Source organism: Prunus avium, chromosome 7 (assembly GCF_965620075.1).
Source record: "Prunus avium chromosome 7, drPruAviu1.hap1.1, whole genome shotgun sequence".
NCBI classification, from domain to species: Eukaryota; Viridiplantae; Streptophyta; class Magnoliopsida; order Rosales; family Rosaceae; genus Prunus; species Prunus avium.
Window position 1 is genome coordinate 27,581,258 of NC_142290.1, and position 142,650 is coordinate 27,723,907.

Below are 142,650 nucleotides of genomic sequence, written 5' to 3' on the forward strand. Positions count from 1 at the left end.
GATATTCATTGTGGTTGGAGTTGTCTCAGTGTTGTGTCTTATTTTCATGACTTTTGGCATTCTTTGGTTGAGATGCTGTTTTGGAGGCAGGGCATCTACTAGGGAACAAGGTATTGTGAATACTGTGCTAAAGAGGAAATAAGACTTGGCAATTTGAATTATAACTTATCTGCTAGAGTATATGTCTACTGTAGTTGCTTGTTTTTTCAGTGTTATTCTTTTCCAATGTTGTCTAATTAATAAGCCAAAAGGCCCTCAAATTCTCAGTGAAAAATCCGTTCAATATGCTAACCTTTTGTCACATGAACAGATCTGAGAGGATTAGATCTGCAAACTGGTTTCTTTATATTCAAACAAATCAAAGCTGCCACTAACAACTTTGATGCTGCAAACAAGCTTGGGGAAGGTGGCTTTGGAGCTGTTTACAAGGTATTCTACAACTCCTTTTTGTTCCCCCTAAATATGCAAGCACTTCTCCTTTTGTTTTTCTTTGACTTTGGTCTATGAGACTAATAAAGTGTTATGTATGACCAACATTTCTCAAATGTATTGTATTTCATTGCAGGGTGAACTATTAGATGGTACTATTATTGCGGTTAAGCAACTTTCTTCAAAATCGAAGCAAGGAAATCATGAATTTGTGAATGAAATAGGCATGATTTCTGCATTAAAACACCCAAATCTTGTTAGATTGTATGGATGTTGCTGTGAAGGAAATCAGTTACTGTTGGTATATGAATACATGGAGAACAATAGCCTTGCACATTCTTTGTTTGGTAAGCTGGAAAACTTAAATTGGATGGTAAACATGTTATAAGTTCAATACTAGTTTGATGAATGAATCTTATTTGTGAGGTTATGTTTGAATTCAGGTCAAGAGAAAGGTATACTGAAACTGGATTGGCCTACAAGGCAGAAAATATGCGTCGGCATTGCAAGAGGTCTGGCTTTCATGCATGAGGAGTCAACACTGAAAATTGTTCATAGAGACATCAAAACTACCAATATACTGCTTGACAGGGACCTGAACCCTAAAATCTCTGACTTTGGTTTGGCCAAGCTGAATGAAGAGGAGAAGAGTCACATTAGTACCAGAGTAGCTGGAACTATGTGAGCAAACCTTCCCTTCTCTTTCTCTTTCCTTCATTGTGGAACCCTAATTGATTTTTATCTTCCAAATCTTGATTATTTTTTATTTATTTGATCACAATGATAAAACACTCTTCCCATTTGTTTTGTAGAGGATACATGGCATTGGCGCCAGAATATGCATTATGGGGCCATTTAACTGATAAAGTAGATGTTTACAGCTTCGGGGTTGTTGCACTGGAACTTGTATCTGGCAAAAACAACATCAAAAATATCGGCCAAACGAGAATTATGTCTGCCTTCTTGATTGGGTAAGATCTTACTGCATTTTGTTTAGTAGATGAATTAGTAGGAACAATTTTCCATTTGACATATTCGTCTTCCAGCTTTGTGTTACCCTACACTTTTTGATCAGGAAAATGAACTTTTTTATGTTGCGAGTTGCAAATGATGTTGTACTTTCAATTTCTCTTCAGTACTGACATCAAAATGTTCTAAGCAATATACATATATATATATATAACAACAATCAAGAAAGTTTATTTTTCCATCTATTTCCTTTTTGGATGTCGCAGGCGTCTATTTTGCAACAGAAAGGAAATCTGATGGAGCTGGTGGATCCAAAGTCGGGGTCTGAGTTCAACAAGGAAGAGGCAATGAGAAAGATTAAGGTAGCTCTACTCTGCACTAATCCATCACCAGTGCTAATACCTACAATGTCTGCAGTGGTGAGCATGCTTGAGGGCCGAGCCATTGTTCATGAACTGAACATAAATCCGAGTATTTATGGTGATGAAATGAGGTTTAAGTCCTTAAGAGATGAGTCTAATCTGAGTGTTCAACAGAGTTGGTGTGAGACTCAAAGCCTCATTTATTTATCGGATGCAAGAGGGACGACCTCTTCCTCATCGTCTGTCCAGGATTTGTATACAATAAATTTTGATTCTCAATAGTCAAATCATCAGATTCATACTCAAAATCAGATATCTAAAATTAGAACTATGTACATGGCCTTTGCATTCCATTATTTGTACCATTATTAATTATATTAAAATTTGTGGTTTGGATATGATTTGATGGGAGTTTCATTGATGCACATCAAACAGAATATTAAAACAAAGCAAAAAGCAAAATATCAATGAATGTAAAATTTCCTTTATTGCATTAAGTAGGCATATGAAAGAAGATTTACACTTTGATTGATGTCATGAAGTACAAGCTATGATCAACTAACAATAGTGGGTGCGTTTATGTGAGATTGTATAATTTATATATATAAAAAATTAAAAACAGTTGCTTTCTGGAGCGTCTGATATCATATTGCTTAGTAGCCCGAGAACATTGGTGGAGGTGGAGATGAGTATTGGGAGCCGAAGTTTGGTGGCAGAACAAAGTCATCTACTGGAGGGGGTGATGAGACAACGGGAGGAGGAGGTGAAAGAGAAGGAGAAGGTGGTGGAGGGGAGTTTTCTGGAGGCGGTGGAGACTGGGTGGGTGGTGGTGGTGATTGGACTGGAGGTGGCGGTGAGTAGACCGGTGCTGGTGGTGGTGGAGAGTTGACTGGGGGTGGTGGAGAGTGAACTGGAGGTGGAGAAGATTGTACTGGTGGTGGGGGCGAGTTGACTGGGGGTGGAGGAGAGTGGACTGGTGGTGGTGGAGAGTGAACTGGTGGTGGAGGTGAATGCACTGGTGGAGGAGGCGAGTGAACTGGAGGTGGGGGTGAGTTGACTGGGGGTGGAGGAGAGTGGATTGGGGGTGGTGGAGAGTGGACTGGTGGTGGTGGAGAGTGCACTGGTGGAGGAGGCGAGTGAACTGGCGGTGGGGGTGAGTTGACTGGGAGTGGAGGAGAGTGGACTGGGGGTGGAGGAGAGTGGACTGGTGGTGGGGGTGAGTTGACTGGTGGTGGAGGAGAGTGGACTGGGGGAGGTGGAGATTGGACTGGAGGTGGAGGTGAATGCACTGGTGGAGGAGGTGAGTTGACTGGTGGTGGAGGAGAGTGGATTGGGGGAGGTGGAGATTGGACTGGAGGTGGAGGTGAATGCACTGGGGGAGGAGGTGAGTGGACTGGTGGTGGGGGTGAGTTGACTGGTGGTGGTGGAGAGTGAACTGGTGGAGGAGGTGAGTGGACAGGTGGTGGTGGAGAGTGGACTGGTGGAGGAGGCGAGTGGACTGGTGGTGGTGGCGAGTAGATTGGTAGTGGTGGTGGAGAGTTGATTAGTGGTGGAGGAGAGTGAATTGATGGTGGTGGTGGTGAGTGGACTAGGGGTGGAGGAGAGTGAACTGGAACAATAGGACTTTGCCCTGTGGGTGAAGCTGGAGGTGGAAGAGAGTGGACTGGTGGTGGGGATGAGTTCACAGGTGGTGAGTGGGGGCGAATTGGAACAATGGGACTTTGCCCTGTGGGTGCTGGCGATGGTGATGTTGCTACGGGTGGTGGGGGAGAGTGGACAGGTGGTGTAAGGGAGTTGATTGGGGGTGGTGGTGAGTCAGGGCGAATTGGAACAATGGGACTTTGTCGTGTGGGTGCGGGCGATGGCGATGTTGCTATTGGTGGTGGAGGAGAGTGGACAGGTGGTGGGGGTGAGTTGATTGGGGGTGGTGGTAAGTCAGGGCGAATTGGAACAATAAGACTTTGTCGCGTGGGTGCGGGCGATGGCGGTGTTGCTATGGGTGGTGGAGGAGAGTGGACAGGTGGTGGGGGTGAGTTGACTGGTGGTGGTGGAGAGTGAATTGGTGGTGAGTGAGGGCGAACCGGAACAATGGGACTTTGCCTTGTGGGTGTGAGTGGGGGTGGTGATGGTGCTACCACTATTTGAGGGGGGCTGGCAACTGGTTCGGGAGTCTCTGGAACTGGCTCTGGAGATAGCTCTGGTTTAGGTGGTTGTGGCTCTAGTGTGGGAGTTTCTGCTTGGGGCGGTTGTTGTTTGGGTGGCTCCTCCTTGGGTGTAGGAGAAGAGGGTTTTGAAGGTGCTGGTCGACCTCCGCACTTTCCCCTGCCACAATCCACTGGCTTGTTCACCACAACTTGACATTGTTTTGCTGACTTCTGCTTAGGCCTATTTGGTAAGCAGTTGCTTGTGTCATCAAACAGTGTGTCCTTCCGAGAAGGTGGCACACATTCTTGATCCTCGCCGTTGAAGTAGTTGTAGGAAAACTTAAAATTTCCCAAGCTAGGCAATTTGCAGAGACTCTCGGGAACAAACCCAGTTAGCATGTTGTGTGCAATGTTCAACTCATCCACCTTCTCAAGGCCTTTGAAAGTCTTGGACAGGAGCCCACTCAATGTGTTTGAACTAACATCAAACACAGTCACGTTTGAGAGGTACCCAATTTCAGGAGGCAAACACCCAGCAAACTTGTTGTGGGAGAAGATGGCCTCATTCAAATTGTTTACCATTTTTCCAATGCTATTAGGGATGCAGCCCTCAAGATGATTGTTTGCGACCACAAGAACAGAGATGGGGGAGTTGCCAAGAGTGTCAGGGATGGTGGATGTGAACCTGTTGTTGTTCAAGAACAGGGCATCCAATTCCTTGTTGAAGAGCTCAGGAGGCAATTTCCCCTCAAAGTCATTGAACCTGAGGTCAAGGTACTTGAGGTTTGGAATTTGCAGGACCACCTCCGGGAACGATCCCACAAAGCGGTTGTTGCTAACGTCGAGCTCGTGGAGAAGAGTTAGCCTAGCAAAGCTCTTAGGGATGATACCACAGAACCTGTTCGTGTTGATGTGGAACACGGCAATGTCACTCAACATGCCTAATTCAACAGGAAGGTACCCTGCAATGTCTGCATGGTTGATGTCAATGCCAGCCACAACCTCTAACTGTGGGTCATCAAGAGCCGGGGCACAAAATACTCCAGTGTAAGCACAAACATTAGCACCAACCCAGTTCTCAGTAGTTTTAAGAGGGTCTGAGTAAATGGCCTTTTTCCAAGCTTGAAGTGCAACGTATGCACGTCTAAGCCTGGGATGTGGAAACTTCAAGTTCAACTCAACTTCATATTCATGGTCGCCGCGCAGGTCATGGCCTGCGTGAAAATGTAGGAGCTGGCGACGGGCAATGAAGGACGCTTCAGCATCAGTTAGAGCAGAAGAGAAAGATGAGAAGGAGGAGTAGAGAAAAAAGAAAACTAGAAAATAGGCAGCCTTCATTGTTTGGTTTTTAGGCCCAAGGCTGATGAGGAAGAGAGGGGGAGCAAGGGAGATTATATTGAGAGGAAAGGTCTGTTTGGTTGGTTTATTTGAGAGGCTGTGCAAGAATTTCTCTGCAGGATTTGCAAAGTTGAGTTGTGTGCCTCTCTGGCTCTTTAAAATTAGGCAACGCATATTTAGTTGGTTTGTTGTACAGTATGTTAAGGAAGGCAAATCTTATTAACTAATCCATCTCACCAACACTAAGACCAACAGTATATGTATGCTTAAAGGCAATTAAGAATATTTAAAGTATACATCTAATTCCATCACTAGCACTAAGCCTTGTTCATGAATTAAATCCTCAACTGCATTCATTTGATTCATTCATGTTTTTCTTTGTATAAAAAAATAGGATTAAGTGCAAATTTGTTCATCATTTTTAACCAAGGTGTAGCATACTAGCATTACCCTTCCATCCAAATAGTGACATGTACTAATCAAGTTCCCTTCATAAATAATACAATATTATGCTCCTGTACAAGTTTTTTTCTTCTAATAGAATCATTTTTCTATTTTTATCCTCAAACCTATTTTTTCTAATTTTAAAAATTCATGCAATTTGTTTATTAATGTACAAATCACATGAATTTTTTTAGATTTGATGGGTTTGTATTTCTGGGTCCAAAAGGAAAAGTAAAACTTTTCATTTAAAAAAAGAAGAAAAGTAAATCTACTTTTGTTTACACAGGAATTAACCTAATATAGAACAAAATTATGTAAAAAAGAGACAAACTAGAGAGAGAGAGAGAGAGAGAGAGAGAGAGAGGGCCTGGTCTTCTTCGCAGTTCGCCTTGATTTTCTGTCAAAATACTGAGAAAATAACTTTTTTCTCTTTAAACAAACAAACACTCACTCTTTTTACTGCCAAATTACCCAGAAGGAGAAGAAAAAGTACTCACCTTTCTCATCAAACAAACAGCTATAAGAGTAACCCTCTTCACTTGTTGCCCAAACTCAGAGGAGTTTTTTCTCTTCAAACTAACAAACACAGACAACACTCGCTTCAACCGAGGATCAAGCATTCCTATTCAAGCATTTTCTGTTTTTCTGGGTAAGCAAGCAATCCTCTTTAAGCTTTGTTTCTTTGTTTCTTTTTTTCTTATGCACCTCAAACTCAAAGCTCTGCATGTCTCTTCAAGTTACCCCTTTAGTGATTGTCTTATAAATTTAATCTCTATAAATCTCCATTTGGTTCCTAGTGATGGTGGAATACGTACACTTCAATCATCAAATTGCCCTGAATTCTCTAAAACCAGGACAAAAGTTGGTTCCTTTCAAGGATTTGTGGATAAAGAATAGAAGAAAAACATATATTCTGTGTTGATAGGTAAATTTCTGTCTCCCCATTTTACTTAGTGGATCATTTGATTGTAGTTGTTAATATCAAGGGTTAACCGTAGTTAACATATGTCACAATCTAGATTGTTTTTAATGCTGCATGCTTGATTCAAGGTGGTGACCAAATTTGCAGTGAGAAAGATTTTGATGTGTTCAAACTCTAAAATACTCTGTTTATGTGCACATGAGTTTGATCACATGGCACGTGCCAAGAACAACTGTTCTATATGCGGTCCCTTTCGTATCTTTTTTTTTTTTTTTTTTTTCGGTTACATTGAAGGAAAGAAACCCCCACTGGGGTTCAATCCTGGGTGCCATGGGGGAAGGGGGAATCCACTACCACTGTGGTGGGAACCCATTGGCCCTTTCGTATCATTTTGGTCTCTCATAAAGGCAAAGCTTTGACAGAAAGTTTATATGCATTTAATTACAACAATGAAAATTATTCATAAGCTAAAACCTTTTGAAGGGAATTACTTTTGCCACATACATTTCCTTTACTACCCAATATTCATGCTATATTTGATTATTCGAAAATTTGGATTTTATTTTATGACAATTCTTTATGTTTCAATATTTTTCTTTCCTTTCTTTCCAATTAGGCATATGAAAAGGATTGGATTGGATTTTATCCTAAATTGGGTGGAAGTGTAAAATCTACAAACTTAGCAAATTTTAGTTGGACTGGATTGTACATGTTGGTTGGCTTCGTGTACGAGTTAAGGTTCTATTCTTGAAGATTGAAATTGGTACTTAGGTGAAGTGGGTAAATTAAAATATGACTAGTCAATTACTAGTCCAGCACATACTTACCACAAACAAGTCCAGCACATACTTACCACAAATCAAATGTTAAAACTTGCAAGCCTAAAAGAGAACTATATGACAACCAAGGCACTCAGAAAGACCCGTCAATTTAGGTATCTCATGTGCTAGCAACAACTAGAGTGAAAGGTGTGTGAACATTTATCAGCATTTCAGAGATAACAGATACAGTATGACTAATCATAAAATCAATAACAACACACCAAAAATGTTCACCCAGAAACCCACCATTGGGAAAAACTGCAGGTCATCACTCCGACCAGGCAATCCACTAAGTGAAGAAGATTCTTACAAAAAAAGTAATCACAAGCTCAAACAATCCTATGTCTATTTAGGAAATGAGCACTACCTCCTTGTGCAACCTTCTTTTCCAAACTTAGTTGAGCTAGTAGCTTGTCCTTCGTGGAAATGGCAGCTAGTCCATCAGCTTCTTCACCCCATGGCACTGCAACTCAGCTCCGGATCGTCACCAATAAATGAAATATAGATTCTAGAATGAAATGGTCAATTTCTTCAAGAAACCATCTTCTTGAAGAAATCAACAAAAAATCTGATCTAGCTAGGATGATGAAGTGTTTAAACTATACCCTAGATGCAAATTTCAAAAACCAATTTTCAAAATCTCATAATGAAAATCCAAACCTCACAAAGTAGAGAATGCAAAGTAAAAGTTTAATTCTAAAAAGTCTCAATGGGTGAAGTGGATTGAGAAAATAGAAGCATATATCAAAAGCTATTTGAAAACCTTATTTCCAGAAGCCATGAACACTCTCAGACAAACCAAAGAGAAAACTAAGTTTTCCAAAATGGTGCAAATGAAAGAGATGAGAGATTAAAACTTTGATATGCAAAGCTATGGTCAGATTTTCTAAAAAAAAAGTAGCTTTCAAAATGAAATATTGAAAACCCATTTCTATGTCATGAACACTCTCAAACAAACCAAAAAGAAAACCAAGTTTTCTAAAATGGTGAAAATGAAAGAGATGAGAGAAGAAAATTTCGTATTACTAACAAAAGTTTGAGAAATGAAATTTCAATGAAAGCCTAAAAGGAATTCAAGAACCCATGAACTCTTCTCCCCAAAAGTAAAACCTAATTTATGCATAATCTCTCTCTCTCTCTCTCTCTCTCTCTCTCTCTCTCTCTCTCTCTCAAATTAACTTATATATATATATATATATAGTAATTAAATTATAACTAAAAATTATGTTTTATATTATTTTTTCTAATCACGGAGACGTGGGGCTCAAGGTGGAAAACACAGAGAGGAAAACAAGGAGCGGGAAACAAGGAGCGGAAATTACGGAGTTGCCTCGCAAATTACTTTTAAAAAAATATTATTATTACGGAGCGGCCCCGCAAATTACTTTTATAAAAGGAAACATTGGGAGAAAAAAATCACCAAACTTTTTTTTGAGGCAATTACATCCGTTAACTCGACAAATATAATTGTATTTATGATGTTTAGTTAAAATTTGTTACCGAAGCGAGCTTATTTACTCCAGCCATCTCCCCCAGTCTCTCCGCCCATCTCTGCCCATGTGCAGCAAATCCAAAGGTGCTTAATGAATTGAATAAATTATATTCAAGAAGTTTTCTTCCTCCTACACTGCTGATTTTAATCGCACCAAATTTCCCATTTTCATTTGGTCGCACCAAATTTCATATTTTCATTTGGAGTCATCAAATCAAACTTCTAATACAACGTCTTGCATTAAAATTCAACCTGTTTTTTTTTGTTGAAATAGGACCACCATAGCCCAAATTTCAATTCGATCCATTTTGAATCTCCTATGTTATTCTTGTCAATCATAGTATGTTTCAATTGGTTTGCTTTTTCATACAATTTGTATTCATGATGTTTAGTTAGAATTTGGTACTGGTCTCCTTCTAGGTGGGCACCTCTTGTAGGGAAATTCATGGTCTATACTATGACGTTATTCCGCATCGTCCTCATGGTGGTTTACCCGAAAGCGTAATTCACAGCACTTTAAATGGAAAAATTCATGAGTTTCTATTCATAGTGCTCGTTGGAAAAATTCATGCATCGCTATTCATGAATTTTGTAACAGAGGTCTGCGAACATCTTATCATCTCCCAAAATGACACAAGCAGAGTGAGGGAGACTGGGACATCCCAATAAAGTTCTCCCGTTATGGGGTATGGGTGAGGAACGGGAGGACTCTATTGGGATGTCCCGGTCTACCTCACTCTACTTGTGTCATTTTGGGAGATGATAAGATGTTCGTGGACCTCTGTTACAAAATTTATGGGAACAACTTTCCGAAGGAGTTGGACTTCTTATGGGTTTTGAAATATGAGAAGTCAGGATATTTTTATATTATTATATTGTCATTAATACTATGGTCGGTTGTATAATATCATTTTTGAATTGTAACAGGACATTACGTGACCAACTGAGTCATTCCCCGCTATTTATGGTGCCAAGAGTTAAACTGGAGTATAGGTTATATCTAGAGGCACCCTTTTGATAGCAACCACCTAGGTTGGAGGTTTGTTTTTACTCCGAAATTTAGGCATTTGTGTTTCATGCTATATGCTAAGGATCCTAGCTACATTTGTAATTGAAAGCGGGAACTAAGCAAGTATGAAAATTATAATTTCATCTTAGGCGGATGTAATTGGTGTCCAGTTGCATTTCTCATATGTGGCAGAAATGCAGGAGAGCACAATTCTTTAAGTTTTTTTAGGCAATTAAATCCGTTAACTCAACAAATACAATTTGTATTTATGATGTTTAGTTGGAATTTATTACCGAAGCGAACTTATTTAGTCCAGCCATCGCCCCCAGTCTCTCCGCTCATCTCCGCGCATGTGCAGCCAATCCAAAAGTACTTAATGAATTGAATAAATTGTATTCAAGAAGTTTAACTTCCGTCTACACTGCTGATTTTAATCGCACCAAATTTCCCATTTTCATTTGGTCGCACCAAAATGTTCATTTTCATTTGGAATCATAGAATCAATCTTCTAATACAACGTCTTGCATTAAAATTCAACATGTTTTTTGTTGAACTAGGACCACCATACCCCACATTTCAATTTGATCCATTTTGAATCTCCTATGTTTTTCATGTTAGTCATAGTTGATCTGTTTAATTGGTTTGCATTTTCATACAATTTGTACTGATGATGTTTAGTTGGAATGTGGTACCGGTCTCCTTCCTGGTGGACACCTCTTTTTGGGAAATTCATGATGTATACTATGAGGTTATTCCACGTCATCCTCATGATAGTCTACCCGAAAACGTATTTCACATGACTTTAAATGGAAAAATTCACGGGTTGCTATTCATGGTGCTCGTTGGAAAAATTCATACGTCGCTATTCATTAATTTTATAACAAAGGTTCGCGAACATCTTATGATCTCCCAAAATGACACAAGCAAAGTGAGGCAGATTGGGACATCCCAATAAAGTCCTCCCGTTATGGGGTATGGATGAGGAATAGGAGGACTCTATTGGGATGTCTTGGTTCGCCTCACTCTACTTGTGTCATTTTGGGAGATGATAAGATATTCGTGGACCTCTGTTACAAAATTAATAGGAACAACTTTCCAAACGAGATGGACTTCTTATGAGTTTTGAAATATGAGAACTAAGTATATTTTTATATTGTTACATTGTCATTAATGCTATGGTTGGTTGTGTAATATCATTTTTGAATTGTAACAAGACATTACGTGGCCAATTGTGTCATTGCTCGCTATTTATGGTGCCAAGAATTAAACTGGAGTATAGATTATATCTAGTGAGGCGCCCTTTTGATAGCAATCACCTAGGTTAGAGGTTTGTTTTTATCTTGAAAAATAGACGTTGGTGTTTCATGCTATATGCTAAGGATCCTAGTTACAATTGTAATTAGAAGCGGGAACTGAGCAAGTATGAAAATTATAATTTCATCTTAGGCGGGTGTAATTGGTGTCCAGTTGCATTTCTCATATGTGGCAGAAATGCTGAGGAGCACAATTCTTTAAGTTTTTTTTTTACCGAAGCAAGCTTATTTAGTACAGTCATCGCCCCTAGTCTCTTCGCCCATCTCTGCCTATGTGCAGCCAATCTAAAGGTACTTAATGAATTGAATAAATTGTATTCAAAAAGTTTAACTTCCTCATACACTGTTGATTTTAATCGCATCAAATTTCCCATTTTCATTTAGTCGCACCAAATTTCCTATTTTCATTTGGAATCATAGAATCAAACTTCTAATACAACGTCTTGTATTAAAATTCAACTTATTTTTTGTTGAACTAGGACCACAAGACCTCAAATTTCAATTCGATCCATTTTGAATCTCCTATGTTATTCTTGTCAATCATATTAGATCTGTTTGATTGGTTTGCATTCTCATACAATTTGTACTGATGATGTTTAGTGGAAATTTTGTACTGGTCTCCTTCTAGGTGGATACCTCTCGTTGGAAAATTCATGGTGTATACTATGAGGTTATTCCGCATCATCCTCATGATGGTTTACCCGAAAACGTATTTCACAGGACCTCTATTACAAAATTCTTGGAAACAACTTTCCAAAGGAGTTGGACTTCTTATGATTTTTTAAATATAAGAAGTAAGTATATTGTTATATTGTTACATTGTCATTAATGCAATGGTTGGTTGTGTAATATCATTTTTGAATTGTAACATGACATTGCGTGGCTTACTGAGTCATAGCCCGCTATTTATGGTGCTAAAAGTTAAACAGAAGTATAGGTTCTATCTAGTGAGGCACCCTTTTGATAGCAACTACCTAGGTTGGATGTTTCTTTTCACCCTGAAAGTTAGGCGTTGGTGCTTCATGCTATATGCTAAGGATCCTAGCTACAGTTGTAATTAGAAGCGGGAGCTGAGCAAGTATGAAATTATACTTTCATCTTAGCCGAGTGTGATTGGTGTCCAGTTGCATTTCTCATATGTGGTAGAAATGCGGGGGAGCACAATTCTTTAAGTTTTTTGAGGCAATTACATCCGTTAACTCAACAAATACAATTTGAATTTATGATGTTTAGTTGGAATTTGTTACCGAAGCGAGCTTATTTAGTCCAGCCATCGCCCCAAGTCTCTCCGCCCATTCATGCGTTGCTATTCATTAATTTTGTAACAAAGGTCCGTGAACATCTTATGATTTCCCAAATTGACACAAGCAGAATGAGGCAGATTGAGACATCCCAATAAAGTCCTCCCGTTATAGGGTATGGATGAGGAGTAGAAGGACTCTATTGGGATGTCCCGGTTCACCTCACTCTACTTGTGTCATTTTGGGAGATGATAAGATGTTCATGGACTTCTGTTACAAAATTCATGGGAACAACTTTCCGAAGGAGTTGGACTTCTTATGAGTTTTGAAATATGAGAAGTAAGTATATTTTTATATTGTTACATGGTCATTAATGCTATGGTCGGTTGTATAATGTCATCTTAGGCGGGTGTAATTGGTGTCCAGTTGCATTTCTAATATGTGGCAGAAACGCTGGGGAGCACAATTCTTTATGGTCGGTTGTATAATATCATTTTTGAATTGTAACAGGATATTATGTGGCCAACTGAGTCATTGCCCGCTATTCATGGTGCCAAGAGTTAAACTGGAGTATAGGTTATATTTAGTAGGGCGCCTTTTTGATAGTAACCACCTAGGTTGGAGGTTTATTTTTACCCTAAAATTTAGGCGTTGGTGTTTCATGTTATATGCTAAGAATCCTAGCAACAGTTGTAATTGGAAGTGGGAACTGAGCAAGTATGAAAATTATAATTTCATCTTAGGCGGGTGTAATTGGTGTCCAGTTGCATTTCTCATATGCGGCAGAAATGCTGGAGAACACAATTCTTTAAGTTTTTTTCTTTACCGAATCGAGCAAAATTCTTTATGGTCGGTTGTATAATATCATTTTTGAATTGTAACAGGATATTATGTGGCCAACTGAGTCATTGCCCGCTGTTCATGGTGCCAAGAGTTAAACTGGAGTATAGGTTATATCTAGTAGGGCGCCCTTTTGATAGAAACCACCTAGGTTGAAAGTTTGTTTTTACCCTGAAATTTTGGCATTGGTGTTTCATGCTATATGCTAAGAATCCTAGCTACAGTTGTAATTGGAAGCGAGAACTGAGCAAGTATGAAAATTATAATTTCATCTTAGGCGGGTGTAATTGGTGTCCAGTTGCATTTCTCATATGTAGCAGAAATGCTGGGGAGCACAATTCTTTAAATTTTTTTTTTACCGAATCGAGCTTATTTTGTCCAGCCATCGCCCCTACTTTCTCCGCCCATCTCTGCCCATGTGCAGCCAATCCAAATGTACTTAATGAATTGAATAAATTGTATTCAAGAAGTTTAATTTCCTCCAACACTGTTGATTTTAATCGCATCAAATTTCTCATTTTCATTTTGTTTCACCAAATTTCTCAATTTCATTTGGAATCATGGAATCAAACTTTTAATACAACGTCTTGCATTAAAATTCAACCTGTTTTTTGTTGAACTAGGACCACCAGACCCCAAATTTCAATTCGATCCATTTTGAATCTCTTATGTTATTCTTGTCAATCATAGTAGATCTGTTTGATTGGTTTGAATTTTCATACAATTTGTACTGATGATGTTTAGTTGGAATTTGGTACCGGTCTCCTTCTAGGTGGACACCTCTCATTGGGAAATTCATGGTGTATACTAAGAGGTTATTCCGCGTCGTCCTCATGATGGTCTACCCGAAAACGTATTTCACAGGACTTTAAATGGAAAAATTCATAGGTTGCTATTCATACTGCTCGGTTGAAAAATTCATGCATCGCTATTCATTAATTTTGTAACAAAGGTCCGCGAACATCTTATTATCTCTCAAAATGACACAAGCAGAGTGTGGCAGACTGGGACATCCCAATAAAGTCCTCCCATTATGAGGTTTGTATGAGGAACGGAAGGACTCTATTGGGATGTCCCGGTTCGCCCCACTATGCTTGTGTCATTTTGGAAGATGATAAGATTTTCGTGGACCTCTGTTACAAAATTCATGGGAACAACTTTACAAAGAAGTTGGACTTCTTATGGGTTTTGAAATATGAGAAGTAAGTATATTTTCATATTGTTACATTGTCATTAATGCTATAGTCGGTTGTAAAATATCATTTTTGAATTGTAACAAGACATTACGTGGCCAACTGTGTCATAGCCCACAATTTATGGTGCCAAAAGTTAAACTGGAGTATAGGTTATATCTAATGAGGCGCCCTTTTGATAGCAACTACCTAGGTTGGAGGTTTGTTTTTACCTTGAAATTTAGGCGTTGGTGTTTCATGCTATATGCTAAGAATCCTAGCTACAGTTGTAATTGGAAGCAGGAACTCAGCAAGTATGAAAATTATAATTTCATCTTAGGCGGGTGTAATTAGTGTCCAGTTGCATTTCTCATATGTGGCAGAAATGTTGGGGGCATAATTCTTTAAGTTTTTAACCGAAGCGAGCTTATTTAGTCCATCCATTGCCCCCAGTCTCTCCGCCCATCTCCACCCATGTGCAGTCAATCCAAAGGTATTTAATGAATTGAATAAATTGTATTCAAGAAGTTTAACTTCCTCCTACACTGTTGATTTTAATCGCACCAAATTTCTCATTTTCATTTGGTGGCTCCAAATTTCCTATTTTCACTTGGAATCATAGAATCAAACTTCTAATACAACGTATTGCATTAAAATTCAACCTGTTTTTTGTTGAACTAGGACCACCAGGCACCAATTTTCAATTCTATCCATTTTGAATCTCCTATGTTATTATTGTCAATCATAGTAAATCTGTTTGATTGGTTTGCATTTTCATACAATTTGTACAGAGGATGTTTAGTTGGAATTTGGTACCGGTCTCTTTCTAAGAGGACACCTCTCGTTGGAAAATTCATAGAGTATACTATGAGGTTATTCCGCGTCGTCCTATGATGGTCTACCTGAAAACGTATTTCATAGGACTTTAAATGGAAAAATTCATGGGTTGCTATTCATGGTGCTCGTTGGAAAAATTCATGCATCGCTATTCATGAATTTTGTAATAGAGGTCCGCGAACATCTTATGATCTCCCAAAATAACACAAGCAGAGTGAGGCAGACTGGGACATCCCTATAGAGTCCCCCCGTTATGGGCTATTGTATTCCAGAAGTTTAACTTCCTCCCACACTGTTGATTTTAATCGCACCAAGATCATACATGCCAGGCAGTTTTGGTTTTATAAATTCTTAATTTTTTGATAGATCTTTATTTGCAACTTTGCTAATTTCATTTGGTAATATATGCATTTATTGAGTTTAACTTTACATGAAACAAGTAGAAATACATTAATTTTGTTTTGCTTTAAGAGAATATTTTTGTACCTTACTCATTTGAAATTGAAAGAATATTGGGTCAATGAGAGCTTATGTATATGGGTTCATATCTCTCATGGCTTTTGACTTTAATGGATTCATATCTCTCATGACAAAAACAGGGAGCAGAAGAGGGGCACATCCGCAGGGGATGGTGGCAAATGATGCTAATTGTTTTTTGTTGGTTTTAGAGTTTTATAAAATCTTGGTTTAATATGCATTAATCAATTGGGAATCAAAGTTTATTTGTACTTCTATGGAAATGTGAGATTGTATGTTGGTAATTTGGATGAGTTATAATGTCAAACAACATAACATGAAGCATAAAACAAGTGCTTCTAACTCATTCCCCACCCATTTGATCTTCCAATTTACAAAGCATCTCTCTCTGCTCTTGACATAAAAACACCCCTTTTTCAAAAGCCCACGCCTTCGAACGATCTGGTATTTCATCCATGAATTTACCAACATGATCCACCATAACTCTAGGCATTGATGTTTTAGGAAACTCAATTGGAAGTACCCTCATCATGTCCTCCATCATTCCCAACTTTCTTACCTCGTCTTCTCCTTTCCTTCATCCTAGATGGACTTTACGTACATTGAGTAGCAAGTACACCAGATGAGAAAATTCAGCCATAGGGTCAGTTTAGTAACTTGCTATATCATTCATCCATATATTAGAAAGATAGAAATAAAAACATTTAGAACAAACACATTTGGAAAAAAACTTGACTTCAACAGTCAAGAACCTTAATGGGCACAAATATATGACTCCATTCACAAATACACAAAATAATGAAAAAGTAGAATAAGAGAGAAGAATTACCCGTAGACATTTTCAAGTGTCTGGCGGAATCACCGACAAGCTCATCTACCCTTTCCCCATTTAGATAGCAATGGAACGCTGGCTGTAGCAAAATGCACACATGAGCAGAGTAATCTTCCATTTTCAGATGAGATCAGGGCTAAAAATATTCATAGGGTCATTTCATGTCAAAATTGTCTAGGGCTAAAACCCTCTATGCCTTGTTGCACTATACATTTTTATGTCATTTCAATTGTTTGGAACTCGAAAAGACAATTTTGATTTCTTCTCAGTATCATGGACTGTCAAACATATTCACCAACAATATTTCTATTGTTATCAACAAAAGTATAGGCAACATCTTCCCTGGAATCCCAACCAATTTAAGATGAAAGGTGAAGTGAAGAATTGTATAAACTATAGTGATTCTTATATGTTTGATTAAACTAACCTTCTGATTAAAACAAAATAGAAGATCGAATCATTTACCAAGTTGTGAAGAACTCCAAATTATCAAAGAATTTTAAATAAATAGTCTGATTTGCTATTATCCGACGGAGCACCAAACACAGTATAACTTAGCCTATTTCCGAGGGCAATAAGTGATCGTCATAATTAATTTTTCTATTTACGAGGGTAATTAGTTGTTGTTTGAAGTGATTATGTACTTTTTGAGGGCAATCATTAATTCTCGCAAAAGGATGTCTATTTGCGAGGGTCATAATATGAATTTTTCTGATTTTATTCATTGTGGCCATATAAGAGAGCAACGCGTGTCATTTTTCTTTTATTTATTGTGTTTTATCTTAAATAATTCATAAGAAATTAAATAAAACTCAGAAAAATATACCAAAAATTGCTACCGTCTCCTTACGACATAGCCTTCGATTATCGAGATCTAAAATCATGATTACACATATTTGAATTCATGTGAATCATTGGATCAAAGAATCAAGAGTGTATATGATAGAATGTTTTGATTTGTCTATGAATAATATTGAGTTTTTATTATTTCGAATTTTCTGAATCGGCATTGGAATTTATTTTCATTTCCAAACATTTTTGGATTGGAATTTGGAATACTTGTCGATTGGTTCATGCCGAATTACAGGTCGTCCCAAGTTTGAAACAGATTTGCACATTGAAAGGTTAGAGCCATTACGTCATCTATCGCAGTATTCTCATCCTTCTTTACCATTACCCTGTCTTGGAGTCAGCAGATCTCTTGCCAGTCCAACAACTACTGTGAGCCTCGGAAAAATTTCCAAATATTTTTATTAAGATCACTATAAAAATTACAGAGTCCAATTTGTGGCAACTTGTATTTTCATGAAATCAAATATTGGTATATTCAAGGGAGAATTTATTTCCTGAATATATTTGGTATTTTTGATGTCATTGAAAAATAGTAGATGTCCATACTAGCATGTGGTATTTTTGGGAGAATTTTTTGGAACTCAGAAATATTTTTGGTGAATTTTTGAAGTTGGAATATAGGAAAATTAAAATTGAGTTGACACGTGGCGTTTTCTGATTGGTTGGAACACATCACCGCCACATGGCATCATGTGATTGGCTGGTCCAACTCAATCCTTGAGTTTGACTTTTGACTCAGATTCTATAGTACTATTCCGTGAGCTCATTTCATCTGAACTATTGATCTAATTCTAGATCAGATCTGGACATTTGATCGAATCAAAGACTTTTGATTGGATCTGGACCTTTAGATAAGTACGTAGGAATGCTTATGGACCATTCATCTTAAAGATACCATGAAACTCTCCTCACTTGATCCAAACTCAGTTTTTGACTTGAACTATCCGTTTCACACCAGCTTTTCTGCTTTTATATGGTATTTAATCCACTAGTTTGGATATTAATCTTCATTTTGTTGGTTGAGATTTGGAGTTTATGATTTGTTGGGATTTTGAGTTTGGAAGAAGAAGGAAAATAAATATTGGGTCCAATAATAGTTAAATCAAGAGATTTTTATTTTTATTTTTCAAAATGATGATCAAGTGTTTCTTCCGGCTATGAAATTGAATTTTGTGGGACTTATTTGTGAAGAGCATATGGTTTACAATAAAATCTAATCCTTCTATCAAAGTATTTCGAATTATAATTTACCTACCCACAAAAGAGGACAGATTTGCTTACGGTAAATTCTTCAGTGATTTCACTTGGGATGATAAAGAACCATAATTTGATGATCATCCCCTAATTTTCTATAATCTAATGGACACAACTAATTACACCCAAATTTTCTTAAACAACCAACTTCATGCAGCATTCTGAATACTCGTTTGAAATTCACAGAGGCTTATCCACAAAATTAGCAAATCATGTGCTTTGGCCATTCTGCTATATAGAGGCCTGTACCTTTCCATATTCAACCATTTGAACAAAGCAATTTGGCAAAAGACTAAACTGCTGCCTGACGCATTTGTAGACATTTTCTTTCCATAAACTATACCAATCCAAATTCTGTACACATCCAAAATGAAACCACATACCTCACTGCATTTAGAGTCACTTTCTTTTTCTTCTCTCTCACACAATTAATTTCCATGATACATATACCGGTTGAGGATGCACTACTTGGGTTTGTTTGTTTCTCTGCTTGCATTTGCTTTAATAAAAGCATGGCTGGCAGAAGCAGTCGATTGCATGCATGAGCTTCCTCCTAGGCCCTACTGCATTTGCACCCATATCTTTGAGCTTCTTCATGGTCAGATTAACCAACTGAAATTTACTGAGACCCTTCCTCTGGAAAATCCTAACAAACTGCCCCAGTCCTAGTGATGCTAGCCACTGGCTTAACCCGCCAGCTTTCTGAAGCTTCCTCTCAAGATTCAGAGCTCTTAGCCTTTGGTTCAGCAACATTCCCTGATCAAGGAAAATACTCGGGCCATGTGATCGCCTTGGCTGCAAGATAGCTTTTGAGGTTTTGGATACTCCCAGAGTTCTATGACACTGAGAAGAAACTATTTGATCTTGATTTCGTAATTCCAGTCTTAAATCTCGTCCAAATGACTTGGAAAATGTTGAAATGTGTTTAGCAGGAGGACGTTTTGTAGTAAGATGAATACCCCTTTTAGGAGCAAGAGATTCAATCTTCTTTCGCTCATGAATTGAAGCCGTTTTGGGACAAGTCTCAACAGGTAATTGTGATCCATCGCCTGCCACTTCTGTGGCCACAGGTTGCAGCTGAATTGGTCCTGGGTTTGGTGGTGGAGATTTATTAGCAACAGGCAGCGGAGGTATCAGAATTTTGACTCTCTGCTTTTTAACTATCACCCAACTATCTTGCAGATCAAGATCATTATCGGAGTTTGAAGACTCAATTAGACCACTGGGAGTATTATTCTTGTGCAGGGTAACCACCAGCTGTCTTTGCCTTTTCTTTGCCATCAGCAGAGAACCTGCTTGTGAAATTAAACGTTGATTGGATAAAAAAAACAATGAGATAATTGTTGAAGGCAAATATGACCAGACAATTGAACATAAACTGCTCAAACTCTAGCAGCTGACGACCAAACAGTAATTATCTTAAGCAAAACAAAAAAGAACAGAAAAAAAAGCTGCTTTTACCAAAAATGTAACAAACAAATAGCAGGACTTAAGACACTACTGCAATACAATTAAAACAAGTAACAAAAATAACTATGATCTCTACGTACGCACTCCTATGAATCCCAACAGAAGACTACTGGGTACATAATCTCTTAGCATGTAAAAGTTTTCCCTCGTAAAAGATTCTCAGGGCTACAATTTGTTCATATCAGAATTCAGAAATAAAGTCGAGAAAAAATTTCGACAATACTATTATAAGCAGCAAGCAGTGCATCATTTATGATTATTGAGCTAGTATTGAAAAATGGGTGTAACAACAAAGAAACAAAATTGAATTTTTTTTTTGTCCCCAGCCTTGTTTTCAGATGAACTAAACCACTCAACTATCAATTCTCTCCTTCCCCTAACACATCAGAGAGCATAGGATGAAAAGATTAATCTTGATATTCTTTAGATTTCCCAAGAATCCAAATATGACCCAAACACCAAGATAATAGGATCTTAATTTGTTGGTAATTTGTACAAACCTAGCCATCCTCAGAACCCAAACAATCCCAAAAGTTACTGAAACATTGAACGATACTTGCACAAACAGAGAGCGCAACAAAAGAAAAGTGGGCAATTAGGAAAAGAAAGAACAACAAAAAACAAAGAGGAAATTTACCAGTAGAGACAGCTGAAGGAGGCGTTGATACAGAAGCAGCTGATGGGTAGGCGGTTGTTTCTCTGAGGAAGCCTTCTGGGTCCTCTGGACTTGGGTGGATCTCAGATCAAACGGGTTTGGGTTGGTTGGGCGGGTGGGTTTGAGTTTTCAGTTGGGTTCGCAGCTGAAGCCTGAATTTTTTGGTTTAGGGGAAGAGCAAGTCTCTGTGGATCCTCTTCTGTCGATAGCAGGAGGGGCTCGAACCGAGTTGAGTGAGTGATCATGTAGCAAGCGCGCATGGACGAACTACAATTGTCAATTGATGTGGGGATTCAGAGACCCACGTCAATAAGCCATTAAGATTTGGGGCATTTTGGATTCAGCCCGTACAAGAGTCGTATTCCTAAAGAAGGATATACACCGACGTATTTTGTAGTAGTTGGACAATAATATCCTCATTCATTTTCTAAATTGCCTTCGAAGGCTTCTTGAAATGGCTGCAGAGAACTTCTTCCTTTTGCCTTCCGTGTAGTGCCAAATCATGGATCATCCTTCCACGCTGCGTGGGCGCCTAGGCGCTGTGCGGCTGCTGTGCACGGCTATACTCGATTTTTTTCTAATTTTTTTTAAAAATTATATACCCGGCCGGCTTTATTGGTTTTTTTTATTTTTTAATTGTCTTTAATAAATAGTATAGACGAGCGACTATAGGCTTTTACATATATATACATATATATTTTTCAATAATACATTCGTGTTCTATACACGTCTCAAGGTTTTTATAAAGCAAACGTACAATAGTCGTATTGTACATATACATACATATTTCTAACATTTAATACACGTATTTTTTTACAAAATTTTCAGTAAGACACACAAAATTCATATATTATATAAATAATTCTTACATATTATTGAATAAGAATAACATATGTTATAAAAAAATCTATTGAAATATTATATAGTTGAAGATTAATATCTACTTTAGATATGTTGAAACTAGCAAATTAATATCTATAAAGTACAAACTAATGCAAATTAAATAGTATAGCCACGCGGCGATACTTGTTAAATATAATGTATTTAAATAGTATAGTCGTTTGACTATACTACGATTTTTTTTAACATATAGCCGGACGGCTATACTTGTTTTTGACACGTGGCGCCTAATCGCTAGAGGATCTTCTTTTTTAAATTAAAAAAAATTAATAGTATCGCCGAACGGCTATACTCCGTGTTTTTTATTTTTATTTTAAAAAAATAGACTTGTGTTGACACATGGTGGCTGGGGGTCCTCTTTTTTAAATTTAAAAATCGTATAGCCGTACGGCTATACTCAGTTTTTTTTTTTTAAAATGTATCGCCGCCCGGCTATACTATTTTACACGTGGGCGCCTAGGAGCTGATCGGCTGCTTTTTTCTTTTTTTCTTTTTTCCAGTAAAGCGTATAGCCGTGCGACTATACACGAATATTTTCTAATTTTAAAAAAAAAATTAGTATAGCCGAGCTGCTTTACTGTTTTTGATAAATTTTCTTTAGTAAATAGTATGACGAGCGGCTATAGGCTTTTACATATATATACATATATATTTTTCAATAATACATTCGTGTTCTATACACATCTCACTTTTTTTAAAAGCAAATATACAATAGTCGTATTGTACATGTTCATATGTATTTCTAACGTTTAATACATGTATTTTTTACAAAATTTTCAGTAAGACACACAAAATTCACTTATTATACAAATAATTCTCACATATTATTGAATAAGAATAACATATGTTATAAAAAAAATCTATTGAAATATTATATAGTGGAAGATTAATATCTACTTTGAATATGTTGAAACTAACAAATTAATATCTATAAAGTACAAACTAATGCAACTAGGACCTATGTTGCACCGACACTCCAAACTGCTGGAGTGTTGGAGTGTCGGACACGCCGACAAGCCAACACGCCTCCAACACGCATTGGACACGGTCAACGGCTGGGACACGGTCAAGACACGCCGCCGACACGGTCAAGACACGGCTCCAACACGGTCAAGACACGGCAGGGACCAGATTGAAATTTTGAAAATAAAAGTTGGGGTCTAAATGTGATTTTTGAAACTTTAGTAGACTGATTTGAAATATTTTTAAAAAGATGGGTTAAAAGTGAAAAAAGACTTCTTTAAACCTAAATGAATCCCACATTTTCCCCTTTGTTTTTAAATTCTTTTTTTATGTTATCTATCTCTATTTTCTTTTCTTATCTCCCTCTTCACAGCAGTAGAAGAGTTGAATTTGGTGGTGAGGTGAAGATTATTTCTTCTGTTTTTTTTTTTAAGAGAAACACAACAAGAAGGACGATTCTTTCTTGCAAATCGTGACCAAGAAGGACGATTCCTTCTTGCAAACTCAGGTTAGGCTTCACAGATTTTTAATTTTGTTTCTCTATTGTGTTTTTTGTGTGTGGGTATTTTGTATGATTGTATCTATTTGGAGCTTTTTTTATTTTTAATAAAAGTCTTGTTATTAGTTGTTGAGTATATTTGAATTTGTTTTATTAATTGGGTATTAGATTATTAGACATAATGAATGTGAACCATGTTTTATTTTGTTTCTCTGTTTTGATGTGTTTTGTATCTTTGTATGATTTTATATGTATTTGATTTTTTATTTTTAATAAAAGTCTTGTTTCACTGTCTTGAAATATTGAGAATTAATTATTATTTTAATTGCCGTGTCCTAGCCGTGTCCGTGTCCTACTTTTTTGAGATTTTCCCTGTCGCTGTGTCGCCGTGTCGCTGTGTCGCGTTCCCGTGTCCCCGTATCCGTGTCCGTGCAACATAGACTAGGACGGTCCTTTTTTCGTTTATTTATTTATTTATTTATTGAATAGTATAGCCGTGCGGCTATATTGTTAAAAATATAATGTATTTAAATAGTATAACCGTTCGGCTATGTTACGTTTTTTTTATATAAAAAATAGTATAGCCGGCCGGCTATACTGTTTTTGACATGTGGCGCGTAATCGCTAGAGGGTCTTCTTTTTTAAAAAATTGTACATCCGCACGGCTATACTCCCTGTTTTTTTTTTTTTTTTTTTAAAGACTTGTGTTGACAATTGGTGCATGTGGGTCCTTTTTTTTATATGAAAAAGTAGTATGCCGTGCGACTATACTCAGTTTTTGTATATTTTTTAAGAAAGTATAGTCGCACGGCTATACTATTTTACACGTGGGTAGGGATGGCAAAGGGTCGGGTAGGGGCCTGGTATGACAATACCATCCCCGTCCCCGCTTTCCATCCCCGCCCTCGTCCTCACACCCATCGCCATTTAATAGGTTTTAGGAAATCCCCATCACCGTCTCCATCCCCGTCGGGTGACTATCCCTCATACCCGCCCCGAATCCCCCTTATTTTTTGCATAAAAAATATTTATCATACATTTTAACATTAAGTTTCATATTAAATTATCATTCAACACATCCAAATTAACTATAAAGTTCAACTCAATTATTCAAAATCACATCAATATGAAATTCCAGAGAAGATTAGGAAGAAATATGAGAGGGATGTTAACTTAGTGTTAAACATAAATATTATAATTATATGTATATTTATTTAAATATAAACATATATATTTTCGGGTCGGGTTCAGGAATGGGGATGGGGATGCCAATACCATCCCCTCCCCATACCCGTCGGAGATTTTTCATGTTTGGGGATCCCTTTACCCGATACCCGTTTGACCCCGAAATCTCCCCCTGTTAGAGTTGGGGACCCGACGGGGATTTTTTCCATCCCTATCCACACAGGGCTCGGCCAAATGTAAAACATTATGCCCTTATATATATAATATTTTTTTCACTTAAGTGCTAGACTCACTCTTATTTTTCAATCAAGATTTAACTTATTCAAATTAACTAAAAATTTAACATTCAAGATAAATAAATTATATAAAATATATAAAAATCTAAAATATGAGGTTGCACCTGATACATTCAAATCTAATGCATAAACAAGATAAATACTTGTAACAATTCAATCATTTCTTTTTCTCTTTTGACTTCTAGAGTGTTGTTTTTTCAGGAATTATTGCTACTTGAAATTAGAAACAATACAAGGAAATCCAATCATGTTACAAGGAATGATTTGAGTAAAAAATAATGGAAGTTTTAGACTAATAAACATGAGTGACGATTTCATTTCTATCTTTTTATTCCAAGCTTTTCCTCAAACTTTTTCTCCCTCTTAGACCATCTCTAACCATGTTTGGGCTAAATTCAAATTTCCACTCTTCAAAATACAACTATTCATGTATTGCTCGGACACAAATAATTTTTTTCTCCAACCATGTAGACTCATAATGTGAGTCTGCAACTTTATTAAATTGTTTAAGAATGACTAACCATAAATAAATAAAAAATTTGTCGTTAATTTTTCTTGACATTATTTTTGTTTAAACATTCGTGATTTAATTTTCTGAATACTTTAACTTTAAAAAATTCAAATTCCAAAATATGGGTATTTATTTAACAAATGGATGAGTATTTATAGAACTTGGGATGTATTTTGGGGTTGGATCTAATTTAGAATAATTTATTTTTTTATTTAACAATTGGATTTTAATTTCAGTCGTTGGATATTTTTTTTCACATTAGCCAACTTTTAATCATAGCTGTTGGACTTGAATTCTGAAAACAAACAAATAAATAAATAAATAATTTCAAACATGCGCCTCTTTTGCTGGCCGTTGGATTGCAATGGCTAAATGGCTATGCGCAACACGTGTCCCATTATAAGGCGAAGAGGTTAAACCGCTCTTTTTTTTTTTTGCCTCGCATGGGCTTTAGCTGTTGTGTAACCAAACTTTTCGCCTGATTGAAAATTGGACAGGTATTTCACCCAGATTATCAATCAACCCAAATTTTCACCCCTCTCTATACATGGGTTGGAGATGATTTTAAGCTAAAAAATTAGATTATTTGGGTGTTGACCCCATGGTTGGAGATGGCCTTCCTATCTTTCCATTTCCATTAATCTAACTTATTCCTACTAAATGAGATGAATCTCATCATTATTACTAAATTCATAGGCTGGATGACTCATAATCAAGGACTAAAATATCGATAATATCGACGAAATATCGCCGATATTATCGTTTTTTCAGGTCTAGGATATTTTGGAACATATCCATTCACATATCGTATAATTATTGATAAAATCGATGACGATAAAGGAAAATATCGATGTCGATAATTTTTCACACGCTTCAACAACATTGGGCCAAAATATCAATATAATATCAATAAATATCGAAATGATGAATACTGTGAAAAATTGGAAGAGTAATTTACACTAACACCCCCTAAGGTTTCTTGTGTTTTCACAAAACCCCCTCAAGTCTAAAAAATTACACGAACACCTCCTGAGGTTTCAGTTTGTTTTCGCAAAACCCCTTTTCGTTGATTGTTTGTCCAAAAATTGATAATTTCATTGAAAAAAAACTTATGCAAATGACAAAATTAACCTCAATGAAGTATATGCAATCTAATCTCAAATGCCAACTTTGTCATCTAGAGAATTTATTTGTATAAAATCACCAATGTTTGGATGAAAAATCAAAGAAAATGAGTTTTGTGAAAACAATTTAAAACGTCAGGGGGTGTTTGTGTAATTTCTAAAACCTCAAGGAGTTTTGTGAAAAAACATAAAACCTCAGGGGGTGTTAGTGTAAATAACTCAAATTTGAACCTTATAGGAACTCTATGTGGCACTAAGTCACTCATGTATCTTACCATGTATAAAGTTAAAAAATATTTTAGTAAATCATTATAAATAAATGTTTATGGTGTGTTTAATCTTCTTTTATTAATTTACTACATATGTTCTACACTTGTAGTGTTTGTCAGCTCGCTTAATCAACTTAAATCAGTTAAACCTGTTGGTACCATATATGACCGGCCTCTCATACCACGACACATGGAAAGGATATGACATCAAGCAGGGCCTTGTAACCCACTTTGGCAGGACTAGTCCCACAATTGGTAGCCGCCCTCGGTACCAACTTCCGATTGCTCACTAGCCGATCCACAATCGACCGGTTCCTTCGGGATCCCTTGCCGATTCAGCCTCCTAGAAGGCATCTTACAGGAATTCCTTGGGTTCCTCGCTAGTATGATCCCTAGGACACGTGGCAGCCTCTCAAGTCACTCCCACGAGTCCAGCATCGAAAGTTCACACCAAGAGGACACCTAAAAACCACTATAAAATAACCCTTAGCCCTAGGGTACAGGGTTCAAGGATTTTTAACATTAATGCCCTTGCGTTGTTAATAAGCTATCTTCTCACTTTTTCGACTAACTTTAGCATCGGAGGGCCTTCGGCTGGTACCACCCCAGTGCCTTAGGTCTCACCAATTGCTTTCTTCTCTTTCATTGCGCAGATCACGCTCGACCTCCTAAAGAGAAGTATTTACCAAAGGCATTTCTGATCTCTCAATCATCCATCTCATTTGTAAGTTGGCCCCATTACTACCCGTCTAGTTTTGAGAGCTAACAAAACCCATCATGCAATGCATTTTCTTCCCATTTTTTGTGATAAAGTAATAGATAATTGACTAAATAAACATCCTCCAAAGTTTCAATAAAAATTTCTAAGTTTTTCTTACAATTTCCGTAGTTTTATTCAATTTTTATCGATATCGATAATTTCCCAATATTTCCATCGAAATTTCCCTATTTTTAGACCACCAATATTTCCGAAACCATTGATATTTTAGACCTTGCTCATAACCCTAGCTTAGGTGACTCATCTCCCTAGACTTACAATTCATCTTATAATTTAAAGCAAATCTTCATTTGATTTGAAGACCTGAGGGAGGGAGGAATGAATGGGAGGGAGGTGATGCCTTCCTCCACGTTGTGGCAAAGTTGTTCAAAATCCCCCAAAAATAATTGTAAAATAATTTTTTTTTAAATGATTAAAATTACATTTAATTTTTGAAAAACCAAATCATGCGTTGACTTGTATATAACAATTTATTTTAGTACTGTGATTAGTATTGCCCTAAACCCTAGACCCTAAAGCGTGACACGTGTATTTTAAGTAAGTAACTTTTCTAGTCAAGTAACAGCTAGAAAGCCTATAATTTTGTTGGTCAAATGGTCAAACTAGCAGCTAGACGCCAAAAAGCTCCCTCTTCTACACGTATTTCACAACAACCATATGTCCTACGGCCGTATTTAGTATGGTGCTGGCGCTGACGTATATACCATATGTCCTTTTTGGTTTTTTTCTTCAAAACCCCCCGAAAAAAGCGCGGGGACTTCGCCGTTTAAAAACGATCTTCCAGTTCCGTGTACTTCGTCTGGAAACAAGTGGCCACCACTCAAATTTCCTTTTTCTTAACCGCCCCACCCCGCGTTTGTTTCCCGAGAAAATTGAGAAGAAGAGAAAAATGCGAAGAGTGTGTTGAGCATTGCAATTGCGAGCTCAGACACTTCGACAACATTCTTCCATCTCCTCCTTATTCTCTTCTCACTCAAAAAAGCTTCAATTTTTATTTATTTATTTATTTTTCCGACTATGTCAGCGAATTTTAGGGTTTAAGATGCCGGACTAATTTAGGTTAATTTTCGACGGGGGAAATATGAAATTCGGAGATACTTATACGGAGTTTCTGCATAAGGAACAAGTACGAGAATCGGAGAAGTGCTCGCATGTCGAGTATAAGCGGCTGAAGAAAGTCCTCAAGACTTGTCAGAGTTGTAAGACATTGCAAGAAGCTTCAACTGCTGATAAAAAAGAAGGTGCTGCTAATCAAAATAAACAGTTGTGTCAATGTCAATCTTGCCCTGGTAAGAATTGATTTCCCATCTATTTTGTTTTTGCACTTTCTGTGTTTGTTTTTAGTTCTGTTTGAATGAAGCTTATTAACCCAATGTTGGTGATACAATATGATAATGTGAATGAGTGTTTTAATTGTTTTTCTGTGGTTCAATTGGATTTGTGGAGTGTGCAATTTTCAATGAGCAAAAGGATCACAGATACTATGTTACCTGTTAGGAAAACAACTATTTGAGTGCGTTTAACAACTGTAGTAAACCTGTGTTTGATTTTTGTCATCATCAAGGTTGCAGGGTTTAAAGACCGAGGTTGAGATTTACCCAATTGCTTAGTTCAGGTAGCTACATTCTGCTCAGAGTATTTGAAGAAATCATAGGCTTAAACCATGCTGTTTTGTGCTTTGGCCCCTTTTTGAACTTTTGTTTGACCATAGTCATGTTGTTGTTCAAGTGTATGTGTGCGAACGTGCTTACAAGATTTGAGTTTTTAAAGAATGTGCGATCTTGCCCTGATTATCCTTTCCTACTTCATTTTCTTATTCCTTAAAAGATGTTTCTATAGAATGAGTTTATGTGTATAGCATTTCTAATCAATGCTTCTCATAGTCCCACTTCAAAATAATGACTATTACCATTTGGTGGTCATTTAAGTTTTCAAAATTCAAAATTTTGGATCCCTTTTATAGTGACAATTAATGGAGGCTTAGAAGTTTGAGGCCTATTTTGTAGGACTTATTTGTAATCGGTGTTATTGTCTTAAAAAAAAGCGTTCAAGAGTATATGTTCATTCAAAACATGGAAGGCCTATTAGTATTGTTGCTTACTAATGAGTTAAGCTCGTAGTCTTATCTTCTCTCAATTTTCTATGTTGCAGCGTGTGATCAGGCATTCTTCGCAGAGTTAATGAAGGAAGTTTCAGACATAGCTCTATGCTTCAGTTTGAGAGTCAGACATCTCCTCCATCTCCATGTTGCTACTGGAATGCAGAGATACTTACTGAGGTTGCGTCAATGTTTTATGAATGATCAGCAAGCCATGGTAGAAAAAGGGCGGATGCTGATAGAATATGTTACAATGAATGCAATTGCTATCAGAAAAATCCTTAAGAAATATGATAAAGTATGCACCAGACTGCTCAATATTTATTCTCTCTAACTTGGTTGATACTGCTCTGTATCTAACAATGACTTTCTTTGTTTTAAATCTTCTACTACAGGTACATAGCTCTCAAAATGGCAAGATTTTCAAATCCAAAATGCGGGCTGAACATATCGAGCTTTTGCAATCACCTTGGCTCATAGAATTGGGTGCTTTTTCTTTGAATCTTCATGGATCGGATGGTGAAGGCCTCAATGAGCTTTCTGGTCACTTCTCTTGTGATCTTGATGCGACACCACCTATAATAACATTGATACTTCCTGACTCCTTGAAGATGGAATATGATCTGACTTGTGCTGTATGCTTGGTAAGGTCTTACTTTCAGTTGCATTCTGAAGGATAAAAAGTTGGCATTTGTACATTGGTGTTCTGATGTGTATTTGATCTCACAGGAAACTGTTTTCAATCCATATGCTTTGAGCTGCGGCCACCTTTTCTGCAAGTCTTGTGCTTGCTCAGCTGCTTCTGTGTTTATCTTCCAAGGCCCTAAATCTGCAGCCCTGGATGCAAAGTGCCCAATATGCAGAGAGGTTGGTGATAATCCAAGCCCCATTTTCTTTGTTAATATATATATATATATATACTTTTAAACTATACAAACATATTCATAACATTCTCCACAAGTATATCTTTAGTTAAAGGGTGCAAGGTTTAATAGCAGGATTTATAACATAAGTGCTCAAATTATTGAAGTTCTGTCCAAATATATCTTCCAACTTTGCATTTGAGTGAGAACTATGTCCTTCTATTTCTCATCTATCATTAGCAGAATCTAGCCCTTGGAAATATATGCACAATGAAACTATTTTAAACTATGATCTATCAGATAACGACATATGATCTTCTCACTTGATTTTGATGTTTGATATTTCTTTAACTCGAGTTTTCTCATTTCGTAAGCTTCATTATCTCATTGATTAAAATAAAAAAATAAAAAATTTGAAGTTTCATATCTTAAACTGTTTGATCTTAAGTTCCTATTCTCCTCTAATGCAGGCTGGAGTGTATGCTAAAGCAGTGCACATGTTGGAACTAGATCTGCTCCTGAAAATAAGGTGAATAAACTGAAACCTCCATTGTTCTTTGGTTAATATGAGAAAGGTCAACAAATTTTGACTCCTAAGAAAACCTCACAGGTGCAAAGACTACTGGAAAGAGAGGTATACTGCAGAACGTGCAGAGATACTGAAGCAAAGTAAGGAGTTTTGGGATTTACAAGCCAAATATGCGGTGTATTGATTGATTGACAGGAGCTCCTATCTTACCCAATAAAGCTGTGGAAGCTGCAAAATGCATCGGTTTAGAAAGATCATTCTTCTTAGTTTATGCATTGACATGTTAGGAAAATTCGATCTTCTTAGCATTCATAACTTGTCTTTCAAGTCTTTCAAGTCTTTGAAATTAAAATTGTTTGGCCCGTGAGCCTTTACTGAAGTGATATGTGGGCACAGACCTTCGAATTTGTGTAAGCAAAGAAAGAAAAGAGCACTAAATTGTATGCTTTAAAGAGGAAATTAGATTTTAGACTTTGTGGAATGGTGGATATTTTCATTAGGTTACACTTGCATTACATCGGCTTGGTTTCTGCTTAAATTTTGGAGACATTCCAGAACTTCTTTTTTCTTCTTTTGGGTAAAGTTTTACTATGTAATTCAAAGAAAGCAAAATTTATATGCAACCTGTAAACAGAAAGGTGGGAAAAAAAAAAGCATCCAAATCTCAATCACCTATTACAAAATGGATATTATTATTATTATTATCATAATTTAAAAGCAAAACATCCCAAGAATAAGAAACTAACATTGAACCGATGAGTGTGTTAATAGATATGCACTTTCTGACAAAATGGATATTATTATTATTATCATCATTTATATGCACTTTCTGACTTCCATTACTGATGAGTGTGTTAATAAATACATTATTTACTTATAAACGAAGAAAAACATATATTTTTGAAAATTTTATGTGTTATAATATAAGTGAATATTTATTGATATTATACTTTAAAAGTAAAAAATATTAACCCTTTCTTTCACCTATATTTTAACACCAAATTATATCATCATGTGTCGGTACTCAAATATCAGAATTTCTCTCAATTTTAGGGTTCCACTTCGTTCTAAGACGGTTTGAAAAAGAAAGATAATCTTTTACTTCTTACAAATTTTTTTTAACCTTATTCACTTTTATAATAAAATAATAGAGTAATTGGACATTCATTTGTCACAGTTATTGGATTCATTTGTCACTTTTATAATAAAATGTTACTGTCAGTGGCCCTCCTACCATGCTAAAATCCAAGTGTTTTGACATCTTTGCATTGAGCTCAGTGGTCGGTTGACAAAATCCAGTTCGTCGTCTTTTCTATCAAATTCAGATAATGTAATCACCAAGCATTTGATCAAACACTCGAACACCGCCCATTCTCTCTCTCTCTCTCTCTCTCTCTCTCTCTCTCTAACATCCACCATGGCAATGTCGTCGTGGTTCTCTCGCCTACGCTGTTCCTCAAAGTGCTTCTTCAACTCCTTGGCTCTACGAACCTCAGTGTCCCGCAAGCTTGTCAGAACTCAGACAACCACAAACTCTGAGAGCACAAAAAACCCATTTCTATTCTGGTCGCGCTCGCTACTTCCAATCGCTCTCGCAGTCTCAGCTGGATCACTTGCCCTCCATCCCCAATCAGACCCATCACTCTGTGAAGCTTCCAGTGTCAATTCTCGGTAACTTTCTTTCGTTTCAATCACATTTGTATTATTTTGTTTAAATATTTATTTAAAGACTGTCTTTTTGGTCCAATAGCGCCGAGTTTGTGGTTAAAGGCTCGCACAAGGAAGTCCCACGAGAGCTTATTGATGAATTGAAGGCTATTTGTCAAGTATTGCATTTACCCAATTTGGCAATCTGTTCAATTCATTGTTTTCTTTCTTCAGTTTGAAAATCTCTGCGGTTTTTTTAGACGGGTTTATGATATTATTGATAATGGTATATGGTTGTGTAGGATAATATGACACTGGATTATGAGGAGAGGTATAACCATGGAAAACCACAGAACAGCTTTCACAAAGCAGTTAATATTCCTGACGTGGTTGTTTGCCCCAGGTGAGAGTCATGCTTCACCTCCACTTCAATGCCATAAAGATTTTCCTTTATGTTTCTTTTGTTTTCCCTTGGTGGTTCTGTCAACTTAAGAATGAAGACTCTTCAACATGTGATGATATTTTGCACAGGAAAATATGCCGTCTAAATATTATTATGTATCTAATTCCAATCTTCACCACAGATGATTCATAATTTTCAGGTCTGAAGAGCAAGTTTCTAAGATAGTCAAGTCATGTGACAAGCATAAGGTCTGAAATTCTCCTTCCTTCATAAATTTAATGATTTTCTACCCTCTTTGTTTTCTTTTAATCCGTGTTACTTGTTATGCTTTTGAATGTTTAAAATTTCACTTTTCTCTTGGGATTGTGAACCCAATAATGTAGTGAATATAATTCTCACATGAACTTTGTGATTGAAAACAATACGTGAAGAAGCACACATCTGATCTCGTGTATTTTGCTTTCTAACTTCACTGGTGTTGGACAATTAAATTTACCTTAAAACTACTAACCGCTTTTGCTTTTATATGTAAATCAGGTTCCCATTGTACCATATGGTGGAGCCACATCAATTGAGGGTCACACCTTGTCTCCCAATGGAGGTGTTTGTGTAGACATGTCATTAATGAATGTATGTATATGCACCGAGTGTGATTTAGTATTAAAACTTTTATTTTTCACAATTAAAATATTCTTCACCTGCCAATTCTGGTCTACTGTCCTGATTTTTCGCAATAAGTAAAGCTCATAATAGTAACTTTGTTTTGTAACTTGAGGTTCAGTATGCAACTAGCAAGATTGTAAAATGATTAACCTTTAAATCTCTCAACTTGTTGCTTCAGTGCATGATCCTAATAAAGTTCCAAGTTTTCTTCAGTTTTGAACATATACAGATCTGGAATCAATACTGTCTTTGTAACATGCTTCACCTATTTCCTTCTAATATTGGGATTAGCAGCAGAGTTTATAGACTGGCTTAAATTATGAATGTGTATAATTCTTATCCCTCTGCGGACAATTTTCTTTTCTACCGTCATGCTTATATTCCTCAAAATTTTCAAATTTTAGCGTGTTAAAGCATTACATGTTGAGGACATGGATGTGGTTGTTGAGCCTGGGGTTGGGTGGATGGAGCTTAATGAATACCTGGAGCCTTATGGTCTATTCTTTCCCCTGGATCCAGGTTAGGTAGTTTTTTCTTTTTGGGTAATGGTTATTGGCCATATCAAACACTGTAATCTATCCATGGGATGTATTAATTGTTTATCAAGTTTATTTGATACAGTGTTTGAAGAATTTTTTTTCTTCTTTTCAAATGCATTCTAGTGGTGCATTATGTATAAAACATGGCATCAGAAGCTGTATGAATGCAATGCATGTGTTAAAGCATTATCTGGTTCTTAATGTGCATGTATTTGGTGGTTGTTATCTATATAATTTGGTTATATACGCGGTTTAAATTTGCTTTAAATGAGCAACCTACTCATAAGTTGACCCTAGTACCTTCTCTTTCTAAGGTCAAGTTGGAAACAAACCATGAAGGTCAAATAATTACAATATAGTTGTGTTTACTTGACATTTGAGCTAACCAAAAAACCTTACCTGGAACATTGTTTTGTTTCCACCATCAAGGTATGTGTTATCATCAGTTTCCTCATTCAAGTTTAACATGTATTTTCAATGAGCTTGAAAGCTTTAGTTTAAAAGTGCTACTTTTTGGTGTTTCCGTTAACCATTTGAGTTATATGCATGAAATTTAAGGAGAAACTCCTTAAGTTACTATAATTCTATGTTTTAGCTTTTGAACATCATTTTCACTTGAATGCGGTGAGAGTAACTAAGTACTATACTATGTTTTGATGTTTTTTTAAAGGTAAAGATTATGTTTTGATGTATTTCCTTCCTCCGTAAGGTGTCCTTTCTCTTTCTCTTAAGTAAATTGTGCTATTTCTGTTTTCATGTATTTCACCATTGTTGACTAGCAGGGCCTGGTGCAACAATTGGAGGAATGTGTGCTACACGTTGCTCCGGATCCTTAGCTGTTAGGTAGTTATTCTGCTCTTTTAGCTTTTAATTTTGGGATCCATTCAATATCTTTTGGCTCATCACATGTGAGATTGCTTTCTGTTTGTCTACTGGTTAATTAAACTTAATTGAATTAATGCATTTTTCAGTGCTAATATACAAGGCCTTTGACTGAGGTTTAACCTTTTATGTAAAGAAACTCTTTAAATTAGCACCTAATTAAGTGTCTTATGGAAGTTATTGGTTTAAGCACATATGACGCTGTCACCTTAGCTCTACCCGTTCTTCTTGATATGTGTCATGTGATATCCTTTATCATTACTTAGGCATAAATACGTGTTTTACAAGAAACTCATAATAACATCAATGAGATCTGGTAAAGGTTAAAGATGAATGGTAGATTTTGTCACATGTCTCCTCCAAACATTAGCCGCCCTGCTGTCCACTTTATTTAGGACCTCTTTTACATGCCCTGGGCCTCTCTCTCTCTCTCTCTCTCTCTCTCTCTCTCTCTCTCTCTCTCTCTCTCTCTCTCTCTCTCTCTCTCTCTCTCTCTCTCTCTCTCCGACTTAATGTTCAAGCTACTCATTCCTGTGGTAGTTATATTTCTTTTCTTTAATCTTATGTTTGGGCGGATATGTTTGAGGTCTTAGCATATAAATTTTGGCTTCTTGGGTTTACTATTCATTTTAATGATTTTGTTTTTAGCATGTAGGTATGGAACCATGCGTGATAATGTCATCAGTCTCAAGGTTTGTTAATTATTTTTACTAATGCTTGGAACACTTTTTTTTTTAATAGAAGAAAGTGAACAAGGAGTCCGCCAACAAACAAAATACAACTGATTACAATAAAGAAACCAAGCAAAAGCTTCCTTCCAATCTAGTATAAAAAAGAGAGTGAAGAATCCCAAATGAAAATATAACAGAGGAGTTATCCAATAGATATCTTCCAGTCTAGCAGAATAGAAGAGAGTGAAAGGTCCTTGAACTCTGATGAAGCAGAAGCCCAAAGTGAAGAAAAAAATCTCACCCTCTCCAAAAGCTCTTCTACCCTACCCCTTATTACTGTGAAAAATCCTTCTATTCCTCTCCATCCATACTACCCCCAAAAGAGCCATCCTGCAGCAACCCAACCACTAGCCTTCTTTCCTTTACGAAGAGCAGCAATATTTTCACAAAGCAGTGAATAACACCCTTCTGGAATCACCCAGCCTCCTTGAATAATAAATACCACAACATTAACAATGAACAAACAGATGATCGGCATTTTCTCCTTTCATTAAAGCTACTGGACAATGAACAAACAGCTTGGATCACATGTGTTATTCTGTATTTCTTATGTTGTTTATCTTCCAGGTAGTTCTTGCAAATGGAGATGTTGTTAAGACTGCATCTCGTGCTCGAAAGAGTGCTGCAGGGTTCGTTTTAATTTTTTTATATAAATGGATACGTTGTTTATCTTCTATGAGATTCTTGGAAACTCAGTCATGTTGTGAGCTTTATAAAATTTGCATGTCATAGGTATGATTTGACCCGCCTGGTCATTGGAAGTGAAGGAACTCTTGGGGTAATAACAGAAGTCACTTTACGGCTTCAAAAAATTCCACAATATTCAGTGGTATGCTGATAGGTCTTCTATTATATCTAAAAACTTCATTTATCTTAAAAATTGTGACCTCTCTTTGGACCTCTCCTATGATATTCGTTAATATTATGATTTCTCTCTTTCACGAGAAATTTTCATCTCAGTTGATTTATTCTTGCAGTTACATTATCCTCACTTACAATTATGTTTAAAGGTACTTTTATATAGCATTCCATTATTAATTGTGACAGAAATTTGCAGGTTGCTATGTGTAATTTTCCTACAGTTAAGGATGCTGCAGATGTTGCTATTGCTACTATGCTGTCTGGAATACAGGTAGAGCTTTAGCTGCTTACATATATGCATTCACGTTTTAAATTCTTCATAGATTTCCTCTTCATAATCATTAGGTGTCAAGGGTTGAACTACTGGATGAGGTCCAAGTGAGGGCCATCAACATTGCTAATGGGAAGAGTTTGCCTGAAACTCCGACTTTAATGTTTGAATTTATAGGCACAGGTGAAATAGGGTCTCTTCTTTTTCTGTCTTGGCTGTCATGTACTGTTTTTATTTATTTTTGGCTAAATATATTTCTAAAAGGAGAACATTTCTACAATCGAGCTAACTGCACCCGGTATCAAAAATGTATTTTGTTTTTCCCTCTCTCGGTATATGACAAAGTCATGAAATCTACAAATGATTTGACACACAGTGAACATTAAGGAGGAATCTGGAAGTTCATGCTCTAGTTTGTATAGGCATTGGAAAAAGCAGTTGATTATGTTAGTAGGTAAAGGTCTGTTATTGCCTCTTGGATCAACTGCTGATTCTTTAATTGGCCCAGGCTGTATCAGTTTCCTGGGGAAAAAATATGGGGAAAGAAAAAGAAAAAAGAGGGAAACAAGAGAGAACATGCATGTCTAAGTGGATGCCAAATTTCTACGATCAATTGCACTAGAAGAGCTAGATTAGCATGCTCAGCAAGGAACCAAGAAATAGTATTTTCATTGTGACCAAAGGCTTTATTTTGTTGAACCCCTGCCCCTCTTCCCATCAAGTCAACATTGACATTTCATTTTACAAAAAAAGTTATTAAGATGCCTTCTCTACTTCTAGTGATTCGCGATTTCTTTTCTTTCTGTTTTTCAGAGGCATATTCCCGTGAACAAACCCTTATCGTTCAGAAGATTGCTTCTGAACACAATGGGTCAGACTTTGTTTTTGCAGAAGATCCTGAAACTAAAAAGGAACTCTGGAAGGTATTGAATATTTGATTGGTGTACAACAAATAAATGGAATTATTTTCTTGTGTCCGTTGTGGGTTTGTGGTTGGTAAATCTCTCTTTGTATGTGTGCTCCTTATTTATGGGACTTACAATTTCTTTTGTTTCAACTATACTCAACAAAAAAATCACACTTTTGATTTTATTTATTACTTTATCACTTATTGGCTTTCAAAATTGGGGCAATTGCAAATCAAAAATCAAGTAATTTGTCATATGCCGCGCTTTGGCTTGTTGATTCTTGTCCTCACTTTTTGATATTTTCACTTAATAAAATATGTGGCTGTATATTCATTTCTATTGATAGAATTATCCAAACTTACAGGTTAATTGCAGCTCGATTTCAAATTGTTTTGATATTATACTTCTGACGTAGATGTTGAGTTCTTTGATAGATCCAACTAGTCCTTGTTGTCATACTCTATATTTAAATCTTTTGTTACATGCAGATGAGGAAGGAGGCACTCTGGGCATGTTTTGCAATGGAGCCTAATTTTGAGGCAATGATTTCGGTCAGTGAATATCAGTATATTTGAATTATAGTTCTGGCGGGCGATGGGATGACAACTAGGATGTTTTTCTCTTGTTCTATTAATTTAATTCTTTCCTTTGTACATGTTTTATATGGCTGCCATCTCTAAAAGCATTTTTCCTTGTTGGCTCAGTAAGAGCATAGTAGAGAAGAAAAGAATGTATTGCGTGTGAAAGGGGAAGGATTTCTAAGAATCTCACTTTGTTTTCTTTTTGTACCCTTCATCCTTTCAGGCAACCTGGTGGATCTTTTGAAAATTAACTTAAGTTTTTCATTTGAAGTTCCTAAAAAGTTTCAACGGTTTCCTATGCTTCATAATTATCTTCAGTTGCGTACTTGGAATTATTAAATACAAAGAAATAGTTTATGGGTTGTTAAAATCACATTCTTGGTTTCCTTAGATTCTCAAAGGTGCTCTTTTTTATGTTTTACTTTTCACTATGTGCAGGACGTATGTGTTCCTCTATCGTGCCTTGCAGAATTGATATCAAGGTCCAAAAAAGAGCTGGATGCATCAGAACTGATTTGGTAATGTATAGTCAAATGACTGTATTCCCATATTATTCAGGAGAGAAGTTATGATGAAATATATTTTTGTTCACCGATAGCCTGGACGATTAAATGGACTGACTGTTGTAGTGCCTTTTATTGTTTTTTCCTAACAACAGCACAGTTATTGCTCATGCTGGTGATGGGAACTTCCACACACTGATTCTTTTTGACCCTTACAATGAAGAACATCGACGAGAAGCACAGAGACTGAACCATTTTATGGTCCATACTGCCTTGTCAATGGAAGGTACGAACTATTCTGGGGCCCACTTTTGAATTTTTCTATTCTCCGAGTCAATGAATTATCGAGGTGCTATGGAAATGGCTATTATGAAAATATTTTTTCGGATTCTCTTTCTTGGTATCTATACATGTGAAGTTGGTTATTCTATTATGTCTACATGTAGTCACCAATAGTTGATGTTATCCCAAGTCCGTTAATTCTTTTAGGTTTTCCACTGGCCAAATATTATTAAACCACAATGGTTGACTAATTATGGTGCTAAAAGTTGGTATTTTACAACTGAGCAGGAACATGTACGGGTGAACATGGCGTTGGTACAGGAAAAATGAAGGTACTTAATTTATCTGTGGTCATATACTCGGATGAATATTATGCTTTGGAATTGCCGTTTCTGGCTAATGTCCCGGGCATACATTGAAAGGGATAGTTGGTATAGAGCAAAAATTATCAATAAACTTGATGGTTGGGACCATTACAATAATGGACTTAGCTTGAAGACTGGGTATATTCTTTATTCTAAAGAGATACTCTTTTTCGCTTTCAGTATCTGGAACAAGAATTGGGGACGGAGGCTTTGAAGACAATGAAAAGAATAAAAGCAGCATTAGATCCGAACAATACTATGAATCCAGGAAAGCTTATCCCTTCTCATATTTGTTTTTAAGTGCTTACTCTCTTTATGCATATGCATATGTGCACCCCTATGTCTACCATTACCCTTCCAGTCGCTGTCGGAATTGAGAAATGAAGCGGAAATGGTTCATATAGTTCTCTGAAGTACTTGTAATCTTAATTGGTCCCCCGGGCCCCCCTTATCTCTTATAAGAGGGAATACATAGAAGGGGTTGAGGTGAAAACCTGTCTGCTAGCTATAGATTAAATATTTTCGTTTGTAACTGGATCGTATTAAGCTTCTTTTGAGTTGAATATTATACATTTCTGTTAGTATCTTGTGACTGGAGTCTAGTTCAAAGAGAAATGTGAACCAAGTTAGTTTGAGTTAAATTTAAACACTAAACAAGCCTCGCCTCCTCTTTATGCTGGTAGAAATGAAAAAATTAATGTACATTTTGTTAAGTCCAAACCTTTTTCTTCTTTTTGCTAGAGAAATACAAACTTATGTTGGCTCTGATATGGCAGGCTTTATGTTCCTTTGTTCTTTAAATTTTATTCTTCTATTCTCATAAGCATTTTAAGAGCTTTGTCAACTGCTATTCCTTGTTCCGATTTCCTCCTTTCTCTAATGTCTTTCCATTAGATTACTTACCCCATTCATGGGAAAGCGAATAATTTTGCATTCCCAAATCCATTTTCCCATGAACCAAACACAACCTATGGGTCCAAACTTAAGACTTCCCTTTAGTTATAGTCAATCTCAAGACTTCTCAATAGATTAGAAGAAGTAGACGGTGATTGAAGTTGAAAAAAAAGGAAGAAAAATATTGCAATTCATATGATTATGTGAAAGAATGGTCAATTGGCTCTTGTTGGCCAATGGGGTGGATGTTGCATGGCTCGAGGCTTTATTGGATAGATTTTAGGGTATGCCGTGAATTTCTATGGCTCAATGCATTTGCCAGGAGACTTGGATAGAAGTCAATGATCAAATTGGAAACTGACAAAACAAGAATGTGACTAAATAGAACAATGATAAGATTCGCATGGATATATTTTTATTTTTTTTGGTAAAAGTAGTACTTTATAGAAGAACAACAAAACTGTGAAGGGCTACAAACCAAAAAGACCAACCAGAGAGGTTAGTCCCAAAACAGTAAACAAAACAAACGAAAAAAAAACTGAAAGAGGAAACTTGGAAAGTGTCTAGTTCGGTGGGCAAGGTAATCCATCCCGTGAAAGTATGTAGACCAGGGCAGTTGGAGGTCGAACGACCCAAGCCTCAGTACACAACCCTCATCATGCTTGCGAAGCCACCCAGTCAGCTGCATGGTTTGCGTCTCGAGGAGTTTATGCCCACCGGAGAGAAGAGAATGAAGCTTTTAGCATTCTAATGTCATAGAGAATAGGGTAAAGAGTCCAGTTTTAGACAGAAATATCTTCTTGGACAGCAGCAAAACAAACCTTGGAATCAGTTTCCACAATAACATTAGTGAAACCTCGTACATGTGATGTGCCAACTCCAATCCACTTCGGATCGCATGACGTTCAGCCTGCACAACTGATAATGATTGGAGACAATGTGCAATGCCATCAAGCAAAATACCAATATGATCCCTTATCACAACTCCATCAGAGGCTAGATTCGTGACTTTATCCCAAGCAGCATCACAGTTTATTTTGACAGTCCCTAGTGGAGGATTGACCCACTAATGACTGATCACAGGTGTATTATTGAAATGGTTTCTATTTTCTTTCGAGCTCACAAGTGAGCGAAATTCCACAACACTTCTATCCGCCAAGGAGGCCGTGAGTTCTGGCGATGGAGGGCAGGAATTTGAATTGTCATAAACTATTTTACAACGAGTTTTCCAAATAGCCCAGCTAGTAAAGGCAAAGTGAGTCATAATCCATCCTTTCTCCTCCAAATTAAAGGTCTCACACAACCAAAGATCAAGAATCCAGCTATCCAACGAAGTGAAAGCTTGAGGCAGAGGTCTGTAAGCAACACAAATAGCAAACCACACTCAGGCAGCCCAAGGGCAAAGGAAGAGTGTATGCTCAATGGATTCAGGTTGTTCCTTGCAAAAAGGGCAAATGGGAGACTGGCAAAGCTTACGTTTGAAAAGGATTTCAAAAGTGGGAAGGAAACCATTGACAGCATGCCATAGGAAAAGTTTGATTTTACGTTTGAAAAGGATCCCAAGTATGATGATGTTTATCCATCAGCTCAGCAACAACAGTTGGAGCATGTAGGGGCACAGGACGAGAGGCCCTAAGATACCCAGGGTCATGTTGAGTCAGCCAAGTATCAGACCATATATTAATGGTATTGCCATTCATGACTTGCCATCTTGCTCCTTTGATAAGAATCTCACGCCTTACCAAAAGGCTATTTCCAGCCCAAGAAGCCCTACCACTTTTTCCAGCCTCCGAGAAACCACAATGGGGATAATAAAGACTTTACTCTAACCCAAAGTGCAGTGGGGTTCGCAAGAATTCTCCAACATTGCTTAGCTAAGAGTGCTTTATTAAAATCGTCCAAGTCTTGGAATCCCAAGCCACCACAAGACTTCGGTTGCCCAAGGCTAGTCCAATTTCTCCAATGAATTTTATCCCCGGAGTCGGAGGAGCCCCACCAGAAATTAGCCATGATCATGCCAATCTCATAACATAGAGTAGAAGGTAGTTTAAACCATGTGATTGGGTAGGCAAGTATTGCCGAGGCTACAGCCTTAATCAGAATTTCTTTTCCTGCATTCATCAAAGCTTTACATTTTCAGTCATGAATCACTTTAGTTATCCTCTCTTTAATATAACTCAGGGCTTCCTTCTTAGATCTTTCCCAAACAGTAGGTAATCCTAAATATTTCCCAAGATTAACAGCAGGTTGGATATTTAAAACATCACAAATCTCAATTTGCGACTCAAAAGGAACATTTGGGCTAAAGAAGATGTTCGATTTATCCAAGTTAATTAACTAACCAGAAGTTCATTGACCAAATAACTTTTATGTTGTGGCATGACTGTCTTGGTAATCCATGGTCCACAATGATGCATAAGATTTTTATAAATTTGTAAGGACATCGTTTAAAGACTCAAAATATTGTCTTGTCTAACAAATATCATTGCAAAGCATGCTCACAAAGAAAAGCTGTCATACGACTTAAATTTGACTTTGAGCCCTCTTTCCTTAAATAATTCAAGGGGATATTTGTGAGTCTATACAACATTTAATTATGGACCACTTCACCAGTTTTATTGAATGTGCCTAATAAAATTGTCACATATTTGTCTCTTGACAAGAAAATTACGAGCACAACTCTCATATTATCCAATTCGGTCATTTTGACTCGATAATGATGGTGACTTTATTTTCCTAAATTTTGATGACTATTGGTGTAACAATTTTCCCGTCGTTAGGGGGAGAAATGACAATTCCTAAAGAACGTCGTGAATTAGCATTGAATACATTCGCTTTTGTCTCATCAAGATAATGCGCATATATATATATATATAAAAGTTATACATATACAAGCATGGATTGATATTCATGTATCACAATCCATTAACATGACAATAAGTGACTATATATAATGCATGTCTCGAGCATGACATAAATATAAGTTCTAAAAACTTAACTATCCAGAAGTGGAGATTATTTGAAAAATTCAAGCCCTGTCGAAAATAACGCTCTATAAGAGGTTATGATCCACATACTCTAAATAATTCATCTTAAAAGATATGTTTATCCCATAGGTGACAACAGAAGCCCCTGAAGAGGCATTGGTACCCCAAAGCAATGAGGTGCTTATAAATTATGCATGCACATGCACATGAGAATTGTGGGATCACGAATTAATGATACATTTGGTTTATTAGTAGCTACTACAATAATCAAGGGCTATGATTATATTAAATCTCATTTCATGAATGTCGACAAGTTAAGTAAAAAAGGCCAAAATGGAAATAGCCAATTCCATTTATCACTAAATATGAAGTGTTCAATATTAAACCTATAGCTCAAACATCAAATTACAAATGTTAAGTATGAATGTTACGAATTGGTGTTTGTGAAGTGAAATAAAATCACTAATATGACATAAGTTTTCCTCGTAGAGACATGGTTGTTATTTTAACGCAAAACTTATAACATGTGTTAAATGCATGAAACAATTATGTATGAAAACAATGTTGCTTGTATTGCTCAAATCAAAGAAGGGTTCATCAAAGATGACATAGTTTCAGAAAAAGCCAAGAGATTGGAGTCAAACAAATTCGTTCATAAGATAATCTAGCGAACCTTTTTACCAAAGCTTTTCTAAAGCCTAAATTCCAGAAGTTAATGAAAATCAAAGGGAGCATCCTAATTCTACTACATACAGGACATATGCGTGTTGTACTCTTTTTCCATTCAACTAGGTTTTTGTCATACTAAGTTTTTCCAAGCAAAGTTTTAACGGGGCAACATAAGCGTGTCCAACACTATATCAATGATCTAGAAGAAAGTTGCACTATTTTTCCCTTGTCTTTGGTTTTGTCCTACTAGGTTTTCCAAGCAAGGTTTTTAATGAGGCAACTATGTCATTGTATGATAGACATTCAAGGGGGACAGAGCTGGCCCTTGGGGAGGGCAACTGGGGCCTGGGCCCGGGGCCCATAATTGAAAGGGGCACCAAAAAAAATCAAGTTAAGCCATACATTATATACGTATAGAACAAAACAAATAAAAAAACAAAAAGTCCTCAAAAAAAAAAAAAAAAAAAAAAAAACCAGTCGTGCACTTTTGTTTAATCCTCCCTTCCCAAAAGCGCGTGCTAACCCATATATGCTAGCAAATATATTGTTTTTTAATCCTATCCCAAAAAAAAAAAAACAAAACAAAACCAGACCATACTAGGGTTTAGATTCTTGTTGTCTTTATTTTCTTATATATGTACCTATCCCTCACTCACAGTCACACTGCAGCCTCTCTCCTCTCCATCGCCTCTCTCTTTCCCTATCCTTTCCTCTTCATGACAGAAGAGAAAAGCCAACAGAGCTGTAAATCCTTTCTCTTTGTCTATTTATTCTCCATGTTGCTACTATTTTCCAAATAATCACTTTATATAGGCATTCTTGTAGATTCAAGGTCGCCAATTGAGAACTTATTCATTGAGAATTGAGGTGGGTTTCAGGTGCAGACCCAGATAAGCAACAAAGATTATTTTTCTTGGGTCTTAATCAATTTTGCAGGGAGAACGTGAATTTTGTAATGGATTACCTCGTTTAAACATGAAAAATTTTCTGAAGATTTACCAAATGAATTGTTCATATTCATTTGGAAGAATAAGCATAAAATGAAAATGAATTGAAAGTTTATGAAGCAAAATGGCAGATTTACTTTTAGAAAAGTTCCATGTGGGAGAAACTAACTGCAAATTCCCTATGGATGAACACGATGACATTTTTCCTCAAATTATTATCATCAAACAATAACAAATGGGAAGTAAAACAATGAATGCTATAATTTTAATAAAATTAATTAGTTGATAAAAAATTTATAATTTTAATGTATACATTATTTAGGGCACACTTTAGATTTTTGCCCTGGGCCTCAGATTACCCAGGGCCGGCTCTGAAGGGGGAGTATTGTAAATGGATGAGTTTGTGGATGACCACAATACCTCTTAGTATTCCACCCCTTAAATTTTATGTAACCTATGCACTAAATATTTGTAATTAATGCTTGTAACCTATATGTATATTGTAAATGACGGTATTCAATCTCCTATCTTGTAAGCCTATAAATAAGTGGCTATACAAAAAATGAAAGTACAATAAATATGGTGAAACTTTATCTTTAGCATATCACTTCTTTCTACATTTTCTCCTTTAGTTTTATAACATGATATTATTTTTTAGAAGTGGAAAATATTAACCCTTTCTTTCACCTATATTTTTACACCGCATTACATCATCATGCGTTTGTACTCAAATATCATACAATAATTTCTCCCAATTTTAGGGTTCAACTTTGTTCAAAGACGGTTCAAAATTGAGTTTGAAAAACAAAATAATCTTTTACTTCTTAAAAATTTGTTTTAACCTTATTCACTTTTATAATAAAATAATAGAGTAATTAGACATTCATTTGTCACAGTGACTGTAAAATTAAGTAGAAAATGTTAAAAGCTACAATGCTAAAATCCAAATGTTACTGTTACAATAAAATAATAGAGTAATTAGACGTTCATTTGTCACAGTGATTGGATTCATTTGTCACTTTTATAATAAAATGTTACTGTTAGTGGCCCTCCTACCACGCTAAAATCCAAGTGTTTTGACATCTTTGCATTGAGCTCAGTGGTCGGTTAACAAAGTCTAGTTCGTCGTCTGTTCTATCAAATTCATATAATGTAATCACCAAGCATTTGATCAAACACTCGAACACCGCCCATTCTCTCTCTCTCTCTCTCTCTAACATCCACCATGGCAATGTCGTCGTGGTTCTCTCGCCTACGCTGTTCCTCAAAGTGCTTCTTCAACTCCTTGGCTCTACGAACCTCAGTGTCCCGCAAGCTTGTCAGAACTCAGACAACCACAAACTCTGAGAGCACAAAACACCCATTTCTATTCTGGTCGAGCTCGCTGCTTCCAATCGCTCTCGCAGTCTCAGCTGGATCACTTGCCCTCCATCTCCAATCAGACCCATCACTCTGTGAAGCTCCCAGTGTCGATTCTCGGTAACTTTCTTTCATTTCAATCACATTTGTGTTATTTTGTTTAAATAGTTATTTAAAGACTCTGTCTTTGGTCCAATAGCGCCGATTTTTTGGTTAAAGGCTCGCACAAGGAAGTCCCACGAGAGCTTATTGATGAATTGAAGGCTATTTGTCAAGTATTGCATTTACCCAATTTGGCAATCTGTTCAATTCATTGTTTTCTTTCTTCAGTTTGAAAATCCCTGCTTTTTTAAAGATGGGTTTATGATATTATTGATAATGGTATCTGGTTGTGTAGGATAATATGACACTGGATTATGAGGAGAGGTATAACCATGGAAAACCACAAAACAGCTTTCACAAAGCAGTTAATATTCCTGACGTGGTTGTTTTCCCTAGGTGAGAGTCGTGCTTCACCTCCACTTCAATGCCATAAAGATTTTCCTTTATGTTTCTTTTGTTTTCCCTTGGTGGTTCTGTCAACTTAAGATTGAAGACTCTTCAACATGTGATGATAGTTTTCACAGGAAAATATGCCGTCTAAATATTATTATGTATGTAATTCCAATCTTCACCACAAATGATTCATAATTTTCAGGTCTGAAGAGCAAGTTTCTAAGATAGTCAAGTCATGTGACAAGCATAAGGTCTGAAATTCTCCTTCCTTCATAGAGTTAATGATTTTCTACCCTCTTGGTTTTCTTTTAATCCGTGCTACTTGTTATGCTTTTGAATGTTTAAAAGTTCACTTTTCTCTTGGGATTGTGAAGCCAATAATGTAGTGAATATAATTCTCACATGAAATTTGTGATTGAAAACAATACGTGAAGAAGCACACATTTGATCTCATGTATTTTGTTTTCTAACTTCACTGGTGTTGGACAATTAAATTTACCTTAAAAATACTAACTGCTTTTGCTTTTTATGTAAATCAGGTACCCATTGTACCATATGGTGGAGCTACATCACTTGAGGGTCACACCTTGTCTCCCAATGGAGGTGTTTGCATAGACATGTCATTAATGAATGTATGTATATGCACCGAGTGTGATTTAGTATAAAAACTTTTATTTTTCACAATTAAAATATTCTTCACCTGCCAATTCGTCTACTGTCAGTCCTGATTTTTCGCAATAAGTAAAGCTCATAAATGGTAACTGCCTTTTGTAACTTGAGGTTCAGTATGCAACTAGCAAGATTGTAAAATGATTAACTTTTACGTCTCTCAACTTGTTGCTTCAGTGCATGATCCTAATAAAGTTCCAAGTTTTCTTCAGTTTTGAACATATGCAGATCTGGAATCAATACTGTCTGTGTAACATACATCACATATTTCCTTCTAATATTGGGATTAGCAGCAAAGTTTATAGACTAGCTTAAATTATGAATGTGTCTAATTCATATCCCTCTGCGGACAATTTTCTTTTCTGCTGTCATGCTTATATTCCCCAATTTTTTCAAATTTTAGCGTGTTAAAGCATTACATGTTGAGGACATGGATGTGGTTGTTGAGCCTGGGGTTGGGTGGATGGAGCTTAATGAATACCTGGAGCCTTATGGTCTATTCTTTCCCCTGGATCCAGGTTAGTTTGTTTTTTCTTTTTGGGTAATGGTTATTGGTCATATCAAACACTGTAATCTATCCATGGGATGTATTAATTGTTTTTCAAGTTTATTTGATACACTGTTTGAAGAATTTTTTTCTTTTCTTTTCAAATGCATGCTAGTGGTGCATTATGTATAAAACATGGCATCAGAAGCTGTATGAATGCAATGCATGTGTCAAAGCATTCTGGTTCTTAGTGCATGTATTTGGAGGTTGTTAATCTATATGAATTGGTTATATACACAGTTTAAATTTGCTTTAAATGAGTAACCTACTCATACTCATATGTTGACCCTAGTACCTTCTCTTTCTAAGGCCAAGTTGGAACCAAACCACGAAGGTCAAATAATTACAAATTTACAATATAGTTGTGTTTACTTGATATTTGAGCTAACCAAAAAACCTTACCTGGAACATTGTTTTGTTTCCATCATCAAGGTATGTGTTATCATCAGTTTCCTCATTCATGTTTAACATGCATTTTCAATGAGCTTGAAAGCTTTTGTTTAAAAGTGCTACTTTTTGGTGTTTACGCATAGCCATTTGAGTTATATGCATGAAATTTGAGGAGAAACTCCTTAAGTTACTAGAATTTTATGTCTTAGCTTTTGAACATCATTTTCACTTGAATGCGGTGAGAGTAACTAAGTACCATACTATGTTTTTATGTTTTTTTTTAAGGTAAAGATAATGTTTTGATGTATTTCATTCCTCCATAAGGTGTCCTTTTTCTCTCTTAAGTAAATGTGCTATTTCCACTTTCATGTATTTCACCATTGTTGACTAGCAGGGCTTGGTGCAACAATTGGAGGAATGTGTGCTACACGCTGCTCCGGATCCTTAGCTGTTAGGTAGTTATTCTGCTCTTTTAGCTTTTAATTTTGTGATCGACTCAATATCCTTTGACTCATTACGTGTGAGATTGCTTTCTGATTATTTACTAGTGTAATTAAACTTAATTGAATAAATGCATTTTAACTTTTTCAGTGCTAATATACAAGGCCTTTGACTGAGCTTTAACCTTTTATATAAAGAAACTCTTTAAATTAGAACCTAATTCAGTGTCTTATTGAAGTTATTGGTTTAAGCTCCTATGATGCTGTCACCCTAGCTCTACCTGTTCTTGTTGATACGTGTCATGTGATTTCCTTTATCATTACTTAGGCATAAATACGTGTTTTACAAGAAAGTCATAATAACATCAATGAGATCTGGTAAATTTTGAAGATGAATGGTAGATTTTGTCACATGTCTCCCCCAAACATTAGCCGCCCTGCTGTCCACTTTATTTAGGACCTCTTTTACGTGCCCTGGGCCTCTCTCTCTCTCTCTCTCTCTCTGACTTAACGTTCAAGCTACTCATTCTGTAGTAGTAATATTTCTTTTCTTTAATCTTATGTTTGGGGTCTTAGCATGTAAATTTTAGCTTCTTTTGTCTGGTTTACTATTCATTTTAATGATTTTGTTTTTAGCATGTAGGTATGGAACCATGCGTGATAATGTCATCAGTCTCAAGGTTTGATTATTTTTACTAATGCTTGAAACACTTTTTATTTTTGAGAAGAAACAAATAGAAAAATTAAAAGAGTACAAGAAAGTGAACAAGGAGTCCACCAACAAACAAAATACAACTGATCACAATAAAGAAACTAACCAAAAGCTTCCTTACAATCTAGCATGAATAAGAGAGTGAAGAATCCCAAACGAAAATATAACTGAGGAGTTATCCAATAGATGCCTTCCAGTACAGCAGAATAGTCTGAATAGAAGAGAGCGAAAGGTCCCTGAACTCTGATGAAGCAGAAGCCCAAAGTGAAGAAAAAAAATCTCACCCTCTCCGAAAGCTCTTCTACCCCACCCCTTATTACTGTGAAAAATCCTTCTATTCCTCTCCATCCATACTACCCACAAAAAAGCCATCCTGCAGCAACCCAACCACGCTTTAGCCTTCTTTCCTTTACGAAAAGTAGCAATATTTTCACAAAGCAGTGAATAACACCCTTCTGGAATCACCCAGCCTCCTTGAATAATAAATACCACAACATTAACAATGAACAAACAGATGATCAGGATTTTCTCCTTTCATTAAAGCTACTGGACAATGAACAAACAGCTTGGATCACATGTGTTATTCTGTTTTCTTATGTTGTTTATCTTCCAGGTAGTTCTTGCAAATGGAGATGTTGTTAAGACTGCATCTCGTGCTCGGAAGAGTGCTGCAGGGTTCGTTTTAATTTTTTTATAAATAGAGATGTGGTTTATCTTCTAGGAGATTCTTGGAAACTCAGTCATGTTGTGAGCCTTATAAAATATGCATGTCATAGGTATGATTTAACCCGCCTGGTGATTGGTAGTGAAGGAACTCTTGGTGTAATAACAGAAGTCACTTTACGGCTTCAAAAAATTCCACAATATTCAGTGGTATGCTGATAGGTCTTCTATTATATCTAAAAACTTCATTTTTCTGAAAAATTGTGACCTCTCTTTGGACCTCTCCTATGATATTCGTTAATATTATGATTTCTCCCTTCCAGGAGAAATTTTTGTCTCAGTTGATTAATTCTTGCAGTTACATTATCCTCACTTACAATTATGTTTAAAAGTACTTTTATATAGCATTCCATTATTAATTGTTACAGAAATTTGCAGGTTGCTATGTGTAATTTTCCTACAGTTAAGGATGCTGCAGATGTTGCTATTGCTACTATGCTGTCTGGAATACAGGTAGAGCTTTAGCTGCTTACATATATGCATTCACGTTTTAAATTCTTCATAGATTTCCTCTTCATAATCATTAGGTGTCAAGGGTTGAACTACTGGATGAGGTTCAAGTGAGGGCCATCAACATTGCTAATGGGAAGAGTTTGCCTGAAACTCCGACTTTAATGTTTGAATTTATAGGCACAGGTGAAATAGGGTCTCTTCTTTTTCTGTCTTGGCTGTCATGTACTGTTTTTATTTATTTTTGGCTAAATATATTTCTAAAAGGAGAACATTTCTACAACTGAACTAACTGCATCCGATGTCAAAAAACTATTTCGTTTTTGCCTCTCTCGATATATGACGAAGTCATGAAATTTACAAATGATTTGACACACAGGGAACATTAAGGTGGAATCCGGCAGTTCATGCTCTAGTTTCTAACTGACTTAATCCTATTATATAGGCGTTGAAAAAAGCAGTTGATTATCTTAGTAGGTAAAGGTCTGTAATTGCCTCTTGGATCAACTGCTGATTCTTTAATCGGCCCTGGCTGTACCAGTTTCCTGGAGAAAAAAATATGGGGAAAGAGAAAGAAAAAAGAGGGAAACAAGAGAGAATATTCATGTCTAAGTGGATGCCAAATTTCTACGATCAATTGCACTAGAAGAGCTAGATTAGTATGCTCTGCAAGGAACCAAGAAATAGTATTTTCATTGTGACCACAGGCTTTATTTTGTTGAACCCCTGCCCCTCTTCCCATCAAGTCAACATTGACATTTCATTTTACAAAAAAAGTTATTAAGATGCCTTCTCTACTTCTTGTGATTCGCGATTTCTTTTCTTTCTGTTTTTCAGAGGCATATTCCCGTGAACAAACCCTTATAGTTAAGAATATTGCTTCTGAACACAATGGGTCAGACTTTGTTTTTGCGTATGATCCCGAAACTAAAAGGGAACTCTGGAAGGTATTCAATACTTGATTGGTGTACAACAAGTAAATGGAATTCTTTTCTTGTGTCAGTTGTGGGTTTGTGGTTGGTAAATCTCTCTTTGTATGTGTTGAAGAATATAAGTCCCACATCGTAAACTTGACTAAATAAAATACAATATATAATGAATGGTTCCACTACTAGTATCACCAAGGCCTTTTGTGATAAAACCCCACACCTACTGAGCTTTGTAGGTAGTTAACTTGGGGACAATATTTGTGTTGTTAGTAGTGGGCCGATGGTCCGTCTCTCTGAATTTAACATGGTATCAGAGTGGGTTGATTGATTGGGCCTGAATTGGGCCTTTACGCTTATCCAATATATGGTGTAATATAAGTCCCATATCGGAAACTCCATTAAATAAAATACAATATATAATGAATGGTTCCACTACTAATATCACCGAGTCGTTATGTGTGCTCTTTATTTATGGAACTTACAATTTCTTTTGTTTGAACTATACTCAACGAAAAAAATCACACTTGATTTTATTACTTTATCACTTATTGGCTTTCAAAATTGGGGCAAGTGTAAAAAATCAAGTATTTTGTCATATGCCGCGCTTTGGCTTGTAGATTCTTGTCCTCGCTATTTGATATTTCACTGAATAAAATATGTGGCTGCATATTCATTTCTATTGAAAGAATTTTGTTCCTAGGTGCACCTATTGTCCAAACTTACAGGTTAATTGCAGCTTGATTTCAAATTGTTTTGATATCATATTTCTGACGTAGATAGTTGAATTCTTTGATAGATCCAACTAGTCCTTGTTGTCTTACTCTATATTTAAATCTTTTGTTACATGCAGATGAGGAAGGAGGCACTTTGGGCATGCTTTGCAATGGAGCCTAATTTCGAGGCAATGATTTCGGTCAGTTAATATCAGTATATTTGAATTATAGTTCTGGACTTTTATGTGCATTTGTTTATCTCTGCATATAAAGTTGCCAAACATTTTAAATGAGTTCGAACATTGCTCTCAGAATATGCTACTGAGAGCAATCAGTGGGGGAAGAGATGGGTTGACAACTAGGATGTTTTTCTCTTGTTCTATTAATTTAATTCGTTGCTTTGTACATGTTTTATATGCTGCCATTTCTCTAAAAGCATTTTTCCTTGTTGGCTCAGTAAGAGCGTAGTAGAGAAGAAAAGAATGTATTGCGTGTGAAAGGGGAAGGATTCTTAAGAATCTTGCTTTGTTTTCTTTTCCTACCTTTCATCCTTTCAGGCAACCCGGTGGATCTTTTGAAAATTAACTTAAGTTTTTCATTACAAGTTCCTAAAAGTTTCAACGGTTTCCTATGCTTCCTAATTCTCTTCAGTTGCATACATGGAATTATATTAAATACGAAGAAATAGTTTATGGGTTGTTAACCTCACATTTTTGGTGCTTTTTTTTTATGTTTTACTTTTCACTATGTGCAGGACGTATGTGTTCCTCTATCGTGCCTTGCAGAATTGATATCAAGGTCCAAACAAGAGCTGGATGCATCAGAACTGATTTGGTAATTTATAGTCAAATGACTGTTTTCCCATATTATTCAGGAGAGAAGTTATGATGAAATATATTGTTGTTCACCGATAGCCTGGACGATTAAATGTACTGACTGTTGTAGTGCCTTTTTTTGTTTTTTCCTAACAACAGCACAGTTATTGCTCATGCTGGTGATGGGAACTTCCACACACTGATTCTTTTTGACCCTAACAATGAAGAACATCGACAAGAAGCACAGAGACTAAACCATTTTATGGTCCATACTGCCTTGTCAATGGAAGGTACGAACTATTCTGGGGCCCAATTTAGAAATTTTCTATTCTCAGAGTCAATGAATTATTGAGGGGCTATGGAAAGTGGCTATTATTAAAAATATCTTTTTCGGATTCTCTTTCTTGGTATCTATACATGTTAAGTTTGTTAATCTATTATATCTACATGTAGTCACCAATAGTTGATGTTATCCCAAGTCAGTTAATTCTTTTAGGTTTTCCACTGGCCAAATATTATTAAACCACAATGGTTGACTAATTATGGTGCTAAAAGTTGGTATTTGACAACTGAGCAGGAACATGCACGGGTGAACATGGCGTTGGTACAGGAAAAATGAAGGTACTTAATTTATCTGTGGACTTGCTAGCCATTTAATGTAAAATAGGTATGGTCATATGCTTTGGAATGTGGAATCCAGCCATTAGTATATTAGTCATATGAATATTATGCTTTGGAACTGCCGTTTCTGGCTAATGTCAGGCATACATTGAAAGGGATAGTTGGTATAGAGCAAAAATTATAAATAAACTTGATGGTTGGGACCATTACAATAATGGACTTAGCTTGAAGACTGAGTATATTCTTTATTCTAAAGCGATTCTCTTTTTCACTTTCAGTATCTGGAACAAGAATTGGGGATGGAGGCTTTGAAGACAATGAAAAGAATAAAAGCAGCATTAGATCCGAACAATACTATGAATCCAGGAAAGCTTATCCCTTCTCATGTTTGTTTTTAAGTGCTTACTCTCTTTATGCATGTGCATATGTGCACCCCTATGTCTACCATTACCCTTCCAGTCGCTGTCGGAATTGAGAAATGAAGCGGAAATGGTTCATATAGTTCTCTGAAGTACTTGTAATCTTAATTGGTCCCCCAGGCCCCCCTTATCTCTTATAAGAGGGAATAAATAGAAGGGGTTGAGGTGAAAACCTGTCTGCTAGCTATAGATTAAATATTTTCGTTTGTAACTGGATCGTATTCTTTTTAGTTGAATATTATACATTTCTGTTAGTATCTTATGACTGGAGTCTAGTTCAAAGAGAAATGTGCACCAAATTAGTTTGAGTTAAATTTAAACACTAAACAAGCCCCTCCTCTTTATGCTGGTAGAAATGAACAAACTTATGTTGGCTTTGATATGGCAGGCTTAATGTTCCCTTGTTCTTTAAGCATTTTAAGACCTTTGTCAACTTCTATTCCTTGTTCTCATTTACTCCTTTCTCTAATGTTTTTCCATTTGATTACTTACCCCATTCATGGGAAAGCAAATAATTTCTCATTCCCAAATCCATTTTCCCGTGAACCAAACGCAACCTAAGGGTCTAAACTTTTGACTTCCCTTTAGTTATAGTCAATCTCAAGACTTCTCAATAGATTAGAAGGAGTAGACGGTTATTGAAGTTAAAAGAAAAGGAAGAAAAATATTGTAATTCATATGATTATGTGAAAGAGAGGTCAATTCGCTCTTGTTGGCCTATGGGGTGGATGTTGCATGGCTCGAGGCTTTATTGAATAGACTTTAGGGTAGGCCGTGAATTTCTATGGCTCAATGCATTTGCCGGGAGACTGGGATAGAAGTCAATGATCAAATTGGAAACTGACAAAACAAGAATGTGACAAAATAGAACAATGATAAGATTCGCATGGATTTGAATAAAGTATTTTGTTTTTTTCTTTAAAAAAGTTTAAGATCCTCAGTATTATTACTGATGACCAAGAAGGCAATTGATCCTTAAATTGGAACCAACCAATAATTGATAGAATCTAGCTTCTAGAGGAGGAGGCCTTAGGTACGTACAACACCACCACCTTACCATGTGCCATTAGGAAAAAAACTTTGGGTATTACTGGTATTGTGGTGTAGCATATTATCATATAGTTGTTAGGTATATCTCTTCTCGCATGATTCGAACTTTCAACCGATCTTCTGGCACGATTCAAACTTTCAATCGATCTTTTGGCATTGAGAAGAGAAATACTACTAGACTAAGAGTTAAATGGGACTTCACACTTCTTGGTGAGTCCTATGCTCTCTCTTGACCTTTTCTCTTTACTTTCATCCCCCACTTGTACAACCGAGAGTTGTAAGATGGAGAAGTAAACATCATTTTCTTCTCCCATTTTCTATTTGAGTCATGGCTTGTGTTGGCATGTGGTGGCCAACCTTCCAAGCAAATGAAGAAAAAAAATGTGGTCGACCCCAATAGATAATTTGGGCAATAAGTATTATGATGGAAACAATACAACAAATGCAGGACCGCTCTCCTGCGAATTTGAGGTACGGAGCTCGACTTTTAGCAATGGCAACCTTACAACAATCACTATCACGCCAGCTTCCACCAACTTGGATTGTGGGGGGCACTCTCAGCTCTAAGCTGGATTTTGGATCTTTTGCCTAGGGTTATTTGAAGCATGCACACACAGTACTCATATTGTGCACATTAGTGCCTGTGTAAAGGAGTTGACAGTGACACCCATAAGGACAAGGGCTGAACCAAAAAATTTCCCCCCATATACGTGTCTGGCTTCTATCGTGAGAGATGTTGGAGTAGGATGGGCTAATTATTGTTGAGCGAGGTGATTAAGGTATCACAATCATTATAGGGTTCTTATTTATCGTGAATAGTCCCTGTACTGTTGTAAACACATCATTTTGGTCTCTATCCTTCAAATTCGATTAGTGTTATTCTCATCTTCTTATATATCCTGCACATCAATGTCATCCTTAACGTCAATTCCATTAATATCATCGAAACACACCAACTCAGGATGCCCCGCCCCCACCCCACTCTTCTCTCTGATTGATCTCCCTGAGGTGGTGGGGCTTTGTGTGGGTTGGCCGGGCTGCACTGTGGTTGGGATGGGGTGGATTGATGGGTTGTTTAGGGGTTGAGCTGCATGGGAGGGGGTGGGTGGAGAGAGAGAGAGAGGTGGTTGATGGTGGCGGCTTGATGGGCTAGCTAAGGTGGCTGTGATTAGGAGGCTGCTGGTTTTTCTTTTTCTTCCTAGTTTTTTTTTCTTAATTGAATATTTCAAAATTAATTGACAGAAGTTAGAAATTTGACAATATTACCTTTAATTATAACAAAAATTTGGATGCATTTGACACTGGATAACATTGATGTGCGAGACAAGGACAAGGATGACATTGATTGAATTTAAAAAATGATGTGTTCGGAAGAATACATAGCCTATTCGTGATAGAAAAAAAAAACAAACCTTAAATGAAAGTCACACAAAAGAATAATTTAATCATAAAATTGGAAAGTCGATAGTGAGAGTGATTATGAGAGTTGTCTATCCGAGCCAAGTGTGAATGCTCAACCATGACTTAAATGTGCAACTACACTTGTGTCTAGACCCGAAAATGGCTGAGGTCAAGTTTCTCCTAGTGCTTCGGCTTTGATTCTGACTAATCTATGGCCACCGCCACCATCACCACCGTCAACACCACCACCACCACCATCATCATCATCACATGCCACACCATCACAGCCGCCACCATGATGTGCACATACATGCAATAATTTCCAATTATATATCACATATTTTGCCATCACAAATGGTCCAAGCAAAGAAGAAAGGTTTAACCTGCAATTGTTTTAGCAACTTGCATGGCTTGCGGTCAAAGCGATGCGTAATATTTTTTTACTTGTTGAGGGAAGACCAAACCCTATTTGACATTTGTAAATGGTTTCATTTGATTATAACATTAGTTCACGTGGGCTGTGGCAATAGTGATTTGCAATTTTAAATTTGGTTTAAATTAACTTTTACGTTAGAGCTCAGGGTCCCTCTATTTTGGTTAATTTGGATTTTCCTATAAAGTATTGATATCTCTTGTTGTCTATTATGTCGATGAAGGATGAAGAGTACTATACTTGTTTTATTCATGATAGGGTGAAATCTCACCAAATCTTACTCTGGAATATATAATAGATATGTATTGTATATTGTTAGTGGGAGTCAGGACTATGTGTCGACTGAGGGTGATTTGAAGTTTAAAATGTTTTATTTGGTTCAATTTTAATCTATACTGTTATAAGGAATAAGAAACTTGTAACTCAAGTGATTAAAAATATTCATATCTTCATATGAAGTTTCTATCTGAGTCAGAAGCAGAACTATTGCTCCACATCCAACTGAACAACCCAAAAGAGCTATAACGCCATACCAGTTGGGGGGCGAGGAGAAGGGAGGGGAGAGGGGAGGTGGGTAGGGAGCAGGGGCGGACAATGGCGAACCCAGCCTTTTGTCCATCTGGGGGCGTAAAAAACAATTTCATAGCTGACTCCTACAAAGTCTAGGTTTTCATAGCAATACGATATATATTATAATACATAATCTATTTCAATAATTTTTTTAATATATGATTTTGGGCCAAAATCTAAGGCTTTATATATTGGACCACATGTTTATCAAGCCTTGGGTCTTGATATTTTCAATATAGAAGAGGTCTAAAACTTTGAAGGCTTCATTTATTTAGGGTGCTGAGTGGGGATTTTGCATGCAAAATATTAGCCAAGTGTCTTATTTTTATTGGCAAAGTGTTTGGCTAGATGGGTGAAGAAAACACTTAAGTGTGGGCAGCTGCCCACAGTAAGCATGTATTGGGTCCGTCAGTGGGGGCGGAGCTAGCATGGAACCAGTGTGGTCCCAGGCCCCCACTCCATTTTTATCTCTTTTATTTGTATATTATATATAATATTATGATTTGTCACTGGTAGGGAGGGAGGCCACTTTCCTTATGATTTTGCGTATAGGGTTTTTGGTCTAAATTGAACTAGCATGACTTGACATTTAATATGAGATTTTTGTATTACAAATCCAATCCAAAGATTAAGCATTATGTATTTTTAGGGTTTTGGTTTCATGCAATGAAATGGAAACAACAATTATGTTCATTCCATTGTTTTTCACATATTTAGTAGGCAAATAGCTAATAGAATGAGGATCTCCAAACCATTAATCTTATGTTACAATTCACTTTAGCTTGAAGAATCGGAACTCCAAATCCTAGATCCCGTTTTTAGGACTTCAAGCCCTAATCTAACTTTGAACTTGAGACTTGAGACTTGAGACATGTTGAACGGTCAGACTCTAAATTCCAAATTGAGCATCCAAAAGGTTTAAAAGTGGATCTTCAATCCGAGACCTAAACCTAAACCTTGGTCCCCCATGAACCAAACCCCTTTTCCAAATTTGATTCCAAACTTATTCCTATTTTGCAAACCAAAAAAATAGAATGAATTTCCTTTCTCAATAATTGCATTCCACATACATCCAATTTCTATTCAATTCCATCAACCACTTGTGGCTTGAGTTTTCAAAGCCAAGCGCCAGGACAATAACAGAGGATTCAAATCCAATTCCCCTAGATGCCATTTCATCAAGTGAGGACTAATGCCAGTGAACAAAAAAAGAAGAAAAAAGGTGAACAAGTAGCTAGCCGACCCTTGGAATGGTCAAAATTCTTCATTTCTTTAATGAGATTTGTAAGGCAATTGATAGGTGATGAGATTATAGGATAACAATATATTTTGATAGGTTTTCCAAGATTCAGCAAGTACAACTGGTAATTTTCAACCGCCCAAACAAACATTACCACACCCACCAAGCTCATCTATATATGGTCCATATTCAAAACAATATGATAAACCAATGGCAATGCATGCATATGCCACCACTTTCAATAATGTCCCCATTTATTAATTTACATTATCACCCCCCAAATTTCACTCTATCCCCCACCACCATCCTCCTTCAATATCTCAGTCTTTGGTCCTCTCTAGTCTATATATATATATATCCCCCCCAACCATGAACCTTCCCACTTCAGTTCACCCTCCATTTCTCCAACCAGACCATCTTCCACACACAAAATTACCAAAATGGGCTCCCTCCCTCACATAGTAGAAGACTGCATGGGCATCTTACAAGTCTTTAGCGATGGTACGATCAACCGTTGCTCTTTAATGGACATAGACTTCAACATTCCTGTCGTCGATGACAACTCTGTGGCCTTCAAAGACGTCGCTTTCGACAAAAGATACAACCTCTCCCTCCGTTTGTACAAACCCAAATCGGCAAACCGCAATTCCAAGCTCCCCGTGGTGTTCTATTTTCATGGCGGCGGTTTTTGTGTCGGCTCATGTGTGTGGCCAAACTGCCACAACTGCTGCCTCCGCCTGTCTGCGGGGCTCCACGCGCTCGTGGTTGCCCCTGACTACAGGCTTGCGCCGGAGCATAAGCTCCCAGCGCCAATTGATGATGCGGTGAGTGCGGTGGAGTGGCTGCAAAGGGAGGCTTTGATGAGTAAAAGTGGCGATTGTGATGCATGGATGGGTGGTACCGCTGACTTTGACCGGGTTTTCATTGTGGGCGACTCTTCTGGCGGGAATATGGCCCACCACCTGGCGGTTCGGCTCGGGGCCGGGTCGGCCAAGGTAGCGCCGGTTCGGATACGTGGGTATGTGCTACTAGCGCCATTTTTTGGTGGGGTGGAGAGGACAAGGTCAGAGGAAGGGCCTTGTGAGGCATTGTTGAGTTTGGACATACTTGACAGGTAATTCAAAACTTTTTTTTTTTTTTTTTTTTTAATCTTTGTCCCTTTGTTAGTTTGCTCAACGGTACACATTCAATCTAGATTACATATTCAAACAAAATATATTCATTTTAATGGTTCCTTTTTGAAAACCTAAATTTAAAAGATAACACTAGTAAAAAAAAGTGGCAACAGTTATCATTATTTGATGACATTTATGACCGTAACAAAAGGCATTAGTCACATTTTTTGACTTTTTTGGTGACTAAAAAGGCTTTTAATCACTTTTTTTTTGCATTTTTTAGTGACTAAAGCTTTTAATAACCCTCACAACAGTCACCAAATAATGGTAATTATTGCCAATTTTTTTTTTAGTGTAATAAGAAAATATTTTCTTGTTGCTCAAACACATTTTCTTCTACACAAATTTTAATGTGTTAGGCTAAGAATTTTTCCGTTTTCGGCGATATATATTTTTGAAAGGAAAAGACTTAGCTACTCATGTGTCAGGACTGTCTTTTATTCACCTTCATTTTTATCCATAAGGATCCAAAAATCGTCCTTCCAAAAAGCAGCAAACTTATTAGCGAGAGTAACAAAGAAATGAGAATCTCATGGAGTAAAATTTGACTAAAACCAAAACCATCCAAATTAAGGTTTCTGATATGAGGCCATTCAATCAAATTTGACTAGGGACACGTATTGTCTGGGTTCTTTGTCAATGAAATTTAAAAATGTTCCATCATCTTGACAAAAAAAAAAATATGTTGCACATGTGGATTGCATTTTTGTCCTCTAACACGACCAAGACTAGAAGTCTAGACTAGCTTTTATGGTCTAAATAGAATATGCACCTCCAAATCCCTCTAAAGTTGATGATGTGAAATTCATTTATCTTCTTTTACGTGTGAGTGTGATCTTGACACCATTTAATATTGGAGGTGTCTTATCCAAATAATAAATCAAAGCATGGGCAATTTCAAAATAATAATTATAATCGCAATGACCTACCACTAATTAATCATTATTAATACTTAAGATAGTGCTTAATCCAGTCTAAGCATGAGATGACCTACCCAACCCGAAATGATTAAGATATACAGCTAGATAGCCCTTGATATTATCTGATAAGATAAGCAAGTAAGCCTAATTGTCATGTAAGTAGTGCTTAATCCAATATGAGTATGACGTAAGATAGTGCCATATCCATTATCAACTCCCCTTAACCAATCATTATTTGATGGTTCCAATATTGTACACGTATATTTGACCCTGAATACATAGAAATCTATCATGAGATATGATATCTAAGAAAAGAAATGATTAGTTTCATCGAAAACAATTATCGTTTGTGAGATTTGAACTCATAATTTCATCGCTAACTCCTTTTCTTTAATTACTTAATTGCCATACAGATTTTGGAGACTCTCAATGCCAGCAGGAGAAACCAGAGACCACCCACTGGTGAACCCATTTGGACCAAACAGCCCAAACCTAGAGAAAGTGGCCCTTGATCCAATCTTGGTTATTGTGGGCGGCAATGAAATTTTGAAAGATAGGGTGGAGAGCTACTGGAGAAAGCTGAAAGACTTGGGGAAGAAAATTGAGTATGTGGAATTTGAGGGACAACAACATGGGTTTTTAACTGCTGATCCATACTCAGAAGTCTCAAATGAAGCTTTGCAATTTATTAAAAGATTTATGATTGAAAACTCCAACTAAATTAAGCATCATCATGCATGTAATGTTTGTTCAGTTTCTAGAACTTTGATTTCATTATTTATTAGAAGTGTTTGAGGTTGTTGTATGTTGATTTGTACACAAGAGTTTTTAGATCTATATAGCTAGTAGCATGCTTTCTTGTGAATATGAGCAAGCTATATCTATATATATATATATAAAACAAAAGATAGAGAGTGGTGAAACATTCAAAATACCAGAAAATGTCATTGGTTAATACAAATACTAAAAATTGAAATTATTAATTAAATGAGGATAATATAGTCAATTTATATTGAGTGTTGCTATTTCCACCCACATGTCCTATTTTCTCACCCACCTTATTTTCAAAATTTTAAAGATAAATTTATCCCTTTATAAAATTACTTCAAAGAACTTGAAAAAAACATATTTAAAAATTCATATAAAGTTAATTAATTTTCTTTCACAACACAATATATTAATTTTTGAAAAAAAGGGGAAAAAAAAATTCCTTCCTCCATCTCTCTTTCATGTACAAAGAACAATCTTATTTAACATATGTTGTTCGTTTTCAAAATGAGTACTGCTAAATGAACCCTAAAATTAATTGAGTACACCCTACTATTAAACTATTTATTGAATTACTAATTTACCCTAATATAAAATGACCAAAAAGGATATATTGAATTGTGTACCCAATATGTACACCATTCTTAAGACTTGACGCATACCCGTTGTTATAACTATAGTCAACTCTTTAATTTTAATATTTTAAAGTATTCAAAACCAAAAAATAAAATAAAATTTTAAAAAGAGAAAAAAAGCTCTCTCTCCTTCCCGACCCACCCCACTCTGAGACGAGTTGAGATATGCTGTACCCAAATTCCCAAACTACCAAATCTCCCTAAATTAGATTGAAAACCCACACCTCTCTCGAAAGATTGAAGACAATATTTTTAATTAAGAATTAAAATCTTTGTTTTACTGCTTGAGCTTTTGAAACCATGTCTTCAAACAAATTGACTTAATTTTTAACATACAACTCGGAATCCAGGAGAAGTGTATTGATCCCAGTTGATTTTTGTATGCATAAAACTTAAACAATCAATAACACAAACCAGGTGGTGGTGATTGCATAGGAGAGAGATAAAAGAAGAAGAAGAAGAAGAAGAAGAAGTAGGAGAGAGAGAGAGAGAGAGAGAGAGAGAGAGAGAGAGAGAGTTTTGTTAAAATATTATTTTACTTTATTTGTTTATTTTAAATACTTTAAAAGATTAAAAATTAAAGAGGGTGTACCATGGGTATTTTTTGTAGTTAAATAGGGTGTACTTAGTTAATTTTACATTTTAATTTAAACATTAGGGTGTAATTAGATCGTAGGGTGTACTCAGTTAATTTTAGGGTTCGTTTAGCAGCACTCTTCAAAATTTGTCATTTTCTTCCTTAACATCAACAACAACATAATCTTAATCTCAATCCTTCAATCTTTTCATAGGGTGGTCTCCATCTTCCTCAAAATTAAAAGAATAAAAAAATTGAAAAAATAAAAAGATTGTACAGAAACCACCAATCATCACAAACCCAGCACTACCTCCCCTGGTCGATGACGGTGGGATATGGATCGCAGGTCCAACTGAACCCTAGTCAACTTATGGGTTGATCCACAATCAACTTATGTATTCCTTGTTTTCTAGAGAGAGAGAGAAAAGAAGAAGATAAACAAAGAGGAAGAAAGAGGGGTGGTGGGCGGTGGTTGATGGTTCTTTTTTCTTTTTTCTTTTTTCTTTTTTATAATTGTTTGAATTAATTTAAAGGGTATTTTAGTGATAATGGTGGGTGAGAAAATAGGATTGTGTTTTTTCAAATTTATATGGTGGGTGAAAAGATAAGGTGGGTGGGAAAATAAGACAAGAGTGTGGAAATAGTGGCACTCTTTATATTTTTCTTATTAAAAAAATTTAAAACAAAATCAGATAATGGATCCTATTTGTATGGAACATAACTACCCATTTTATATGTTCTTAATTCTAAATTAAAAATTTTAAAAACAAAAAAGAAAACCAATTGGGGGCTAGTATTTATTAATCGTAATGTGTGTTATTAAGGAAATATGCTATTGATATATCAATTTCAAGAATAAATAAGTTGTGGAGAATACCACATCAAGGATGGGAGAGTAATTGGGGAAAAGTGGGTTTATCACTTTGCTTGAATTTATCTTATCCTCATGGTTATGGTATTTGTCATATGTAACACAATAACATGATTTAAATCCAACTTGATGGTTTGTAGTTCAAGTGAATAAGAGTATTTATCTCTGTAATAGAGATTTTAGATTCAAATTCCCATTTTCTCAATATCACTTATATAAAATAAAATAAAATAAAAACCAACACGATGTTTTAGAGGGTTAAAATTGGTGTTAGTTGACACAAACTCATAACATGGATGCATGATTAATTAGCAATTAGTATTGAATAAGAATAACTTAATTTGGAAGAATTTTATATTATCACGTAGTGCTAATTTCTTCTTTTTTGTTTTTTTTTGTTTTGACAATGCGATATTCTAAATTATAAAGATATTCGAATTTATGTGTATAAAAATGTGCACAATAATTAGATTATGTTAAGTCTAGTTGCTCGGGCCGTTGTACATTTTGACTATGGTAATGATGTTGTCATATATCTAATTGGAATATATAAAAAAATTACTAATTTTCTCACTTCTTGCAACACAATTGATTAAACATGCTACATTGACAAATATTGGTTGGTACAAAACAATATATGACTCGAACACCATACAATTACACCCCATTATCTCTATTGCCACTAATTAAGTTGATTAAATATTTATAATTGGTTCTAAATTCACTTATTAGGGCGATATTAAAAAGAAAAAGGAAATATAAAGTAAGATATCCATTATTTTAATAATAGTAGTAAACGTCCATATCGATAACTTTTAGACTAACCTCAAACTCAAGTCAAACTTTGCGTATGAGATTTAATTGTCGTACTATGAGGATCCTTTTGAGAGGATTTTGTGGGTCCACAATCATCAATCCGTGCCTTGTTTTGGATTAGATTTTGAATATTATGTTCATCTTTCAATCTGAATTGTGCCTTATCTTGTAACTATATGATCCAACTAACCAGACCATAGTGATTATTTATGGGTCCGTTATGTTTATGATTTTATATTTATCATTATCCCAACTTTATATTTTTAAAGATAAATGTGTTCTTACGTGTTCATATGAAAGGCCGATCATTGCTCTGGATAGGATATAAATGGCCAAACAATATAAAGTTGTTGTTCTTCATTTGGCATGTCCACCGCCATTTTGATAGTGAAATTATAGTGCAGTGCATGAGGCTTAATATCCAATATGTAATTCTATGATTGAGTTTGGCTGGTTCTCGACCAAGTCTAGGTGGGTTTTTAGAGAGAGAAAGCAAAATGGCATGGCTCAAGGGTTTCATTATAGTACGAACTTTTGAAAATACCACATTTGTTACGTCATTATGACTCGTTGATTGGTCATTTTTCATTTAGTATCATTTTAAGGGTTTTGATACACCGAATATAATTGTCTCTTTCCTTAAAAGTAGAAACTCCTATTTTCCTGTCAATTACAGTTTGACATATGTGTAGAGATTTTTCTTTTTGAGTTTTTAACGAATTATTTTTGCATATGTGTAAAACCATGATTTGCTGGAAGTAAGAATGTCTCTTTTCAGGGAAGGAGGAAAGCAGTGTCCTTAATACACCGTCTCTTTGGTCTAATACACTTCGATTGGTCATTTGTCAGCGTTGGTATACATACTTAGTAAGTGTTCATACCATAGAAAAATCGTAGATTCTGAATTGTACTCATTAATATTCTCAATGCACTCAGAATTGTCGCTTCAATATGACACGATAATGTTGAAGCATTCAATTTAAAATCAATTTACAATGAATGTGAGGCGTGTAAAAGAGTTATATTGTCTATTCAGATATACTGAACTGAGAGACTGCATGCCAATCACTAATCAAAACTGCTTTTTTCTTTTTCTCTATTCGTGTAACCATATTCACTTATTTGCTTTTGCTCTTGTAAACAATAATGTACACCATATACACTTATCTGCTTGGTTTGGCATCCGAGACAAAACAGACAAACTTCTCTCCAGCATTTACATGATCTTCAACGAATGGAGCTTGAATGAGCAAATGGCAGCAGATTTTCTTTTCGTAGAGGTTCTGAAACTCCCGGAATCCCAAACACATTCCAAGTTCGAACCGTCTCATCCGCGGCTGCAGTGGCCACAGTGCATCCACCTGGGGTCTGAAAACATAAACAGCATAAGTTACAAACAATTAGAATGTGTAAATGTAACTACCATATGAAGTTGCCATGAAAATTTATTCCAAATGAAAATCAATCCATGAAATCAAATACGCAAACATAATTGAATTTGCCAAAGTGCAAATTAAAGTCCAAATTAGTACCTGTGTCATGAAGAGAACTCTGGAGGTATGGCCAGTGAGCTCTGCCATAGGTACACTGAGTTTCCAAGAGCAATTGCAAGAATGTTGCTGCTGCTCCATTCTAGTAAATTCAAGTAGAAATTATCTACAATACCGGGAGCGTCCAACGTTCTCTCTAAACCCTGCAAAATCAAATTGAAAGAATTAGAATAGCCACACAGAAAAATCAATATGATCATCATTACAGTCACAATCCTAAGAAAAATTTGATTCCCTTATACGATGATCACTACACACACTACATATTATCATCATTTCAGGCACTATACAGGCAGATTTACAATTCCCTTAAATCTAGCATTACCTATACCTTAGGAATGAAGGAAGTTGAGGTTGCACCCGAAAACCAATTGGCAATGGCGAAGTAGCCCAACTCCTTATAAGCCCTTGCAAGGTTTTCTAACTTTCCAATGTGGGACATTGTCACCTTCACATTCTCACAAGGAATTCAACCTTCACATTCTCACAAGGAATTCAAGAGTCCACAATCCAAATTCAAGTTTGATGATATTAGTGCAATTATACCTTAGGAATCCTTTGACAGGGCTTGATAGATTTGGCCTTATGAAGAGGGGTGAAGGCAATCTCCTTGGAATGGCTTCAACTGGGGTTGGCAGTTTGTTCTTGAATGTGAAGATTCGTGCTCGGTTCATGTTGAAGGTCTCAGTCAGTAGCTTCTGATATGTTGAGCTTGCAGCTCATGGGTTCTTGATTCCTTTTCTCCTTCCTGTGACCATGTAATGCACGTAATCAAGGTCCAGTGCCGCCCGATTGGGTATAAATATATCCAACTGTAAATAACAAACATATTTTATTAGTAAGAAGCAAACCAAAAACCAGACACGTTAATACCCCTCTGTTTGGTTTCAAAGAAAATGACGGAAAAGTGAATCTCTCAGACCCATTTTATCCTTAAACAGACTATATTGGTTTTTTAACTCCTACATTGGATTGGACAACTAGCTTAACCGAGTAAGTTTGGAAACAAAAAATCGTGTTCACATAACCTAAGGCACAAGAAATGAACTGTTGAGCAACCATTGTGGATGCTCTAAGGCACAAGAAGAATCCCATTTAAATATTAGCATCATTTAATAATTGAATGGAAACCTATCCATTTACAGAACTGCTACTTATACAATTTCAATCAATCTAGAAAGGCAGAGGAGAGTTAAATATCAGCAATATAAAAAACCCAACATGCAAAGTTTCTTGCGTAAAATACTATCCCTGTCTTATGAAGTTATGTTTCATATGTCCCAAAAAGCATAGTTCCACACAAAAATTCAGGAAGTGTTGAATGGGTAAAGTTTCTTGCACACACTACTTTTTCTATTAAATGGGCAAAGGTTTACTTGTCAATTCACAGTTTCATCTCTGCAGATTATCAATGTTTCTCTAAAGGCCAGAACTTTAGTACAAAAAATCTCAGGTTGAATGAGAATAAGGATCTCCCCTTGATGCTATGAACTTCAGTATCATAATTAGCATTTGGTTTTTGTGAAAAGCAGCAGACCCAGCGAAATAATAAATGAAATTGCGGCTCTGTTGACTCAATTATCAATCTAATGCTCTAAAATCTTACAAATGAAAACCCTAAAATTGCAAATTGACAGATAACCCAAAAAGACAAGGAAAATTGAAATTCAAAACAAGTCAAAAGAACCCAGAAAAGATTCACTTACATTCTCCCAATTAGGCTTTCTCAGAACGAATTTTGTTCTCCAAGAAGGTTCCAGAAGATGTTGCTCCATGAACTCGAACTCATTTTTCCCTGTATCTCACTGTGCGTGAAAACGACGAAGCTAAGGCGCCAAATTGAAGAAAACAAAACAGAGAATGGCTTTTCATTTCAACTACCGACTAGTATTTAAATTCGCATCGATCGATCGGGTTTCACCAAAAACCCGCGTACGGACCCCAGCTGGCAACAGCTCCTTAAACGAAAATTATTTACTTTCCAACTTTACCCTTGCATTTTATTTTTACCATGGTTGATTTTGTCATTTGCACACGCCTTTTTAAATGAAATCATCAAGTTTTGGACCAACAGTTAACGAAAAGAGGTTTTGGGAAAACCTCAGAGGGTTTTGTGAAAATAATTTGAAATCTTAGAAGGTGTCTGTGTAATTTCAAAAACCTCATGAGTTTTTTGTGAAAAAGCCAAAAACTTGAAGGATATTTATTAGTATAACTAACATTTTATTTATATGTTTTCACCTTTTTTTTTTCCATTTTATGTCCCATATGATAAATTACATACATGTAAAAATTGTAATACGAAATTGTTTTGATTTTTCTGTATTTATCTATCTATATAAAGGTAGAAGGTTGAAACATTTAAAACCCCATAAATTCCACTTGGCGAATAAGAAAGTTAAAAGTGAAGATATTTTATTAAATAAACAGAAATTGGTACAATAAAAATATGTTTAAATTAATTAAGTATAAAAAAAAATATAAAAAAATGTTTTGCAGTTGCCCATACTATTAGGGACACCTCAAAAGTATTACGTATTTTAGATATGGTAATATGTGATTTATCAGTATGGTACTTGAATTACTGTGCATAGTAATATAAATATTTTGGGTAATATGCTAGGGAGACCATCTATTTGTACCATATTTGGGTACCATCTGGTATGGCTATTGAGTTGGCTATGCTGGTTAGGTGGTGGTTATGATTTGAGTGGGTTTAATTGTCTGTGTTGGTGGTGATGATTTGACTGGTGGAGGTTATGTTTGAAGATGTTGAATCTGTATTTTCATAATTATAACTAGACTTTTGATTTCGTTTTCAGAAATCAAATTTCAAAGATTGGGACATGGCATTGGCAGGTGGTTTGTGCAATGATGGATTGCACTTATAGGTAGGCAAAGTAATAGAAAATAGTGGTTAATTTTTTTGTCGCTGGTAGATTGGAAAACTCTGGTTTATTTTGACAGATTAGGGAGAACATAAGGGAGGAGGAAGGGGAGGAGTTAGGCAAAGAGCCAGTTGAAGATACGGGAAACAAAACTTCTCATGTGCTTGGGTTTCTGTAAAGTGAAGGGTGAAAAAAATAATAAAAAATAAAAAATGTTAAAAACTCCTTTAATTCAGGATATAAGGCTTATCAGTTCCTTCTGTGGAGCTCTGTCTTTCAATCATGTCTACCGTGAGGCAAACTTTACGGTGGATGCCATTGCTAACTTGGGCCATGGGCTGAATCCTTCCAAGCTGTGGAAGACGGGGTTGCCTTTGAATTGTTCGGTTCCTTTCTTTTTCGACGTGCTTGGGCATGCGTGCCCACGCGGTTTCTACTTGTAATTTTCCTTTTCCGTATGAAAAAAAGAAAAGAAAAAAGAAAAGAAGATGTGACATAGCCAACTTAACAGCCACATCAGATGGTACACAAATATGGTAAAAATAGATGGTCTCCCTAGCATTACCCAAATATTTTTTTGTGCAATTTTTAATTTATCTTTTATAAACTGTTCAAAAGTTTAATAACCCAAACTTTTTAGTTCCTTGGAACCAAAAAAAAAAAAAAACTTTTAATTCCAATAAAAAAAATTCAAAATTCATATTCAATACATGTTACAACCACTTGTTTTTAAAAATTTTGTCAAAAAAAACAAAAAACAAAAAACAAAAGGGACATGAAAAGAGGGAGTGTAGGGCAAGATGGATTCAGAGAGGGAGGAGTTCATCCAAATCTTGCAAGTTCGATCCTTTTTTAGCCAATGAAGAAAAGAAGGGTTGAGAAGAGGGTTGTGGGGATTGTTAGGGTCAGAGATATATTGTGAAAGGCAAGGATCAGAACCATCAATAATTCCAAGCATATCATGACAGGACCCGCCCCGAATTCCTCGAAACTCGAGACGAATCCTGTGAAAATTTAGACATCACACCGATGTCGGGCCCACTAACTAAAAACTCAGCCTCTTTTCCAAATTAAGGGAAAAGAGCACGAGACTTCCTACCGAAATTTCGGCAGAGTCTCCCCTATAAATTGAACATTTCCCAAATTTCAATCTGCACAAAATTCACATTTTAATATACCAACAGGCAGCACGCACAATTTAATCTCATGCAATTCATATAATCGGCCTCCGGCCTTCAGATAATTCGAAACAACACCAACAATATTCTTAAGTCGAACAATACATAAACCAAACAATTAATGGTCTCAAACAACTTTATAAATACCACGGAAATCATTAAACCGAATTCAAACCCAACAATAACATCGAAAATCACGTGCGCAGAATCGATCAAACCTTTTAAACACAATCATATCTCGCGGCTGCGCCTGATGAGACCCCAGGCTGCCTACGTACCCTTGGACAAGGGATCAAGCCACACGTAGTTCTCATATCAACGGTCACAATTCCGAAAATAAACAATCATTCACAACATAACCAACTATACATTTCAGATCCATCACAATCTCAAATTCGACAAAAACACAATGAACACATTCTCAAACTCTTCCTTTGTATCAGTTCAAATTCGTAACCATACCCTATTCAAGGCGTATGTACATTAAACAAATTATCCAATTATTCCCATTTTAACAGTTCAATCCCGCAACCATACCATATCCAAGGCGTATGGCGCCAAACAACACTGCCCAAATCCAGGGCTTATACGTTCATACATGTGCAGACTCACAAATCTCAAACCAGAATCAAAACCACATATACATATATGTAATATGTATAATAAGAAAAGAATAATTATATATATACATAAACACACCCACCTCTCACCATCATCATGTACCAGGGGAAAACAATCCAACATGGGATTGTTGACTAGCTCACAATTATCAGCCCTCAAACGGACTATGTGGCTAGGGACGAGCTGTCCAACTGGGGGACTAACTCTCAGCCAGCACGTACGGACGAAGAATCAAGACCCGTACGCCTGTAAACAGTCCTACGCGCGCAGACTACCCAATTAAGGGTTCCATCATATCCAGACCACATTCACAATTTCCATGTATCAGTATCCAAGGGGAGGTACATGTGATGTTGCACATCATGTACTGGGGAGAACAATCCAACAGGGGATTGTTGACTAGCTCACAATTATCAGCCCTCAAACGGACTATGTGGCTAGGGACGAGCCGTCCAACTGGGGGACTAACTCTCAGCCAGCACGTACGGACGAAGAATCAAGACCCGTACGCCTGTAAACAGTCCTACGCGCGCAGACTACCCAATTAAGGGTTCCATCATATCCAAACCATATCCACAATTTTTCCGGCATCCCAAAATTCCAGGATCCATGACCAATAAAGCCCACACGCCCGAAACCCGGCACGTGTGAATAGTATATCCAAAACATATCCATTTCCATGTATCCCAGTGTCCATATCCACTGTTTCCAAATATCATCATCCGGGGGGGGAGGTACGTATGATGGTGGAGTTTATAATCCTTATATAAATATTATAAAGTAATATCCCCTTCCTTAATTCAATTTTCTCACAATGCTTATTCATAGTATAGCAAATAAATTCTCAAACATATTCTATATCCATGGGGTATCTAGGGTAGTGCCAATAGCACTCTAACTAACATTCCAATCTCACATCTCTCCTCATCTCACAACCCCATCCCAAGTACCCCACACATATTCAACAAACATAGCACTTTCTCGAGTATTGTATATATATATAACTCCAGATACTAGGATATGTCAAAACTCACATATATCACAAATACTTACAAAGATAATAAATTCAACCAATAAATATAAAATGAATTTCAATAAACCATTACATTCTTATGCAATACTTCCATTCACAAAATCACACCATTTATTTCCAATAATCATAACCGAGTCCCAAGACTCACTTTCACAACCCAACAAATCGAGTATCTCATACTCATCCATTTCATAATTTCAATTATCAAATATTATCCAAGAATCCCATAGGATATTATAAACAAGCTCATACTCCCAATATAATCCAAATAACTCAAATAACAATTAACACTCGTTTACAAGGTCATCCTAATACTTTTCAAAGTATGAAACTACCTTGGAAGACTCACGGTCAACCGAGAGTCAAACTTTCTAAATTTAGTCAACCGGGCCCGCGGGCCCCACGACCTCCATATTTCGATCCGAACATCCCTAAGGGTTCCACAAGGTTTAATAAACCTATCCTTCAAATTTGGTCCGAATCCGACGGTCGGATCACTCACGATCGCACGATCGCACGATTATCGTAAAAATACAAACTTTAACTTATTGAATCGGAACATCCGGGGCTCCGATTCACGATCCGTGAAATCCTACACAATCCTAGGAATACCTAGATTAACATATATTAAATTGGAAGCGATCCGACGGTTCTAACATATCGAACCCGGAATTCACACAATATGTAAAATCCGTTCGGGGTTCAAACGTTATCCGAATTGAGTTCCGTAAATTCCTACGCGCTCGTGACAACCAGGAGATCATTTTAGGATAAAAATGTCTCTCTGATACAGTGCCACACCACACGCGCCGACAGCACGTGGGTGTCCAAAGCGATAACCACTCGCCGGAAAAACTTAACATCTTGACTCCGAATTCCTACTCTAGGTAATACACCTAATTTGGAGTCACTTTTGTTCTTGGGCATACCCCAAAAAGTGACCGGAAGTGGCCGGAATCGGAGGCTGAAACCGGCAGATTTTCTATCGCTTATTTCAGTTTCGAAACGCAGAAATTTCTTAAAACTAATAACACTAGCAGCAAGAACAGCTCGAGAGGTTCAAAATCCATACCTGGTTCGACCAAAACGGTGGCCGGAAGTGGGAGAACGAGCTCCCCAAGGTTCGCTAAAAATCTGCCCAAAACAGCTCGGATTTCTGCAATTTCCGGCCATCATCGGCGGTTCCAGCGGCTGAGACTGGTCGGGATGAGGAGAGGAAGGTGGCCCGGTTCTTTTGGTTCCGGCCCCGTGGCCGGAGGTGGCTTGTGGCGACGGCGGTGGCTCTTGGAAGCCACCGGCTGTTTCAAAATAAAAATGGGGGGGGGGGAGGGGCTGTTCGCACGGGGAGAGAGAGAGAGTGTGAGAGAGAGGAAGGAGAATCAGATTTTAAAAATCTGATTTTTTTTCCTCTATTACAACTTTGCCCCTCGAAGTATTTAGATCGTACTTTCCTCGTTATAACTCCGATCTGAGCCCACTACGTGTCTACGGACTCGCTTCGACGTGCTCTACGCACTGGTACAATCGAAAGTCCCAAATTCCTTCCCGGACTTAAAATGACCTTTTTGCCCCTTTTTAAATTAAATAATATTTTAAATTTTCAAAAACCTTAATTTATTCAAATCATTTTATTTTACTTCCTTTTAGGACCGGGATGTTACAATCTACCCCCCTTAAAGAATTTCGTCCTCGAAATTTACGTACCTGTCAAAAGAAGAGGTAAGGATACTGGGCCCGCATCTGCTCCTCGGGTTCCCAAGTAACTTCTTCAACAGTTTAATCTAACGGGGACTTAACATCCCACATTTCCAGAATCTCATCATCTTCCCAATAAATACTTCCAAGAATACCCGCTCGCCAACTACAATTTCAACACACTTGGGCTAACTATCCGTGTAACCCTTCTATCAGTGTTGTGTCACATGAACTTTGCAACACCATCCTTTATATGGTTAAGTACAAGCTCACTGGGTCTAGTACTTGCAACTTTTGGAAATGATGATGAAGCTACGATCCAAGGCCTACTCAGTTTAAGAGATTCCAATGTCTAAGGATTTCTTGAGGCCCAACATAGATTATCATCACAACTCCACCACCCATCACACCAACTACAGATCATGGGCATTTGCAGGAAAGGAATATAGCGTATTTGGCATTTCCGACAACTTACTGTAACTCCTTCACATTGCTCGTAGCTTTTGAATACTTTAGTATCAAAAACTCCTTGGGGTCAAGAGAAGTCACAACCCTATTGTCAGCCAATTCAAAAGCCCTTATTAAGCAAACAGAAAAAGAGCAGTCTCCTTCTCCCGCTAAAATATCTTCTAATAGCTGCTGTAATGCTTAATCTTTTCTCAAAGCCAAACACTTCCATTCTTGTCCTCCAACCTTCTCTGAATTCTTTGACTTGTTAATATTTTACTTCTTTCTTTAGAATTGACAGACGACATTGCCTATATGATACTTCGAAAAGAATACCAGAAAAGATCATTTTGCTGAATTGTAGTCATCATCCACTTCAACATGATTTCTTCCCAGATCTTTCATAAGTAATTCCATCAAATACTTTTTGACACCCCTCCATAACATAGAAGTGCAATTAAATGCCTTGAAAAATACGTATTTCTGAGTGGTTTGCTTATCTCAACTTGTCGGTCTTACCGACTCGAGTACCTTTCTCGGAACAAAACCTTGTCATTTCCCCCACTACTTATGTGTAATATCCCACGCTCAGTGGAGTAAGCTAACCTTTCTCTTATCTTATCCCTCCTTTCACACCTTCAATGTTCCCAAAGCATTTTGACCTTCCGGTAGTGAACACTTACCTCCAAATAGAATTCTAAAGACTCAGTTGAGAGACTTAACAGTCTTACTTCCTTACACAACCCGATACTTAGTCATAAGGAACTTTGTCCTAATAAACTGTTGATCTGAACTCATGCAGTTCCTTTGCTAACAGTGATGCACTTGTCATCATCTAGTCAACAATCTCCACTACCCTCCTTGGTTAGACTCACAATTCCTTAACTCCCAATGTAACTTATCCATAAATTTTCTCTGACAACTTCCCTATCGTATTTCCTTTTTGTAAAAATAATTTGACCTTTGAAATCTTTTGATAATTTTATCTCAACTCAACAGATTCAGTACTTTCAGCTTTTCAGCCTTTCTTCTATAAGCTATTGTGATAGGACACTTTGGATAGAAATGTTTCCAGAAACATGGCACCCCTAAGTCCCAAAAGTCAATACACACAAAGTCAAACAATGTCAAAGAAACCTGATGCAAAGCATATGCGTGGTTATTGTGGCTACCAAGAAGTGATGCCTTTGAGCAATAAGCCATCATCTCACAGTTTAACGAGTTTGCAAAACTTTAGATCAAAGATCGATATTTGCATAAGGATCCATATAATGGAGGAGGCTCAAGCGGCTTTACTGGGAGCTGCAAGGCTGGGGAGTTTGTGGACAAGAGTACTAGTGGTTTGGGCCACAAGCAGGAGGCAAACCACACTTATATAACTTGAGGGTGAAGACGTGGTGCGAAGTCCACAGGAATTCAAACCTAATGTTTTTCATTTAATACTTTAACTTCGCTCATCTTAACCTCATCCATAATCAAACCCTCACCTCTAAATTCATATCCACGAGACAATTTCCCCGTTTCTTCTTACTTCTCTGCCCAGTTCACCTCCTCCAATTTTCGACATTAAATGTCTCAAGTTATAATTCCTCTTACTATCATTACCCACGACCAGTTCCACTTGAAGAAGTGGTCAACCCCGAGGTAGTAGTCGTACCAATTCTCAGATACAACTACTTGCCTTGCAACCACGAGTGCAACAGATCGAACCATTATTACTGTTGCATCAGCTTCATGCAACATGACAACCAATCTAAGCCAACCTCCACACAACCCGTCTCTCTATCATGATCCCCTCAAATTCTAGAGTGAAATCCAGATACCCACCATACTCACTACTACTCAGCCGAACCTTATTTAAAGGTTCATCGCAACTTTCCTACGAGATACATTTTGGGTCACACCAACAAGCCCAACAGGCTTTTGTCAAAACCGTTTCGAGATTACAAGAGTTACCTCGTGATCTCATTAGGACAATAAACAGAATTTTGTACCACCAAAGTGTTACTCCTTGAAAGAATTAGTCAACTTTCACTTTCAACTCAACAACCTTACCAATCGGCAGTCAAAATTCACTGAGGAACAACGGGAACAATTTGCAAGACGTACCTGAAACGTCTAATGAAGTCATCTCCGTCGAGAAATATCTCACCTCGCGACGGAACACACTACACTACCCACAACTCAAGGATGCACATACGGTGCGGGGTCCACAAGAAATTGAACCTAAAGCTCTGATACCAAGTTGACAGGACCCGCCCCGAATTCCTCGAAACTCGAGACGAATCCTGTGAAAATTTAGACATCACACCGATGTCGGGCCCACTAACTAAAAACTCAGCCTCTTTTCCAAATTAAGGGAAAAGAGCACGAGACTTCCTACCGAAATTTCGGCAGAGTCTCCCCTATAAATTGAACATTTCCCAAATTTCAATCTGCACAAAATTCACATTTTAATATACCAACAGGCAGCACGCACAATTTAATCTCATGCAATTCATATAATCGGCATCCGGCCTTCAGATAATTCGAAACAACACCAACAATATTCTTAAGTCGAACAATACATAAACCAAACAATTAATGGTCTCAAACAACTTTATAAATACCACGGAAATCATTAAACCGAATTCAAACCCAACAATAACATCGAAAATCACGTGCGCAGAATCGATCAAACCTTTTAAACACAATCATATCTCGCGGCTGCGCCTGATGAGACCCCAGGCTGCCTACGTACCCTTGGACAAGGGATCAAGCCACACGTAGTTCTCATATCAACGGTCACAACTCCGAAAATAAACAATCATTCACAACATAACCAACTATACATTTCAGATCCATCACAATCTCAAATTCGACAAAAACACAATGAACACATTCTCAAACTCTTCCTTTGTATCAGTTCAAATTCGTAACCATACCCTATTCAAGGCGTATGTACATTAAACAAATTATCCAATTATTCCCATTTTAACAGTTCAATCCCGCAACCATACCATATCCAAGGCGTATGGCGCCAAACAACACTGCCCAAATCCAGGGCTTATACGTTCATACATGTGCAGGCTCACAAATCTCAAACCAGAATCAAAACCACATATACATATATGTAATATGTATAACAAGAAAAGAATAATTATATATATACATAAACACACCCACCTCTCACCATCATCATGTACCAGGGGAAAACAATCCAACATGGGATTGTTGACTAGCTCACAATTATCAGCCCTCAAACGGACTATGTGGCTAGGGACGAGCTGTCCAACTGGGGGACTAACTCTCAGCCAGCACGTACGGACGAAGAATCAAGACCCGTACGCCTGTAAACAGTCCTACGCGCGCAGACTACCCAATTAAGGGTTCCATCATATCCAGACCACATTCACAATTTCCATGTATCAGTATCCAAGGGGAGGTACATGTGATGTTGCACATCATGTACTGGGGAGAACAATCCAACAGGGGATTGTTGACTAGCTCACAATTATCAGCCCTCAAACGGACTATGTGGCTAGGGACGAGCCGTCCAACTGGGGGACTAACTCTCAGCCAGCACGTACGGACGAAGAATCAAGACCCGTACGCCTGTAAACAGTCCTACGCGCGCAGACTACCCAATTAAGGGTTCCATCATATCCAAACCATATCCACAATTTTTCCGGCATCCCAAAATTCCAGGATCCATGACCAATAAAGCCCACACGCCCGAAACCCGGCACGTGTGAATAGTATATCCAAAACATATCCATTTCCATGTATCCCAGTGTCCATATCCACTGTTTCCAAATATCATCATCCGGGGGGGGAGGTACGTATGATGGTGGAGTTTATAATCCTTATATAAATATTATAAAGTAATATCCCCTTCCTTAATTCAATTTTCTCACAATGCTTATTCATAGTATAGCAAATAAATTCTCAAACATATTCTATATCCATGGGGTATCTAGGGTAGTGCCAATAGCACTCTAACTAACATTCCAATCTCACATCTCTCCTCATCTCACAACCCCATCCCAAGTACCCCACACATATTCAACAAACATAGCACTTTCTCGAGTATTGTATATATATATAACTCCAGATACTAGGATATGTCAAAACTCACATATATCACAAATACTTACAAAGATAATAAATTCAACCAATAAATATAAAATGAATTTTAATAAACCATTACATTCTTATGCAATACTTCCATTCACAAAATCACACCATTTATTTCCAATAATCATAACCGAGTCCCAAGACTCACTTTCACAACCCAACAAATCGAGTATCTCATACTCATCCATTTCATAATTTCAATTATCAAATATTATCCAAGAATCCCATAGGATATTATAAACAAGCTCATACTCCCAATATAATCCAAATAACTCAAATAACAATTAACACTCGTTTACAAGGTCATCCTAATACTTTTCAAAGTATGAAACTACCTTGGAAGACTCACGGTCAACCGAGAGTCAAACTTTCTAAATTTAGTCAACCGGGCCCGCGGGCCCCACGACCTCCATATTTCGATCCGAACATCCCTAAGGGTTCCACAAGGTTTAATAAACCTATCCTTCAAATTTGGTCCGAATCCGACGGTCGGATCACTCACGATCGCACGATCGCACGATTATCGTAAAAATACAAACTTTAACTTATTGAATCGGAACATCCGGGGCTCCGATTCACGATCCGTGAAATCCTACACAATCCTAGGAATACCTAGATTAACATATATTAAATTGGAAGCGATCCGACGGTTCTAACATATCGAACCCGGAATTCACACAATATGTAAAATCCGTTCGGGGTTCAAACGTTATCCGAATTGAGTTCCGTAAATTCCTACGCGCTCGTGACAACCAGGAGATCATTTTAGGATAAAAATGTCTCTCTGATACAGTGCCACACCACACGCGCCGACAGCACGTGGGTGTCCAAAGCGATAACCACTCGCCGGAAAAACTTAACATCTTGACTCCGAATTCCTACTCTAGGTAATACACCTAATTTGGAGTCACTTTTGTTCTTGGGCATACCCCAAAAAGTGACCGGAAGTGGCCGGAATCGGAGGCCGAAACCGGCAGATTTTCTATCGCTTATTTCAGTTTCGAAACGCAGAAATTTCTTAAAACTAATAACACTAGCAGCAAGAACAGCTCGAGAGGTTCAAAATCCATACCTGGTTCGACCAAAACGGTGGCCGGAAGTGGGAGAACGAGCTCCCCAAGGTTCGCTAAAAATCTGCCCAAAACAGCTCGGATTTCTGCAATTTCCGGCCATCATCGGCGGTTCCAGCGGCTGAGACTGGTCGGGATGAGGAGAGGAAGGCGGCCCGGTTCTTTTGGTTCCGGCCCCGTGGCCGGAGGTGGCTTGTGGCGACGGCGGTGGCTCTTGGAAGCCACCGGCTGTTTCAAAATAAAAATGGGGGGGGGAGGGGCTGTTCGCACGGGGAGAGAGAGAGAGTGTGAGAGAGAGGAAGGAGAATCAGATTTTAAAAATCTGATTTTTTTCCTCTATTACAACTTTGCCCCTCGAAGTATTTAGATCGTACTTTCCTCGTTATAACTCCGATCTGAGCCCACTACGTGTCTACGGACTCGCTTCGACGTGCTCTACGCACTGGTACAATCGAAAGTCCCAAATTCCTTCCCGGACTTAAAATGACCTTTTTGCCCCTTTTTAAATTAAATAATATTTTAAATTTTCAAAAACCTTAATTTATTCAAATCATTTTATTTTACTTCCTTTTAGGACCGGGATGTTACATATCATAAGTTTGAAGGGTGAGGAGAAAAAGTTATTTACTAAGAGGTAGTTGTCCCAAGTTAGTATGATGGGTAAAAGGGTGGAGATTTAAGGAGCAGTGTGGGAGGGAGAAAAGGAAAAGGGAGAAGAAAGGAAAGATGGGTTGAGGGAGGAACATAGGTAGTAAATGATGGGGCAAAAGATAAAGGAGGTGGAGCCCAGGCCGAAGTTGCTGGAATCGTGCTCCCACAACGACGATCTAACTCCCAACCATCACCGAACACGGTGTCGTCGCCTCTCTTCTTGAAATTGCCAAAACTAAATTCAGATGAAATAAAACCTAAACTAAATAGAAAACTCAGAACGAGTCGACAAGATTACTTGAGAACGTGGTCAGCGGCAACTGCGCACGAAGGTTCGCCAGAAGTTTCGAGATTGGTTGTGTGGGTTTCGTGTTAGGACTCAAGATTCCACATTGGAAAAATAGCATATCATAGAGTGGTTTAAGAGTTCATGGGCACCCTTCTCGAACAAGTTAGTTTTTAGGAGCAAGTTCTACTCATGGGTTCTTCTTAACAATTGGTATTAGAGCCTAGTTTCACCATGCAACTGGACCCAATTCAATAGAAGGGGCGACCTATAGGCTGGATTAAGATGATATTGAGTCATTGAATATTGGTAGTTAAGTGAAGCAACCTCAAAGGAATGAAAGGGCAACCACTAGGCACCCTTCCCTTACAAGCCAGTTTTTATGGGCAAGTTCTACCTATGGGTTCTTAACAGTTCGACTGAGAAGCTTTCACACTGATCTTGAAATCATTAACAAAACTAGCTCGATCCTCTTCGTTCATGGCTGTGAGGTGTGAGAGGCAGCTCAGGTAGCTAGGTTATGGGGTTCAACAAAGTTAGAATTAGGGGTAGAGTTCGAGAGCTTGGAATAAGGGGTAGAGTTTGTGAGTTTTGGTTTTGGATAGGTCTTCATCGTTTTGAGTCAGAATCGATGGGATCAAGAAATTTTTTAGAGATATGATAGAGATGAAGAGAGAGGGTTTGAAAGTGAGGAGAAGATGGGAAGAGACGGCTTCATCAAGAGGGAACTTAGAAAATTTTGTGCAAGTGTGAAAAATTAGGTTGATTGAGATAGACTTGAATGAAATTTGGGAATGCAACATTGTGTACAAGGCCAAACCTAGCCTTGTGCATTAGCAAGATAGGGAGATTTCAATCAAATCTAAAAATGCAAACATTGGATAGCTAGAGAGAAGATTCTAAGGTACCTAGACTGAACAAAGGTTTACATGTTGATTTACAAACGCACAGAGAATTTAGAGCTTGTTGGTTATGCTAATGCGAATCGTGGGAAAGCATATGATGATTACATCTCTACTTCAGGTTTTCTTTTCAAGATGGCACGAGCAACTGTTGCTTGGAAGAGTGCTAATTAACAAATTGGTGTTTCGAGTTCAACTATGTTTTCAGAATACATAGCTTTCTATGAAGCCAATACTCATGCAGTATGGCTAAGGAATTTTATCAAAGATATTAAGATGGTGGAATCGATTTCAAGACCAGTGCATATATACAATGACAACATTGCGGCTGTTTTTCATTGCATGACCAACAAGATGTCATCTAGACTTTAGCACATTGGCAAAACGTATTTGATAGTGAGGGAGAAGGTGGCAGACAACTAGTCAGGTTTGATCATATCATAATTCAAGATATGATTACAGATCCGTTTACAAAGTTTCTGCATTCATAAGGTTTTTTGAGACATGTTGAGAGCATGAGATTATTTCCTAGCTTTGATGCTGCAATCCAGTGCGAGTCTTGTTCCCATTATGATAGTTTTCTAGTATGTCTAATTTTTTCTGTTTTTTGGATTGAGGGATTTGCATTTAAGGATGTTAATTTACTTGATAGTTTTGATTATTGAATAATTTCTACCATTTTGAGTATTTAGCTGTTTAAACTTATTATGCATTTTGTTTATGTATGTGAGTTTATATGGTCTCTTTTGAGATACTATTGTTTTAATAACATTGCGGATTGACTCTTGCTAAGTCGTAAAGGGGTATATGTACTAAAAAGTATAAAGATTCACATTATCGGTCAGTACATGTTAAGGTTCGCGTTTGTAGGTGCTTCATGTGTTTTGAGATTACATCATGTTGTCTAATTGCTTTTCACTGTAGCTTGAAGGGAAGGACTTAACTATTTTAAACTATGGCCAATAAAGATGATCAAACTTTTGCAATACAGAAGCTTAGTGCTCTAGTGCTTGATCTAATGGGAGAATGTTATATTCCTATTTGGATCGGTGCACTAGATATTAAGTTATATGAGGTTTGATAAGAGTTTAAATTAGGTTATAGTTTGAGGTCCAAAATCTTGTGAAATAAGGAAAGTTTTGAAGCCAATTAAAGGGGTCCTATTTATTTCCTTTTGCGTGAACCGTTGTTTGATGAGCTTAGAGTGTTAGTCAAGTCGGCCCTTGGTGATGAGTAGTAGAGACAACTTGGCCTAGCCCTATATAAGCTTTAAGACACTGCTCTCATCAGACATATTCTCTAACCTTAATCTCATCATAAAAAGTGAGCTGAAATAGTTTATGAGAGAGAGTAGAAGTCTTAAGCCGTTCGTGCCTTTTGCTCGTGTTGCCGCTACTGCAATTAAATGAGTTCTGAGATCGTGTACTCAAGGAAGATGACGCCATGTATGTCTTCTATGTATTTCAGGTTGTGTGAAAGATCATGGACATTACAGAAATCTAACACTTATGACTAAGGGAACATGTAATTCCAATAGAAAAGATAGATCTTGCTGCCATCTCACACATTTTCTGCGACATAAAATTAAAATTGTATTATAAAAACACAAACAAATCAAAGCTCTTTTCATCTTACATTAGAGCAACTCCAGCGCTGCTTCAAACCAGGGCAAAAGGCCCCACTCGCAAGCCCAAGGGAGCTCCAGCACGCAGCCTCAAGCCTGGGCAAGCCTTGGGTCCCACTAGCCCGGGCAAGCCCAAGGGCATGTTTCGCCTGGGCTTCACCCCGAGGGCGCTGACGTCGCCCCTGACAGACTCCAACGGGCATGTGACACGTGTCACAACCGGGACTCTCCGATCGGTTTTTTTCCAGAAATCCGACGGTCCTCGTTTTTTTGGCTAAAAAAATTGCAAAAAAAATGGAAAAAATTCTGAATTGTTTTTAAAAAAATACCAAAAAATCATATATTTTTTCCCTATAAATACCTAACCATTTTATTTACTTTCCACACCAAATCTTCATACAATTTCTTCTCCATCCAATATTTTTTACTCTTCACTCACATTATTCACTTTCCATTTACTTTCCACACCAATTCTCCATACAAACTCTTCTCCTTCCAATATTTTTTACTCTCCACTCACATTTTTCACTTTCCACACCAATTCTCCATACAAACTCTTCTCCTTCCAATATTTTTTACTCTCCACTCACATTTTTCTACTACTTTCCATTTGTATAAAAAACAAAAACAAATGGCATCTTCTGTCGAAGCCGGAGGCTCGTGGGCAACTCAGGAAGATATTGCGTTGTGTCAGTCTTGGGTGAACGTTAGTCATGACCCTATCACGGTCAATGAGATGAAGTTCCATCATATGTGGAGCAAAATTCATGGAGAATTTTGTCAAAGATCAGGTTCCATTCGCACCGAAATGGCCTTGTCTAGTAGATGGAAAATTATGAATAAAGAGTTAGGGAAATGGAGAAATGCCTTGACAAAAGCAAGGGAGAACATTCGAAGCGGTCAAAATCTATCCGATGAGGTAAAATATTTATAATTGCCATTTTAATCAATTTAATGTAACTTTTTTATTTATTGCATATTCTATTTCTTTTTCTTGCATAATCTTTTTTTTTCCTTTTTGCATTTCCAATTTGTCTATATTTTCTTGCATAATCAATTTTATTCTTGCATTTCAAAATAGTTTGTATTTTCTTGCACTTCCAATTATTTATTTTTAATAGATCATACAAGCACAAATGTGGTTCGGTGCCATGGGGCATGGCAAAAAAAGTTTCGTGCATTTTGATCGGTTCATAATTACATATCATTTTGTACCCTTCTAGCTTATGATTTGGTTATGTTTTTGAGTTAAACTTGTGCTTTTAATCCTTTTTGTGTTTATCTTTCAGCTTTAGGTAACAATGATGGATTTGGATAGGAAATTATGCAATCCATGCATGTTAAAGCCTGATTTGGATAAAGGGAAGAAGAGCTTAAAGACAAACTCATTTTGGCTACAGCCCCCTGCCAGTCCAGTTCCGTAGGTCATATTGCAAGCTTTGTTTCAGCAAACTACACAGCTCGGATGAGGCAGCATCCTTCATGAAAGTTGTTCCAATGGGTGTGTACTATAACATATCCAACATTCAGTCCCATTGGATAAATATGGAGTCTGTTACCTAGCAAACACAGAGCCATGCTCAGGATGGATTTTATCAGCGCGCAAAATGAGTTAGCAATTTGTTTTGGCCTTAACTTCCTCCTCCGACCTTGGATTGGCCCAAATGATATATGGCTGGAAAGAACACATTCTGAACTTCAAGTTTGAGTGCTTAAAGTCTTAATTTGCTTAAGGGAAGCCCAATTCGTAAGCCCTTGAAGTTGCTGGTCATGCTGACCTCAAGATGAGCTATTGTTTCTGGTTGGAAGCTTGGTCATGGTGAGCTAGGCATGAGCTATTGAGCTGGTTGGAAGCTTGATCATGGTGACATGAAGATGAGCTAGGGCTGCTGGTGGGATTTATTGGTGAAGTGCATCAACCAATTCAAATTTTCTAATACAAGTGCATCAACCATTTCAGATTTTATAAAACAAGTGTTGTATGCATTAGCCATATTGAATTCAGATTTTTCACTTCCTTAGGCCTATAAATAGGGAGGTTCTCTAAGCTTGTAAACACACCCCAAGGGGGGGAGCTCTCAAACACTTCTCTAGAGCTCCCCTCCCTTCTCTCCCTCAAATTCTCTTAGTTTCATTTTCTAGTTTTCAATTGTAGTAATGAAATATTTGTGCTGAAATTCTGCTTAAGTATTTCTTAGTTCTACTTTACTTTTCCTTATGTACATTCTTTCTTAAGTATTCAAGTTTAATTAGTTTCCAAGTTTCAATTATGGTTCATGTTCTTATTCATTATGCTTATAAGTTAATATGCTAGTTTGAATGATTGATCACCATTTAGGCTTGCATGTTAGCTATCTTGGTTTGAATTAAGAGTATACACCATGCTTTAATTCGAATTGAACTATGAATAGGAAGAGTATGTATGGACATTCGACAACAGGGATTAGATACATGCTTGGTTGTTTAAATTGTTCTTCTATGCTTAATGGGTTCCTAATGCTTAATTTTAGGTTAGACAACAAATGATCAAATTAGGGAATTAGGAACACAAGGTTATGACCACACACCATGGCTTAATCATACTTTAGCTAGAATCAATCCATTAATCTAAATTGAACTTGGGAACTTATTTGCTTGAGTTACTTATTTCTTTCTTCCTTGTTTTATGTTCTTTGTTTTTGTTTCTATTTTGTGTAGGGAAACTAAATTGGATCATTCAATCACCAATCCCTGTGGAATCGACCTCGCACTTACATATGCTATACTACCAACGGTTCGTGCACTTGCGAGTATCACAAGTTGAGGATGCAGCTTAATCCATTTTGGTGTAGCTGAAATCCACACAACACATTTCCAATGTTGGGAAGTTGTGAAGGATTGTTCGAGATTCAAAATTATTCCCACCGGTCCGCCGGTTGTGTTGAATGAGACACTGCTCCACGATTTGCCATCAACCGATTCGCCATTGAACTCCCCAATGGAAACGGAGTCACCACTCCCACGTCCGCCGAGACCTATTGGGAGAAAGGCGGCAAAGGCCAGAGAGGTGGCACTTCAAACAATGAATGTGTACAATTATTGGAGCAAATAGCTAAGAACACCTCACTAAGAATTGAGAGAGACTTGAAAAGAGATGAATTGGACATGGCACGAGAGGAAGCATTTGCAATTCAACAGCAACAGGCACAAGAAAAAGACATGGAGGATAGAGAGATGAAAATCATGGCCATGGATGGATACGAGCCATATGTCTCCTGAAACAAAGGCCTATTGGAAGCTAAGACGAAGGGATGTGATGAGAAGAAAACTTTTCCAAGACGAGGGACCTAGCAATACGGATTGGTTAAATGATGAAAACCATTAGGTTGTATTGAAACACCTTTGTCATATGTTGTATTGTTGTATTGTTGTATTATCCTTTAATTTGTTGTATTGTTTCCTTTTTATTCAATAAAAAAAGTATTAAATAATATGACTGTTTATTAAAAATATTTGAGCATCAAAACAAAGATTAATTAAAAACAAACCTAAATTTATTGCAAACAACACACAAAACAAACCATACATAAAAGCATAATAATAAAAACAAGCATAATTCGAAAAAACACCACACACAAAATAAAGCATAATTAAAAACAAAGCATAATTCCAAACAAAGCACTAATCTTGACTTCATCCATTGTGATTGCCTTTCATCTCCCACAAGTGCTTGATCAAGTCAACTTGACGTCTCTCGTGAACATATGAAGATTGCATTTCTTGATAACGATCAATCATGGGGTTGTTGAATCGACCATCCCGAAGTAACAGTTCGGGCTCCATTGTTAGTCCATTTGGTCCCATCGGCCTTTCATATATTCTTGTCAACGCCGTGTTCATGGGATCGGGTTCAAACACCTCTGGAGCATCGTAGTCATACTCATCCTCCACAATCATGTTGTGGAGGATGATGCAAGTCATCATAATACTCCGCAGCACCTCCTCATCTAGCATCCGAGCAGCACCCTTAATAATTGCCCAACGAGCTTGCAAGATATCGAAACACCTCTCCACGTCTTTCCTGTAACCTTCTTGAAAGGAAATAAAGCTTCTATCCTTCTCGGACTGGGGATTCAGAATTGTTTTCACGAATGTCGTCCACCTAGGATAAATTCCGTCGGCAAGGTAATACGCACCAGAGTATACGGTATTGTTGATTTGGTACGTGACCTGGGGAATGACCTCGTAATACCTCGTCGAACACCGAGGATTGACCAAGGACATTGAGGTCATTCTGAGATCCTGCAACCCCAAAGAAGGCATGCCAAACCCAACAGTCGAATGAAGCTACGACCTCCAAATTTATACTTTTTTGGCCCTTCCGATTCCAGTACTCTCCTTGCCAAGCAGTAGGACAATTCTTCCACTGCCAGTGCATGCAATCGATGCTTCCAATCATTCCTAGGAAACCTCGATCCTCGCCTTTTTTTTTAGAAGCCTTTGCAGGTCCCTCGGCATGGGTTTGCAAAGGTACTCCCTCGTGTACAAATTTTCCACTGCATCACAGAATCTCACCAAGCACTCCAGGATAGTAGATTTTCCCATCCTTGCAATCTCATCCACCTGCTCTGCAGATGCCCCATAAGCAAGCATCCGCAAAGCAGCTGTAAGTTTTTGCTCCGGGATAAGACCCAAAACTCCAACAGCATCATGCTTTTGAATGAAGTATGTGTCGTAATTACAAATATCATGCATGATTTTTTGGAACAAATGTGGCTGCATTCTATATCTCTCTCGAAACTTATATTCAGGATATAACGAATTTGGGATAAAGTAATCCTCCAAGAGATTCTTACCCCGAGACTCCCTACGTTTGTCCACATTCGGGGCACGACCATGGTGTTGCCTTGATTGATTAAGCATACACACCGCTGCTGCAAGCATTTGTTCCTCTTCTTCATCGGCGTCCCGATCTTCTTCAGCACGTTTACGCTGGATTTCTTCCCTTTGTTTCTGTTGCCTCTCCAACACCCTCCTCAAGTTTGACATTGAGAGTAGAAAGTGTTTTGTAAAATCTGAGAAATGAAGGAATAGATAAGAGATGGTGTGAGAGGTATGAGTTGATGGTGTAGTTTTATAGAGGGATTCAGAAGATAGAGATGACACGTGGCACAAATTTAGAGGGTGAAAATCTTATCTGAAATCTGAGATTATAATTTTTTAAACATATCCTAAAAATCTTATCTGACATGGGACACGTGGCACAATTTTAAAGGGTGAAAATCTTATCTGAAATCTGAGATTGTAATTTTTAAAAAAATTTCTGAAAATCTTATCTGACATGGGACACGTGACACAATTTTAGAGGGTAAAAATCTTATCTGAAATTTGAGATTATAATTTTTTTTAATGAATATCCAAAAAATTTATCTGGAATAAGACACGTGGCAACCGAGATTCTCATCCGAAAATCTTTTCTAAAAAATAATGGACATGTGACAACCAAAAATCTTATCCGAAAATTTAATTACAAAAGATTATCAAAATTAATGGTTTAAAGTATAAAAAAATAGAAAATAAAGTACAATGAATAGTATTTGCCTTAGATTTGCCCTAGACTTAGCCCTCATGGGTGGAACCACAAATGGCAAGGCTGACACTATTCACGTGAATAGTGGCAGCCCTTACTTGCCCTTGCCCTAGACTTAGCCCTTACTTATGGGTGGAGATGCTCTTAATATATAACAAAATTCACCAAATCAAAGAATGTCAATTCTTGGTTATTTGTGCAATGATAGAAGAATATCAAAGAACATGATTCTTCCTTTACAAGATTTTAATGAAAATTGAAGTTTCAGAAGCAAGAAAAGGAAAAAAAAATAGACAGCTAGAAAAACTAAAATTCCAAAGAAACCACCACATCTCATACTACAACTCACAGATCTATGAATGTACGAGATATCATTTTTTCTTTTTAAAATTTTATAACTTTTTTCTTTTTAAAATTTTATAACTGTAAAGCAGAACTATTTGTTTGGCATATATGGGTTTAACGGTTTGGATCTAAGCTTGGTGGGCGGTCTATTCTGTTGTTTTTCTTGGTGATATTCTTTTTACTTTTCCAGACAAAATAATGAGTAATTAAGAAGAATATGATGTGGCAGATTAATTACATGACTTGTCATAAGTAATTAAAAAGGTAATAGAAGCTCCCCTCTGTATCTAATACTTATGCCTAAGTCGTAACAAAACGTGATTCGTGTATTGGCTGATCCCTTTAACAGCAAGTTTAATTTATTTGATGCGGTTTTAGTACTTGTTATTGTACTTTTGCTTTATTACTTTTTCCTTTTAAAATGTTATAAGTAAGGTATATATGTGATGTGATGCTAAAAGAAGAAAAAAAAAAAAAGAAGCAAATATATAGACTGGGAGAGGGCAAGGGCGGCTATTATCAATTGAGTTGAGTGGAAATATTTGGAGATGGTTGAAATAGGAGTGGAACTTAGTCTCACGAGAGGGCAATATGAATGGGCCATGAACGGCCAGTGGGAAAGCCTAAAACGATTCTACAAGGATCATGTGTCTGAACTATTTTGGCCAATGACAACGAAGTACGACACTGTACTTCACGTGGCAGGCTTGGCTGGACGCAAAGACGTGCTTGATCTTTTGATTCCACTGCTAGAAGACAGGGATACGTTGATAATGGAGAACAACCGCGGTAACACCCCGCTTCATGAGGTAGCTGCGTCTGGAAATTTGGACGCAGCAAAGCTGTTTGTGGAAAGCAGGTATGCAATTCCGGCGTATGGGGAGATTAAGAACCACTTAGGAGAAACCCCACTCTACAGGGCTGCTTCTTTTGGTCACACAAACTTGGTTCAATATTTGGCAACCCAAGTGCGCGACGATACAGAGCAGCAGCACTTCCAAAGAGATGATCAAGTATCCATTCTTCATATCGCAGTACTTGGCCAACATTTTGGTCTCTCTTTCTCCCTATCTTTCTCTCCAAAACCAACTTGACTATATATATGCGGATGTACGGACGTTATTATCGTGCGGATGCCATGTATTTTATGCTGCCTCTCTTTGTTTTCCTCTCTGTTTATAATGACATCTGCATAATAATAACGTGCGGACATCTGGATGATAGAATAGCATTAGTCTAGCTATTATATTTGACTTTATTATATATCATGATTAACATGCATCCATGGTTTTCCTTCAATGCAAATTGCAATGCAGAGACTGCTCATTGGTTAGTACCCATATCTTGCGAATAGAAAGGAGAAGAATGGACTCACAAGTCTTCAATTGCTAGCGCAAATGCCATCTGCCTTCAAACCCAAATTTCACGAAAGCATATGGATTAAGCTGCACCGTCATATATGTACCATCTACTCTCTCTACTGCTTATACACTACTGGCACTGCTAAAATTAGATATAAACTCAATTAGCCTTTCTAATTATGATGATAATAATGCTGATTTTTGTGCTCCCTTATAATACATTCAGGCCTTCGTAATGATGATAACATTGATCGGGACCCAGCAAATCAAAACGATGACTTGGAGAGCGGATTTAATCATCCTTCCCAATCTACTTTTTCAAACAAGATTATGAGTAATTAATCTAACTTTCAAAGTGTGTGTTTGTTTATATATATAGTCCCCTTCTATTGAGGGACACATTTGATGGTCCTTTACGATTTTTTTTTTTTAACGATTCAAACCATCTATTTTTTATGTCTAAATTCATAGATTATCCTTGCAAAAAATTAGACAAATCGGAAACCGTTTCAACATCCAATTGTGTCCTACAAAATAAATGAACACGGTGCTTCAAGAAAGTACTAAAATTTCAATAACTCAATTGAGTGGTCAAATGATATCGGATTCAAGTGATTTTTTTTTTTTTGTATATATGATCTTTGAATGATTATCTAAAAAATAGACGGTTTGGATTAGTGAAATACAATGGGGAGTGGGCCCTATAAGGGTGTCCCTCAAATCAGCTTATTTGAGAGATACCTTAATAAAAGCTATATATATATATATAGAATGTCATCCTTGCATAAAATCTTAAAAACAACTTATTTGTTGTTCAAAAACATTATGTTTTCCATAATATAAAATGTTGGTAAGCCATTATTATTATAGTTAAGAAAACTTTTCGTGAAACCTGGTACCTAATTTATTTATAGATATGTATTCTAATATAGTAAATTATATATGATGATACACATACTCTAATATACCTACAAATATGTTAATAATTAAGTTAGTATATCAATATACCTACCAACGTATATATGTTTACAATTTAATTAATAATAACGTAAGTACTACAAATATATATATATATATTTATTACCATGCGGACTTCATGTATTTTCTACAATTCCTCCATACTTTCCTCCTTGTTTACAATGACATCCGCACGATAATAACATGCGGACATCCGCATAGAAGAATAACTATATATATAAATATATATAACTAAGAGTTATAGAATTAAAATAAAAAATAAAAAAACCAAACTAACACCCAGGTAAAAATAATTAGGCCTTACCCAAGCTTAAGAATGACAATAAAATTTTGTACAATTGCTTAATTAAGGTTCGTTTTCATTATTAATTCCTGTGGTTTCATTTCATTTATTTGTTAAATTTTATACACTTGATTTGTATTTCTTTTTTTGCTTTTCTTTCTTCTCTTCATATTATTTCAATATCTCTCTCATGAATAGGAATGATCAGAAGAATTACTATGGGCGAGGAAATGCAAAATCAAAAAGAACTATTGGAACTCACTGATTTTCTCGTCAAAACGGACAATTCTTGGGCGGAAATTGATCCAAACGAAGTAGTCAATACATTTTCTCTGGTGTCAAAACTAAATATTCCACAGAAAGAAGAAGATGCTGATGATAATAATTGTGATTGTGGGGACGGAAGAGAAACCGAATCTACTTATGAGTATATTCCATTGTTTATAGCAACTAGAACTGGAATATCACAAATTGTGGAAAAGATTTTGAAGTGTCATCCTCAAGCAGTTGAGGCGCACGATATCAAGCATCAACAAAACATTTTGCACATGGCCATTAAGTATCGTCGGTTGGCCATCTTTAAGATTGTAAAGAAGAACAAATTCATAACCTCAAGGCTGGCTGACTTGATTGATAGCGATTGGAACACCATATTGCACCACGCTGCAGATATGAGCTATTTCACAGATACGAACTATTACTCTGTGGACGCTAAAGGTACATATGGTCCTGCATTTCAGTTGCAAGAAGAATTGCAATGGATGGCGGTGAGTGATATATATAAGCCTTAACCCTAATTTTAATGACCCTATATTTAAGTCAATTGAAGTTCATCTACTAGGACATGCATGCATGCATTAAAAATACAGATTTTAAATGGTGATTCCCTTATCTTGATGAAAAAGAGCATTGATTTGTAGACCAGTGGTTGTGTTCAAACCCCACGACATCATAGTGTGTGTGTGTGAAAACCTCTCTTCCCTTCCTACACTTTAGTGACTAATTATTTTGATTTTTTTCTTCAAAGGTATGAAGTATTTTTTTGACAAGGGAAACATCTTCTAACATTAATTGCCAAGAGAAATATCACTGTACTGGCTGAGAGCTACTTATATTAAGTATGAAACTAGTTATAGTAGTACGAAATGGTAACAATGTTTTTTCCATTTGTGGGCAGCGTGTGCAAAAGATAATCCCACTTAATTACACCATGCACCGCAACAAGAAGGGTATGACAGCGGATGAGCTCTTTTCTAAGCAGCATGCAGAGCTTCTTCAGTCAGCAAAAGTATGGATGAAAGAAACTGCTCAGTCAGGCTCGGTCGTGGCTGCTTTGGTGGCCACCGTGGCCTATGCAGCTGAGTACACGGTTCCCGGGGGTACTAATCAGAACGGGCTTCCTAATCTCCAGCACTCTCCTTTCTTCAAAGCATTGGCCATTTCGAACACTGTCTCGCTTATCTTGTCATTGACTTCTTTGGGCACGTTTCTCAATATCATGAGGTCTCCATTTGAGTAAAAAAACTTTCACCACTCTCTTCCCTTCAAGCTGAATTTAGGGTTCCTCCTTCTCTTCTGCTCGCTGCTAGTGTCCATGCTCTCCTTCGCTGCTACTATTGTGCTCTTGATTCATCATCAAAAGATATGGTCAATTTCCCTCATTTACGTTGTTGTTGCCATTCTTCCTTTCTCTGCGTTTGGGCTCAACCATAATCGTTTTTATCAAGTATTTTTCAAAGGTTTGAAATATATTAAAAAGAAACTTACGGTGTTGACCAAAAATAACTCTTAAATGATTTGCCCTCTGTAAGAGGACGTACGTTAGAATAAGAATGGAGCTGTAGCTCTCAGTTAGAAGGTTCCCTGTTCTTCCTCCTTTGTCGGTGTTTTTCCCCTTCCTTTTATGTATTTTCCAGAAGAAGTTAACATCCTTGAAATAAAAGTGTGTATGCTAAACATTGTGTTTGTGTCATGCTTTTATTTATAATTTCTCAAGTCGTACCAAAACGTCATTCATGCATGATCCTTATAATTATTAACAAGTTCAATTTATACTTGATGCTTCCTTTAAACTTGTTATTCTACTTTCGCTTTATTACTTTTTCTTTTTAAAATTTTATAATTGTGGGCTGGTATACGTTTACTTTGCTACTAATTGATTAAGCAAGGTATGTGATGCTAAAGAAAAAAAAGAAAGAACAAAAAAAGGAAGGTGATATTGGGATTGATATCAAATATTGCTCACTACGTATAGAATATGTTTATTTATCAGTAACGAGAATGGGGAGAAAGAGAATTATTTCGATTCTTTGTTTCCTTTGCGTTTACTTACTCACCAAGAAATAAAAAGTAAGTGGACTCCACCTCAAAATTGGTAATTATTCCCATCCAATCAATTACTCCCCTTATTGATCTAATTCTTGGTTTTGGTGGGAATGATTACTGACTTCCCCGATTCCTTACTTCTCCCATTCTAAGTAAGTAAACATGCCAATAATGGGAGACTGCGCGGTTATATGAAAGAATAATATAGCTAGAGAAAGATGGAGGATGAGGTTGGAAGAAAAGGAAAGGTACTCAGTCTAGGGGAAAAGCCATAGACCACGACTGGAAACACCTAAAACAGTTCTACAACAATGATGCGATGGAAGTAATTGGCGGGATCCTTTTGAGAGGATTTTGTGGGTCCATAATCATCAATCCATCCCTTGCTTTGGATTAGATTTTGAATATTATATAATATATTCACATTTCAATCCAAATTGTATCCAACTAACAAGACCTTATATATATTTCCCTTCTATTAAGGGATCTCGTAAATAATTTTATTTGAGGGACACTCTTACGAATTTTTTTTCCAATAATTCAAACCATCTATTTTTTAAGTATACATTCATAGATCATTCTTGCAAAAAATTAGACAAATTAAAAAAACGTTTTGACATCCAATTGTATCCTACAAAATCAATGAACACGGTGCTTCAAGAAAGTACTAAAATTTCAATAACACAATCGAGTGGTCAAATGATATCGGATTCAAGTGAGTTTTTGTAGAGATGATCTTTGAATGAATATCTAAAACATAGAAAGTTTGGATTAGTGAAATACAATGCAAATTGGGCCCTACAAACAGGGACGGACTCAGGATTTTAAAATGGGTTGGGCTAAATTTACCTTGCATATAAACCTATTAAGTCCATCTCTAATGCTAGATAACTCAAACCCAAATTTTCCTATCTAAAATAGAACTATTCATGTATATCTCGTACTCAACTTTATTAATTGTTTAAAATTGATTTAACTCTAAAATAATTTTATGTTTAATTTTTTCTTAATTTAATTTTAGTTTATATCATCGTAATTTATTTTCTTGATCATTTAACTTTAAAAAAATTCAAATTTGGGAAACAAAATTTTGATTCACAAATGGTATAAGGAGATAAAAGATAACATTTATTATCTCTAAAAAAAAAATATTTAACATTTATTACTTTTTGTTGTTGTTGGAGCTGATATATTACTTGTTTCTTTGTCTCAAAATTCTTTTTGTTGTTATTGTTACAATATTAAAGCTGCGCAAGGGGTTGTGGTTTTAATTTAAACAAAAATTTGATGGGTAAATGTGGTTTTTAATTAAAGTTTTTTAAGGTTAATTGTTTCTCTATTCTCAAAACAAAAAAATTCATTGTTTCACCAAGTTAACGCAGCTAGGGGGTCCATTTATATTGATTGGAACTTGGGGTAGGTGTGCTAGGTTTGTTATTTTATACTATATGAAAAAAAGAACCGCCTGGGCTATAGCCCATGTTAACCAAAGGGATGGTCCGTCCCTGCCTACAAAGGTGTCCATCAAATAAGCTAATTTGAGGAAGCTCTAAATAGTGTATTATCATTTTAAGGGTTTAATAAACCGTATATTTGGTCTAATACAATATTTGATTGGTCATTTGTCAGCGTTCGTATTCGTACTTAATAAGTGTTCATACCATAGAAGAATCGTAGCTTCTGAAGAAGCTTAGGATATTGTATTGTGTAAATGTACTCATTAACATTCTCAATGCTCTCAGAATGTCTTTCCAATATGACGACAAAGTTGGAGCATTCCATTTAAAACCAATTTACAATGAGTGTGAGGCGTATAACATTTTATTGTGTAAGGCAAGATCTATTCAACAATAATTAGTTGATGGCAGCAACTTCATGCCACATACGAGGAAACTGTATTGGTAGGTAGCAGGAGGAAAAGCCACTTGAAGTTGAGGTTTTATTTGTTTTGGAGTTCTGGGTTTTTTACCTCTTAACTAGTCATTGGGTGACATTCTTTACATTCCCTTAAATCTAGCATTACCTATACCTTAGGAATTCAAGTGTCCACAATCCAAATTCAAGTATATATGATGATATTAATGCAATTATACCTTAGGAATCCTTCGACAGGGCTTGGTAGATTTGGCCTTATGAAGAGGGGGTGAAAGCTATCTTGTTGAAACTCACAATTAAAATTCTCCATCTCATATTTAATATGTTGAGTTGTTGATTATTGTTGTAATCTTGTTTTCAAGTGCTTGGTTTATGTCCCATATGATAAATTACCTACGTGCAAAAAATTTGTATTACGAAATTGTTTTGATTTTTCTGTATTCGTCTATCCATATAAAGGTAGAAAGGTGAAACATTCAAAATCCCAAAAATTCATTATCTTAATAAAAGATATTAAAAGAGAAGATATTCTATTAAACAACATGTTTTGCAGTTGCAGGCACCTCAAAACTGTTTTGTATTTTAGATGTAGTTTTTTCAAATAACATATATGTGATTTATCAGTATGGTACTTGAATTATTGTGCATAGTAAACTGGACAAAAAATTATAAATAAAAGGGGACTCGGCTTGTGCCTTAGTTCATTTCATTAATAAGGTAAATTCAACTTAGTCCTTCTTGAAAGAATTATTAAAAAATAAAAATAAAACCCTTTTTAATTCCACCAAATTTTTTTCCAAAATTCATATTCAATAATCAATACCAATACAATACAACCCCTTATACTCCATATTAGTTTATAGGATTTGCATGCAGACAGGAAAACGTACTTATTACTACAATGGAAAATTCGAATTTCATTGATGTTGGTAGCTTGTCATTCTCATATAGTTTTATTGCGTATCCTCTTTTTCTTTCTGCAGATACCTTGTCCGTCGTGATATGCCCATTAGAGAATTTGTTAATTTTATTCGGTTTAATATCAAGCTCAGCAGAAAAAAGCCTATAGTTGTCTGTTTCAAGAACACTAAACCTCCCACTGGTGAGTTGCAGCTCGTTTTAGTTTAAGGCATAATAATACCTTTTTCCCAAATTTGTGGTGGTATAATTCATCGATCCAATGTTACAGGTGCCTTGATGTCTGCAATCGATGAGGAAAATAAGGATGAAGATACAGTGGAAAAGGAATACAGGGTGACATACAAATATGAGTCTTTCATGAATCATGCCTATGTATTACTAGCTCGGGTTGGTAGGTGTGGTAGGGGACCTAATTGCTGAATTGAAACTTTTATGCATGCATGGTTTCAACTACACACATTTATCAAAGTTACACGAAAAGACTTTGTACTTTAAATTGTGTCATACCCGTTGAATTTCATACAGAAGCAGAAATCCTTTGATGCTGGGTATGCTATTATGTGTGATTTTGGTAGTAAGAACTTTAAGATTTACTTTTCTGTAAACAAAGAACAATTATGATTCGCTTTATGAATAGTAATAACTATAAAATTCACGGAAAAAAAAAAGTCTAAAGTTTCATGAGACTCGATATGGAAGGCGAGTATGTATAACCCTAAACCCTTTTAAAATCCATATTAAATACACCCAAAATTTTGAAATTTTTGCGCTAAACGAGTATCTTTGCCGAGGTCAGGCATTTTATTTCGCTTCCACTTAATATTGCTTGTGTTAGTAATAAAAGAAAAATAAAAAACCAAGAGAGGAAAAAAAAAAAGGAACAGTTGTGTGAATTGGATGCGTAAAGAGTTGGTTGGAACATGCTGACCAAAACAGAGATACAAATTGAGAAGATTTAAATGCATGTAATATAGACCTATTCTTGGTAACAAAATTTCGTATGCAGTTTTGATGTTTCCTGGTTTGAAAATTGGCAGAGAACAGTCGCAGCATGTGTTTCACCTTGGATGAATGCTCATACAAGAACACATATCCTCAGGGTATGTATTTCCTTCTTCTTTTTTGTCGGAGTTTTTCCATCTTTTGTAGGGATCAATTATATAATCTGTATAGATCTGTAACGATTAGCTTAAATTTCATAGATGCAGTGTTGTGATTTATTTTGGAAATTGGTGATTTGGTTTTGTCTAAGTTATCTGTCTCATCTCTTTTCTACTGATGTTTTTGGAGTAAGGAATGACGCAAGCAGGAACAAATCCAACACCAGTAGGAACTTCACAGAATCAGATATGTTTAGTTCCTAGTCGTTCACAGGCCATAATGTTTGGCAGTCCTGACATTGAAGAAAATCTGTTAGTTTCCAATTTCCTTGTGCTTTAAAATGTTGATTGGTATTGCAACAATGGAACGTGATTGTTTCCTTTTCATTTGTGCTTTTGATGTATGGTCAGAAATTGGTCAAGGCCCATTTGTTGTTTAGACAATTGGAGGAGTGTCGCCGAGAAGGTAAGAAATTCACTGAATCAAATATGCTTATGTCCTATGTATTCAATTGATGCTCTGTGTGCTAATTTGAGTCTCCATGCATGTGATTGTGGAGAAGGCTTTGAGGAACCCTGGAAAGAAGAGGTTGGTTGCCGATTCACTCTTGTGCTTTACTTATCTTGATTTTAATGTAATAGGATTGTTATTTTTGTCATTTATGCTTTTAATATGGGTTGAGGGATTCTATGAATAGGTACAAAGGCCTCCTTACTTCTTTAGATGGTGATTATTTGAGGGAGACGCGTCCAAATTATATACCAGTAAGAATTTCACTGCATCAAATACGTTGACTTCCTATGCAGTATGTTCTAATTTGACCTTTCATGCAGGTGATTTTGGAGAAAGATGCAAGGAGTGACATTCCTGACATGGTCCGGAAGAAGTGAGTTTCGAATTCCCTTTTGCTTTAGTTATGTTGATTTGTATATCTACAATAGAATAGGATTGTTCCCTTTTCATTTATACTTTTGATATATGTTCCGAAATTGGGCCAAAAAGAAAAGGGAGGAGGAGAGAATAAGAAAGAAGATTGCGGAAAGCATTGCCCAATACTTGATATGTTTTCATTGTTAGCTGTGCGTTTTAGTTTGTACATGAAATCTCCTACCAAGTAATTTCCTATTCCATGCCACTATATTAGATTTACATACAGAAAGGAAAACCTACACCAAATTCATTTGTATTCATAACGTGTCTTAAATGAAGGGGGTTCTCACTCATACAGTTGTATTGCCTATCCTGTTTTTTCTGATTGCAGATTCCTTGTCCCTGATGAGATGCCTCTTGGAGATTTTTTTAATCATATTCGGTTTCAAGTCAAGTGCAGCAGACAGTTCGTCGTCGGCGCAATAAACCCTATATTTATGTTTTTCAAGAACACTAAATCTCCCATTGGTGAGTTGCAACTCGATCATCTTTGTTTTACTCATTTTAGTTTTGGTTGTAATAGTTCATTGATCCAATGGGTACAGACACCTTGATGTCCGCAATCTATGAGGAAAACAAGGATGAAGATGGATATGTTCACATTACGTACAGTGGAGAGGAGAGTGTATGTGGATCCAATGAAGCGCAAGAATGCATGCTATGTGGTAGATCTTGAGGGAAAGTGTAAAATCTCGGAGCTCCGAGTGAATGATCTGACTTGCTTAAATCCTCATCTTGTGGCCTTATTATGGTGCTGGAAGTATGTAGTTTTATGACATCGAAAGAAATGGACTTGGCAGCCGCATCCATGGAGTTGAAATAATTTTAATGATTTCCCAGTTCAGTTAGATGTGAGTTTTGTCATTGTTATTCCTTCCCAGCTTTTGGGGGCTTTAATGAAGCATCTCTTTGACCCGAAAAAAATTGTTTATGTTCCCCATCTTCATGATCCATTCCTTCTATTGAAGGACCCACCATCCTCGCATGATCACAACATGAGTTAGGAAGGGATGAAGCAACCAACTGCTGCAACTTGAGCCTCGTCTAATTAATATACCACAATTAGCAACCCCTCACATCTAAACCCAGCAATAAAAAATCACCCTCTCTTTAAAACCACAATACGAAATCAAATCCTTCAATCCCTTTGGAAGCCAAGAATTCATCGCTTCACCAAGAATTCATCATTTTTAGAAATATGAGGAATCCCAGTAGCTTCCTTGAATTCCCTTTCAAATCACACATTGGGTTTTCTGATTCAACTAAATAAATTCATTTTGGAATAATAGAAATTGTAAATTATTGTAACGAGATGGAAAAAAAGATGCAGCAATTGGCAATAAATTCTATACTTTAGAGCACCTCCACCCCAAAAGGCAAGGGCAAGGCAAAGGCAAGGCAAGGGCTAACACTATTCATGTGAATAGTGACAGCCTTGCCTTTTTTGGTTCCACCCCAAAGGGCAAGGGCAAGCGCAAACACTATTCACCTTACCTTATTTTCTATTTTTTTTATACTTAAACCATTAATTTTAATAAGCTTTTCATATAATATTTTTGGTTTCCACGTGTCACTATTTATTATAAAATTCTCACCTAAAAATTCAGATAACATTTTTAGTTGCCACGTGTCCATCAAATTTCATATAAGATTTTCGGATGAGATTCTCGGTTGCCACGTGTCTTATTTCAGATAAGATTTTCGGATATTTATTAAAAAAAATTATAATTTCAGATAAGATTTTCACCCTCTAAAATTGTGTCACGTGTCCCATGTCAGATAAGATTTTAATTATGGTTTATTTTGTGTGTTGTTTGCAATAAATGAAGGTTTTTTTTAAATTAATCTTTGTTGTGATATGCTTTTTTTAATAAATAGTCATATTATTTAATGCTTTCTTTATTGGAAAGTAGTAGAAAAATGTGAGTAGAAAGTAAAAAATATTGGAAGAAGAAGAGTTTGTATGAAGATTTGGTGTGGAAAGTGAATAAAATTGTTATGTATTTATAGGGAAAACATCCATAATTTTTTGGTATTTTTTTTAAAAAAATTTGAATTTCTTTCGATTTTTTTCGGATTTTTTTTTGGCTCGTTGACGTCAGCGCCTTCCGGCTGAAGCCCAGACAGAAATTGCCCGTGGGCTTGCCCGGGCTGCATGTCGTGCGCTGGAGGGGCTTTTGGTCTGGCAGGGGGCCTTTTACCCAGGGCACAGCCTTGCGCTGCACTTGCTCTTATAGATTCAAACTTGGGTATAGTGACAAAGTGGTAGAGAAAGGCAAGATGGGGAGAAAAAAAAAACCGGCTATACTATTTGACGTATTTTTTAAACAAATATTAGAAAAATAGAGTATCGCAACCCGGCTATACTATTTCTTTTATAATTAAAAAAAGGGAAAAAACCCCTTTAGGAAGTGCGGCTATACTGCTACGATCTAAATACTTCGAGGGGCAATTTTGTAATTTTGAAAAATTGGTTTTCAAACCAGAATTTCTCTCTCTCTCTCTCTCTCTCTCTCTCTCTCTCTCTCTCTCTCTCTCTCTCTCTCTCTCTCCGGGAGCAGCCCCTCCCCCTTTCATTTTTTCTGCACAGCCGGTGGCTTCTCCAAGCCACCGTCGTCACGTCCGGCCGCCATGTGGGGCGGTACCGGTCCCAATAGGACCGCCGTGAGTTTCTCTTCCAGCCTTGCCCCATCTCAGCCATCACCACCGTCGTCAGTCGCCGGAAATTGCAGAAAAACGGGCGGAAATTTCAGAAACTTTGGGTCGCTCGTTCTCCCTCATTTCTCCACCAAATTGGACGAGTGAGGTATGGTTTTTGGACTAATTTTCGTGCTCTAGCTGCCTATGAGATAGGATTCCAGAAATTTTGAGAGTTTGTAGCCCGTTTCGTGAATTTAAATTCTGCCGGTTTTAAGTTAGAATTTCCGGCCACTTTTTCCGGGTTCGATATGTTAGAACCGTTGGATCGCTTCCAATTTAATATATGTTAATCTAGGCGTTCCTAGTATTGTGTAGGATTTTACGGATCGTGAATCGGAGCCCCGGATGTTACGATTCAATAAGTTAAAGTTTGTATTTTTAAGATAATCGTCCGATCGTGAGTGATCCGACCGTCCGATTCGGACCAAACTTGAAGGATAGGTTTATTAAACCTTATGGAACCCTTAGGGATGTTCGGATCGAAAAATGGAGGTCGTGGGGCCCGCGGGCCCGGTTGACCAAATTTAGAAAGTTTGACTCTCGGTTGACCGTGAGTCTTCCGAGGTAGTTTCACACTTCGAAAAGTATTAGGATGACCATGTAAACGAGTGTTAATTGTTATTTGAGTTATTTGGATTATATTGGGAGTATGAGCTTGTTTATAATATCCTATGGGATTCTTGGATAATATTTGATAATTGAAATTATGAAATGAATAATTATGGGATACTCGATTCGTAGAGTTGTGAAAGTGAGTCTTGGGACTCGGTTATGATTATTAGGAAAACAATGGGTATTGCTTTCAAATAATGGCATGGTTTTAAGATGGAAATGTTATGCATATGAATTAAATGGTTTATTGTAATGCACTTTATATTTAATAGTCGAGATTATTATTTTGTAAAGTATTTGTGATATATTTGTGGATTTGATATGTTCGAGGGTCTTGGAGTTTATATATATAATATTTGAGAAAACACTATCTTAGGTACTTCCCCGGTTATGGGTTTTATGTTTGAGAGTTATTTGTCTACTATGAATATGTATTTTGTTTTGGGAAAATTGAACTAAGGATGGGAATATTATTTATATAAGGATTACGAACTCCACCATCATACGTACCTCCCCTTTTGATGATGATATTTGGAAACAGTGGATATGGACACTGGGATACATGGAAATGGATATATGGAAATTGTGGAAATGGTCTGGATATGACGGAACCCGGGGAATACCTTAACGGGGTGTCGTTGTAGACCCTTAATTGGGTAGTCTGCGCGCGTAGGGCTGTTTTCAGACGTACGGGTCTTGATTCTTCGTCCGTACGTGCTGGCTGAGAGTTAGTCCCCCAGTTGGACGGCTCGTCCCTAGCCACATAGTCCGTTTGAGGGCTGATAATTGTGAGCTAGTCAACAATCCCCTATTGGATTGTTTTCCCCAGTACACGATGTGCAACATCACATGTACCTCCCCTTGGATACTGATACATGGAAATTGTGGATATGGTCTTGATATGACGGAACCCGGGGCATCCTTGACGGGATGTTGCTGTAGACCCTTAATTGGGTAGTCTGCGCGCGTAGGACTGTTTACAGGCGTACGGGTCTTGATTCTTCGTCCGTACGTGCTGGCTGAGAGTTAGTCCCCCCGTTGGACGGCTCGTCCCTAGCCACATAGTCCGTTTGAGGGCTGATAATTGTGAGCTAGTCAACAATCCCCTGTTGGATTGTTTTCCCCTGGTACATGATGATGGTAAGAGGTGGGTGTGTTTATGTATATATATATAATTATTCTTTTCTTGTTATACATATCACATATATGTATATGTGGTTTTGATTCTGGTTTGAGATTTGTGAGCCTGCACATGTATGAACATATAAGCCCTGGATTTGGGCAGTGTTGTTTGGCGCCATACGCCTTGGATAGGGTATGGTTGCGGGATTGAACTGTTAAAAGGGGAATAATTGGATAATGTGTTTAATGTACATACGCCTTGAATAGGGTATGGTTACGAATTTGAACTGATATAAAGGAAGAGTTTGAGAATGTGTTCATTGTGTTTTTGTCGAATTTGAAATTGTGATAGATCTGAAATGTAGAGTTGGTTATGTTGTGAATGATTGTTTATTTTCGGAGTTGTGGCCGTTGAGATGAGAACTACGTGTGGCTTGATCCCTTGTCCAAGGGTACGTAGGCAGCCTGGGGTCTCATCAGGCGCAGCCGCGAAATATTATTGTGTTTAAAAGGTCTGATCGATTCTGTGTATGTGATTGCATTTCGGATGTGGTTTTCGATGTGATTGTTGGATTTGAATCAGGTTTGATGTTTTCGGTGGTATTCATAAAGTTGTTTGAGATTTTTAATTGTATTGTTTATGAAGTATCCGACTTAAGAACTTTGTTGGTTCTGTTTCGAATTATCTGAAGGCCAGAGGCCTACTATGTGATTGCATGTTGTTAATTTGTGCATGATGCCAGTTGGTGTTTTAAAATGTGTTTTATGCAGGTTGAAATTTGGGAAATGTTCAATTTACAGGGGAGACTCTACCGAAATTTCGGTAGGAACTCTCGTGCCGTAAATCCTTTTTGGGAAAAGAGGATATAGTTTCAATGAGTAGGCCTGACATCGGGTGATGTCAGGAATTCCACAGGATTCGTCTCGGATTTCGAGAAATTCGGGGCGGGTCCTGTCGTAATATATATTATTTGTATTCAATAATATGTGATAATTATGAGTATAATACGTGAATTTTGTGTATATACTCATTTTTATGTGTGTAATACGTGAATTTCATGTGTATAATTATTTAATTTTTTAATATATATTATTTATATTCAACTTAAAAGATCAGCTATACTATTTCTTTTAAAAGTATTGGGTAAAACCGAGTATAATCACGTGGTTATACTATTTCTTTTTTAAAAAAATTGGAAACAATGAGTATAGCAGGGCGGCTATACTTATCTTTTTAAAAAAAATTGGAGAAAATCAAGTACAATGGCCCAGCTATACTATTTGTTTCAAAAAAAAATTAAAAAAATGAGTATAGTTGGTCGGCTATACTATTTATTAAGAAACAATTTGAAAAAACACAATACAGTTGAACACCTATACTCTTTCTTTTAAAAAAACTAGAAGAAAAAAAATCCAGTATACTCGGGTGGCTATACAATTTCTATTAAACAAAAATTGAAAAAAAAAACGAAGCATCGCCGTGCGGTTATACTATTTCATTTTGAAAAATTAGGGGAAAACCCTGTATAGCCGGACGGCTATATTATTTCTATTTAAAAAATTGGAAAAAACCGAGTCTAGCCGGGCGGCTATACTATTTCTATTTTAAAAAAAATTTAAAAAACCGAGTCTTGCCGCGCAGCTCTACAATTTCTTTTTAAAAAATAGGGCTCGTATAGCCGACCGGCTATACTATTTCCTTTTAAAAAAATTAAAAAAACCGAATATATCCTCATGGCTATATATATCTTTTAACAAAAAGTAGAAAAAAGAGACGGCTATACTATTTCTTTCAAAATATTTTTAAAATCCAAGTATAGCCGAACGGCGATACTATTTCTTTTTAAAAAAAATGAATAACCGAGTATAGCCGGCGTCTATACTATTTTTTTATAAAAAATATTAATTAATTACATTATATTTAAATGGTATAGCCACCCGGATATATTATTTAGTTAAAAAAATATGAAAAAAATGACCCTCCTAGTTGCATTAGTTTATACTTTATAGATATTAATTTGGTTTACCTCGCGGCTATAATAATAAAATATGTACATGTCTTATTTGGAAAAAATTTGGCAAATTATAACTCAAAAGTTCAGCCACTATATAATACTTTAATATAATTTATTTAAATTTTTTAATATTTATTATTTGGATTCAATAATATGTGATAATTAGTTGTATAATAAGTGAATTTTTTGTGTATACTTGTTTTTTATGTGTATAATACGTGAATTTCATGTGTATAATTATTTAATTTTCAACATATATTATTTGTATTAAACTTAAAAATCATCTATACTATTTATTTCCAAAAAAAAGGGAAAAAACAGAGTATAGCTGCCTAGCTATACTATTTCTTTATTAAAAAAAAAAATTTAAAACCGAGTATAGCCGGCTATACTATTTCTTTTTGAAAAATTAGGGAAAACCCTTTAAATAAAATTGGAAAACACCCTGCATAGCGGAGCGGCTATACTATTTCTTTTTAAAAAAAAATTTAAAAACCTAGTAGAGCCAGGGGGCTATACTATTTCTTTTAAATAAAAAATTGAAAACCCAAGTGTAGTCGCACAGCTATAATATTTCTTTTAGTATTGAATAAGATAATAACTTAATTTGGAAGAATTTTATATTATCACGTAGTGCTAATTTCTTCATTTTTTTTGTTTTTGTTTTGACAATGCGATATTTTAAATTATAAGAAGGACATTCGAATTTATGTGTCAGAAAACGTGCACAATAATTATGGTACACAATTTCTATATCTAATTGGAATATATAATTGTAATAATGATGTTGTCATATATCTAATTGGAATATATAAAAAATTACTAATTTTCTCACTTCTTGCTACACAATTTATTAAACATGCTACATTGACAAATATTGGTGGATACAAGAGATAACATGACTCGAACACCATACAATTACACCCCATTATCCCAAACACATTCCAAGTTCGAACCGCCTCATCCGCGGCTGCAGTGGCCACAGTGCATCCATCTGGGGTCTGAAAACATAAACAGCCTAAGTTACGAACAATTAGAATGTGTAAATGTAACTACCATATGAAGTTGCCATGAAAATTTATTCCAAATGAAAATCAATCCATGAAATCAAATACACAAACATAATTGAATTCGCCAAAGTGCAAATCAAAGTCCAAATTAGTACCTGTGTCATGAAGAGAACTCTGGAGGTATGGGTATGGCCAGTGAGCTCTGCCATAGGAACACTGAGTTTCAAAGAGCAATTGCAAGAATGTTGCTGCTGCTCCAGTCTGGTAAATTCAAGTAGAAATTATCTACAATACCGGGAGCGTCCAACGTTCTCTCTGGACCCTGCAAAATCAAATTGAAAGAATTAGAACAGCCACACAGAAAAATCAATATGATCATCATTACAGTCACAATCCTAAGAAAAATTAGATTCCCTTATACGATGATCACTACACACACTACATATTCTCATCATTTCAGGCACTATACAGGCAGATTTACATTCTCTTAAATCTAGCATTACCTATACCTTAGGAATGAAGGAAGTTGATGAGGTTGCACCCCAAAACAAATTGGCAATGGCGAAGTAGTCCAACTCCTTATAAGCCCTTGCAAGGTTTTCTAACTTTCCAATGTGGGACATTGTCACCTTCACATTCACAAGGAATTCAAGCGTCCACAATCCAAATTCAAGTATGATGATATTAATTAGTGCAATTATACCTTAGGAATCCTTTGACAGGGCTTGGTAGATTTGGCCTTATGAAGAGGTGGTGAAAGCAATCTCCTTGGAATGGCTTCAACTGGGGTTGGCAGTTTGAAAAATTAGACAAATTGAAAAATGTTTCGACATCCAGTTGTATCTACAAAATCAATGAACATGGTGCTTCAAGAAAGTACTAAAATTTCAATAACACAATCGAGTGGTCAAATGATATCGGATTCAAATGAGTTTTTGTAGAGATGATCTTTGAATGAATATCTAAAACATAGAAAGTTTGGATTAGTGAAATACAATGCGAATTAGGCCCACAAAGGTGTCCATCAAATAAGCTAATTTGAGAATGCTCTCTCTCTCTCTCTCTCTCTCTCTCTCTCTCTCTCTCTCTCTCTCTCTCTCTCTCTCTCTCTCTCTCTCTCTCTCTCTCTATATATATATATATATATATATATATATATATATCATTATCCCAACTTTATATTTTTAAAGATATGTGGGTTATCCTAGAGCCGTTTTCACTTTGAGGGGGGAGGAAGCCATTTTTCTTCCTCTCCTCTCCCCTCTTTCTCTTACTCCCTCTCTTCTCCCCTTATTGTCAGAGACAAATGGTTTTCCCTCATAGGCGATTGCAATTTGTTATGATTTTCCTCCAACCATCATAGGCGATTGCGTCTCAGCGGTGGATCTCTATCTGCGTTTTCGGCGTCGGATCTCTACCACCATCTTTTTGCGGTTTCTTTATGTTCGGAATAAGTCACAGAGACTCTGTAGGTTATCTGTGTAGTTTTCACCTCTCCTTTGTGAGAGCTTTTTATCTCTCCTGTGTGAGAGTTTTATTTGTATTGTTATGGCTTGGTTTTTTCAAGCTTTATCTAATTTTGATTATTCTGAGTTTGCAATCTTAGTTGGGATGCCTATGCCAGAGTTTATTCGATCCTGCGTGATCGTTAGTGGAGGCGCACCAGATTGTCTTAATTTTGTTGTTCGACCGCTCCGTTATTGTAATCGCCCTTTGTGGCTAGTTTGTTTTGGCCACTTGTGGCTAATGGCTTTTTTGGCTGAATTATGAATGCAATCCTAGAATTTCTCAACAAAAAAAAAAGATACGTGGGTTATTAGTGAAAGAATCCAACGACAAGCAAAATGGCATATAGTACGAACTCCAGTAAAATACTTGAAAATACCACATTCGTTAGGTCATTATGACTCATCGATTGGTTGGTCATTGTCATTTGTTCATTAAATAGTGTAGTATCATTAATTTTAAGGGTTTAATACACCGGTACCGTATATTTGGTCTAATACAATATTTGATACCATAGAATGTCTTCCCAATATGACAACAAAGTTGGAGCATTCCATTTAAAACCAATTTAATGAGTGTGAGGCGTATAATCACTACACCAAATTGAAGTTTTTACGACTTGATATTTACGGCACACTTTTTGTACGTGTCGTTAATAACTGACATTTACGACATATGACAAAGCACGCCTTAAAAAGATAGTAAAGCGTGCCGTTAATAACTAATATTTACGGCATACGAAAACACGCCTTAAAAAAGATACTTTTGTGTTTTTTAATGGCGTGATTGTATATACGCCGTAAATGCACATTTTTTTTAATATATAATACGGCATGAGACTGAGTATGTCGTAATTTGTAATTCAAATTTTTTATTTTTTCCCAAAACCCCGATATTTTTTATTTTTTTATTTTTTCATTCATACGTGAACAGGCCCTCTTCACTTCTCTCTCCATCTCCATCTCACAAGTTCTGGATTCTCTCTCACAATTTCTGGATTCTCTCTCTGCGTGTCGTTAATCAAGAGCTCCAGTTCCTCATTGGCGAGAAGACTATTGCTGGAGTCCTATTGCTTCAAAGCTGAATTCTCAGTGACATTCCAAAGGTACGATTCTCTAAAGCCCTAACCCCCAATGCTTGATTATGAGTTTTCTTATAGCTTTAGAGTTGATTTGAATTCTAGATTTGCTTATCTTGATTTTATTGGGGTTATTTTTGTAGATTCCATGTGAATGTTTGATTATATTTGATTGAATTTGGTTTCCATTTGCATGTCTGATTTGATTGTATTGAATCTAGATTCCCTGTGTATTTCTAATTAGATTTTGATTGAATTCAATCGAAATCAGCCTAGGTTAGGGTTTGAGTCATCAAGACCCATTACACGGTTGGTCCCATTTGGTGCTTTGAGTCAACTTGGTGTGTGATTGATTTTGCTTATTAGCTTCTCTCTCTCTCTCTCTCTCTCTGTGTGTGTCTATTTATGCAGAATAAAAGTTAGCATGAGTTGCTTGCCTTAGCATTTCTTTCTTTTGTGTTTCTTCTTTTGCTTTTTGCTTTTTGTGTTTCTTCTCTCTGTTTATGCAGAATAAAAGTTAGCATTAGTTGAGTAGTAATGACTGATAAAAACGAAAGTCATTGTCAGTAGCAATGACTGGTTTTTCGGTCCTTGAGTAGGTTTAAACAGGTTAAGTTAACAAGTTGTTCACTAGCAATGGATAAAGAACGGGCATACTTCCCAAGGTTATATTCTTAACTCTATTTTACTCAGATGTAAGATGTCTTTGTGATCGTCCAAATAAAATTACTAGTTTTCATTTGTAGAAATTCACTAGTGTATCAAAATGGAGCACGGAGTTTTGTCAATACAATTCAAGCTAAGGAGGAGAATCCAGAAAAAATAATATGCCCTTGCAAGGATTGTCTAAACATGCGCTACCAAACTTCCAATGTAGTGTATGATCATTTAATTGAATTTGGATTTGACCCTACGTACAATAATTGGGTTTGGCATGGAGAAATGTCAAATTCATCTATTCATCATGAAGATGTAGAAATGCCTGATATGTATAGAATGTATAGAGATGCTTATTTCCAAGATGATGGTGTTGTGGAACCAACACATGAAAGAGAACAAATAGATCGTAAGTATCCTAGTTTTGCATCGGATCCACGCAATCTTAGATTGGCCCTTTCAACTGATGGGTTTAATCCCTTTGGTGATCTTAGTTCTAGATATAGTTGTTGGCCGGTGATGCTAGTTACTAATTACAATCTTCCCCCTTCGTTATGCATGATGAAGGATAATATGATATTTTCATTATTAATCTCGGGCCCCAAGCAGCCAGGAAATGATATAGATGTATATTTAGAGCCACTAATTGATGATTTAAAAGAGCTTTGGAACAATGGGGTTGAGGTGTACGATTCATTTAGTAAATCCATGTTCAATTTGAAAGCTATTTTGATGTGGACCATAAGTGATTATCCTGCCTATGGAAATTTATCCGGGCATCCCACAAAGGGTAGAGTAGCATGTCCAATATGTGGTGTTAACACATGTTCTCTATGGCTAGACTCTAGTCATAAGTTTGCATTCATGGGCCATAGACGGTTTCTTGTTCACAATCATCCTTTTCGAACAACTGAAGAATGGTATGATGGAAAGGAAGAACATGGGGTTAAGCCTAGAATGTTAAATGGTTTATAAGTTGTAGATGCTGTCAAGAATTGGGAGAATGATTGGGGAAAAGTAGGAAAAAAGAGAAAGCATGGAAAGAAAAGAAAGAAGAAGAATGCAGATGCTATTTGGCCGTGGAAAAAGAAATCAATCTTCTTTGATCTACCTTATTGGGAGGTTAGAAATTTCAAATAGCATTATTTACATGTCATATCTGTTTTACTTTACCCTTTCATTTTTCAATGTGATTTCATATGTACTTATAAAACCTTTTTCTGTTTTAATATTTCAGACTTTACTTTTGCGTCACAATTTAGATGTGATCCACAAAACCTGAAGATAATGTGCACTTTGTGCCACTTGGACCAGATTGTTGGAAAGTTTGGGTCCTTGAGGTACTTGTAGGAGGCCAACCCTTATTCCGGCCAACACGTGAATTTTTTCTTATTGAAGATGTAGTTCTCAGTACAACCGCATGGCCAATCAAGTTCATCTCCTCCAACTAGCTCTTGATTGAGGTAACCACTATATTAATTTGTAAAAAAATTGGGATTAATTTACTGATTGCTTAGTATGTGATTTAATGGATTTACTCATCTATTTTCTTTTGTTATGGGTGATGTTTCAGCAAGAAGAAGCTTGTTTGTGGAGAGAAAATGGTCAACTACACTTACACTCGCTGCTGCTTAGTATCTTTTGCTTTCTATGGAGATGAAGTTGCTTAGGTCTGGATATTTGAAAGTTAGCGCATCTATTGAAATTGCTTGGTCTTTTTCTTTTGCTCTTTTGACATTAGGTGCAGCAGTCCATCCATCAAATGTTATGATTTTGTATTTGAAATTTCAATTGATTAATCCAATCACATGGAGTTTAATCCCTTCATTAATCGCATTCTTATTTGTTATATATTTTATTCTTTAATACTGAGTTGGATGGCATTAGTTTTATAAATTTTGAGTGTCAATAGGTAACAGGTACTAAATGAATGATACAATGAACGTGAGTTTTATTATTACCCCCAAAAAAAAAAAAAACCAATCACGGCGTGCAGATGAAGCCGTAATTGTTAATTGATAGTCTTCATTTACGACGATTAGTGCATGTCGTAATTGCTTACACGGAGTTACGGCTCACTATGCAAGCCGTTTAAAGTAATTATAACGACGTTATATGCACGCCGTAAACCTTATTACGGCATGATTTTCATGGGATTATTTGCGACTGGAAAACATGTCGTTATTAAGGAACATTATTTACGACGTGGGCTATTACTGCTTGCAGCCTTGTGTCGTGAATGATACTTTACGGCTTGCTTTGTGCGTCGTAAATGGTGTGTTCTGGTGTAGTGAATATTTTATTGTGTAAGGCAAGATCTATTCAACAATAATTAGTTGGTAGGTAGCAGGAGGTAAAGCCACTTGAAGTTGAGGTTTTATTTGTTTTGGAGTTCTGGGTTCTATACCTCTAGTCATTGGGTGACATTCTTTACATTCCCTTAAATCTAGCATTACCTATACCTTAGGAATTCAAGTGTCCACAATCCATATTCAAGTATGATGATATTAATGCAATTCTACCTTAGGAATCCTTCGACAGGGCTTGGTAGACTTGGCCTTATGAAGAGGTGGTGAAAGCAATCTTGTTGAAACTCACAATTAAAATTCTCCATCTCATATTTAATATGTTGAGTTGTTGATTATTGTTGTAATCTTGTTTTCAAGTGCTTGGTTTATGTCCCATATGATAAATTACCTACGTGCAAAAAATTTGTATTACGAAATTGTTTTGATTTTTCTGTATTCGCCTATCCATATAAAGGTAGAAAGGTGAAACATTCAAAATCCCAAAAATCCACTATCTTAATAAAAGATAGGGCTAACATCAAAAGACACCCTCTAGGTTTGGGGTCATTCTCAATATGGGCCTCGGAGTATCAATTTCATCAATTTACACCCTAATGTTTTCAAACTTGTCCAATTTTATCATTCCGTTAAATTGACCGTGTGATCAATCGTTAAATGCTGACATGGTGCACGTGGGGGCCACTTTTTTATTTAATTGAAATAGAATATTATTTTAAAACTATATTAAATTTAATAAATAATTATTAAATATTAAAAAACCTAAAAAATCCAAAAACAAAAAACCATCGCTCTCTCACTTTCCCTCTCTCTGGGAAAAACTCAATCGGCCAAACTCCATTGCCGCTGCCCAGCTCCTCCTCACGCCCAAATCCATCGTTCTCTCTCTTTCACCAAGCCCCCAGCGTGATGGCTGTAGCGATTCTGACGAGGCCGGTTCTGGAGCCGAGCTCGAGGATTTGCAGAGGTCTGCGACACGAGTCCAAGGCTGTGAGAGTGGGGCCGAGTGGGCCGGTGCTAGGGTTCGGTGATGGTCGTCGAGGAGAGTGAGGAGCGTGGTGGCGGCTGGCTAGAGGTGGCTAGCCCTCCTGATCTGTTTCCATGGCCGCTTCAGACTCAATGCGAGAGAGAAGGTGGATTTGGGCAGTGACCATCGCGAATCTAGGCATGGTGGAGGAGCTGGCCAGTGTCGCGAGGAGGGGGGAAGAAGCTGGGCAGTGGGCTTAGTGAAGAAGAGAGAGAGAGAGAGAGAGAGAGAGGAGGCCAAATTCAGATGAATTTGATTACCCTAGTTGCCCATCTGCTTATCAGGTCTCTTACCTACTTTTAGCTTCTTCTTTTTAAAATAAAAAATAAAAAAATCTGTTGATCTTGATTGATATGGGATTCTAGAGGTTAATTATTGATTTTATTTTTTCTGGGTTTTTGTAGGAATTTGTGAAGGCAGCAATTGCTTACAAGAACAACGTTAATAGCAAGAAACATATACATGTTGGAGAACAGTCAGTATAAACCAAATAACAGAATAAATAATACAACGAAATATGCTTTGATATAGAAATAATCAAATTAACACTACAGTAAAATAAATACAGAGTACTGACTTGAATTGTAGATAGAGTCATGCAGATTTGCAGTGTCCTTTGGACAGTATTTCTCCTCTACCCTTGTGCTTGTAGTTCGATAGGAGTCTGTCCACCAGGATTAAACTATCACAAATCAAAGCCTAAGCACTGTGGCTTTGATTTCTGGCAAACAGCGATATGATTTCTCTCAGGAGTGCTAAAATGTGAGAATGATAATGCGATTTCAAAGGTGTCTTTCTGGTTTGGACGAATGGTCATTATATAGAGGTCTGATACCTCTTCATCCAACAGTTATGTTAACTGTTTAACATATTTGAATTTCAAATTTCGGTCTTATCTGAAATAACCGAATTTTCAATTAATAAAAATAAATTATTAATTTAATCAACAGAGCCCAACAGCCCCAAGGCGCAAGGCCCATCTTTTGACCATTAAATATATATATATATACCCAAAGTTGCCTCAATTAGGCCTATACTCTATTTAGTATTTCTAAAGTGTTGGTACTTATAAACCATGGATGGAAACTACTCCCTTCCAATGTGGGACTAGATGCAAGTGTATTTTTCTATACAAACTCTGGAGGCCTAGGAAGTGGTTTGTAACCAATCAAGGAATCTGAACTTGAAGCTAGAGCAGAATTCCTTGAGGTTTCTGATAGATTACCAACTATTTGATATTTTGTTCCAAAGTTTGCTATTTTCTGCAATTAAACACAGCATTGAGCTTTACAGCAAGAGAATAGGCTAAAGCAAATGGGCGCAATAGTGAGAAATGCAGGGTGCTACATACAGAGATTGAAGAGAGAGCGATGGATTTTTTCAGTTGGGGAATGTCAGCTGGGCAGCGTCGCGGGGTTGGGGTGGGGGGAGCGATGGAGAAAGTGAGAGAGCGATGGATTTTTTCAGTTTTTTTAAAAATTAAAAAATTATTTATTAAATTTAATTTAGTTTTTAAATAATATTCTATTTCAATTAAACAAAAAAGTGGCCCCCACAGGCACCACGTCAGCATTTAATGGTTGACCACACGGTCAACTTAACGGAAGGATAAAATTGGACAAGTTTAAAAACATTGGGGTGTAAATTGATGAAATTGATACCCGGGGGCTCATATTAAGAATGACCCCAAACCTAGAGGGTGTCTTTTGATGTTAGCCCTAAAAGATATTAAAAGAGAAAATATTCTATTAAACAATATGTTTTGCAGTTGCAGACACCTCAAAACTGTTTTGTATTTTAGATGTAGTTTTTTCAAATAACATATATGTGATTTACCAGTATGGTACTTGAATTACTGTGCATGGTAAAATGGACAAAAAATATATACAGAAAGGGATTGGGCTCGTGAAAGTTCACTCGTGCTGTTTTAGTTCATTTCGTTAATAAGGTAAATTCAGTTCAGTTCATTTTAGTTTCTTGAAAAAATAAAAAAATAAACCCTTTAAATTCCACCAATTTTTTTTTTTTTTCAAAATTCATATTCAATAATCAATACCAATACAATACAACCACTTATTTTTAAAAAATTTGTCAAAACAAAAAAACAAAAAAAACAAAAGGTTGTGAAGCGGACATGAAACTGGCCGCCTAAAACGTTATATAAATAGGGAGAGATTCAGATGTCTGGATTTTTTCGTGAAATACCAATTGCCAAACCCTAATCGAATCGTTTCCTATTGTGGCCAGACAGAATAGTAATAATAATAATAAGAGAGAGAGAGAGAGAGAGAGAGAGAGAGAGAGAGAGAGAGAGAGAGAGAGAGACGCCGACTAAGAAGGTGATATATATAATTCTCTCTCCCTTTCATTGATTTTGATCCTTTGTTGTTTTCCCAGTTCACAACTACCGAAACCCTAATCGAATCGATCTTTGGTGTGTTATGTTTTCGCGAAATACTTCCACCAACAGCTTTTTCCTCGCCTTTGATGTTGTGAGTTAATTTCTAGGAAACAATTTCGTATGTGGTTTTGATGTATCCTTGTTTGAAAATTGGCAGAGAACTGTAGCGTGCGTTTCACCATGGCCGAAAGCTCTTTCAAGAACGAATATCCTCAGGGTATGTGTTTTTTGCTTCTTTTTTTGGGTTAATTACATGGTCAGTATAGTTCTTTAAATATTTGTTCAAAATTTCGTAGATGCAGAATTTATTTCGGAAATTGCCGATTCTCATCTATTTTCTACTGATTTTTTGGGCTAAAATGTTTTAGGAATGACCCAAACAGAAGAGAATAATCCACATCGGACCCCGGTAAGACTTTCACTGAATAAGATTTGTTTAGTTCCTAAACATTCACTGGGGGCATACTCTGTTCTGATTTGAGCCTCTATGCAGATGATTGTTGAGAATGGTGCAAGCATTGACATTCCTGACATTGGGAAAAAGAAGTTAGTTTCCTATTTCCTTGTGCTTTAAAATCTTCGTTTGTATCGCTCCAATGTGAAAAGATTGTTCCCTTTTCATTTATGCTTTAAAATCTTCGTTTGTATCGCTCCAATGGGAAAAGATTGTTTCCTTTTCATTTATGCTTTTGATATGTGTTCAGAAAATCACCAAAAAAAGGAAGGAAAATATTGGCGTATGTTTGCCCATGGCCCATTACTTATCTAGACCCTTTTGATTTCGATGCCCTTCTTTTGGTAAGAAATTCACTGAATCAAATATGTTTACGTCCTTTGCATTTGGTGGATGTGCTATTCTAATTTGAGTGATTGTGTACAAGGCTTTGAAGACCGAAATTCGTGGTATCCCCAGGAGGAGGTTAGTTTTTGATTCACTTGTGCTTTGCTTATCTTGATTTTACTGGAATGGGATTCCTTTTTTTCTTTTCTTTTCTTTTCTTTTTTTCATTTACGCTTTTGATACAGGATAATAAGGAATCAAATGAATGGCCACAAAGACCATAGTCCTTGTTTAGATGCTCGTTATTTGAGGGAGACACACCCAAATAGCATACCAGTAAGAATTTCACTGCATCAAATATGTTTACTTCCTATGCATTCAGTAGATATCCTCTATTCTAATTTGAGCTTTCATTCAGGTGATTTTGAAGAAGGATGCAAGTAGTGACATTCCTGACATGGACGGGGAGAAGTTAGTTTCGAATTCCCTTGTGCTTTAATTATGTTGATTTGTGTTTGTACATTCAAATAGAATTGTTCTCATTTCATTTATGCTTTTGATATATGTTTTGAAATTGGTCAGGAAAAAATAAAGGGAAAGGAGAAAAGAAAAAAAAAATTTGAAAGCATGACCCAATAATTGTTAGGTTTATATTGTGAGTTGTGAATTTTAATTTTAATGCGTACATGCAATCTATAGCGCATCGATAGGATCTAGTCATGACTCATGATGTGTTCATTTAGAGTTGCACTTTTCCAATATATATTTATATATATTGTGTGGGGAAAACTTTTCACTGCATTAGGTGAAGTTGTAGGAGTGGTAAGGGAATGGTCCTGATGGTGAAGGTTTGAATGAATTGATTAACTACGTGGCAAAGGCTTCCTGCCAAGTAATTTTCATATTCCATAACTGGATATAAGATTTATACAAAGAGGACAACCTACTTATTACTACAAAGAAAGGCAAACTCTAAGTTCATTTGTGTTCATAGCTTGTTATGTTTTCGTTGCATCAGTTGTGCATTTTAATGTGCACGTGCAATATATATGCACACAAATAGGATCTAGTCATGTGTATCGTTCCTACACAGTTTCATTTTAACAAAAGAAAAAAAAGTTGTGGGAGAAAACATTTCAGTACATTAGGTGAAGTTCTAGGGTTGGTTACGAATGGTCTTTATTATAATGGTTTGCATGAATTGGTTACCCAAGTGGCGAAGTCTGCCAATCCAGTAATCTTATATTCCATGTTAGTATATGGAAGAGGAAAACATACTTAATACTACATAGGAAAACTCGAAGTTCATTGCTGTTCGTAGCTTATCTTAAATGAAGGGGTTCTCAGATAGTTTTATTGTCAATCCTGTTTTTCTGACTGCAGATTTCTGGTCTATGGTGATATGCCTATTCGAGAATTTTGTTGATTTTATTCGGATCACGGTCGGGCTCAGCAGAAAAAAGTCTATATTTTTAGGAACATGTCTCTTTCAAACAGTTTGCTGTTGAAGGCTGCAGTGTCTTGCTTAGGATTGGTTTCTTCTCATAATTGTAGATCTCTGTGCTCGTTTTCCTGTTTCTTCCTGTTATTGGTGGATTACTTGTCCACTATTTTGTATGGTTTTTAATGACACAAAATTTATCCTTTTCAAACAAAAAAAGTGTGTTAGAGTTTGGTGCTAGGAACTTTTAAGATTTTGTTTGTAAACAAAAACAATTATAATTGGCTTCCAGATAACTATAAAATTCTCAAAAAAGTCCATCAAGTTTCTATAAGAGTCATAATTGGAGACCACATTGTGTTTAAGAATTTTATATTTGTGAACATTTAATACACCTGAACTTTTTAATTCCACCAAAGTCTTGTAAAACTTATACAGTATAACCAAAGATTCGATTTTTTTTTTGGGTGCTAAATGGGTATCTTTGCCGAGGTCATGCTTTTTTATTTCATTTTCCATCAATATTGCTGCTTGTAAAAAAGGAAAAAAAATTACTTGTGTGAAGTGGACACACAAATAGTTTGCAGCTCGCCAACTGAAACAGATATATAAATGGACAAGGTTGAAATGTATGTAATGTAGACTGATTCGTGTTGGAAACGTAGAATCGGATACAACGCCAGCAGGTCTGTTCCTGAATTTGTACTTGTGATTCTCTGCTTTCTGTAATTCTCTCCCCCTTTCATTGATTTTGACCTTCTGTCAGTTCTCAACCAATCAATTCTTCTATTACCAAAAACCTAATCGAATAGATCCCTTTTCTGGTTTGGTGTGTTATGTTTTCGTCAAATACTTCAACCCACAACCTTTTTCTCACCAGCCTTCTGTTTGATGTGGTGATTAATTTCTGGGTAACAAATTTCGTATGATGATGTTTCCTTGTTGGAAAATTGGCAGAGAACAGTTGTGGCATGCGTTTCACCATTGCCGAAAGCCGTTACAAGAAAAAAGGTCCTCCAGGTATTTATTTTCCCTTTTTTTTTTCTTTTCTTGTTGGAGTTTTTCCAGGGTAGTGATTTATTTCGGGAATTGGTGATTAGGTTTTGCCTAAGTTTTCTTCTCATCTCTTTTCTACTGATGTTTTTGTACTAAAAGGAGTAGGGTATACTGTTACAGGCCCGTTACTGATTTAGAAGCTCGGAAGAGGAATAGCTACAATGGCTGCCCTCCTAATTTAGATGCTTGGTATTGGAGGGAGAGGCGTCCAAGTTGTATACCAGTAAGAATTTCTCTGCGGGCAAATATGTTTACATTCTATGCATTCATTGGGGTATACTCTGTTCTAATTTGAGCTTTTCCTGCAGTTGGCTGTGGAGAAAGATGCCAGGAGTGACCTTCCTGAAATTGGCTCAAAGAAGTTAGTTTCGAATTCTCTTGTGCTTTAATTGTCTTGATTTGTATTTTTACTATACAAAGGAAAACCTACCTACTTCTGTAAAGAAAGGCAAACGCCAAGTTCATTTGTATTCATAGGCTGTCTTAAATACACTGCATGTTTTTTTTATTACAGATTCATTGTGTACGGTGATATGCCTCTTGGAGAATTTGTTGATTATATTCGATTTACTATCGGGGTCAGCAGAGAAAAGCCTATATATGTCTTTTCAAGAACACTGAACCTCCCGCTGGTGAGTTGCTACTCGATCATTTTAGTTTTACTCATTCTTGTTGTGGTTCGTGATAATTCCTTGATCCAATGTTGCAGGTGCCTTGATGGTCGAAATCGACAAGGAAAACAAGGATGAAGATGGATATCTTCACATTACCTACAGTGAAGAAGGGAGTGTCTATGAATGCAAATTGCAATGAAGAGCAAGAATGCTCTCTTGGAGCTCTGAGTTAATGATCTGATCGCAAGGGACTTTACTTGAGTTTAGTTTTTGATTATCCGAACTGAATGTAAAATACGAAAATGTCAAAAGAGGTTTGTGATGGAAACTCCTGGCTAAGACTTCGCCCATGTGGGTGCAAATTAGATATTTTTCCTTGGACGCTCTCTTTTAACAGCTTGAAGCGGGCCCTCCTTTTCCCAGTGGAAAAACAAGACATTTCTGATGCCTCTTTTTACTTGCTGGCAATCAGCAGTTTTCGAAGCGCACTTCTCTCTTTGTGAATCTAACCAATTGACGGTTCTTCTATACACGAGTACCGAATGGCAAGTAACTTATAACTTCTTCCATTAGTTAAAATTTAGTTAAAAACATTAGAAAGCTATTTTAGGAGCTCTTTATAAAATTTCAACTCCAACCATACTATCTAATTTAAAGAGTCATAAATGTTTTTAATAAATTTTAATTCAATTTTTGAATAAAGTGCAGACACAAAAGCAATAATAAAAAATAGTTGGCATTAAATAAAATTTTAAAATAATATTAAAAATAGAAGTATTTAATTATAGGGAGTCACTATGTATACTTTCTTTCTCCTCAGATTTAGGAGCTCCTAAAGGTTTTCCTATTTTAAGAGCTAGATAGGGATCATGGTTGGAGGTTGGTTAGGTGGGTTAGGTGGTTTAAGGAGCTCATTGTGGATGCTCTTAACTACTATAGTAGTTGATGTAATTTTTCAAGATTATGGAAAACTGCAAATTTGTGTCTTGCATTGAATTTAGCGGAGATAGTGGAGGCAGCTGAAGCCAAACTTTGAGGTATATATATAGCTTGGGCCCATTTAAGCGTGTCCGGTGGTTTCGCATAAGGAAATGGATTAGCTTGCATGGTTTTATTTGATGTTTGGCATAGCATGTACACTATTTGAACTCGTATGAAAGTACATGTATATTTATTTATTGAATTAATTCCCAAAATATAACGGGGATTAGCACGTGGCACATATTGCACGTTATATTGGGATTTAAATGCCTTTGAGTTTCTCTTGACATTTGGGGCCTCAACACAATCACATTTATAATAGATAAATTCAAGTTCTGTGACAAAAAACTCAATTGAGAAATCAAAGAACAATCACCATACAAAAAAGATATTCGAGTTCACCAATTTCATCAACATTGAAATGTTTGAATGAGGCTTGATTTCTAGCAGAATGTTGAAGAAGACGACTTCTAACCACAACCGTTGTTACCGACCACGTTACGCTAATAATGCCTTTAAGTTTAATGTCTTCATTTTTTGTCAATGTGTAAATATACTATTGGTCTGTACTACCATATCAGTTGTGATACCAACCTACTCTATAACTCCTCTACTCCCAATTTGCATTTTGTTCTAAAACTTGAAAAATGGCTCTTATAGTCTCTCAACTTCGGTTTTTTAGCTTTTATTGCAAACTAAAATAAAACTAGAGACTATTGAAATACATTAAAACCATAGAATCTAATTTATCTCTCTTTTTTTTTCTTTTTTCTTTTTTTGATGCAAGCTAGCTCTAGGTGTGTGTTTTCTTTTGTCCGAACTTTAGGGTGTGTTTGATATTTCCTGTCTCATTTCTTGAAGTATAATGTTGTTATTGGTTATCAGCCACAATTTCTACCAAAAACTGTACCACATTAGTATTTGCCGAGTGTTTCTCCGAACCTGTACTGTTTTTCTATCACCTCCATTTCCCCAAAAGGCCCCAGAGAAATTTCAAATATGTTAGTTGATAATAACTTCCAATTAATTCAACTTAATTTTCAAGCCACCACAAGATCCTCTTTTTCATTACTTTGAGCTCAAAAAGTTCCTTTTTCACACTAATGGCCTTTCCAAAACTAGGCCCAAAGATTTACATGTAATCAAATTCAAAAGAGTACGTATACCACTCACTGGGCAGGCATTCCTTTCATTGGAATCACCGACAACCCCTAATGGACATTTTTTGTTTGTTTGTGTGGGCACGACTATCTTTCTGACTGAGAAGTTGCTCCAAAAGGGTAAGGATATTGACAAATGAATCCTACCTATTAATCATCCTAGGCTGCATGAATCATCCTCAGCAAGAACCAGAAGAGGTTAATTGATCAACTGCGAACACCTTCTTTATATTCTGAACAACCCATTGCCAGGGCCTCTCAATCAACATCCCCCTTGTCAAGGAGCCAGCAGTCATGCCCGTCTTGCTGTACAGGCACAAGTAACCATCTGGTTGTTTATAGGAAGTCAATGGGTGCTCTCTCACCATCTTCAGAATATCATGCTCCATCTCAGCAATATGCGTAAATTTCACCATATTTATAGTTTTCATCGGGTGTTCGTTGTTGTCGGGTGTCAGTCTAGCCACTTGAAGTTCATCCTAGGGAACAATTTTCAAACAATTTTTATAAGAAAATCACAGGTTATCATGATTCGAAATTAAAACTATTTACTACTAAACTACACATAATTTACAAATAAAAGAAAATACTTACGTCAAACTCATCAAAAACGTAGATCCTTGATGTATACTCAACCAACTCCTCCCACGGCATCTTAGTTGCCTCATCAGCAGATAGGACATTACGCGACCCATCGGTGAATATAAAATCGTGGGCATCCGGCAGGGCATAGTCAGCAAGGTTGCCGAGCAAGGGGCAGACAACTTTCGCCAATTGCTCAAAAGAAAGCACGTCCAACATGTTCACTTCAGTTCTATAGTGTTCAATCTTGTCAATTGTCACTCTAAACACACTAACCATCTTGCGACCTTTCTCATCCTGTGAAAGGATTTTTATTATCAATTGTAATTAAGAAATTGTAAATCTATAATAACAAATTAGGGCTAGGCCTATAATAAACTACAACATTTACTCAATAATTAGAAAATTATGACACATGATTTACATAAACTATCTTTACAACCATAACCTAAGAGGTATATTAGATATAGGAACTATCTTTACAACCTCACGAACTATCACCTATATTATAAAGACACCAATGTGAAGTATAAGCACAAGCTATCACCTTTTCAACCAAGAAATTCAATCAAAACCAGCTGCTGAAGCTTCTATAAGTTCCATGACATGTATCATCAACTGATTCATACCAATCCGATCAAACACCCATACTTTTTTTTTCCCTCTGTTTCTAAAGCAATCTCAAGTATACATTGTTAGGTCCCATCCCATATCTTCCCGATCTAATTATCTAATGAAATTTGACAACAGTAAACTACAACATTTACTCAATAATTAGAAAATCATACTACCTCATCCTCCTCATCATCATCATCGTCCTCATCCTCGTCATCGTCATCGTCATCATCGTCCTCGTCATCGTCATCGTCCTCGTCGTTGTTGTCACCTCCGCTCACATCCCCATCATGATCATCTTCAGCCACATTCTCATCATGATCGTCTTCATCCGTACTCTCATCAGAAGCAGGTTCCTATCAGAAGAAGGGAAGGTCAGTTGGGCTTACCATCTTGATTGATAAAGAAGATCGTAAAACGCAAGAATTACAGATAAGAAGAAAGGAAGGTCTGTGGGGCTTACCATCTTGATTGATAAAGAAGATCGTAAAATGCAAACGGCGACCGCGGAAGAGACCCTAGAGAGAGAGAGAGTGTGCGCGAATATGGAAGGTGAGAGGGTATCTAGGGTTTATAATTAAGGGTGAATATAAACGAATGGCTCAAAGATGCTGGCCGTTGGATTCAGAAGTTTAGATCTCAGCCTTTCACCTCATTTAGGGGTATTCTCGTCCTTGTCATCTAAGTCTTATATTTCTTTTTTGGCCTTTACTGTATTATACTATTATTATTGTTACATTTGCAGCAAATGGTCCAAATCAGCCTTCTCTCTTGATTTTTTTGTTTGTAAATATTGATTTATGAGCTTAGTAAATTACTAAAACCTCGTCTTCATAGGTTCTCTTCAGGCGTTGAATAATAAACTTTTTTGGTTTAGTAGACGTCAAAAGGAAGGGGGAGGTATATACGAAGCACTACTGCTTATTACGATATGTTCTTTTTCTTTTATACAAAGGAGCCAAGTTCGAAACTATTTGTTGACTTACAAGTTATGAGAAGTAGTCCATGAATGGCGCATTCAAGATTTGAAAGCCGAATGGGCAGAACTTACCTACTAAATTCCACAGTACAAACTAATCTATATATATATAAAGCAAAAGGCAGAGAATGGTGAAACATTCAAAATACCAGAAAATGTCCTTGGTTAATGCAAATATTAAGAATTGAAATTATTAATTAAATGAGGATAATATGGTAAATTCATACATTTTCATATTTAAAAAAATTAAAAAAAAAAGAAAAATTAGATAATGGATCCTATTTTTAAGGAACACAACTACCCATTATTTTTTTAATTCTAAAATAAATTTAATTTTTTTAAAAAAAAGCCTATCGCAAGCGCGGAAGCGCGTGCAGAGAGGCTAGTTTGATTAATAAATATAAAAAATACACATAGAGGGAATCAAAAATAGATGAAAGAATATCGATAATATCAATAATCTCGCGATATTTTGACCCAAAAATACATGAAAAATGCTGAAAATTCTCCTTGTTGCGCATGGAGGGATTCAAACCCTTGCCTCTATGAGAAACAACCCAGCGCCTTATCCAACTCAGCTGCGTACGTGTTTGTGATTATATTTTCGGCGTGTAATATTTATAACGTCTTTAAAATATCTGTAAACTAATATTTATTATATAGGATAAATTTCTATATTAAAAAAGACAACAAGGGGATTCAAACCCCTCCCATTTTACCCCTTCAACACCTTAACCACCATATCACTTATGTTTTTGTGAAAATGTGCTAAATTATTTATATATATATATATACATGGTTTTGTTTTGAATTTTTTTTGCAAGAAACAAATTGTTTTGAATTCTTTTGACCATTCCTTTTGACCACGCAATGTATAAAGTGTAAAATATTGTAGTAATTCATTATATATAAATGATTATGGTGTGTTTAATCTTTTTTCATTAATTACTACATATTTTCTACACTCGTTGTGTTTGCCAGCTCGCTATATAATCAACTTAAATCAGTTAAATCCATCATGCAATGCATTTCCTTCCAATTTTTTTTTATGATAAACTAATAGATAATTGACTAAATAAACAACCTGCAAAGTTTCAATAAAAATTTCTAAGTTTTTCTTACAATTTTTGTGGTTTTTATTCAATTTTTATCGATATCGATAATATTCCGATATTTCTATCGAAATTTCCGTGTTTTTGGCTGACCGATATTTCCGATATCACCGATATTTTAGACCTTGATCAAAACAGATTCACTTGTATCGGTTAAGGGAGTTGCAAAAAAAAATAGATTCAAGACACTTAAAACATATTCTAATCTTCACATACACACTTAACCAAAACAAAACAAATAACATTTAACCAAAACAAAACAAATAGCATTTAACCAAAACAAAAATAATACCAGTTAACTAAAACAAAACAAATATAACCAAAACCCAAATCACATTGCAGTTTCCCGAAAAGACAAATATTTGCCAAACTCCATTTTGGGAATTAACATCATCACATTTGTTGTAATTCAATTAAAAGTTATCATTCATATCATATTATCAGATCCTAGCCTTGGAAGTTTAAACTTTAAAACCAAAGCTTGAAGCAACCAACACATAGAGTTTGAGAATAACCTGTATTTTTGCTTATTAATCGAAACCCGCTGAGAATAACCTGCAAAATTAAGAAAAAAGTGCATTAATTTCAACAGAATTAAGAAACCCTAATAATCCACTAAACCAACAAAATACCAGAATTTCATAAAACCTTAAAAATTAGTATGTTCACCTTTTAAAATCAATTGAATTAGAGGCTAGAGACGACGAAGACGACGCCGTAGCCGTTGTCGTCGATTTGGTGAGCAGCTGAGGTCGAGTCGACAGAGAAGGTGAGATCGAGAGAGAAACAGACAGAGAGATATAGGGGGTGAGTGAGACAAGAAACGGGTGTAAATCGAGAACTGTAGCCGTCGTCGTCTTTGATTTGGTAAGGATGGAAGCGAGTGAGAACGAGAGGAAGCTGTCAATCGATTATAGTAGAGATTAAGGATTGCGAGGTTAGGTTTGGAGAGAGAGAATGAGTCTCGCGACAGAGAGCGCGCGCGATAGAGACGGCGACCGATGAGGTGAGGGTTAGTCTCATATCGGGAGAGAAATAGTGTAGGGTTTCGTGAGTAGGTGAGAGAGAGATACGGAATGAGAGTCGAGAGGGTTATTGAAAAAATAATAAATAAATAATTGAGAGAGGTTCTGATATAGTGCGAGCAGACTGTTGTGTGGATTTCAGCTGCACCAAAATGGATTAAGCTGCATCCTCAACTTGTGATACTCGCAAGTGCACGAGCCGTTCGGTAGTATAGCGTATGTAAGTGCGAGGTCGATCCCACGAGGATTGGTGATTGAATGATCCAATTCAGTTTTCCTACACAAAACAGAAACAAAAACAAAGAACATGAAAGAAGGAAGAAAATAAGAAAGTAACTCAAGCAAATAAGTTCCTAAGTTCAATTTAGATTAATGGATTGGTTCTAGCTAAAGTATGATTAAGCCATGGTGTGTGGTCATAACCTTGTGTTCCTAATTCCCTAATTTGATCATTTGTTGTCTAACCTAAAATTAAGCATTAGGAACCCATTAAGCATAGAAGAACATTTTAAACAACCAAGCATGTATCTAATCCCTGTTGTCGAATGTCCATACATACTCTTCCTATTCATAGTTCAATTCGAATTAAAGCATGGTGTATACTCTTAATTCAAACCAAGATAGCTAACATGCAAGCCTAAATGGTGATCAATCATTCAAACTAGCATATTAACTTATAAGCATAATGAATAAGAACAAAAACCATAATTGAAACTTGGAAACTAATTAAACTTGAATACTTAAGAAAGAATGTACATTACAAGAAAAATAAATTACAACTAAGAAAACATTAAATTTAAAGAAAGCTAGAATTGAGAACTAGAAAGCAAAACTAAGAGAATTTGAGGGAGAGAAGGGAAGGGAGCTCTAGAGAAGTGTTTGAGAGCTCCCCCCATTGGGGTGTGTTTACAAGCTTAGAGAACCTCCCTATTTATAGGCCTAAGGAAGTGAAAAATCTGAATTCAATATGGCTAATGCATACAACACTTGTTTTATAAAATCTGAAATGGTTGATGCACTTGTATTAGAAAATCTAAATTGGGTGATGCACTTGTATTAGAAAATCTTGAATTGGTTGATGCACTTCACCAATAGATCCCACCAGCAACCCTAGCTCATCTTCATGTCACCATGACCAAGCTTCCAACCAGAAATGATAGCTCATACCTAGCTCACCATGACCAAGCATCCAACCAGCACATGCTGAGGTCAGCATGACCAGCAACTTCAAGGGCTTACAACTTGGGCTTCTCTGAATCAAATTAGGACTTTAAGCACTCGAAATTGAAGTTCAGAATGTCTTCTTTCCAGCCATATATCATTTGGGCCAATCCAAGGTCGGAGGAGGAAGTTAAGGCCAAAACAAATTGCTAACTCATTTTGCGCGCTGATAAGATCCATCCTGAGCATGGTTCTGTGTTTGCTAGGTAACGGACTCCAGATTTATCCAATGGGGCTGAATTTTGGATATGTTATAGTACACACCCATTGGAACAACTTTCATGAAGAATGTTGGCTCATCCGAGCTATGTAGGTTGCTGAAACAAGGCTTGACATATGACCTACGAAACTGGACTGGCAGGGGGCTGTAGCCAAAATGAGTTTGTCTTTAAGCTCTTCTTCCCTTCATCCAAATTAGGCCTTAACATGCTTGAATTGCATGAATTATGCTCTCTAAAGCCATCATTATTACCTAAAGCTCAATGAACTGAAAGATAAACACAAAAAGGATTAAAAGCACAAGTTTAACTCAAAAACATAACCAAATCATAAGCTAGAAGGGTACAAAATGATATACAATTATGAACCGATCAAATACCCCCAAACCTAGATTTTGCTAGTCCTCGAGCAAAACAACACAAAACAAAGTTAAAAACAAAACAAGAAGTTAACTAGACCACTTTCGTAGGTAACTCGATTGCATTGAGCGTATGCAACAAGCCTTTAAACCTCTAGGCATCCCTAGTAGGAGGAGTTGTGTCTCCTGAGGGTTTAACAGATACGATACCCACAAACGTTTTTCTAACTCTACAAAACAAAATGGTTAGAAAACTTATTAGATTTGTTAGTCCTTAAGCAAAATAAAAATAAAAATAATTATACAAACAAAAATAAAACCAAAAACCAAAAAATAAATAAATAAAATAAATAAATAAAAGCAAAACAAAAGTAAGACTCAAAACAATCTTCCCGAACATTTTCTGAAGAGAAATGACTCATGCACATGACTCAAAAGTTTTTAACAATAAAAACTCAATTTTAGACATTATTCACAAAGCGGCAAAGTTCAAAACATAATATGCTCAAAGTGTAGTAGTGTGATAGCCAAATGCAACAAATTCCCCAATCTTAGTTTTCACACAATTTCAAAAATCATACAAAGCACAAGTTCAACTTCAAATCTCACCAAAGTTGTCCTCTCACAAATGAATCACTCAGAAGAGGGCTATAATGCAACACTCAGTTATAAACATGAGATTAGAGTTAAACCATAAAGACTTAACTCAAAATAGAAAGATGAAGAACTTGCATTAATATGATCTCAAGAAGGATGCCAAACACTTAAAAGCAGAAAATGAATGCAATTCAACCACATGACATTTAAGATCAATTTAGGTCTTTAGTAAAGGTTGTAACTGGGCCAAGGGAGTAAGGTGAGTAAAAAATGAAAGGTATGGATAATACAAAGTCCAAGGAACTCGCAATGTAAAAGCATAAAATAATTGTTTACAAGACTTCGAATCATCGCGATTAGATTTTTTCTTTTACATGATCAAAACTCCTTATACCTTCATTTACATTGATTGATACTCCTTTCCTTTAATTGAACAAACACCAATTTATTTTGAAGGCCCAAAATTGAAATTTCAATCAACCACCACTTAAATTTTCTCTTTTCTTTCACCAATTGTGTGATTTTTTTTTTCTTCGAAATGTAACACCCATTCCCAAACTTAGTATGAAAAACACATCCCAATTAAAGCTCATGAGTTCCTTACAAACTTAGTATGAAAAACACATCCCAATTAAAGCTCATGAGTTCCTTAGAAAGGTAAATATTTGTTTTTCGGGCTAAGGCGAGGAAATAAAATTGGTAAATGAAAGAAAAGGTTTACATGTAGGCTCAAAATGGTTAACAATGGAAAATCATGCTTAAGCATGCATAAGGTTAGCTTGAAAGGCACAAACGATCCAAAGAGGGCCTTAATATCACTTCTTAAATGTCATGAAATCAAATTGCATAAGAATGAATGACTTTTAAGTGTTCAACCAAATCAATGAATAATGAGATCAAACAACAACTTTGATGACAAGAAAATAAGAGTATGTATATAACACTCATGAATTGAAGTACAAGGCTCAAAAGCTCACTTTATATGGTTGGTTATATAAGTCTAATTTATGCTTCATACAATTCTTTAGATCATGCAAATCCTTTAATTGGAAAATTATGAAACAAATGGCAAGTTTAAAGAAGGTTTCAAGCATATCATGTTAGAACAATGCCAAATTAATTTTTTTTTTTTAATATATATATATTTTTTTAATAAAGAAAAAAAACACTAAAATAAAATGAAATCCAATTTTCATTTAAGTCATGCAAACATTTATCACAATCTCATCAAATGTGTTCGGAAAGTGAATAAAATAAAAATAAAAGCAAGACTCAAACAAAATAAAATAAAAATAAAAACAAGCAAAAAAATTAAATTAAATTAAGGAAAAAAATCAAATTTACATGCTAAACTCCAATACCCCCAAACCTAGAAATGAACATTGTCCTCAATGTTTAAAAATTAGGAACAAGCAATGTCATAGCAAGAAATGAAAGGTACTAAAGTAAATATAAATCACAAAACACACAAGAATTAAAAAACATAAATAAAATAATTACAAAAATAAAAATTACAAAACAAACAAACAAACAAACAAAAAATGAAACAGTAAACCCTAATCACACAATTCTGAAACCCAAAAAAAAATTTGAAGCCCAAAGCCCACAATGAAATTAACCCACCTTGAAACCCAAACAAGGTGAAAAACCGACCCAAAATGAATTTTGAAGCCCACACATTTTATTATTATTATTATTTTTTTTTAAAGAAGATAAAACGTGAATTATGAGCGCAAAGTGGGATTTCTGAAAAGAAAGCACGTGGTCCCTAATGTCGTCTCATGGATAGTCACGGGCAGAAAGGAGGAGCCACGTGTCGACGCATAGAGGCGCCGCAGACTCCACAAGCAGAAATTACGGGGCCATACAAAGTCGTGATGACTTTACTGAACGCGTCCGTTCAGAAAGGTCACGTCGAGATAAATGTGTTGGGTACGGTTGGAAAGCGAGAAGGTTGTGGGACTCGATGAATGCTGGAGATTCAGAAATGCTTAGACGCTGCAATGGCTAGGGTTTGTCAAAGACTATATCTATAAGAAGGAAAAAGAAGGGGATAAAAACAAAACCACAAACTCAGAAACACAAAAGAGAAAAGAAGAAAAAAGTGAGAAATCAAATGGCCTCTTCCTACCCATTTTCGTTGGATCTCAACCTAACCCCACCGACTCAAACACGGGGCCAAGCAGCAGCACCAGTATGGATGCCCTACTTTGGCTCCTCACGGGGGCCTGTGTCTGTCAATGACTCAATACTCCTAGACAACGATGTTGCTATTGGAGTTGGCAGAAATTTAGTGACTCCCAAAGATATACGTGTGTTCGGGACAAGGGATGACAACCGAGTCACGAGTGATGCCCTGGCACTGAGCGTGCAGAGTACAGCATGTGTTGCAAGTTTGGGTCATCGCCTACTTGCGAAGTCCCATGAGGTAGAGGTGCTGAAAGCTCAGTTGGCGGCGGAGCGAAGTATGGTTGAAGATTGTCAAAGTGCTATAAAGAGCTTAAAAAGGGAGAGGTCAAGGATAGTGGAGGTGAATCGACACCAGCTAGAAGTATTGCGGGACGAGAATAAAAACCTATCAAAGATGGTAGAGTTGTATTCTCGCGACATGCGAAAGCAGCTGGAGGACCTAGACCGACCGGGTAAACGCAAGCAAGCAGATCGCGAGAGTAGTTACGCTCAAACTAAGATTGCGATCTTTGGGAGCTCAAGTGATGAGCCCCAAGAGGCTGTGCGTGAAGCCCCGGAAGAGGACAGCCAGAGGGCCAAACTCAAAGCTCCTATGGTCGAGACACCGAAGGCCAAGAAGAAATGATTTCAGTTTTTATTTAATTTTAAAGTGTATGTGTGTTTTTTTTTCTTTCTTTAATTGGGAAATAAAAACGTTAGCTATCTCAAAGAAACGATTGACCCTAAATTTAAAGAACGACAATCAAACAAAAACACGAAGACCCAAACAAGATTTTTTTTATTTTTTATTTTTAGTTAAGTAAATACACAAATAACTGCTTCTTCTTTTAAGAGAAAAACTTAAGGATGACCAGTTAAGGGCCTCAGAAAACACAGCCAGGGGTTCCGGGAAGGTTGGAGGGGTCACAATGGTCCCGCTTAAAACCCTAACTTCTTAGACACCGAAGGTGTCGCCTTAAAGAACTCCTAGACACTGTATAGACTGCGGTTGCTCACTGGAGTTACCAAAAATTTAGCTCCTTCAAAGAATATCCTATGAGTTTTAAATTATACTACCTAATTAAATAAAAAAACAAAATAAATAAATAAACTGAAATAAACACGCAATTCAAACAAGAATTTAAAAGAAGAGTTAGGATTCTTGCACCAGGTGTCCAAGACGCATCTTTAATTTTGTCTCTTCTTCCAACTACATTATTAAGAAACATCAGAAAACAGGGAGGCAAAAGTAAGTGAAAGTGTAGACATGCTCCCTTTTAAAAAAAACGTGCTCGCAATTTGCGCCAGAAATGAAGGGATCCGAGAGAAAAGAGCACAGGATAGCACCCTCGAGATCCGAAGTGCTTTCGGCTCCCTCGTCTGTATAAGTCTATTTAAACTCATCTCGGTGAAGTAGAAGAGTACCTCGCATTTCTTCCTGCAAATTCAGAGAAAAACATCAAAAAATCCAAAAACAAAACAATGGCATCCTCATGCACTCACCTTGATGATCTCAACCTTGAATTGTCCCTTGCGCCACCGAATGCGCAGATAAGGGCTCCTCAAAACCATGTCTTCCCAAACTCCACATATCATCATGGTACGGCCTCAAACTTTGCTGAGGTAATACCGAACTTTTCTGAGGCAGTGCCGAACAGAGCAGCGCTGCTGGAAGGCATGATTGGCAGCAAGCTCACATCGACAGATCATCTGCATGTGGCAAAGAGGTCTGACAAGGCAGCAGTGGAGGAGTCCCACAATTTAACTGTGCTCCACGCGGTCTCGGCTACCAATTTGGGCATGCGTTTACTGGCGAGAACACGGGAGTGTGCCGCGATGAGCGAGGAAATAGTTTCCTTGAAGGCTATGGTGGCGGACTTGCAGAAGCGGCTCTACTGTGCCAATCAGCACGTGGAAGCACTACAAAGAAAAAATGAGGACCATGTGGAGCTGCTGCAGATTCTGCAAGTAAGAGATAATAGAGGCATGCCATGAAGATGAAGATGAAGACGAAGAAGAAGAAGAAGAAGTTGTTTTTATTTTTAATTTATTTGAATGTTCTTTTTTTTTTTTTTTTTTTTTTTTTTTAAATTTAAATTTTTTACTTTTTTTTTCTTTGTTTGTAATGCAGTGTTTGAGTGAAATAAAAATAATATGTTTTTAACACTCAGAAATAAACTAACTAACCACACCACGTAAATAAATACATAAACTAACTTAACAAAACAAAAAAAAGAAAACAAAGAAGTTCCAAATTGATTTTTTTTAAAAATTTATTATTATTTACAACTAACTGACCACACAAAGAAAAATAAATAAATAAAAAAAAAGAAGTTCCAAATTGCAATTTACAAGGATAAAAAAAATAAAAACTCAAATTTCAATTTTTTAATTTTTTTTTTTTATTTAAAAAAAAACACACAAATATACAAGCAACTCATGGATGACCAGTTAAGGGCCTCAGAAAACACAGCCAGGGGATCCGGGAAGGTTGGAGGGGTCACAAAGGTCCCACTTAAAACCCAAACTTCTTAGACACCGAAGGTGTCGCCTAAAGAACTCCTAGACACTGTATTGACGGAGACGCTCACTGGAGTTACCACGAGTCAGCTAATATAAAAAATCTTTTTAATTTTTTTTTTAATAAAATAGAAAATTAAAATTACTAAAATAATAACAAAACAACTAAAGAGAAAAGATTGGAATACTCCCCCTTGAAGCGATTAGGTCGAGCATGGATGCATTTGGAGGTCGCGACTTCTCCCACTGCTCCACACTCCCCATTCTTATGATTGAGGTTGCCATCTCTCTCCATTTTTATTAAGCTATCATAAATTGCTAAAACGAACACGAAAAACTTGAAACAGAATTAAAGGATTACGAAATATAAAAAAAAAAAAAACTAAAAATGAAAAGGAAAAATCAACACACGTCCAATTCCATGCTTCAAAGCAACAAGCACCAATGGGTTGTGTAAGCTGGGACTTAAACCCAGTTCTCTTGCTTGTTGGGCAATTGTCCTTTTCTGTTGGACTACAAACACAACTTGTCCATTAACGTCATTAACTTTAAAACTTGAAATTGTCCAGTTAAGAAAAAAAAATAAAGTAGGAAAGCCAAATAGAATCAAACAATGTTACCGATCCCCGGCAACGGCGCCAAAAACTTGTTGTGTGGATTTCAGCTGCACCAAAATGGATTAAGCTGCATCCTCAACTTGTGATACTCGCAAGTGCACGAGCCGTTCGGTAGTATAGCGTATGTAAGTGCGAGGTCGATCCCACGAGGATTGGTGATTGAATGATCCAATTCAGTTTTCCTACACAAAACAGAAACAAAAACAAAGAACATGAAAGAAGGAAGAAAATAAGAAAGTAACTCAAGCAAATAAGTTCCTAAGTTCAATTTAGATTAATGGATTGATTCTAGCTAAAGTATGATTAAGCCATGGTGTGTGGTCATAACCTTGTGTTCCTAATTCCCTAATTTGATCATTTGTTGTCTAACCTAAAATTAAGCATTAGGAACCCATTAAGCATAGAAGAACATTTTAAACAACCAAGCATGTATCTAATCCCTGTTGTCGAATGTCCATACATACTCTTCCTATTCATAGTTCAATTCGAATTAAAGCATGGTGTATACTCTTAATTCAAACCAAGATAGCTAACATGCAAGCCTAAATGGTGATCAATCATTCAAACTAGCATATTAACTTATAAGCATAATGAATAAGAACAAAAACCATAATTGAAACTTGGAAACTAATTAAACTTGAATACTTAAGAAAGAATGTACATTACAAGAAAAATAAATTACAACTAAGAAAACATTAAATTTAAAGAAAGCTAGAATTGAGAACTAGAAAGCAAAACTAAGAGAATTTGAGGGAGAGAAGGGAAGGGAGCTCTAGAGAAGTGTTTGAGAGCTCCCCCCATTGGGGTGTGTTTACAAGCTTAGAGAACCTCCCTATTTATAGGCCTAAGGAAGTGAAAAATCTGAATTCAATATGGCTAATGCATACAACACTTGTTTTATAAAATCTGAAATGGTTGATGCACTTGTATTAGAAAATCTAAATTGGGTGATGCACTTGTATTAGAAAATCTTGAATTGGTTGATGCACTTCACCAATAGATCCCACCAGCAACCCTAGCTCATCTTCATGTCACCATGACCAAGCTTCCAACCAGAAATGATAGCTCATACCTAGCTCACCATGACCAAGCATCCAACCAGCACATGCTGAGGTCAGCATGACCAGCAACTTCAAGGGCTTACAACTTGGGCTTCTCTGAATCAAATTAGGACTTTAAGCACTCGAAATTGAAGTTCAGAATGTCTTCTTTCCAGCCATATATCATTTGGGCCAATCCAAGGTCGGAGGAGGAAGTTAAGGCCAAAACAAATTGCTAACTCATTTTGCGCGCTGATAAGATCCATCCTGAGCATGGTTCTGTGTTTGCTAGGTAACGGACTCCAGATTTATCCAATGGGGCTGAATTTTGGATATGTTATAGTACACACCCATTGGAACAACTTTCATGAAGAATGTTGGCTCATCCGAGCTATGTAGGTTGCTGAAACAAGGCTTGACATATGACCTACGAAACTGGACTGGCAGGGGGCTGTAGCCAAAATGAGTTTGTCTTTAAGCTCTTCTTCCCTTCATCCAAATTAGGCCTTAACATGCTTGAATTGCATGAATTATGCTCTCTAAAGCCATCATTATTACCTAAAGCTCAATGAACTGAAAGATAAACACAAAAAGGATTAAAAGCACAAGTTTAACTCAAAAACATAACCAAATCATAAGCTAGAAGGGTACAAAATGATATACAATTATGAACCGATCACAGACTCACCCAAAGTTCTTACTTAAGCCAATGAGACAACGCCATGTGTCAAATGCATATATAATTAAGGACTAACGTCATTTTAGTCCCTGGAGGTTTAGGGTCATTATCGAAATGGGCCCCCAGGTTTCAATTTCATCAATTTCGTACCTGACATTTCAAAAACTTACCAATTTACACCGGCCATTACATTGACCGTCAGGTCAGACGCTAAATGATGACGTGGCAGTCGTGGGTCCCATCACATAATCTAACTAGCCAGTCGAAATAGTCCAAACGAAGGGCATTTTCGGGAATTTTTTTATTTATTTTTAAAATGGAAGTTAAATGTCTGCGTTGGGCTCGCCTTCCAAGGATCTCGTTCCAATATCCAAGGCTTGGACAATGAAATCAAACAATAGAAAGGAAAAAATTTGTTGTTTCTAAGTTTTCGAGAGAGACTGAGACTGAGAGAGGGTTTCTTCGAAATCTTGAAAGAATCTTCATCCAGTGCAAAAATCAAACTGCAAACGGAGGTTTGGGAAAGAACTGAAGAATATGAGTTGGGCACTTCGTCCCACAGGATATGGACAACCTTTCTACGGTACGTATGGGTTACTATGCTAAGATTCTTGGCAGATGGTGTTTTCGAATGAAACTTGCCTATTGGAAACAAGGGTTTTTTATAATGGATGTTGATTGTGAGTTTCGAGTTAGGTGTGTCTTACTATTACTGTGTCAATTTAATTGGCTTTTATATGTGGTCCTACAATGACAGTAATGCTTTCCTTTTGTGTATGTGTGTACTGGCATGAAAAGTTTGGCTTTTGTGTCTTTTTGTGTGGTAAAATGATTTGTCTTTTATATTTGGAAAATTATTTGTGTCTTTTTGTATGTGTAAACAGCCTTGAATGTATTTTTGTTAGGGACTAAAATTTATGTGTGCCTTTTGACATGTAGGGGATGAGGATGGATTTTCTATTGAATTGTATCACAACGGTGAACTAAGAGGTATTATGTGAATGGGTCTGTTGATTGGTTTGATTATTGTGATAAGTGATAAGGATAGAATGTCAATGACTGAGATAGATGGCATGGTAAAGGAGTTAGGGTACGAAGGTGTCATTAACTACTGGTACAATATTCCAGGTGGTCATTTTGATGGTGGTCTAGTTAAGCTGAGTGAGGATGCAGATGTTTTAGACATGCTAACATTTGTGCCAGACACTAGGTTGATAAATATATTCCTAGAACATGTGTTGGCATGCAGTCAAGAGCAATTTTACAGTCAAGTGGCTTCAAACATATTTATAAATTTAGATGATGATTTTGGGACCAACACTGGGGTAGTGATTGAAGAACTTGATGACAATTATGGTGCCATTGTTCCAATGGGTGGGGGAGTATCCCAGGTGGGAAAGGTGAAAAAAAAACAAGTGTTGTAATAGAAGAGTTGAATGAAGAAGGGTTGAATCAAGAAGGGTTTAATGGACAAGCAAGTGGACAAGGCAAAGAGTTGAATCAAGAAGGGTTTAATGAACAAGCAAGTGGACAAGGCAAAGAGTTGAATCAAGAAGGGTTGACTGATGAAGCTTCTACAAAAGGCAAAGAAAAGGCTACTATCAATAATGAGGGTTCTTCTAACAAAGGCAAAGAAAAGGCTACTATCAATAATGAGGGTTCTTCTAACAAAGGCAAAGGCAAACATAAAGTGACGGATGACATGTCACATAGGGTCAAGTCTGCTTTTGGTAAAAAAAGATGCAAGGGATTGAGGAGGAAAAATAATGTTCAACAGAAACACAAAGAAGCTGTGGAAGGAACTGTTGAGGGCATTAGGACCGAGTCCAAAAGCCATTCCATGAAGTTGAGAAGTGGAAGAAGATATGCAAATGCTGCAGACTTTGAAGATTTTTGATAAGTCCATAAATATACTCATTTATGTACTCTTTTTACTTAGGTTTTGTAGAAAAATTAGATTTAAAAAGGGCTTATTACTTCACTTTTCTGATTTTCAGCTTTTCTGCGCTCTTAGAAGGTTTTTAAGGGAAAATCAACTTTTCGGAGGAATTTTAGTGCAAGGTCAATTGGAGATGAAAGCTAACACCTTGAAGTTCAATCTGTGATTTTTCCAGAATTTTCTACCGAGCCAATTGGTACAGTATTACAAGTAAAGTTAGCCCACGTGCAGACAGGACAGTTTCGTACATGTTACGTGAATATGAAGAAACGGAAGCCTTCCCGAATTTTCCAAGTTACGTGCTATATATGGTTGGAAAGATAAGACATTTATCTTTCTAAAATATATTTTTCCTGATTTTTCTAGAAGGCCGAAGATCCCCAAATCGTGTGACAATTGGGCTGAGCTGTATTTCCTTGTGGAGTTAGGAATTGTGATCTTTAGGGTCCTATTTGGATTCCTTGTTTACCAAGACTTCTTGGACGACTTTTCAGTAAATTTTAGGGTTTAGGACTTTGATTTAAGTCATATAAAAGGCCAGCCAAGGCCCCATACAGAGGATTCACGTCCGAAGGAGATCAACCGCGCAAGAGGAAAAAGCTGCCAGCGAGTTCTTTCTTTTCCTTTCTTCTTTTAATTTTCAGTTCTTATGTATTTATTTTTGAGTTCATCCCAGAACATGAGTAACTAATTTCTTGTTAGTTAGGGCTTAATCTTGAAGCCCTAAACATGATTTCAATTCTATAAACAAGTTTGAATGGATTTTTTCAGTTTCTACAAGCGTGATGATTTCGGTTTCTCGATGTTATGTGAATTCTGATATTTTGTTTCTTTGAGTAGCTAACTTTGAAGCATGTATCGGAATTAAATTGTTGTAGAACATAGGTCAATTGCCATATTGAATGTGTTCTTGTTTGCAACGAATAATTGGGTTAAGAACTAGTTATGAGAAATCGATTCTTGAATTCCTAATAACAAATGCCATGTTTTAGGGTTTTTGTGACACTCATATTCTCTTTGATCTTAATGGATTCTTGATTGTTAAATTGAGTAAATGCCATACTGGATTTCAATTAAGAATACACGTATTGATGTAAATGCCATACACTTTACATACACTTAAGAGAGAATCATACAACTCGAGTCAAATGCCATGATCTTGTTGTGAGTGTCGTCATCATATGCTTGCTAGAAATTGATTATCTATTGTTGTTTATGGATTGATTGATTGTTTGGAGGTGGATAGTGAGTCCTAGCTATTGTTCTTGATTGATTTTAAACTAATTTCTCTTAAACTCTAATTTAAATTCTGTTTTGTTTTCTTTTATTTACAAAATCAAATCAAAACCCCCTTGGTGTTGGCGTGTGTGTGGAAGTCCTTGTGATTTCAATCTTTATTTTGTTTTCGTGTTTAATTGTGTTCTAGTTTTCTTTGTGTGACATTGATAAACATCTCTTTAGATTACAATCTCTGTGGGAATGACCCTTGCTTGCTTACTATACTATCATTTGATTTGTGCACTTGCAAGGTTTTAATATTGTTGTTAAAAATTACCAACAATTTTGATGATGATTCTATTGATAGTGAGGACTATGATTATGAGATTTCCAAGAACTGTAGTGAAGATGGAGATGAAGATGAAGATGATGCTTCTTTTGAAAAATGGGTGGATGACCAAACTGAATGGACAGGGTGAAAGAAACTGGGAATGAGGCTGCTCCTGATTGGCCTACAGATGTTAAATTGGATTCTGAAGATTCTGAGTGTAAGGATTATGCCAACTGTAATTCTGACCATGAAGGTGATAAGAATTGGCCAGAGTTCAATGCTGCAACTGACATGGCAGATCCAAAGTTTGAGATTGGCATGTTGTTTACTGATTATAAAGTCTTTAGGATAGCTGTCAGAGAACACGACATCTTGCAGAAAAGGGATGTTGTATTTATTAGGAGTGAGGCTTTGAAGCTGAAGGCAGTTTGTAGGGACCCAGATTGTGAGTGGATGATATATGCTTCAAAAATGCAACATGAGAACACATTGCAAGTGAAGACATATGTACGTGAGCACACATGTACACAGTTATGGGAGAACCCTAATGTCAAGTCAACTTGGATAAGCAAGAAATATGTTGAGACATTAAAGACCAATCCTCAGTGGCCAGTCAGCTCATTCAAGGAGACTGTTGAGAAGGATTATAATACAGGGGTGTCAAAACAACAAGTGTATAGGGCAAAAGAGAAGGCACTAAAGTTGATTGAGGGCATTTTTAATGAACAATATTCAAGAATATGGGATTATTGTCAGGAATTAAGGAACACTAATCTAGGAACCACATCAATGGTTAAGTGTGATTTCAAAGAAAAGTTGGGGAAACCACAGTTTCAAAGGTGTATGTTTGTTTAGGAGCTGCTAAGGAAGGGTTCAAAGCTGGATGCAGGCCCATTATAGGTTTAGATGGGTGTTTTTTGAAGAGTGTTTATGCAGGGCAACTGTTAACTGTAGTGGGTATAGACGCCAACAATGAAACCTAGGTGATTGCATACGCAGTTGTGGAATTAGAGTGCAAGGATTCTTGGATTTGGTTTCTGGAGCTATTGGTTAAGGATTGTGAGATTGTTAATCAATTTGGCTTCACCTTTATATCCGACAAACAAAAAAGTTTATTGCTTGCTTTTGAGCAAGTGGCCCCTAAATGTGACCATAGGTTCTGTGCAAGACATCTTTTTAGCAACTATAGGATATTATTCAAAGCAAAAAGCTTGAGAGACAAGTTTTGGGAAGCATCATATGCAACCACTGTCCCCCACTTTACAAGGGCCATGGAAGAACTTAAAAAACTGTCCAATGATGCATATGAATGGCTCACCACTCCAGATAAACCTCCAAGGCATTGGTCAAAATCACACTTCAGCACTCATTTGAAATGTGACATGGTGTTGAATAATTAGTGCGAGTCTTTCAATGGTACCATATTGGAATGTAGGGATAGACCTATTCTTACAATGTTGGAGTATATTAGATGTAAGCTGATGAAGAGAATACAGGGAAGAAGGGATAAAATGAAAAAAAATGGAACAAGCCTATGTGCCCAAGAATTGTTAAGAAGGTGGAGGCAAATAAAGCCAAGGCAGGTGCTTGTGTGGCAATGTGGTCAGGTGGAGGAAAATTCCAAGTGTCAGTTGGTGGCCATGCACAATATATTGTGGACTTGGAATTAAGAAGTTGTTCTTGTAGAGCATGGGATTTGCAGGGATGGCCTTGTGTTCATGCTATTTCAGCCATAAATTATAAAGGGGGGCTTAGTGTCATGGATTTTGTGGATGACTGCTATTTGACAACAACTTACTTGAAGACATATAATAATCTCATACTGCCTATGAATGGGATGGATATGTGGGGCAAGACTGATTTTCCACCATGTCCCTTCTTACTCTAAATAGCCTGGAAGGCCAAGAAAATGTAGAAAGAAAGAAGAGCGAGAGCACAAGGGCAAAATGAAGATGGGAGAGTCAAGCAACACAACTGAAACTGCATTGTCTCGTATTCCCAACACACATGACTCTCTCAAATGTGGGCAATGTGGTAAAAAGGGGCACAATAGGAGGACTTGCCATAGGAATCTTCCCCCAAAGGCCAAAACTGCAAGTAAGAGGAAGAGAAGTACTGAAAATATCTAGGTATAGCAACTCAATCTTGCTCAATTATATCCCTTAATAATACTTACTTTTGTTGCATCATGACAAATATTTTTATGTTGTAGACCACTATTGATCCATCCCAAGCAGCCACTTCAGCTGGTCCAAGCACCAAAAAGAAAATATCCAAGCCTCCAAGGCGTGTGCAAAAAGGGAAACCTCTGGTAACTAACTTTTGTTTATGATGGTTCTTATCAATTTTCTTCAAATTCCAAATCCTCTCTTAACTTCCTGAATAATCTGTGCAACCAAAACCAAGTAAGAAAGGACATGCCACTTCTCAACCTCCAGTGGCCTCAACTTCATGTCCTAGTTCATCAACTTATGCATCAACTGCAGGATCAAATGTTGTAGATTAAAGCTAACTAAAAAAAGGAATCATTACAGTTCGGGGTTGTTAGACTGGCATTTTGTGATTAAATGGTCCTAAACCCTAGGGTAAATTGGTCATGTATAACTTAATGACTTGTGATTAGGGTTTGTTTTTGGTCAATTGGTCATGTGTAACTTAATGAATGACCTTTTTTGATGGATGTAATGGCATTCACATAAGCTTCAGCCACTATGAATGCAAATACATCCACTGATTGCCATTTTGGAATGGATTTCACAGGACAAGAAATATGTAATTTTGAATGTATTATCTGGCTATTTTGAGCCCATTTTTATTGGAAAATTTGCTAAGTTATTGTTTGCATAATTTGACTTCATTTAGCACATGTATTGTTTTAGGCATTGCTTGTTTTGGCAAAATTTTCAAACTTCTCTTCACATTGTTTTGGGCATTCACTTCATTTACATGTAATTCACTGCAAATATTGCCTCCACAATCCCATTAACAAACAAAAACTTACTAAATGCATTTCATGTGTGCTTTAACCCTTACATAGCAATTAAACCCTTACAAAAGCACACAAACAACACAAATACCCCAATAACCAACAACCCAGAAACACTTCATAGCATGGCAGAAGCTAATTCCAAACTCCTCTTTTTGTTCACTCCAGATCCATGCATCCCTCCCAAAATGAAGCTTGCAAACAGTACCCACGAAGCCACCAACAACACCCAAACGACCTTTTCTCTTTGTCTTGCCTTTGCCACTGATTTCTCCAGCTTGTTCCGCGATTTTAGAAGCCCAGGAATCACTGTCTTTGACCGTTCACACATTTCCAGATCAAACCATGCCCAGAACTGGCAACCCTTAAAATCCTTATTATTCTCACGTACCTTTGCTGCACACATGGAAAATCGCCTCCCAGGATTCGAATTTGTCCAAGAGGTTCGAATTGTAGTAGCCTTGCCACACCAACACATTGGTGCCTCTTCATCCATTCCAGGCATCCAATTGCTTCTAGATCTTCTTCGCTAGTTTCCTTTGGCCAGCTTCCTTTCGCCTTATGTTCAAAATAAGGTGCAACAAAGCAGACTGTTAACTTCCTTTTTTACAAAACAAAATTTTTTTTCCCGAAAATGCCCTTCGTCTGGACTATTTTGACTGGCTAGTTAGATTATGTGGTGGGACCCACGACAGCCACGTCATCATTTAACGTCTGACTTGACGGTCAATGTAACGGCCGGTGTAAATTGGTAAGTTTTTGAAATGTTAGGTACGAAATTGATGAATTTGAAACAAGGGGGCCCATTTCGATAATGACCCTAAACCTCCAGGGACTAAAATGACGTTAGTCCTATAATTAAATAATAGTCGGTTCGGGTCAGGTCCAAAGGTTCAAAAAATTTTAGACTCGAAGCCTGAACTGAAGTCAACGGTTCGGTTCAAGTCCAGCGTTGACTTTTTCAGTTTGGTAAAAAAACCTTATTTTTCGGTTTGATTTCATTTGGTTCGGTCAATTTATTTGGTTTATCGGTTTTTATGACCACCCTAATTTTTTGTGATTTGACAAAGAAGTAATATTTGTGAATGTAATACTAAATAAATAAGAGAGAGAAAAAACAAAAAAACTGTTCTACTGTGAACCGGACGCAAAAAGAGTTGCCGAGTAAAAAGGAGATATAAACAGAGACTTCTTCCTGTCGTGTTGAAAACTTGGAATCGGAAACGATCCAGACGATCCAACAGGTCTGTTCACGAGATTAAACCCGTAAAATTAATCTATCGTATTTGTATATATAATTCTCTCTCCCTTTCATTGATTTTGATCCTTTGTTGTTTTCCCAGTTCACAACTACCGAAACCCTAATCGAATCGATCTTTGGTGTGTTATGTTTTCGCGAAATACTTCCACCAACAACTTTTTCCTCGCCTTTGATGTTGTGGGTTAATTTATAGGAAACAAAATTTCG

The 142,650-nt window shown here is 36.6% G+C and overlaps 12 protein-coding genes, 1 long non-coding RNA gene and 2 pseudogenes across 22 annotated transcripts in view; 10 read left to right on the forward strand and 5 right to left on the reverse strand.

Annotated features, from left to right (window-relative positions):
- LOC148293266 (putative LRR receptor-like serine/threonine-protein kinase At1g07650) overlaps window positions 1–2,137 on the forward strand; it is a 9,019-nt pseudogene extending 6,882 nt beyond the window's left edge.
- Window positions 2,138–2,376: 239 nt separating this feature from the next.
- Window positions 2,377–5,242, reverse strand: LOC110748821 (uncharacterized). The gene has a single exon (XM_021948779.2). It carries the CDS (start codon window positions 5,240–5,242, stop codon window positions 2,414–2,416), a length of 2,829 nt encoding a protein of 942 aa, XP_021804471.2. The 3' UTR covers window positions 2,377–2,413.
- Window positions 5,243–19,028: 13,786 nt separating this feature from the next.
- On the reverse strand, window positions 19,029–21,236 carry LOC110748813 (Sterile alpha motif (SAM) domain-containing protein). Its single transcript, XM_021948772.2, has 2 exons — window positions 20,856–21,236; window positions 19,029–20,040 (listed from the first exon to the last, which is right to left on the reverse strand). The coding sequence occupies exon 2, from the start codon at window positions 20,027–20,029 to the stop codon at window positions 19,250–19,252; it is 780 nt and encodes a 259-aa protein (XP_021804464.1). The 5' UTR covers window positions 20,030–20,040; window positions 20,856–21,236; the 3' UTR covers window positions 19,029–19,249.
- Window positions 21,237–28,152: 6,916 nt separating this feature from the next.
- LOC110748839 (SPX (SYG1/Pho81/XPR1) domain-containing protein / zinc finger (C3HC4-type RING finger) protein-like protein) lies at window positions 28,153–31,392 on the forward strand. Its single transcript, XM_021948806.2, has 6 exons — window positions 28,153–28,687; window positions 29,550–29,794; window positions 29,892–30,140; window positions 30,226–30,363; window positions 30,830–30,888; window positions 30,970–31,392. The coding sequence occupies exons 1-6, from the start codon at window positions 28,480–28,482 to the stop codon at window positions 31,070–31,072; spliced, it is 1,002 nt and encodes a 333-aa protein (XP_021804498.2). The 5' UTR covers window positions 28,153–28,479; the 3' UTR covers window positions 31,073–31,392.
- Window positions 31,393–32,156: 764 nt separating this feature from the next.
- On the forward strand, window positions 32,157–40,105 carry LOC110748823 (FAD-linked oxidases family protein). Its single transcript, XM_021948788.2, has 18 exons — window positions 32,157–32,559; window positions 32,639–32,714; window positions 32,838–32,938; window positions 33,138–33,186; window positions 33,476–33,568; window positions 34,006–34,120; window positions 34,923–34,983; window positions 35,678–35,714; window positions 36,321–36,382; window positions 36,486–36,582; window positions 36,811–36,885; window positions 36,960–37,068; window positions 37,699–37,808; window positions 38,282–38,344; window positions 38,813–38,892; window positions 39,033–39,163; window positions 39,448–39,491; window positions 39,705–40,105. The coding sequence occupies exons 1-18, from the start codon at window positions 32,306–32,308 to the stop codon at window positions 39,822–39,824; spliced, it is 1,677 nt and encodes a 558-aa protein (XP_021804480.2). The 5' UTR covers window positions 32,157–32,305; the 3' UTR covers window positions 39,825–40,105.
- A 6,022-nt stretch (window positions 40,106–46,127) lies between these two features.
- On the forward strand, window positions 46,128–54,565 carry LOC110748824 (D-lactate dehydrogenase [cytochrome], mitochondrial-like). 3 transcript variants are annotated; one of them, XM_021948789.2, is made up of 18 exons: window positions 46,128–46,500; window positions 46,580–46,655; window positions 46,778–46,878; window positions 47,078–47,126; window positions 47,415–47,507; window positions 47,948–48,062; window positions 48,876–48,936; window positions 49,565–49,601; window positions 50,247–50,308; window positions 50,410–50,506; window positions 50,735–50,809; window positions 50,884–50,992; window positions 51,644–51,753; window positions 52,586–52,648; window positions 53,203–53,282; window positions 53,423–53,553; window positions 53,841–53,884; window positions 54,163–54,565. In XM_021948789.2, the coding sequence occupies exons 1-18, from the start codon at window positions 46,247–46,249 to the stop codon at window positions 54,280–54,282; spliced, it is 1,677 nt and encodes a 558-aa protein (XP_021804481.2). In that variant the 5' UTR covers window positions 46,128–46,246; the 3' UTR covers window positions 54,283–54,565. The 3 variants fall into 3 exon arrangements, with proteins under 3 accessions (XP_021804481.2, XP_021804482.2, XP_088100325.1); XM_021948790.2 differs by lacking the exons at window positions 50,884–50,992; window positions 51,644–51,753 and having other exon boundaries at window positions 46,129–46,500; XM_088244199.1 differs by lacking the exons at window positions 50,247–50,308; window positions 50,410–50,506 and having other exon boundaries at window positions 46,129–46,500.
- Window positions 54,566–59,281: 4,716 nt separating this feature from the next.
- On the forward strand, window positions 59,282–61,957 carry LOC110760333 (alpha/beta-Hydrolases superfamily protein). The gene is made up of 2 exons (XM_021962580.2): window positions 59,282–60,111; window positions 61,506–61,957. Exons 1-2 carry the CDS (start codon window positions 59,438–59,440, stop codon window positions 61,810–61,812), a joined length of 981 nt encoding a protein of 326 aa, XP_021818272.2. The 5' UTR covers window positions 59,282–59,437; the 3' UTR covers window positions 61,813–61,957.
- A 3,722-nt stretch (window positions 61,958–65,679) lies between these two features.
- LOC110760329 (uncharacterized) lies at window positions 65,680–72,997 on the reverse strand. Of its 4 annotated transcripts, none has more exons than XR_015825624.1 (5): window positions 68,016–72,994; window positions 66,856–67,121; window positions 66,635–66,757; window positions 66,292–66,452; window positions 65,680–66,127 (listed from the first exon to the last, which is right to left on the reverse strand). It is a non-coding gene; the product is annotated as an uncharacterized LOC110760329 (long non-coding RNA). The 4 variants fall into 4 exon arrangements; XR_015825622.1 differs by having other exon boundaries at window positions 66,641–66,757; window positions 68,016–72,990; XR_015825623.1 differs by having other exon boundaries at window positions 66,635–67,121; window positions 68,016–72,997.
- Window positions 72,998–89,282: 16,285 nt separating this feature from the next.
- On the forward strand, window positions 89,283–93,205 carry LOC110760335 (uncharacterized; annotated as a pseudogene).
- Window positions 93,206–97,455: 4,250 nt separating this feature from the next.
- LOC110760327 (autophagy-related protein 8e-like) lies at window positions 97,456–99,420 on the forward strand. Its single transcript, XM_021962577.2, has 8 exons — window positions 97,456–97,577; window positions 97,772–97,889; window positions 97,989–98,043; window positions 98,141–98,166; window positions 98,276–98,342; window positions 98,412–98,464; window positions 98,840–98,976; window positions 99,054–99,420. The coding sequence occupies exons 1-8, from the start codon at window positions 97,529–97,531 to the stop codon at window positions 99,182–99,184; spliced, it is 636 nt and encodes a 211-aa protein (XP_021818269.1). The 5' UTR covers window positions 97,456–97,528; the 3' UTR covers window positions 99,185–99,420.
- An 8,932-nt stretch (window positions 99,421–108,352) lies between these two features.
- LOC110760325 (uncharacterized) lies at window positions 108,353–111,035 on the forward strand. 2 transcript variants are annotated; one of them, XM_088255931.1, is made up of 5 exons: window positions 108,353–108,578; window positions 109,151–109,216; window positions 109,298–110,330; window positions 110,446–110,671; window positions 110,782–111,035. In XM_088255931.1, exons 2-3 carry the CDS (start codon window positions 109,188–109,190, stop codon window positions 110,181–110,183), a joined length of 915 nt encoding a protein of 304 aa, XP_088112057.1. In that variant the 5' UTR covers window positions 108,353–108,578; window positions 109,151–109,187; the 3' UTR covers window positions 110,184–110,330; window positions 110,446–110,671; window positions 110,782–111,035. The 2 variants fall into 2 exon arrangements, with proteins under 2 accessions (XP_088112057.1, XP_088112056.1); XM_088255930.1 differs by having other exon boundaries at window positions 108,353–109,216.
- Window positions 111,036–114,721: 3,686 nt separating this feature from the next.
- On the forward strand, window positions 114,722–119,283 carry LOC148293267 (uncharacterized). 3 transcript variants are annotated; one of them, XM_088244799.1, is made up of 13 exons: window positions 114,722–114,880; window positions 115,100–115,159; window positions 115,311–115,351; window positions 115,436–115,488; window positions 115,647–115,740; window positions 115,824–115,861; window positions 115,969–116,059; window positions 116,142–116,194; window positions 118,122–118,184; window positions 118,326–118,443; window positions 118,529–118,581; window positions 118,735–118,852; window positions 118,930–119,283. In XM_088244799.1, exons 2-13 carry the CDS (start codon window positions 115,123–115,125, stop codon window positions 118,936–118,938), a joined length of 768 nt encoding a protein of 255 aa, XP_088100925.1. In that variant the 5' UTR covers window positions 114,722–114,880; window positions 115,100–115,122; the 3' UTR covers window positions 118,939–119,283. The 3 variants fall into 3 exon arrangements, with proteins under 3 accessions (XP_088100925.1, XP_088100924.1, XP_088100926.1); XM_088244798.1 differs by having other exon boundaries at window positions 114,723–114,975; XM_088244800.1 differs by having other exon boundaries at window positions 114,724–114,975; window positions 118,341–118,443.
- A 1,569-nt stretch (window positions 119,284–120,852) lies between these two features.
- Window positions 120,853–122,590, reverse strand: LOC110760326 (uncharacterized). The gene is made up of 4 exons (XM_088255929.1): window positions 122,562–122,590; window positions 122,349–122,528; window positions 121,570–121,854; window positions 120,853–121,454 (listed from the first exon to the last, which is right to left on the reverse strand). The coding sequence occupies exons 1-4, from the start codon at window positions 122,562–122,564 to the stop codon at window positions 121,155–121,157; spliced, it is 768 nt and encodes a 255-aa protein (XP_088112055.1). The 5' UTR covers window positions 122,565–122,590; the 3' UTR covers window positions 120,853–121,154.
- Window positions 122,591–141,300: 18,710 nt separating this feature from the next.
- On the reverse strand, window positions 141,301–141,678 carry LOC148293268 (uncharacterized). The gene has a single exon (XM_088244646.1). The coding sequence runs from the start codon at window positions 141,676–141,678 to the stop codon at window positions 141,301–141,303; it is 378 nt and encodes a 125-aa protein (XP_088100772.1).
- Window positions 141,679–142,282: 604 nt separating this feature from the next.
- Window positions 142,283–142,650, forward strand: part of LOC110760324 (uncharacterized) — a 4,929-nt gene continuing 4,561 nt past the window's right edge. The window contains exons 1-2 of one of the 2 annotated variants that reach the window (XM_088244138.1): window positions 142,286–142,426; window positions 142,526–142,562. The gene's annotated coding sequence lies outside the window, so the exon portion shown is untranslated. Of the gene's footprint in view, window positions 142,427–142,525; window positions 142,563–142,650 lie in introns of both variants that reach the window. The other variant, XM_088244139.1, reaches the window with a different exon arrangement.

Coding starts and splice junctions, on each gene's coding strand:
- LOC110748824 (XM_021948789.2), top strand. CDS start 46,247: ATGGCAATGTCGTCGTGGTTCTCTCGCCTACGCTGTTCCTCAAAGTGC. Junction 50,507..50,734: donor AAATTCCACAATATTCAGTG/GTATGCTGATAG, acceptor AGAAATTTGCAG/GTTGCTATGTGTAATTTTCC. Junction 50,993..51,643: donor GTTTGAATTTATAGGCACAG/GTGAAATAGGGT, acceptor TCTGTTTTTCAG/AGGCATATTCCCGTGAACAA.
- LOC148293267 (XM_088244799.1), top strand. CDS start 115,123: ATGGCCGAAAGCTCTTTCAAGAACGAATATCCTCAGG. Junction 118,444..118,528: donor GGCGTCCAAGTTGTATACCA/GTAAGAATTTCT, acceptor CTTTTCCTGCAG/TTGGCTGTGGAGAAAGATGC. Junction 118,582..118,734: donor CCTGAAATTGGCTCAAAGAA/GTTAGTTTCGAA, acceptor TTTTTATTACAG/ATTCATTGTGTACGGTGATA.
- LOC110760327 (XM_021962577.2), top strand. CDS start 97,529: ATGTGTTTCACCTTGGATGAATGCTCATACAAGAACACATATCCTCAG. Junction 98,044..98,140: donor GGAGGAGTGTCGCCGAGAAG/GTAAGAAATTCA, acceptor ATTGTGGAGAAG/GCTTTGAGGAACCCTGGAAA. Junction 98,465..98,839: donor CCTGACATGGTCCGGAAGAA/GTGAGTTTCGAA, acceptor TTCTGATTGCAG/ATTCCTTGTCCCTGATGAGA.
- LOC110760333 (XM_021962580.2), top strand. CDS start 59,438: ATGGGCTCCCTCCCTCACATAGTAGAAGACTGCATGGGCATCTTACAA. Junction 60,112..61,505: donor AGTTTGGACATACTTGACAG/GTAATTCAAAAC, acceptor ATTGCCATACAG/ATTTTGGAGACTCTCAATGC.
- LOC110748821 (XM_021948779.2), bottom strand. CDS start 5,242: ATGAAGGCTGCCTATTTTCTAGTTTTCTTTTTTCTCTACTCCTCCTTC.
- LOC110748823 (XM_021948788.2), top strand. CDS start 32,306: ATGGCAATGTCGTCGTGGTTCTCTCGCCTACGCTGTTCCTCAAAGTGC. Junction 32,560..32,638: donor GCTTCCAGTGTCAATTCTCG/GTAACTTTCTTT, acceptor TTGGTCCAATAG/CGCCGAGTTTGTGGTTAAAG. Junction 39,492..39,704: donor TTGGTACAGGAAAAATGAAG/GTACTTAATTTA, acceptor TTTCGCTTTCAG/TATCTGGAACAAGAATTGGG.
- LOC110748813 (XM_021948772.2), bottom strand. CDS start 20,029: ATGGCAAAGAAAAGGCAAAGACAGCTGGTGGTTACCCTGCACAAGAAT.
- LOC110760325 (XM_088255930.1), top strand. CDS start 109,188: ATGGATAAAGAACGGGCATACTTCCCAAG. Junction 109,217..109,297: donor GAACGGGCATACTTCCCAAG/GTTATATTCTTA, acceptor TTTCATTTGTAG/AAATTCACTAGTGTATCAAA.
- LOC110760326 (XM_088255929.1), bottom strand. Junction 121,855..122,348: donor ATGATGATGAGGAGGATGAG/GTAGTATGATTT, acceptor ATCCTTTCACAG/GATGAGAAAGGTCGCAAGAT. Junction 121,455..121,569: donor ACGTTTTTGATGAGTTTGAC/GTAAGTATTTTC, acceptor ATTGTTCCCTAG/GATGAACTTCAAGTGGCTAG.
- LOC148293268 (XM_088244646.1), bottom strand. CDS start 141,678: ATGGATGAAGAGGCACCAATGTGTTGGTGTGGCAAGGCTACTACAATT.
- LOC110748839 (XM_021948806.2), top strand. CDS start 28,480: ATGAAATTCGGAGATACTTATACGGAGTTTCTGCATAAGGAACAAGTA. Junction 29,795..29,891: donor TCCTTAAGAAATATGATAAA/GTATGCACCAGA, acceptor CTTCTACTACAG/GTACATAGCTCTCAAAATGG. Junction 30,889..30,969: donor GATCTGCTCCTGAAAATAAG/GTGAATAAACTG, acceptor AAAACCTCACAG/GTGCAAAGACTACTGGAAAG.